The 144,179-nt window shown below is 46.6% G+C and overlaps 3 protein-coding genes across 5 annotated transcripts; 1 reads left to right on the top strand and 2 right to left on the bottom strand.

Annotated features, from left to right (window-relative positions):
• The first annotated feature begins 25,486 nt into the window (after positions 1 to 25,486).
• Positions 25,487 to 26,566, top strand: LOC137531582 (histone H1.10-like). Its single transcript, XM_068251527.1, has one exon. It carries the CDS (start codon positions 25,548 to 25,550, stop codon positions 26,100 to 26,102), a length of 555 nt encoding a protein of 184 aa, XP_068107628.1. The 5' UTR covers positions 25,487 to 25,547; the 3' UTR covers positions 26,103 to 26,566.
• A 27,659-nt stretch (positions 26,567 to 54,225) lies between these two features.
• Positions 54,226 to 78,110, bottom strand: HMCES (5-hydroxymethylcytosine binding, ES cell specific). 3 transcript variants are annotated; one of them, XM_068252704.1, is made up of 7 exons: positions 78,024 to 78,110; positions 75,449 to 75,659; positions 65,631 to 65,774; positions 64,288 to 64,407; positions 61,570 to 61,730; positions 56,409 to 56,601; positions 54,226 to 55,119 (listed from the first exon to the last, which is right to left on the bottom strand). In XM_068252704.1, the coding sequence occupies exons 2-7, from the start codon at positions 75,635 to 75,637 to the stop codon at positions 54,922 to 54,924; spliced, it is 1,005 nt and encodes a 334-aa protein (XP_068108805.1). In that variant the 5' UTR covers positions 75,638 to 75,659; positions 78,024 to 78,110; the 3' UTR covers positions 54,226 to 54,921. The 3 variants fall into 3 exon arrangements, with proteins under 3 accessions (XP_068108805.1, XP_068108806.1, XP_068108804.1); XM_068252705.1 differs by having other exon boundaries at positions 78,029 to 78,089; XM_068252703.1 differs by having other exon boundaries at positions 77,957 to 78,041.
• Positions 78,111 to 83,562: 5,452 nt separating this feature from the next.
• COPG1 (COPI coat complex subunit gamma 1) lies at positions 83,563 to 135,004 on the bottom strand. The gene is made up of 24 exons (XM_068252701.1): positions 134,876 to 135,004; positions 122,894 to 122,946; positions 122,009 to 122,089; positions 118,982 to 119,053; positions 117,881 to 117,960; positions 113,874 to 113,949; positions 113,695 to 113,787; positions 112,172 to 112,258; positions 111,788 to 111,945; positions 111,567 to 111,700; positions 101,417 to 101,484; positions 100,229 to 100,417; positions 96,691 to 96,786; positions 95,381 to 95,624; positions 95,229 to 95,304; positions 93,992 to 94,095; positions 93,748 to 93,873; positions 93,583 to 93,663; positions 91,453 to 91,595; positions 91,174 to 91,345; positions 89,415 to 89,512; positions 86,123 to 86,261; positions 85,465 to 85,563; positions 83,563 to 84,114 (listed from the first exon to the last, which is right to left on the bottom strand). The coding sequence occupies exons 1-24, from the start codon at positions 134,910 to 134,912 to the stop codon at positions 83,984 to 83,986; spliced, it is 2,637 nt and encodes an 878-aa protein (XP_068108802.1). The 5' UTR covers positions 134,913 to 135,004; the 3' UTR covers positions 83,563 to 83,983.
• Between the last annotated feature and the right edge of the window lie 9,175 nt (positions 135,005 to 144,179).

Here is a 144,179-nt window from a genome sequence, read left to right as displayed (position 1 = left end):
AAAAGATGTTTCAAGGGGTCTAACACCTGGAGGGGGGCATGGCAGAGTGGGATACATTATAGAATAAAACACTTCAGCGCAGGCTCACTTATGTCCACCACCGAGAACACCATAAAAACAGATGCGCTTACCAGATCCTTACAGACCTTAACTACAGGGTCTGTAATAAAGCTTAATGAGGTCAGCAGCAGGTGTCTTCACAGCCGGCCTCCTCTCCAGTTTGGACAGAATAACTCAAATCCTCTTATGCAGTGTTTCACCAAAATTAGAGGCATGCAAAAAAACAATGCACATCTAAGCGTATCTGTAGCAATTTTAATATAGCGCAGTAAAAAACAGCATAAAAATTTTTAAAAAGGGTCACTCACATCAGGGTCCTTGTTACAGGGACCCACAGAGAAGACAGCACATAAATCATGGGACGCCGTCCAGCCACACGTCCACCTCACTCGACCGGTTAGCTCCTGAGGAAACTTTTATAGTGAAACCGGTCGAGTGAGGTGGACGTGTGGCTGGACGGCGTCCCATGATTTATGTGCTGTCTTCTCTGTGGGTCCCTGTAACAAGGACCCTGATGTGAGTGACCCTTTTTAAAATTTAAAATTTTTTATGCTGTTTTTTACTGCGCTATATTAAAATTGCTACAGATACGCTTAGATGTGCATTGTTTTTTTGCATGCCTCTAATTTTGGTGAAACACTGCATAAGAGGATTTGAGTTATTCTGTCCAAACTGGAGAGGAGGCCGGCTGTGAAGACACCTGCTGCTGACCTCATTAAGCTTTATTACAGACCCTGTAGTTAAGGTCTGTAAGGATCTGGTAAGCGCATCTGTTTTTATGGTGTTCTCGGTGGTGGACATAAGTGAGCCTGCGCTGAAGTGTTTTATTCTATACTGACTCAAACGCTGTACTGAAGTGTTGGACTTTGGCTGCGACACACATATATTGTTCCACAAATTTATGATTGTTTGGTTGCGCTGATAATGTGGTTTTGATTAGAGTGGGATACATGCCAAAAGTCCCGGGGAAAAATCTGGATGTGACGCAAAGCAGCGTTTTAAGGGCAGAAATCACATTGAATGCTAAATTGCAGGCCTAACGTGCTTTAAAACATCTTGCATGTGTATACATCAATCAGGTAGTGTAATTAGAGTACTGCTTCACACTGACACACCAAACTAACTGTGTAACGCACCGCAAGTTACCAGCTGTTTGTGTAGTGGCGGCCATGCTGGACTACTGTGCAACATGGCGAGATTGCTCTTCCTCACTCAGTGATGTCAGGTAATGTGTGACTGCCTTATCAACTTTCCATGGCATTGTTAAAAAGCTTACGTTTTGTTTTTAAATTACATTTTCTACTTGCTGTGTACTTGTTCAGTACCGCTACAATGAGAATCCTATGGAGGCGGGCAAGTCTGGCATTGTGACCCCAGGTAATGGCCGGGGAATGAGGGTTTGAATCCGGTGTGGAGCCTGAGCAACGGCTACCACTATACATCCAAGGAGGGCAGCAGGCAGGCATGCACGCCCGCCCCGAGGTAGTGACCAAAAATAACAATACAGGAGGAAGACTTTCGAGGCCCTGCTGTGTATTTGAAATGAATTAACTTTAAATCCTTTAACGAGTACCAGTTATGGCAGGAAATCAGTATATGGTTGGCAATTGAAAAGATCTCCTTTCACGAGAATCATATGGAGGGCAAGTCTGCCATTCTGACTGCGGGGAATGAAGGTTAGATTCCGGCCCGAAGTGGGAGCCTGCTGAGACCCATGCTGTAGCTGCCCTGACAGTGCTTTGCAGACCAGGCATCTGTGGTCAGATGGACCCTTGAGCCAGCGGAAGACAAACCAAGTCGAAAGCATTTGCCAAGAATGTTTTACGGAGGGCAAGTTTTTTTGCCCTTTTTTTTTACATTTTTTGAAAATGATAGATGGTTGTATTTTTAAATTGTTTGAAAGTTTAGATAATTGTATTTTTAAATTGTTTAAAAGTGTATCCATTCTTCCTCCCCCCCAGCCACGAACAATACCATGGGAACGTGGAGCAGCAGAAGCCCCCTGTGACGGTGCCGCGGTTGTTCTCCACGGCTTGTCTTTTGAGGGGTGCTGCTTTTCCTCAGGTGTTCTTGCCAATCATAGCTGTTTGTGCCTTCTCTCCAGGTGCCTTCGTAAAGCAATTGTCCCTACGTGACAGTTGGCCTTTCCACGGCTCAATTTTTGCTGGCAGAGACAACAGATGGCTTTGCTCCGATCTGAGACACACACGTTAAAAAATGTCCAAACCGCTGAGCCCCCCTGGGCTGATGGCGCTACGGTGGCATCAGCAGCTGAGGTTGAAGGGCATGTTGGCTGTCTGGCCATAGCGGGCCATACATGGCGCCGGACACTGGCCCCAGCTGTTTCTGAGGATGAGCTCCCTCTTGTATTGCGTTCCGGAGTTGGAGCCTGATCAACGTCTACCACCACACATCCAGGCAAGGAGGGAGGCAGGCAGGCATGCACGCCCGCCCCGAGGTAGTGACCAAAAATAACAATACAGGACTCAGGAGGACCTTTTGCGGCCCTAATTGAAATGAATTAACTTTAAATCCTTTAACGGGAATCCGTTATGGAGGGCAAGTCTGCCATTGTCGCCGCGGGGAATGAAGGTTGGATTCCGGCCCGAAGTGGGAGCCTGCTGAGACTCATGCTGTAGCTGCCCTGACCGTGCTTTGCAGACCAGGCATCTGTGGTCAGATGGACCCTTGAGCCAGCGGAAGACAAACCAAGTCGAAAGCATTTGCCAAGAATGTTTTACGGAGGGCAAGTTCTTTTGCCCTTTTTTTTACATTTTTTGAAAATGATAGATGGTTGTATTTTTAAATTGTTTACAAGTGTATCCATTCAAGTGCAAGTTGTGCACTGACTGCCAGGTATAATGTGCAGTCACAGATGCAGTGAAAGGTATGCAGTGACTGCAAACAGCCGTTTGTGTAGTGACGGCCGTGCTGGACTGGTGCGCACCGTGACGAGAGTGCAGGTGATGGTGGCTTTTCAGCCCATATGCTCGCCCGGCTGATGTAGCTGAATGACAGAACAGTGACTGTCCAGCTGATCAAATTTGGTCTGACCACAATGAAGCAACGACCTTATTATCTTTTGTGTGCCACCCCCACCCGAGACACTCAAATCATTGCTTCATTGTGATGCGCAAGCCCCTTCACCGCGGCAAGGTAATGATCACGAAGGGGGATGGGCACATGTACACGCACCATAAAAATTAGTGTAGCAGCGGCCTTAAAAATTCAGGAATCCGCCTAGAGTCCTGGACCCTGTTGGTAGTGCGGAGAAGGCAGTCAAGCGGCGTGCAGGCAGAGATGCTGTGTGTGGGGACTGACTTAGTCTTCGGTTGTGCAGTAGCCCTCAATGATCCATTCCTCATTCATTTTGATAAAGGTCAGGTACTGAACACTGTCGTGACTTAGGCGACTTCTCTTCTCAGTAACTATGCCTCCAGCTGCACTGAAGGTCCTTTCTGACAGGACGCTTGCGGCAGGGCAAGAGAGAAGTTGTATGGCAAATTGGGACAGCTCTGGCCACAGGTCAAGCCTGCGCAACCAGTAGTCCAAGGGTTCATCGTCACTTTTCGCAGAGTCTACATCCACACTCAAGGCCAGGAAGTCGGCTACCTGCCGATCCAGGTGTTGGTGGAGGGTGGATCCGGAAGGACTATGGCGAGGAGTTGGACTAAAGAACGTCCGCATGTCCGACATCACCCTGAGATCGCTGGAGCATCCTGTTCTTGCCTGCGTGGACTTGGGAGGAGGAGGGTTACTGCCAGTGGTACCTTGATTGCGTTGTGCAGCCACATCACTAGAGATGGGCCGAACGGTTCGCGGCGAACTTTGGGGGTTCGCGTTCGCCTGCATCAGGCGAACTTTTGCGGAAGTTCGATTCGACCCATAATGCTGTATTGAGCAAAATTTTTAGCCTCCATTTCACTGTCAGCAGACATGTTATTGTCAAACACACTGCTTTCAGTGCTAGAGAACCCGCCCACCCTCCCTTCAAGCTAGGTCCTTTATACCATTTGACTCAGTTGTCTGGCTACACTAATTAGTTATGGGACAGCTGCTACACACTCTGCTAGGGAGATTTTAATTGGCCTCCCTCCTCCCTCCTCCCTCCTCCCTCCTCCCTCCTCCCTCCTCCCTTCTCCCCTTCTACCCTTCTACCCTTCTACCTATTCCCTCCTCCCTCCTCCCTCCTACCGGAGGGAGGAGGGTCTCTTCTGCCAGGGAATTATACTATTTTAAAAACCAGTATACATCATACCATAGCTGGGAATACATACATGAGTATACATCATACCATAGCTGGGGATACATACATGAGTATACATCATACCATAGCTGGGAATCGAACCCAGATCTCACTGTGTGGTGGACATGTCACCCTAAGCACTGTACCAATAGAACCATTAGGTTGCTTAAAGGAGAACTGTAGTGAGAGGTATATGGAGGCTGCCATATTGATTTCCTTTTAAGCTATACCAGTTGCCTGGCAGCCCTGCTGATCTATTTGGCTGCAGTAGTGTGAATCACACCAGAAACAAGCATGCAGCTAATCTTGTCAGATCTTACAAAAATGTCAAACACCAGATCATACCATAGCTGGGAATCGAACCCAGATCTCACTGTGTGGTGGGCACATCACCCTAAGCACTGTACCACTACAGAAGTAAGTGAAGCTAGCCTAAAATTTAACATTTATGCTCAATGCAATAGAACCATTAGGTTGCTTAAAGGAGAACTGTAGTGAGAGGTATATGGAGGCTGCCATATTGATTTCCTTTTAAGCTATACCAGTTGCCTGGCAGCCCTGCTGATCTATTTGGCTGCAGTAATAATAATAATCCAAACATTTGTATAGTGCTTTTCTCCTGTCGGACTCAAAGCGCTCAAGAGCTGCAAGCCACAGGGACGCGCTCAAGAGGCCACCCTGCAGTGTTAGGGAGTCTTGCCTTGAACTCCTTACTGAATAGGTACTTGACCTAGCCAGGATTCAAACCCTGGTCTCCCATGTCAAAGGCAGAGCCCTTAACCAGTACACTATCCAGCCAATGTAGTGTGAATCACACCAGAAACAAGCATGCAGCTAATCTTGTCAGATCTTACAAAAATGTCAAACACCAGATCTGCTGCATGCTTGTTCAGGGTCTAGGGCTAAAAGTATTGGAGGCAGAGGATCTGCAGGATAGCCAGGTAACTGGTATTGCTTAAAAGGAAATCAATATGGTAGCCTCCATATACCTCTCACTACAGTTCTCCTTTAAGCAACCTAATGGTTCTATTGCATTGAGCATAAATGTTAAATTTTAGGCTAGCTTCTTACTTCTGTAGTGGTACAGTGCTTAGGGTGACATGCCCACCACACAGTGAGATCTGGGTTCGATTCCCAGCTATGGTATGATGTATACTCATGTATGTATCCCCAGCTATGGTATGATGTATACTCATGTATGTATTCCCAGCTATGGTATGATGTATACTGGTTTTTAAAATAGTATAATTCCCTGGCAGAAGAGACCTAATGGAATAGGTAGAAGGGTAGAAGGGTAGAAGGGTAGAAGGGTAGAAGGGAGGAGGGAGGAGGGAGGAGGGAGGAGGGAGGAGGGAGGAGGGAGGAGGGAGAAGGGAGAAGGGAGAAGGGAGAAGGGAGAAGGGAGAAGGGAGAAGGGAGAAGGGAGAAGGGAGAAGGGAGAAGGGAGGAGGGAGGAGGGAGAAGGGAGAAGGGAGAAGGGAGAAGGGAGAAGGGAGAAGGGAGAAGGGAGAAGGGAGAAGGGAGAAGGGAGAAGGGAGAAGGGAGGCCAATTAAAATCTCCGTAGCAGCTGTCCCATAACTAATTAGTGTAGGCAGGCAAATGGTATAAAGGACCTTGCTTGGAGGAGGGAGGGAGGGAGGGAGGGTGGGTCCTCCAGCAGTGATGTGTCTTTCACTCAATTAGGTGTGGCTCCAGGTATTAGAGCTTTTGAAACATGTTTTCTATCATTTTTCCAGTTGATAGAATTTTTTTAAACTTTCAAAGTTCGCCTCCCCATTGAAGTCTATTGCGGTTCGCGAACTTTTTCGCGAACCGAACCTTTCGCGGAAGTTCGCGAACAGCGTTCGCGAACCTAAAATCGGAGGTTCGGCCCAACTCTACACATCACCCTTAAATGCATTGTAAAGCATCATCGACAGCTTGTTCTGCAAGTGCTGCATCCTTTCCGCCTTTTGTTGCGTTGGTAAGAGGTCCGCCACTTTGTGCCTGTACCGAGGGTCTAGTAGCGTGGCCACCCAGTACAGGTCATTCGTCTTGAGTTTTTTGATACGGGGGTCCCTCAACAGGCTGGACAACATGAAAGAGGACATCTGCACAAAGCTGGATGCAGACGTACTCTCCATCTCCTCTTGCTCTTCCTCAGTGACGGGACGCAACTCCTCTTCCTCCCCCCAGCCACGAACAATACCACGGGAACGTGGAGCAGCAGAAGCCCCCTGTGATGGCTGCCGCGGTTGTTCTCCTTCCGCCGCCTCTTCCTCCTCCACAGAAACACCTTCCTCATCATCACCATCTTTAGAGTCTGACTCCTCTCCTTCCCCACACGACTCCTCTTCTTCCTCTTCCTCCCCCCTCTGTGCTGCCGCCGGTGTTGTGGAAACATCGGGTTCGTGTGTAAATGGCTCCCACGACTCCTGCTGCCCTAACTCTTCTTGTTCACACTCCTCCACAGCTGTATCCACCACTCTACGCACGGCACGCTCCAGGAAGTAGGCGTAGGGGATCAAGTCGCTGATGGTGCCCTCATCGCGACTCACCAGTTTGGTCACCTCATCAAATGGCTCCATGACCCTGCATGCATTTCGCATCAGTGTCCAGTTGTTGGGCCACAATATGCCCATCCTACCAGATTGTGTCCTTGTACTGTAATGATACAGGTATTGGGTGACGGCTTTCTCCTGGTCTAGCAGGCGAGAGAACATCAGCAGGGTGGAATTCCAGCGAGTCGGGCTATCGCAAATCAGGCGTCTCACCGGCAAGTTGTTTCTACGCTGAATCTCCGCAAAGCGTGCTATGGCCTTGTAAGAGCGCCTGAAATGCCCACACAACTTCCTGGCCTGCTTCAGGACGTCCTCTAAGCCTGGGTACTTGGACACAAATCTTTGCACGACCAGATTAAGCACATGTGCCATGCAGGGTATGTGTGTCAGCTTTCTCCAATTCAACGCAGCAATGAGATTGCTGCCGTTGTCACACACCACGTTGCCGATCTCAAGCTTGTGCGGGGTCAGCCATTGCTCCACCTGTTTGTTAAGAGCAGCCAGGAGAGCTGCTCCAGTGTGACTCTCCGCTTTCAGGCAAGACATGTCTAACACTGCATGACACCGTCGCACCTGGCATGCAGCATAGGCCCTGGGGTGCTGGGGCTGTGTAGCTGGAGAGGAGATGGCGGCACCAGCCAAGGAGAAGGAGGAGGAGGATGACAACAGCAAAGCGGTGATAGCAGGTGGAGAGGAGGTGGCTGGAGGCCTGCCTGCAAGCCGTGGAGGTGTGACAAGTCGGTCCTCTGCGCAGCCACGTACTCCCTGCTTGCTGCCATCGGTCACCAGGTTGACCCAATGGGCTGTGTATGTAATGTAGTGGCCCTGCCCGTGCTTGGCAGACCAGGCATCCGTGGTCAGGTGGACCCTTGACCCAACGCTGTGTGCCAGAGATGACACCACTTGCCTCTCAACTGCACGGTACAGTTTGGGTATGGCCTTTTGTGAAAAATAATTGCGGCCTGGTATCTTCCACTGCGGTGTACCAATGGCCACAAACTTACGGAAAGCCTCCGACTCCACCAGCTTGTATGGTAATAGCTGGCGAGCTAATAGTTCCGCCACGCCAGCTGTCAGACGCCGGACAAGAGGGTGACTGGCAGACATTTGCTTCTTCCGCTCAAATACTTCCTTCATGGACAGCTGGGTACTGCTGTGGGCAGAGGAGAAGGAACCGCTCAAGGGAAGAGGCGGTGTGGAGGAGGGTGGCTGTGAAGGTGCAAGGGAGAAAGTGGATGAAGACGATGCACCTGAAGGAGGAAGAGGAGAAGGAGGGTGGCTTGTCTTTTGAGGGGTGCTGCTTTTCCTCAGGTGTTCTTGCCATAGCTGTTTGTGCCTTCTCTCCAGGTGCCTTCGTAAGGCACTTGTCCCTACGTGAAAGTTGGCCTTTCCACGGCTCAATTTTTGCTGGCAGAGACAACAGATGGCTTTGCTCCGATCTGAGACACACACGTTAAAAAATTTCCAAACCGCTGAACCCCCCTGGGGTGATGGCGCTAGGGTGGCATCAGCAGCTGACGTTGAAGGCCATGTGTGCTGGCTGGCCATAGCTGGTGATACATGGCGCCGGACACTGCCCCCAGCTGTTTCTGAGGACGAGCTCCCTCTGCTTCTATCATGGAGTCGTCTCCTCCTACTCCTCTCTGACTCCTCCTCTGAACTGTCCACCTGGTCATCTCCTCCACCGGGAACATATGTGGTATCCGTATAATCGTCATCATAATCCTCCTGGCCAGCTGCGCTTTCCTCAGACACCTCCTCAAGTGCACCAACTTCAGGTGGTCCACCATCATCCCCATCCACACACGTTACGTCCATACTAACTCAGACGTATGAGGTGGTGTACCTGCGCCTTCTTGTTGTTGTGGCAATAGTGGCTGGGAATCAGTGATTTCACCACCACCACCAAATAACTCCTGCGAAGTGTCAAATGCAGTGGATGTGGTGCTTGTTGTAGCGCTGGTGGCTGCGGGAGATGAGGTGTTCTGTGTTAAATACTCAATCAAGTCCTCACGATTTTGGGAAGTGATGGCACGTGCCTTCTTCTGAGCACTGTATTTTGGGGCAGGTCCGCACGAAATCACAGCAACACCACCTCGCACAGCCACAGACCTGCCGGTGCCTGGTGGCCTTCCTCTGGGTCTGCCTCTACCTGGTTTGTCCATTTTGTCCATCTCGGGGGTATGCTAGCTATATGCAGTGAGGTGGGTTCTCACTCAACACAACAGGTAGTTAGATGCAGTGAGCTGGGTTCACTCAACAGTAAAGGTACTTAAGATGCAGTGAGGTGGGTTCTCACTCAACACAACAGGTAGGTAGATGCAGCGAGGTGGCCAGGTGGGTTCACACTCAACACAACAGGTAGTTAGATGCAGTGAGCTGGGTTCACTCAACACAACGCTAGGTATATGCAGTGATGAGGTGGGTTAAGTAAACACAACAGGTACTGGGTAGTTAGATGCAGTGAGCTGGGTTCATTCAACAGTAAAGGTACTTAAGATGCAGTGAGGTGGGTTCTCACTCAACACAACAGGTAGGTAGATGCAGCGAGGTGGCCAGGTGGGTTCACACTCAACACAACAGGTAGTTAGATGCAGTGAGCTGGGTTCACTCAACACAACGCTAGGTATATGCAGTGATGAGGTGGGTTAAGTAAACACAACAGGTACTGGGTAGTTAGATGCAGTGAGCTGGGTTCACTCAACAGTAAAGGTACTTAAGATGCAGTGAAGTGGGTTCTTACTCAACACAACAGGTAGTTAGATGCAGCGAGGTGGCCAGGTGGGTTCACACTCAACACAACAGGTAGTTAGATGCAGTGAGCTGGGTACACTCAACACAACGCTAGGTATATGCAGTGATGAGGTGGGTTAAGTAAACACAACAGGTACTGGGTAGTTAGATGCAGTGAGCTGGGTTCACTCAACAGTAAAGGTACTTAAGATGCAGTGAGGTGGGTTCTCACTCAACACAACAGATAGTTAGATGCAGCGAGGTGGCCAGGTGGGTTCACACTCAACACAACAGGTAGTTAGATGCAGTGAGCTGGGTTCACTCAACACAAAGCTAGGTATATGCAGTGATGAGGTGGGTTAAGTAAACACAACAGGTACTGGGGTATATGCAGTACTGGGTAGTACAATGTGCAGCTCCCTGTCACACACACAGGTAGTCACTGAATGTGCTGGGCTGCTGGCAGTGGCACACACACTATCAATTAGCAAGGCTGTGCATGCAACAAAAGTGTCAGTTTGCCACACAGAGAAAAAAAAATGTACAGGTTGAGCTCTGAAAAGAGCTGTTGCTGGGTGCTTTAAAAGCAATAATAATCAGTCAGGAGCAAGCAAAGCAGCCTAGAACCTAACTACTCTGTCCCTAGGAGAAAAAGTCTGCAGCAGCTGTCCCTTTCCTCTCACTAGCAGGCACACGAGTGAGTGTAATGGCCGCCGGAAGCTGCCTTATATAAGGGGGGGTGGGGCTCCAGGGCTTAGTGTAGCCTGAATGGCTACAATGTGCCTGCTGACTGTGATGCAGAGGGTCAAAGTTGACCCTCATAGTGCATTATGGGGCGAATCGAACTTCCGCAAAAGTTCGCCTGGTGCAGGCGAACGCGAACCCCCTAAGTTCGCCTGGAACCGTTCGCCGGCGAACCGTCCGCTACACCTCTACTGGCCACGCTTACACGCATATACAGTGGTGTGAAAAACTATTTGCCCCCTTCCTGTCTGATTTCTTATTCTTTTGCATGTTTGTCACACTTACGGTAAATGTTTCTGCTCATCAAAAACCGTTAACTATTAGTCAAAGATAACATAATTGAACACAAAATACAGTTTTAAATGTCATCACAGAACGCTCCACCTGTATCACAGAAGTTTATACAGTGCTGTGAAAAACTATTTGCCCCCTTCCTGATTTCTTATTCTTTTGCATGTTTGTCACACTTAAATGTTTCTGCTCATCAAAAACCATTAACTAGTCAAAGATAACATAATTGAACACAAAATGCAGTTTTAAATGATGGTTTTTATTATTTAGTGAGAAAAAAACCTCCAAATCTACATGGCCCTGTGTGAAAAAGTGATTGCCCCCCTTGTTAAAAAATAACTTAACTGTGGTTTATCACACCTGAGTTCAATTTCTGTGGTCACTCCCAGGCCTGATTACTGCCACACATGTTTCAATCAATAAATCACTTAAATAGGAGCTATCTGACACAGAGAAGTAGACCAAAAGCACCTAAAAAGACATCATGCCAAGATCCAAAGAAATTCAGGAACAAATGAGAACAAAAGTACTGTAATTGAGATCTATCAGTCTGGTAAAGGTTATAAAGCCATTTCTAAAGCTTTGGGACTCCAGCGAACCACAGTGAGAGCCATTATCCACAAATCGCAAAAACATGGAACAGTGATGAACCTTCCCAGGAGTGGCCGGCTGACCAATATTACCCCAAGGGCGCAGAGAAAACTCATCCGAGAGGCCACAAAAGACCCCAGGACAACATCTAAAGAACTGCAGGCCTCACTTGCCTCAATTAAGGTCAGTGTTCACGACTCCACTATAAGAAAGAGACTGGGCAAAAACGGCCTGCATGGCAGATATCCAAGGCGCAAACCACTTTTAAGCAAAAAGAACATTAAGGCTCATCTCAATTTTGCTAAAAAACATCTGAATGATTGCCAAGACTTTTGGGAAAATACCTTGTGGACCGACGAGACAAAAGTTGAACTTTTTGGAAGGTGCGTGTCCTATTACATCTGGCGTAGAAGTAACACAGCATTTCAGCAAAAGAACATCATACCAACAGTAAAATATGGTGGTGGTAGTGTGATGGTCTGGGATTGTTTTGCTGCTTCAGGACCTGGAAGGCTTGCTGTGATAGATGGAACCATGAATTCTACTGTCTACCAAAAAATCCTGAAGGAGAATGTCCGGCCATCTGTTTGTAAACTCAAGCTGAAGCGATCTTGGGTGCTGCAGCAGGACAATCCACCTCTGAATGGCTGAAGAAAAACAAAATGAAGACTTTGGAGTGGCCTAGTCAAAGTCCTGACCTGAATCCTATTTAGATGTTGTGGCATCACCTTAAAAAGGCGGTTCATGCTAGAAAACCCTCAAATAAAGCTGAATTACAGCAATTCTGCAAAGATGAGTGGGCAAAAATTCCTCCAGAGCGCTGTAAAAGACTCGTTGCAAGTTATTGCAAACGCTTGATTGCAATTATTGCTGCTAAGGGTGGCCCAACCAGTTATTAGGTTCAGGGGGCAATTTCTCTTTCACACAGCTCCATGTAGGTTTTGAGTTTTTTTCCTCACTAAATAATAAAAACCATCATTTAAAACTTCATTTTGTGTTCAATTATGTTATCTTTGACTAATAGTTAACGGTTTTTGATGAGCAGAAACATTTAAGTGTGACAAACATGCAAAAGAATAAGAAATCAGGAAGGGGGCAGATAGTTTTTCACACCACTGTATACACAGTCTTAGGTGTATACAGTGGTGTGAAAAACTATTTGCCCCCGTCCTGATTTCTTATTCTTTTGCATGTTTGTCACACTTAAATGTTTCTGCTCATCAAAAACCGTTAACTATTAGTCAAAGATAACATAATTGAACACAAAATGCAGTTTTAAATGATGGTTTTTATTATTTAGTGAGAAAAAACACCTCAAAACCTATATGGAGCTGTGTGAAAAAGAAATTGCCCCTTGAACCTAATAACTGGTTGGGCCACCCTTAGCAGAAATAACTGCAATCAAGCGTTTGCGATAACTTGCAACGAGTCTTTTACAGCGCTCTGGAGGAATTTTGGCCCACTCATCTTTGCAGAATTGTTGTAATTCAGCTTTATTTGAGGGTTTTCTAGCATGAACCGCCTTTTTAAGGTCATGCCACAACATCTCAATAGGATTCAGGTCAGGACTTTGACTAGGCCACTCCAAAGTCTTCGTTTTGTTTTTCTTCAGCTATTCAGAGGTGGATTTGCTGGTGTTTTTTGGGTCATTGTCCTGCTGCAGCACTCAAGATCGCTTCAGCTTGAGTTGACGAACAGATGGCCGGACATTCTCCTTCAGAATTTTTTGGTAGACAGTAAAATTCATGGTTCCATCTATCACAGCAAGCCTTCCAGGTTCTGAAGCAGCAAAACAACCCCAGACCATCACACTACCACCACCATATTTTACTGTTGGTATGATGTTCTTTTGCTGAAATGCTGTGTTACTTCTACGCTAGATGTAACGGGACACGCACCTTCCAAAAATTTCAACTTTTGTCTCGTCGGTCCACAAGGTATTTTACCAAAAGTCTTGGCAATCATTGAGATTTTTTTTTAGCAAAATTGAGACGAGCCTTAATGTTCTTTTTGCTTAAAAGTGGTTTGCGCCTTGGATATCTGCCATGCAGGCCATTTTTGCTCAGTCTCTTTCTTATGGTGGAGTCGTGAACACTGACCTTAATTGAGGCAAGTGAGGCCTGCAGTTCTTTAGATGTTGTCCTGGGGTCTTTTGTGGCCTCTCGGATGAGTTTTCTCTGCGCTCTTGGGGTAATTTTGGTCGGTCGGCCACTCCTGGGAAGGTTCATCACTGTTCCATGTTTTTGCCATTTGTGCATAATGGCTCTCTACCAGACTGATAGATCTCAATTACAGTACTTTTGTTCTCATTTGTTACTGAATTTCTTTGGATCTTGGCATGATGTCTAGCTTTTGAGGTGCTTTTGGTCTACTTCTCTGTGTCAGATAGCTCCTATTTAAGTGATTTCTTGATTGAAACAGGTGTGGCAGTAATCAGGCCTGGGGGTGACTACAGAAATTGAACTCAGGTGTGATAAACCACAGTTAAGTTATTTTTTAACAAGGGGGGCAATCACTTTTTCACACAGGGCCATGTAGATTTGGAGGTTTTTTTCTCACTAAATAATAAAAACCATCATTTAAAACTGCATTTTGTGTTCAATTATGTTATCTTTGACTAATAGTTAATGGTTTTTGATGAGCAGAAACATTTAAGTGTGACAAACATGCAAAAGAATAAGAAATCAGGAAGGGGGAAAATAGTTTTTCACACCACTGTATATATATATATATATATATATATATATATACACACAAAACAGTCCACAAGGGGTTTTAAAGGAACAGCATCAATTTTTTAATTCTTCATAAATATTGTTCTACTTGATTGCAGTCATATAGATAGGATATCCAATCCCAGAACCAAAATATGCCTGACACGTGTTTCACGGCACTGGCTTCACTCTAACTCAGAAGTACTTTGGGTGGGCTAGATACTGGTGGACAGCAACCCAGATTGTGACCCACTCGTTTTCTCCCTTATATGGACTGTTCAGCCAACTTTGACTGAACGCACTTGTTTGCCTCTGAGGAAGCGGTCTTTGGCTGTGAAACACATATCAGGCATAGTTTGGTTCTGGGATTGGATATCCTATTTACAGTGGGTTGCAAAAGTATTCGACCCCCTTGAAGTTTTCCACATTTTGTCACATTACTGCCACAAACATGCATCAATTTTATTGGAATTCCACGTGAAAGACCAATATAAGTGGTGTACATGTGAGAAGTGGATCGAAAATCATACATCATTCCAAATATTTTTTACAAATAAATGCAAAGTGGGGTGTGCGTAATTATTCGGCCCCCGGAGTCAATACTTTGTAGAACCACCTTTTGCTGCAATTACAGCTGCCAGTCTTTTAGGGTATGTCTCTACCAGCTTTGCACATCTAGAGACTGAAATCCTTGCCCATTCTTCTTTGCAAAACAGCTCCAGCTCAGTCAAATTAGATGGACAGCGTTTGTGAACAGCAGTTTTCAGATCTTGCCACAGATTCTCGATTGGATTTAGATCTGGACTTTGACTGGACCATTCTAACACATAGATGCTGCCACCACCATATTTGACAGTGGGGATGGTGTGTTCTGAGTGATGTGCAGTGTTAGTTTTCTGCCACACATAGCGTTTTGCATTTTGGCCAAAAAGTTCCATTTTGGTCTCATCTGACCAGAGCACCTTCTTCCACACGGTTGCTGTGTCCCCCACATGGCTTGTGGCAAACTGCAAACGGGACTTCTTATGCTTTCTGTTAACAATGCCTTTCTTCTTGCCACTCTTCCATAAAGGCCAACTTTGTACAGTGCATGACTGGAGAAGAAGGAAATGGGGGCATCACTTCTTAAAATCCCTTTATTCTGGTGGGGAGATAGCAGGTACAGAGCAGTGGGGGTATCAAGTGCCTGACAGCTGTTTCGCTGGTTTAAACCAGCTTCTTCAGAGGCAGAATGTACACTCTGCCTCTGAAGAAGCTGGTTTAAACCAGCGAAACAGAAGAAGCTGGTTTAAACCAGCGAAACAGCTGTCAGGCACTTGATACCCCCACTGCTCTGTACCTGCTATCTCCCCACCGGAATAAAGGGATTTTAAGACGTGGTGCCCCCGTTTGCTTCTTCTATTCTCTTAGTTAGGATATGCTCCGCCATCTCTTTCTTTATTTGGCATGGCCCCTGTAAGCCATGATAGCGGCTGTGCCTCACAACCTCCTCTTGACTGGCCGTACTGTCAGGTTGTGGCATGGGGGAAAGTGAGTGACGCAAAGCCCCAGCAGGAAAGAGGAGGAGTTCAATAAAGGAGGGTGATGCTGGCGGGACTGGGGATAGGGGAGTGATGTGCCTACTACCCACTAATAATGCTCCAGTACTACCTGTCACCCACAAGTAACTGTCAGTACTCGTCACCCAGTACTGCCTGTCACCCACTAGTAACTGCCACTACTCTTCACCCAGTACTACCTGTCACCCACAAGTAACTGGCACTACTAATCCTCCAGTACTACCTATCACCCACTAGTAACTGTCACTACTCATCCTCCAGTACTACCTGTCACCCACTAGTAACTGCCACTACTCGTCACCAAGTGCTACCTGTCACCCACTAGTAACTGTCACTACAAATCACCCAGTACTACCTGTCACCCACTAGTAACTGCCACTACTCGTCACCCAGTGCTACCTGTCACCCACTATTAACTGTCACTACTAGTCACCCAGTACTACCTATCACCCACTAGTAACTGTCACTACTCATCACCCAGTATTACCTATCACCCTCTAGTAACTGTCACTACTCATTACCCACTACTACCTATCACCCACTAGTAACTGTCACTACTCATCCTCCAGTACTAAATATCACCCACTAGTAATTGTCACTACTCTTCACCCAGTACTACCTGTCACCCACTAGTAACTGTCACTACTCAACCCTCCAGTACTATCAACCACTAGTAACTGTCACTACTCATCCTCCAGTACTACCTTTCACCCACTAGTAATTGTCACTACTCTTCACCCAGTACTACCTGTCACCCACTAGTAACTGTCACTTCTCATCCTCCAGTACTACCTATCACCCACTAGTAACTGTCACTAATAATGTTCCAGTACTACCTGTCACCCACAAGTAACTGTCAGTACTCGTCACCCACTAGTAACTGTCACTACTAGTCACACAGTACTACCTATCACCCACTAGTAACTGTCACTACTCATCATTAAGTACTACCTATCACCCACTAGTAACTGTCACTACTTGTCACCCAGTACTACCTGTCACCCACTAGTAACTGTCACTACTCAACACCCAGTACTACCTGTCACTCACTAGTAACTGCCACTACTCCTCACCCAGTGCTACCTGTCACCCTCTAGTAACTGCCACTACTCAACCCCCGGTACACCCTGTCATCCACTAGTAACTGCCACTACTCGTCACCCAGTGCTATCTGTCACCCCCTAGTAACTGTCACTATTTGTCACCCAGTGCTACCTGTCACCCACTAGTAACTGTCACTACTCAGCATCCAGTACTACCTATCACCCACTAGTAACTGTCACTACTTGTCACCCAGTACTACCTGTCACCCACTAGTAACTGTCACTACTCAACACCCAGTACTACCTGTCACTCACTAGTAACTGCCACTACTCCTCACCCAGTGCTACCTGTCACCCTCTAGTAACTGCCACTACTCAACCCCCGGTACACCCTGTCATCCACTAGTAACTGCCACTACTCGTCACCCAGTGCTATCTGTCACCCCCTAGTAACTGTCCCTATTTGTCACCCAGTGCTACCTGTCACCCACTAGTAACTGTCACTACTCAGCATCCAGTACTACCTATCACCCACTAGTAACTGTCACTACTTGTCACCCAGTACTACCTGTCATCCACTAATAACTGTCACTACTCATCACCTAGTGCTACCTGTCACCCACTAGCAACTGCCACTACTCGTCACCCAGTACTACCTGTCACCCACTAGTAACTGTCACTACTCGTCACCCAGTACTACCTGTCACCCACTAGTAACTGTCACTACTCGTCACCCAGTGCTAATTATCACCCACTAGTAACTGTCACTACTTGTCATCCAGTACTACCTGTCATCCACTAGTAACTGTCACTACTTGTCACCCAGTAATACCTATCACCCACTAGTAACTGTCACTACTTGTCACCCAGTACTACCTATCACCCACTAGTAACTGTCACTAGTCGTCACCCAGTACTACCTGTCATCCACTAGTAACTGTCACCACTCGTCACCTAGTACTACGTATCACTTACTAGTAACTGTCACTACTCATCACCCACTAGTAACTGGCCCTACTTGTCACTCAGCTTGGAGCTGGGCATATTAAAAATGTCAGGAAGTGAATTTAATTGGCCCATTTCCAACCTGCATACAATTTGCATGCATAACTGGAACTACTTGCATCTCATTGATCATCTCTACCTCAAGCTTCCAGAGGTTGCAGAGCTTGTTCTGCCTATTAGTGGCATATTGTGTGCGCATGCTGGGTGGGGGTGACACAGGCTGCCTATCAGTGGCTTATTGTGTGCGCATGCTGGGTATGGGTGTAACAGGCTGCCTATTAGTGGCATATTGTGTGCGCATGCTGGGTGAGGGTGACACAGGTTGCCTATTAGTGGAATATTGTGTGCCCATGCTGGGTGAGGGTGACACAGGCTGCCTATTAGTGGCATATTGTGTGTGCACATGCTGGGTGAGGGTGACACAGGCTGCCTATTAGTGGCATATTGTGTGTGCATGCTGGTTGAGGGTGACACAGGCTGCCTATTAGTGGCATATTGTGTGTGCACATGCTGGGTGAGGGTGACACAGGCTGCCTATTAGTGGCATATTGTGTGTGCTTGCTGGGTGAGGGTGACACAGGCTGCCTATTAGTGGCATATTGTGTGCGCATGCTGGGTGAGGGTGACACAGGCTGCCTATTAGAGGCATATTGTGTGCGCATGCTGGGTGGGGGTGACACATGCTGCCTATTAGTGGCATATTGTGTGTGCACATGCAGGGTGGCTGTGACACAGGTTGCCTATTAGTGGCATATTGTGTGTGTGTGTGCTGGGTGGGGGTGACACAGGCTACCTATTAGTGGCATATTGTGTGTGCGCATGCTGGGTGGGGGTGACACAGGTTGCCTATTAGTGGCATATTGTGTGCGCATGCTGGGGGGGCGATGACACAGGTTGCCTATTAATGGCATATTGTGTGTGTGTATGCTGGGTGGGGTTGACACAGGCTGCCTATTAGTGGCATATTGTGTGTGCGCATGCTGAGTGGGGGTGACACAGGTTGCCTATTAGTGGCATATTGTGTGCGCATGCTGGGTGGGGGTGACACAGGCTGCCTATTAGTGGCATACTGTGTGTGCGCATGCTGGGTGGGGGTGACACAGGCTGCCTATTAGTAGCATATTGTGTGCGCATGCTGGGTGGGGGTGACACAGGCTGCCTATTAGTAGCATATTGTGTGCGCATGCTGGGTGGGGGTGACACAGGCTGCCTATTAGTGGCATATTGTGTGCGTATGCTGGGTGGGGGTGACACAGGTTGCCTATTAGTGGCATATTGTGTGCGTATGCTGGGTGGGGGTGACACAGGCTGCCTATTAGTAGCATATTGTGTGCGCATGCTTGGTGGGGGTGACACAGGCTGCCTATTAGTAGCATATTGTGTGCGCATGCTGGGTGGGGGTGACGCAGGCTGCCTATTAGTGGCACATTGTGTGCACATGCTGGGGGGGCGATGACACAGATTGCCTATTAGTGGCATATTGTGTGCGCATGCTGGGTGGGCGATGACACAGGCTGCCTATTAGTGGCATATTGTGTGCGCATGCTGGGTGGGGGTGACACAGGCTGCCTATTAGTGGCACATTGTGTGCACATGCTGGGGGGGCAATGACACAGGTTGCCTATTAGTGGCATATTGTGTGCGCATGCTGGGTGGGGGTGACACAGGCTGCCTATTAGTAGCATATTGTGTGCGCATGCTTGGTGGGGGTGACACAGGCTGCCTATTAGTAGCATATTGTGTGCGCATGCTGGGTGGGGGTGACACAGGCTGCCTATTAGTGGCATATTGTGTGCGCATGCTGGGTGGGCGATGACACAGGCTGCCTATTAGTAGCATATTGTGTGCGCATGCTGGGTGGGGGTGACATAGGCTGCCTATTAGTAGCAAATTGTGTGCGCATGCTGGGTGGGGGTGACACAGGCTGCCTATTAGTGGCATATTGTGTGCGTATGCTGGGTGGGGGTGACACAGGTTGCCTATTAGTGGCATATTGTGTGCGCATGCTGGGTGAGGGTGACACAGGCTGCCTATTAGTGGCATATTGTGTGCGCATGCTGGGTGGGGGTGACACATGCTGCCTATTAGTGGCATATTGTGTGTGCACATGCAGGGTGGCTGTGACACAGGTTGCCTATTAGTGGCATATTGTGTGTGTGTGTGCTGGGTGGGGGTGACACAGGCTACCTATTAGTGGCATATTGTGTGTGCGCATGCTGGGTGGGGGTGACACAGGTTGCCTATTAGTGGCATATTGTGTGCGCATGCTGGGGGGGCGATGACACAGGTTGCCTATTAATGGCATATTGTGTGTGTGTATGCTGGGTGGGGTTGACACAGGCTGCCTATTAGTGGCATATTGTGTGTGCGCATGCTGAGTGGGGGTGACACAGGTTGCCTATTAGTGGCATATTGTGTGCGCATGCTGGGTGGGGGTGACACAGGCTGCCTATTAGTGGCATACTGTGTGTGCGCATGCTGGGTGGGGGTGACACAGGCTGCCTATTAGTAGCATATTGTGTGCGCATGCTGGGTGGGGGTGACACAGGCTGCCTATTAGTAGCATATTGTGTGCGCATGCTGGGTGGGGGTGACACAGGCTGCCTATTAGTGGCATATTGTGTGCGTATGCTGGGTGGGGGTGACACAGGTTGCCTATTAGTGGCATATTGTGTGCGTATGCTGGGTGGGGGTGACACAGGCTGCCTATTAGTAGCATATTGTGTGCGCATGCTTGGTGGGGGTGACACAGGCTGCCTATTAGTAGCATATTGTGTGCGCATGCTGGGTGGGGGTGACGCAGGCTGCCTATTAGTGGCACATTGTGTGCACATGCTGGGGGGGCGATGACACAGATTGCCTATTAGTGGCATATTGTGTGCGCATGCTGGGTGGGCGATGACACAGGCTGCCTATTAGTGGCATATTGTGTGCGCATGCTGGGTGGGGGTGACACAGGCTGCCTATTAGTGGCACATTGTGTGCACATGCTGGGGGGGCAATGACACAGGTTGCCTATTAGTGGCATATTGTGTGCGCATGCTGGGTGGGGGTGACACAGGCTGCCTATTAGTAGCATATTGTGTGCGCATGCTTGGTGGGGGTGACACAGGCTGCCTATTAGTAGCATATTGTGTGCGCATGCTGGGTGGGGGTGACACAGGCTGCCTATTAGTGGCATATTGTGTGCGCATGCTGGGTGGGCGATGACACAGGCTGCCTATTAGTAGCATATTGTGTGCGCATGCTGGGTGGGGGTGACATAGGCTGCCTATTAGTAGCAAATTGTGTGCGCATGCTGGGTGGGGGTGACACAAGCTGCCTATTAGTGGCACATTGTGTGCACATGCTGGGGGGGCGATGACACAGGTTGCCTATTAGTGGCATATTGCGTGTGCGCATTCTTGGGGGGCGATGACACAGGTTGCCTATTAGTAGCAAATTGTGTGCGCATGCTGGGTGGGGGTGACAAAGGCTGCCTATTAGTGGCATATTGTGTGTGCGCATGCTGGGGGGGGGGCGATGACACAGGTTGCCTATTAGTGGCATATTGTGTGCGCATGCTGGGTGGGGGTGACACAGGCTGCCTATTAGTGGCATATTGTGTGTGCGCATGCTGGGGGGGCGATGACACAGGTTGCCTATTAGTGGCATATTGTGTGCGCATGCAGGGTGGGGGTGACTCAGGCTGCCTATTAGTAGCATATTGTGTGCGCATGCAGGGTGGGGGTGACACAGGCTGCCTATTAGTGGCACATAGTGTGCACATGCTGGGGGGGCGATGACACAGGTTGCCTATTAGTGGCATATTGTGTGTACGCATGCTGGATGGGGGTGACACAGGCTGCCTATTAGTGGCATATTGTGAGTGCACATGCTGGGTGGGGGTGACACAGGTTGCCTATTAGTGGCATATTGTGTGCGCATGCTGAGTGGGGGTGACACAGGCTACCTATTAGTGGCATATTGTGTGTGTGTATGCTGGGTGGGGGTGACACAGGTTGCCTATTAGTGGCATATTGTGAGTGCGCATGCTGGGTGGGGGTGACACAGGTTGCCTATTAGTGGCATATTGTGTGCGCATGCTGGGTGGGGGTGACACAGGCTGCCTATTAGTGGCATATTGTGAGTGCGTATGCAGGGTGGGGGTGACACAGGCTGCCTATTAGTGGCACATTGTGTGCACATGCTGGGGGGGCGATGACACAGGTTGCCTATTAGTGGCATATTGTGTGCACATGCTGGGTGGGGGTGACTCAGGTTGCCTATTAGTTGCATATTGTGTGTGCATGCTGGGTGGGGGTGACACAGGTTGCCTATTAGTGGCATATTGTGTGTGCGCATGCTGGGTGGGGGTGACACAGGTTGCCTATTAGTGGAATATTGTGTGTGCGCATGCTGGGTGGGGGTGACACAGGTTGCCTATTAGTGGAATATTGTGTGTGCGCATGCTGGGTGGGGGTGACACAGGCTGCCTATTAGTGGCATATTGTGTGTGCGCATGCTGGGTGGGGGTGACACAGGTTGCCTATTAGTGGCATATTGTGTGCACATGCTGGGTGGGGGTGACACAGGTTGCCTATTAGTGACATATTGTGTATGGGCATGCTGGGTGGGGGGGGACACAGGTTGCCTATTAGTGGTATATTGTGTGCAGATGCTAAATGGGGGTGACACAGGCTGCCTATTAGTGGCATATTCTGTGCGCATGCTGCGTGGGGGTGACACAGGTTTCCTCTTAGTGGCATATTATGTGTGTGCGCATGCTGGGTGGGGGTGACATGGGTTGCCTTGCATGCCAAATATAGACAAAATCATGTATGGATTGCCAATGTAAGGCTGCTTTCAATGTGGGACGTTACAAGCGCACGTTAGAGCAGCCTGTAACGCAGCCCAACTCACAGTAATGAAAAATCAATAGGCTGTTCACAGTGCCCACGTTGCGTTACATTGTAACGCTGCACGTTCAATGAAAGTGCAGCATGCTGTGCGTTATAAGCGGTTTTAACCGTGTTAGACTGTTTCCACACGCTCAGTAATGTTGTTTTTTTAGTTTTTTTCCGTGCAGGAGAGGAGGAGGGGAGAGTCCGCTATTGTGTTTAGCCACATGGCTAATTAATATTCACTGCAGAGCAGTGTTTACTTCATGGAGCGGCCGTTTATTGGCTGGCGGGACCACGTGATGCGGAGTGTTCCGATCACGTGGTCTCCACAGTCTTTTGACGCATGCACCGTTTTTGTTCTATCAGTATCGAACGAAATGGCGCACCAAAAGACGCATAACGCGTCTCTTGGTAACATCCGAATTTTACCCCACCATGCATTGCGTTGGGCAGGCGTTATGGGATCATAACATCGCCTCTAACGCAACGTCCCTGTGTGAAAGACTGTGCACTGAAGGTTCACTCATGCTGGTAATGGGGAAAGTATGATTCCTGCAGCACATTTTATTATAATTATTTAGTATTTATATAGCGCCGACATCTTCCGCAGTGCTGTACATAGTATATATAGTCTTGTCATTAACTGTCCCTCGAAGGAGCTTACAATCGAATCCCTACCATAGTCATATGTCTATGTGTGTATCGTGTAGTGTATGTATTGTAGTCTAGGGCCAATTTAGGGGGAAGCCAATTAACTTATCTGTATGTTTTTGGGATGTGGGAGGAAACCGGAGTGACCGGAAGAAACCCACACAGACACGGGGAGACTATACAAACTCCTTGCAGATGTTGACCTTGCTGGGATTTGAACCGGGGACCCAGCGCTGCAAGGCGAGAGCGCTAACCACTATTCCACCGTGCTGCTCATAAGAGCATGTTTAACCTTCACTGCTTATATACATCACTAAGCGCCTACACTGCTGCTAAATTTTGCTGATCTGACATATCCTCCAGATCGATCGGCCGCTGTGTGGCTAATATTGATAAATAAGCCCAACAACAAGGCAGCCTTCCTTGGTGTGGAACAGATCTATACTGGACCACGTGCACAATGGGAGTGTCCGGTTGTCATGGATACAGAACCTTTGTGACATTCCACAAAATACTTTTGCCTCTTGTAATTTATACCATTCCTTCAGAAGGCGGATCTCCGGAAACTTCACATAAACGTGGCTTGTGAATTTATATTCAGCCTATCCTTTCTGCTCAGGCTGCAATATAACTGAAGTAACAACTACAGTACAGCAGCCATATCCAGCGGCCACTGGCTATTTATAAACATCCGTTTTCAATATGTGTAGTGTCATCAAATCATTCTCTATAAATATACCAGTTTCCCATGTATAAGCTTCCCAACAAATCCACCAATCTGAATTGGATCAATGATTATAGGAGCAGCCAGAACGTCTTGCATTTAGTGTCTGATTTAAAGGGGCACTACAGCGAAAAACTGTAAAATGTAATATATGTGCAAACATACACAAATAAGAAGTACATTTTTTCCAGAGTAAAATGAGCCATAAATGACTTTTCTCCTAAGTTGCTGTCACTTACAGTAGGTAGTTGAAATCTGACAGAGGTGACAGGTTTTGGACTAGTCCATCTCTTTATAGCGGATTCTCAGGGATATATTTATTTTCAAAAGCACTTAGTGAATGGCAGTTGCTCCATCCATCTGCCAAAAAACTGTGTAGGGAGCAGGGAAGCTGGCCAGCATCATTGTTTAAATCCTTTTTCGGGAATATCTTTATAAAGAATAAAAGCCTTGCTGAGAATCCCCTTTTAAGAGATGGACTAGTCCAAAACCTGTCACTTCTGTCAGATTTCTACTGCAGTGACAGCAAAATAGGAGAAAAGTAGTTTATGGCTTATTTTACTGTGGAAAAAAATACTTCTTATTTGTATATGTTTGCACATATTTTACATTTTACAGTTTTTCGCTGTGGTGTCCCTTTAAGGGCCTTTTTCCACTCGCAGCTGTTTTTCTGATCACAACAGCATGTAAATCGCAGTGCTCCTTTTCCTTTAGCGCCTTTCGATTTTTCCCGGAAAGCAAGCGCCGGCCTGCATAATTTTTTATGCGATTGCGCTCCATGGTGCAATCGCGGCGATTGGAAAATGAGGCTTGTGTGGTCGCATAGCAGCAAGATTTTCTACCTAGTGGAAAAGAATCTGCACCAAAAATCGTGGCTGTTTTTCTGATCCCAACAGCACTGCGATTTGCGCGTAAATCACAGTGCTCACTTTCCATTTGCGCATTTTTCCCAAATCGCAATTGCCAGCCTGCACATTTTTTGTGTGGTTGCCAGTGGTTCACAGCGCCATCATGGCAAGTGTACAATGAAGGTTGCACGATCGCATCGCAATTTTGCATGCAATCGCACTTCCCAGTGGAAAATCGCCTAAACAGCGTTAAATTAGAGCCTCCCATATCCTCATAGTTTGGGGTACCCCTGGGGTGCCCATTGACCCTCTCCAGTGAAGGTGCCACATCTAAACCTCTAGTGCCAACATCCCCAACTCCCTCCAGCTCTGGATCACGTGAGGGGCGCTCTGTGTTACTTAAGTCAAATTAAAAACTTAATAACTTCCCATCGCCGCCTCCTAGAGACCCCGAATAAAATCCCCCGCGTGTGTCAGATACTCCTCTTCCACCCCCAGCAGTTGTCTCCCCTCTTCACCCCCTCTTCCCCCCGCAATCTGCCTCCAAACAGCATGCCTCCCCGCCGCTAGGGCTGTGACAGCCAGGGGAGCGCCCATGAATCGGGAGATTTCAACAAGAAAGCAGGGGAATTTCTCCGGGATTCTGTTTGGGATCTTTGGGGGGGAGTCCGGAGATGAAGACGCGCCGGTTGTCCCGGGCTCGGGGGTCGCCGATCACCTTAAAACACCCGAGGAGTGTGGAAGAAAAAACACAAGTCTCAGCGCAGTGGCGCGCGGGGAGCTGTTGTTGTTCTCAACGTGGTCCGCACTTCAGCTCTAAATATAGGCGGCGCTGCACGAGATCAACATTCTACTCCGAAGTCCGAACTCCAATCTGAGCTCACGCTGCTGAGAGTTCTATCGCTTCTACGATCATGGCTCAAACCGAGGTCGCTCCTGCTGCAGCCGCTAAGAAGGCTAAAGCCGCCGCCCCAGCTGCTGCCAAGAAGTCCGGCAAGAAGAAGAAGAACCAGCCGGGCAAGTACAGCCAGCTGGTGGTGGACACCATCCGCAAGCTGGGCGAGAGGAACGGCTCCTCTCTGGCCAAGATCTACAGCGAGGCCAAGAAGGTGTCCTGGTTCGACCAGCAGAACGGCCGCACCTACCTGAAGTACTCGGTGAAGGCTCTGGTGCAGAATGACACCCTGCTGCAGGTGAAGGGGGTGGGGGCCAACGGCTCCTTCAGGCTTAACAAGAAGAAGCTGGAGGGACTGGCCGTGCCCAAGAAAGCAGCCCCAGCCGCCAAACCCGCTGCCAAGAAGGCTGCCAGCCCCAAGAAGAGCGTCAAGAAAGCCAAACCCGCCCCAAAGAAAGCCAGCGCCAAGCCGGCCGCCAAGAGCCCCAAGAAAACGACCAGCAGCCGATCGCCTAAGAAGGTGGTGAAGAAGGTGGCTAAGCCCAAAGCGCTCAAAGCTAAAAAGGCTAAGTAGACTTTCATGACTTTCATCGTGTGGACTCCCTCTGGACTTTTTGTACAGCATCCGCAAAAGCCCCCTCTCTAACCCCCCCTCCCCCGTTGCGTTCTTCATAGACTTTTGTAGCCGAAAAAGGACTTTCCCATCCCCACACCTCTTAATTTGCATAATCATTTATTTTTTTTTAATATATTTGATTTCGTTAAAAAACACTTGTATCGCGCACCCCCGCCTGCCATCTAGAAAGGTAAAACTTCTGTCGCTTCTCCCCCTCCCTCCCGCGTTTTAGTGGTGATACAAATGTAAGCAGTTGGCGGTTACAACAGGACTTTGCGTTTCTTTACCGTTGCATGAGGTTTTATGCTATTCTGTATATAATATAATTCGAGCTTGGTAGTTTATTTTTTTTTATTGCCAAGTTGTGGTTTTTTTTTTATTATTTTGTTAAATAAATAAACAGAATTTCTGTTTGTACCAGGTATGTGGTTACTATCTCTATACTCCAGGTTTTTTTTGTTTTTTTATCAGGGATTGCTAGTGTAGTGTACAGCTAAATTTGTGCATCTCCAATTAGTTGCCCAAGTAAAATGTTACCTGGGCAACTAGTTGGAGATATTTTATATGGATAACATTTGGTTGCTCTTAGAATATCTTTTATTCAGTGAGTGTTTTTGCTTTATTTATAGTGAGTGAACTTTGAATCTGAGCGGGCAACTGCTGTCCGTTATTTCAGTGCTGAAATCTAAAGTGACGTGCGGGTGGCGCTGCTACCATTGAAGAGGATCATCAGAATTAACACTTTGTTTACTTGCCCAAACAGTGCTAATTAAGCCAGAAATATTAACCTGATGAGGGAGCAAGTTTTGAAATGCTTATCTCATTATTATAATTTCCTATATAGTCAGGTTTCAAATTGTGCATAGTCAGAGATGCAAATACACTGAGTTGATGCAGGTTATGGATTGTGCATGTATGCAGTGACCTAATACTGAAAAGATGGAATGCAGCTAGTAGACTTTCCAGCTGCATACACTGGAATTACTTGCATCTTATAGAGCATAACCTGGTTAGAAAGAATTCTGAAATGGAGAATTTTGTAAATGGACTAATAAAATGACAGCTTGGTAGGAACTGTCCACTTTGCTGTACAGAATTCTTACCTGAAGCAAATTTCTGCAGTTGAGTCCCTGGTATCTGGCAGCGGTGGGGATCATCTGATGCTTGCAGGTTGCCCAAATACATACTAAGCCTCCAGAGACGAAGGATACATTCAGGCTAAATAAAAATCCACTTACCTGGGGCTTCCTCCAGCCCCTGGCAGCCATCCTGTGCCCTCGCCACAGCTCCAGTGATTACTGATCTACTCTGCTGCAGAAGCCGAGCTCACCAGGTCAGCTTCTTCTTCACTCCAACGGTGGGCTCACGTGGTCGCGCTGAAGTAATCAGAACTGTACTGTGGTACAGCCCTGGTGACGGAGCGCAGGAGAAGCTGACCTGGCGAGCTCGGCTTCTGCAGCGGAGGTGACTGGGAGCTGCGGCGAGTGCACAGGACGGCTGCCAAGGGCTGGAGGAAGCCCCAGGTAAGTGGATTTTTATGTAACCTGGACATTTTAAAGGAGTCGTCAACCAAAAAAAAATTCTCCCTCCCGCTCTACTTACCCGGGGCTTCCACCAGCCCCTTGTAGTCGACATGTCCCATGCAGCATCTCTGCTCACAGCTGCCGACCCGGGGTCCCCACCGAGGCAGCGGCTGACCTTGAGGTCTCCTACTGTGCCTACGCAAGCGCCACTGTCAATCAAATTCACGTACCATAGTACACTATGGATGACTTGGACTTGATTGACAGTGGCCCTTGCGCAGGTGCAGTGGAGGAGGTCGGCCTCTGCACTGGCTGGGACCTTGGGCTGGCGGCTGTGAGCAGAGATGTTGCGTGGGACATGTCTGCTGCAAGGGGCTGGAGGAAGCCCTGGGCAAGTGGGGGGGGGGTGGTTGATGACTCCTTTAAAGGTAGCAAACTCCCACGAAAGTCCGCATTATCCATCAGGCATGCCAGTTGGTTGAGACTTCTGGTTGCCTGAGTTCCAGATATTGGGGTCTCTGCTGTAACTTGAATATGCTGCAATCACATCCTGCCTTGGCTTCATTTATGGAGTACCTAAGGTAAAAGTCTTGATGATGGTGGATTGGGGGGGGGGTAATTACTCACCTGTCCCGATGTCTTTGGGTCATAGGTGATGCTCCACCCTTTTCTTGTAGTTACAGCCACGGCTCTGAAGCTCTCTGGAAACCAGCTTGTGTTGCCTCGGCCTGCCACCAATGAGGCAACCCAGCTAGTGTTGGCCATGGCCAGAGCCTTGGGGGCAATTTTGAAGGAAAAAAACGCCAGGGACTATTCTGAGGGAGGCGGAAAGTCACCTGCCTGCAGGGAGGATGCCAGAACAGGTACGTAAACCCAGGGGCGCCTCTAGGCATAGGCAGTACAGGCCATTGCCTGGAGTGCCATTGGTCCTGGGGGGCGCCATGTTGCTGGATTAAGCCCCACCCAAAAATAAGCCACACCCCTCTGGGTGTTCTATTACTTGCTTCTGCTGCATCTACTTAGCGTAAGTTGCAGGCAGCTGACACCTCTGTGCCTTGTGCATCCTTCTTTCATCCTTTGTGCCATCTCTGCTTCTTTCTGTCCCCCTGTGCCTTCGTATGTCTCCTTTGCCTTTATTTGTCCCCTTGTGCTACCTCTGCCCCCTGTTCCTTCTTCAGTCCCACTCTGCCTCCTTCTGTCCTCCTGTGCCTCCTTCATTATCCCTTTGTGCCTCATTCTGTCTCCATGTGCCTCTTCAGTCCCCATGTGCCACCTCTGTCCCCTGCGCCTTCCTCTGTCCCCCTGTGCCTCCTTCTGTCCCCGTGTGCCTCCTTCTGTCCCCCTGTGACTCCTGTCCCCTTTTGTGCCTCCTTCTGACCCATTTTAGAGGGTGCCGGGCCGACCAGTCGGTCATGAATGCTGTTCGTTAGTTTACTGGCCTGCAGCACGTAAGCTCACCTCTGCAGCCTTACATTCCGTGTATTTTCTGGTGAAACACTGCCCACATTGCAAATTTTCGGTTGAAACGCTGCCGCATTATGATTATTTCCTGGTGAAACGCTGCCGCATTACGATTATTTGCATGGAAGGGCACCATGGGGGGGGGGGGGGGGGGGAGGGGGGGGGGGTTGGGGGGGCGCCGCAGAGTTTCTCGTCTGGAGTGACAAAATGGCTAGAGGCGCCCCTGCGTAAACCCCCCATAGTCCCTGTGTGGCCTAAGTGACACAGCTCATTCTGAGCTGATGCAGGGTTGTGTAAAACGGACCAATAACATTTTACCTCAGCAGGATTTGTTAGGTTCATGTTGAAGCTGCATACATTTGCATACAAAATTTGTTTAATGCTTCATCAGATCAAAATTATTTGCATTTCATTGACCAGCCCTACTCCCCATTAGCCCATGAAACTGACCAATAGGATTTGTCCTCGGGAACCTCCTCTGGTTCCAACATAGTCGGCACTGGAGGGAGGGGAGTTGTGTCAATGCCGAGGGTGCATGACAGAGCTGTGCTAGTGGGGACCGATCGGGCTAGGGTGCTCAGCAAAGGTGTGGCAGTAGTCCTGTGGGGAGCAGCTGCCAGAAGGAAATTAGAAAAAAAGAACAAGTAGGTGACAGTTACAAAAAAAAAAAAAAATCTGTAAAAAAATTTTTTTTCAACTACTTAAAGGGAAGGTTCAGGGAGGGGATTAAAAAAATAAAAATACATTTCCACTTACCTGGGGCTTCCTCCAGCCCGTGGCAGGAGGTGCCCTCGCCGCCGCTCCGCAGGCTCCCGGTGGTCTCCGGTGCCCGACCTAGCCAGGCCGGCTGCCAGGTCGGGCTCTTCTGCGCTCCATTTCCTGGCACTTCTGCGTCCCACGCCGGCGCGCTGACGTCATCAGATGTCCGCCGGGCTGTACTGCGCATGTGCAGAACTACTGCGCCTGCGCAGTACAGCCCGGCGGACGTCCGATGACGTCAGCGCACCGGCGTGGGGCGCAGAAGAGTCCGACCTGGCAGCCGGCCAGGTCGGGTCGGGCACCGGAGACCACAGTGAGCCTGCGGAGCGGCGGCGAGGGCACCTCCTGCCTGCCACGGGCTGGAGGAAGCCCCAGGTAAGTGGAAATTTATTTTTATTTTTTTAATCCCCTCCCTGAACCTTCCCTGTAAAAAGGTCAAAAATGACCCCTTTTATCCATGCAAAGGACAGGCACCTGGGGTCTTCTTACGCATACATTTTCTCATGGAAAGCATTTTTTGCAGTTGTATCCTTTGGAGGCAGGTGGTGGATGGCTTGCTCTGGTGGTGTGAGCCCTGGAGTGAGTTGTCTACGTCTGACCAAACCCCCCCCCCCCCCCCTTTGGAGTGTTGTATGTGAGCCAGCCCTGAGCTCTAAAGCTCGGGGTGACACATGCTTCCCTCCTTTCTCATGTGGTGCCCCCAAGTTAATGCGCATGTAGCAGAACGCAATGGATGTTAAGGTAAGTGCCTGTTTTTAATATTGGGAGGTGGGTGCTGATGGTTCTCCCCGGCGCTGGCCACGCTTAGGGGGGGGGGGTCGCCTGCACCACCCAACCTCCCCCTCCGGGGTGCCGCTGTGGTTCCCAGGCAGTGAGAGAGCCTGGTCCCCCCCGGTTGTATGGGGGCATTGGGAAGCCTCCCCGTGGCGCTCCTGGATAGTGCTAATGTAGCATGAACTAATTCCCGCAGGGCGACCGCTTTGCGGTATTGGTTTTTTGACCCTGCATAGTTTGGCATTTGAAAGCAAATGCACATTTGCCTGAGCATTGCCTCATGAATAGCCAATTAGGCCAGATTTGCAAATCCAGACTTGCTAGGGTTAAACTTGGTGTTTGAGCACGCATACATTTTCTCATGGAAAGCATTTTTTGCAGTTGTATCCATTGGAGGCAGGTGGTGGATGGCTTGCTCTGGTGGTGTGAGCCCTGGAGTGAGTTGTCTACGCCTGTCCTCCCCTTTGGAGTGTTGTATGTGAGCCAGCCTTGAGCTCTAAAGCTCGGGGTGACCCATGCTTCACTCCTTTCTCATGTGGTGCCCCCAAGTTAATGAGCACGTAGCAGAACAGAACGCAATGGACGTTAAGGTAAGTGCCTGTTTTTAATATTGGGAGGTGGGTGCGGACGGCTCTCCCCGGCGCTGGCCACGCTTGGGGGGGGAGTTGGGGTTGCCTGCGCCACCCAGCCTCCCCCTCCGGGGTGCCGCTGTGGTTCCTAGGCAGTGAGAGAGCCTGGGACCCCGCGGTCCCCCAGGTTGTATGGGGCATTGGGAAGCCTCCCCGTGGCGCTCCTGGATAGTGCTAATCTAGCATGAACTAATTCCCGCAGGGCGACCGCTTTGCGGTATTGTTTTTTTGACCCTGCATAGTTTGGCATGCGAAAGCAAATGCACATTTGCATGAGCATTGCCTCATGAATAGCCAATTAGGCCAGATTTGCAAAGCCAGACTTGCTAGGGTTAAACTTGGTGTTTGAGCACGCATACATTTTCTCATGGAAAGCATTTTTTGCAGTTGTATCCTTTGGAGGCAGGTGGTGGATAACTTGCTCTGGTGGTGTGTGCCTTGGAGTGAGTTGTCTACGCCTGTCTCTCCCCCCCCCCCTTTGGAGAGTTGTATGTGAGCCAGCCCTGAGCTCTAAAGCTCGGGGTGACGCATGCTTCACTCCTTTCTCGTGTGGTGCCCCCAAGTTAATGCGCATGTAGCAGAACGCAATGGACGTTAAGCTAAGTGCCTGTGTTTAATATTGGGAGGTGGGTTGCGGACGGCTCTCCCCGGCACTGGCCATGCTTGGGGGGAGGGGGGGTCGCCTGCGCCACCCAGCCTCCCCCTCCGGGGTGCCGCTGTGGTTCCCAGGCAGTGAGAGAGCCTGGGACCCCGCGGTCCCCCCGGTTGTATGGGGGCATTGGGAAGCCTCCCCGTGGCGCTCCTGGATAGTGCTAATGTAGCATGAACTAATTCCTGCAGGGCGACCGCTTTGAGGTATTGGTTTTTTGACCCTGCATAGTTTGGCATGCGAAAGCAAATGCACATTTGCCTGAGCATTGCCTCATGAATAGCCAATTAGGATAGATTTGCAAAGCCAGACTTGCTAGGGTTAAACTTGGTGTTTGAGCACGCATAATTTTCTCATGGAAAGCATTCTTATTTAACCACTTGCCGACCGCACGCTTATACCGTGCGTCGGCAAAGTGGCAGCTGCAGGACGTCGCCAGCTGCAGGCTGATTAATCAGGAAGCAGCCGCTCGTGCGAGCGGCTGCTTCCTGTCAATTCACGGCGGGGGGCTCCGTGAATAGCCTGCGGGCCGCCGATGGCGGCTCGTAGGCTAAATGTAAACACAAGCGGAAATAATCCGCTTTGTTTACATTGTACGGCGCCGCTGCGCAGCAGCGCCGTAAGGCAGATCGGCGATCAGCGGCCGGGGATCGCCGCCATGTGACAGGAGACAGCCTGTCACTGGCTGCACAGCACGGATAGCGTCCTGTGCAGCCCGGATCTCCAGGGGGGGCCAGGTAGGAGAGGGAGGGGGAGGATTTCGCCGCGGAGGGGGGCTTTGAGGTGCCCCCCCCCCCGCAACACCCGGCAGGCAGGAGCGATCAGACCCCCCCAGCACATCATCCCCCTAGTGGGGAAAAAAGGGTGGCGATCTGGTCGCTCTGCCTGCACGCTGATCTGTGCTGGGGGCTGCAGAGCCCACCCAGCACAGATCAGCTGAAACAGCGCTGGTCCTTAAGGGGGGGTAAAGGGTGGGTCCTCAAGTGGTTAAGGAGGCTCCCCAGATGCCAAATAAGCCCTCCAATGCTTATCCCCGTATGTGTGGGGGTATTTCCCCCACCTCTGGGGAAGAACCCTTTGTGTAGGATTCTGCTTTATTGCCTTGACAAAGGGGACCCCACTGGGCCCCGAAACAATTTGTTGGTGCTGGAATGGAATAATGTCACAAAGTCTTTGAATAAAAGTGGATTAACCACACAGGAGTGAGCGGACCTTTTTGAAATTCTACTTTGTGTAGGATGTTGCTGGAAAGGGGGAGGCTTTGCCACCTCTTGCAGAGCCCCCCATATCATGTACCATGTGGGCTGGCATAGGTTAGTATGATGGAGCCTTACAGCACAGATTGGTCCAGCTATCCTGCATGGGAAGTTAATATAATGCCTTCAATTTAACTAGTTCCCCCAAATAATACATTCCCAACGCCCATTCTGCTGAAGTGCACGTGCTGCAGGGATGCATGTCTGTGTGCATTTATGCGTACATGTCAGTTTGGTGCATGGTGAAATTCCAGGCGGCGTTAATTACTATTCCCCCTTTCAAGTCGTAGCAACTTGTAGGGAGAAGTCGGGGTCCAGCAATCAACAGAACCCTGAATTACGTCTACGCAGGCTGAACACTATACCATTGTGGCTATAGCCGCGACCAATTCTGGCGCTATGCAGCACGCGCCATACACCATCAAGCCCTGCCTCGTGAATTTATACCCTTCAGCCCATGGGCGACATTGCTGGGCCGGGCTGCACAGACGCGATTCAGCTATGTAGCTGACAACGCACTGTGTTGCTATGCAGTGATAGTGGAGCGTGCGTGATTTCATGCAGCACGCTGGGGAGTTGGTGTACACAAAGGGATCGTCCATTGCGCGGGGTAAGTTGTAGAGATGGCCTGAACGGTTTGCTGGCGAACTTATTCACGCGAACATCGCTGGTTCGCGTTCGAATGTGAACTTTATGCGAGTTCGACCCGCCCCCAATACTACATCATTGGGCTAAACTTTGACCCTCTACATCACAGTCAGCAGACACATGGCAGCCAATCAGGCTGCACTCCCTCCTGGAGGCCCCCCCCCCCTCCCCCTTAGCAACGCCGGCCATGTTCTCTCTCTGTGTGCTGCAGTATTAGTGAGAGACGGGAGAGACATTGGAGAGATAGGGAAAGTGATAGTTAGGAGGTCTGTTAGCGGTACTTTTCCGTTAGCCGGACGCATCCACTAGATGGCGTCAATTACTATTCCCCCTCCAGGCCGCCATGGATAGTAGGGAAAGATGTAATTCTGGTGGAGTTTTATCGCCACTTAGTGGATGCGCCCGGCTAACGGAAAAGTACCCTGTTAGCTTGCTCCTTGCTGATATTTATTGCTGAAAAGCACGCCAAAACAGCTCTTTTGAGAGCTAATGGTCTTGTGATTTTTTTTTTTGTGTGACCCACTGACACTGCCTATACAGCCCTGTCTGTCGCAGCTGGCCCTTGCTAATTGCTATATTGTGCCAAACCCAGCACATTCAGTGCCTACCTTTTCGATGCACCTGTGTGACAGCTGCTCAATACCAGTCCGTGCATACCTGTTCACTGCACCTGTGTGACAGCACGCAGTTTTATATACCAGTCGCTGCATACCTGTTCACTGTACCTGTGTGTGTGACAGCTGCACATTTGTAATACCAGTCCGTGCATACTTTTCACTGCACCTGTGTGACAGCACGCAGTTTTATATACCAGTCACTGCATATCTGTTCACTGCACCTGTGTGTGTGTGTGACAGTTGCACCCAGTCCGTGCATGACTTTCACTGCACCTGTGTGACTGCACATTGTTATACCATACCAGCAGTCACTGCATACCTTTCACTGCTGCACCTGTGTGACTGCACATTGTTATACCATACCAGCAGTTACTACATACCTTTTCACTGCACCTGTGTGACTGCACATTGTTATACCAGCAGTCAGTGTATACCTTTCACTGCACCTGTGTGACTGCGCATTATATTAGTCAAGTCAGAGCATACCTTTCACTTCATCCCCCCCCTCCAATATGGACAAAACAGCCAGAGGCAGGCCACCCGGCAGGTCTGTTCGAGGTCGTGATTTCGTGCGGCCGTGGACCAATGTACAGTGTTCAGAAGGCACATGCCATCAATCCCCAAGATTGGCAGAAGCTAGTTGACTATTTAACACAGAACACCTCATCTTCCTCAGCTTCTGCACGGAACCGTGACATAGCTTCCTCCTCCTGCTCTGATTCTGGCACCCCACTTAACACTCAGTCAGCCGCCACCACCAAAGTGCCATCATCCCATGGCTCAGCGGTGTGGAATTTTTTGTGTGTGTCTGCCTCAGATGAGAGCAATGCCATCTGTACTCTCTGCCTACTCTCTGAAAATTGAGCCGTGTAAAGACCAAGACCCGCGTAGGGACAACTTCCTTACGAAGGCACATGAGGACAAAGCACAAACTGCAATGGGATGACCACCTGATGAAAAGCAGCACACAAAAGCAAAGCCACACACCGCAGTGGAAGATACCGGGCCACAATTATTTCTCAAAAGCGATACCCAAACTGTACGGTGATGTTGAAAGGAAAGTGGTGTCATCTCTGGCACACAGCGTTGGGTCAAGGGTCCATCTGACCACGGATGCCTGGTCTGCAAAGCACGGTCAAGCCTGCCTGAAGACTAAGTCAGTCCCCACACACAGCATCTCTGCCTGCACGCCGTGTAACTGCCTGCCCCAAAACTAAGTCGATCCCCACACAGCATCTCTGCATGCAGGCCGCTTGACTGCCTTCTCCGCCACCACCAACAGGGTCCAGGACTCCAGGTGTATTCCTGAATTTTTAAGGCCGCTGCTAGCAGTGGCCGCTAACTAGAACAATACTAATTTTTTCTGGTGCATGTACATGCCTGCCTAATTTTTCTGGCTGCACTGCAGCTGCAACAACAAAACAAAAGGGCATGTACATGTGTCAATTCCCCTTCGTGTTCGTTACCTTGCCGCGGTGAAGGGGCTTGCGTATCACAATGAAGCAATGACCGCCGGCTATATGAGTGTGTTATACGAGTGCGATTCGCGGGATCGATTCGATTATTTCCAACATATTCGATCATGTTTCGATGCATACTTAATATGCAAAATCGACGGCTGTATCCATCGAAACACGATCGAACTTGTTGGAAATAATGGAATCGATCCCACACATCGCGCGGCAAAACGCAACGTGTGTATCCAGCATTAGATCCCTTGAAACATCTTTTCCATCACTTTTGTGGCCAGAATTAATGTTTGAAGTTTTGAAAGTTCGCCTGCCCATTGAAGTCTATTGCGGTTCGCAAAGTTCGCGTGAACCGAACTTTTGCGCAAGTTAGAACCTAAAATCGAAAGTTGCGAGCCATCTCTAGTAAGTTGATCTGCTGGGCGGGTTGGGAATCGTGAGCTAGTGTACACACGCCTGATTATAGGCTGAGGTAGTCGTTATTGGCTGCCTCAGCCAACTTTAATCAAGCTTGTGAACGAGGCTTAACTACCTAATGACCGCGTCATGCCAATGGGCGTGAATGCGGTGGCAGCCCCAGGACCACCTAACGCCGATTGTCATCAAGTCCTGGAGCATGTGCAATCGACCCCTGCCGGTTTATGGAGCTCGGCTGCGTGATTAGCCTGCTAGCCGCGATCACAGCTCTTTTGGTATCGATTCAAGCAGCGTTTTCCGGTGATTTGAAAGAGCGCCTTAGAATATGTTAGCAATTTGTACAGTGATTACAATTTGCGTTTTTTTTGTTTTGTTTTGTAGCTCTGTGCAATAAATCGCTGCAAAATCACTTTGTACAGCAATTTGCAGCAATCCTATACGTTGAATTGCAGTGCAATCGCCCCAAAAATGCTGCAGGACCCGCCGATTGGCGTCAAGTCCTGGAGCATGCGCAATCGTTCCCTGCCGGTACACTCTGCTCTGTGATCAGCTTGCTAGACGCGATCACAGTTTTCTGCCGAAAGGGGAAAGAAATCCCCTTTGTTTACATTTGTACAGCGCTGCTACCATGTTTCCCCTATTATAAGACCTACCCCAAAAATAAGACCTAGCTGGGACGCTTTGTGTATGGGGAGGTGTGTGGTCTCTTACCGCACCTCCCTTGTGGCTGCATCCCCCTCCGTTCTAAGCAACTTATCCGGTGTCAGCGGCAGCATATTATTCAAGCTGTGAGGACGCCCTTTGACTCTCACTCTGACATCGGAGAAGTTACTTAGAACGTAGGGGGGCGCAGTCACAAGGGAGGTGCGGTAAGAGACCACACACCTCTCCATACACAAAGCGTCTACCCAGTACCCCTCCAGAGAGTAAGCCCCTCCCCTGTAATGAAAAAAAAAAAAGGCAAAGGATTGCAGCAGCGATCACAGAGTCCTCCAATAGAATGTCCTATTAAGGACAATAAAAGTAAAATTCATTTGTGTGCTTAGTTGTAGGGCTGTGCAGCTAGCTGACAAAGCCCTGTATTGTGAAAAATGGCCTGGTCGCTAAGGGGTTTAAAGAGAACCTGAACTGAAAATAAAAAGTCAAAATAACCATACACAGGTCATACTTGCCTCCTTTGTAGTCTATTCCTCAATCTCCTTCTCCTCTCCTGCATCCCATTTGTCCACCGTGATCAATGGACTTCTCCATCCTCCATTTTTAAAATGGCCATTACCCCATAACAGCTTCCTGGTCAGCGCACTGTTAAACTGTTATATCACCCACTTGAGTCATAGGGAAACATGGACATTACCTTGCACATTCAGTTGTAACTGACAGCTGCTGATATATAACTGTTAGCAACTGGTATATTTCAGTTCTGACAAAATATTGTCAGAACTGGAAGGGACCACTGCAAGAAGAAAATGTTGAGTTTCTGAGTGTAACTGATGGTGAGGTTAGTATCTAATATTCATTTGCAATTAAGTCATGTATTTATTTTAAATAATCTTACTCGCTTCAGGTTCCCTTTTAAGCCTGTGGTCCTGAAGTGGTTAAAGAGAACATGAACTGTTGTGAAAAAAAAAAAAGGTGGGGCTTCTACCGGCCCCCTGCAGACGTCCTGTACCCGTGCCGGGAAAAAGGATCATCCGTTCCCCCACAGTGAGCCAGTTTTGTTTCCGGCATTTCTTGTACTCCGCAGGCGCAGGACGGCGACAGGATCACGCAGGCGCAGTAGCCTACTGACTGGTTTTTAAGTCAGACAGCTTAGGGCTCTGCCATACTAAACAATACCAGCCTGCATGGTCCATTACGGGCTTATTAGTTAAATTCTTCTGGATTGTTTCTTTATCTCTAGTTGATAGGAGTGAGTAAACATGGCAGAGCTAGAATCTGAAGCTACGGACACACACTGGATTGAACTATACCGTGAAGCATACCGTGTCTTTACTAAAGCCGCATCTACACGCGTAGATGCGGCCGCGATGTGCCTTATCAATCGAGCCGCTGATGCAGCTCGATTGATAAGATCCGACAGGACGGATCTCCCCGCCGCCGATACCCTGCTCGCTCCCCGCGAGGGGACAATGGCAGGGAATCGAGCGGAAGATAAGTGGCGTGGCGACGAGCGGGTATTGATTCCGGCGCACGCGCGGCGACACGGCAGGGACGCGGAAGAGGCGATCCGGCGGCTAATCGAGCCGCCGGATCGCAGCCTCATCTACACGTGTAGATGAGGCTTAAAGCCCATGCAACCCCCGAGCCCATTTTTCTCTCACTCTCTCCACACTACGGAAGCCGCTGTGTGTTGTCCCTCCTCCCCTCCATAGGAACAAAACATGTAGCTAGCCTTGACCCCGAACTGTCACTCGGGAATCCCAGTCCTAGAATCGCAGCACAGTGGCGTAGTGGTTATCACTCTTGCCTTGCAGCTCTTGCTCCCTGGTTCAAATCCCAGCCAGGGCAGTATCTGCAAGGAGTCTGTATGTTCTCCCTGTGTCTGTGTTTTTCCTCTGGGCACTCCGATTTCCTCCCACATCCCAAGAAAAGATACAAATAAATTAATTGGCTTCACCGTAAATTGGCCCTTAACTTTAATAAACATATGACTGTGGGAGGGATTAGATTGTGAGCTCCTCTGAGGGACATTCAGTGACATGATTATGTACTCTATAAAGAGCTGTGGATGATGTCAAAGCAATATCCCTGCTGAGACAGTGCTTGTACATGTGTACGAGGCTTAAAGCGAATGGGAACCGCATTTTAAAAAAATGAAGCAAATACTTACCTAAAGAGAGGGAAAGCTCTGGGTCGTATAAAGCCTTCACTCTCCTCTCTCAGTGCGCTCTATCCTGTGCTGGCTCCCCCCGTTTCAAGCCCCCGCCAAAAGGGTATTTGGAAGTCTTCGGGAGCCATGTCCTCCCGAAGACGTGCGGCTCCATACTGCACAGGGGTGAGCGTGCAAGAGAGCGTGCTTGCGCAGGCGCAATACAAGGCCACCCTTCTTCAGGAGCACTCGGGCTCCCTGAAGACTTCTGAAGCCTCCTTTGGCCAGGTAAAGCAGTATTTGACTAATTTAGTCAAATACTGCTACCGGGCGAGCCAGCACCGGAACGAGGGGACCAGGAGAGGAGCGGGAAGGCTCTATATGACCCAGAGCCTTCCCTCTGCTTGGGTAAGTATCTGTCTCATTTTTTAAATGCGGTTCCCATTCACTTTAAAGAGAACCAGAGGTGGGTTTGTGACATCAATATTAGGACACAGAGGCACATTCTGCATACAATCACCAGCCTCTGTGTCCTTACAGTGTGCCCCCAGGCTCCCCCCGTGCTTTGCTGTCCACCAATATAAAAACCGACAGGCTAGCGACACGCAGATTGTCGCTAGTCTGCTGTTTACCGTCAGGCTGCCAATCACTGCCGCTCAGACTAGCGACAATCTGCGTGTCGCTAGGCTGCAATCTGCGTGTCGCTAGGCTGCCGTTTTATATTACGGGGGGACAGCAGAACACGGGAGGAGCCTGGGGGCACACTGTAAGGACACAGAGGCTGGTGATTGTATGCAGAATGTGCCTCTGTGTCCTAATATTGATGTCACAAACCCACCTCGGGTTCTCTTTAAGGGCTGGGGCCCACTAGAAATAAGAAAAAGGCAATCACAAAATGCAATCACTATGCTCTTTTGGTATCGGATTCAAGCAGCGTTTTCCGGTGATTTGAAAGCGCCTTTGAATATGTTAGCGATTTGTACCGTGATTACAATTTGCAATTTTTTTTGTAGCTCTGTGTAATAAAATCGCTTTGTACAGCAATTTGCAGCAATCCTATGCGTTGAATTGCAGCACAATCGCTCCAAAAATGCTGCAGGACCCGCAATTACAATTTGCAGAAAATCACAATTGCTCCTGTGGAATCATACCAATTGCCTTTCATTAGCCTAGCACTTTTAGAATCACCAGCGATTCCAAAGCTCGGCAGAAAAATCTTCTGTGGGCCCCGGTCCGAGGGCCCGTTTCCACCTGTGCTGCACGCGGCTGCGAGATGAGCGGTGGCACTTATCCGCAGACGAATCGCATCAGCTGTGCCATGCACGGCTATGGGATTAGCAGCCTCTTGCACTGAAACGGATTCAGATGTTGGCCGAATCGCTAGCGCAAGCGATTCGGCTGGCGGCGCCATTGTATCCTATGGCAGAGTTTCCCCACGCCATTTGCCTGCGGGGCAACTCTGCAGATTCGGTGCGTAAACGGGCCCAAAGTTACAACATTTCAGCTGACACAGATGTTTAGAGTAAAATCCTACTTACACTATATGCAAGTAAAAAAAAGAAAAGAAACCTGCTACGATTCCATTTAAAAGTGGGGAAACTGAGGTTTATTAAGACATTAACATAGAAAAAGACAGATGAGTTAAAGTGCTTCTAAAGACACATTTGAACAAAAGAAATACAAGATTGCCATTATTGCATTACTATCGGTTTCATTATAGCCGACACAGCAATTTACCTTCACATCACAATAAGTGGATATGACATCAGTTATGCTATGACCTCATCATTCCTTTTTAACAGGTACATTTTTATTGTTTTTTCTTAAGCTGGCCATACACACAGATTTCCCCCCAATGTTCCACAATGATTGATTCCTTTCTGAAAAGAATCAATTCAGACGGAATTGATTTCTACCACACACTGCACATCAATTTCCAAAAGATTCCAGCAGGGAATCCATTGAAAATCGATCAAACTGCAGTTACACAGTTCGAAGCAGTGCAAAGCTATAGGCCTTCGATCTGCCAATGCTCTTGCCCCATTTGTTTTAAATTTCCCATCCTGCCTGATCAATACTTAATAAAATAAAAAAATAAATCAAACAATCTGACATCGATTCCCAGCAGATAAATCAAATCTGCAGGGAATCAAATGCGAAAATCGATAAAATGTCTCAATCACGTAAGTTATATTGATAATTACGAACCACAAAGGAATGTAAAATAAAACAAAAGCAAAGCAGAACATGACAAAAAAGCAAATAAATAAATAAAAGGGGAAGAGAAAGAAGAGGAAATTGAATAGAAATAAAGAGGAAAGAAGAAGAGGGGGGAAGTATAAGAGAGAAAAAATATGGGGGGGGGGGGGTGGAGGAGAGGAGAAAAGAACATAAGAGGAGACATCACAGGTAGCAACTTGTTTATCATACTGGGCAGAGTATTGTTTGAATCATCTACACGGGCAGAAGACCCCAATGTCCTAATCCACCAGTCAGATAGGAACCTTCAAGGTTCCTGGCTCTGACATACCTTTAAGGATCCTGGCTCTGACATACCTTTTTGGGCTAAAAGCCTGGCCCACCCCATTCCAGCCACTGAGCCACCCATTCCGCCACCTCTTGCAACATAGCCTGGTGAGCCCTGGATTCAATGGATGAAGTCTGTAATAGCTCTTCCTCTCCATTAGTGCTACAAAACTGGCCAGCCACCCAGCCCTAAACTTTGGATGTTCTGTGCTCCATAGGACAAGATAGGCGCTCCATACTCAGAGCCCAATTATGCCCACAAGTCCCTTACACCCATCACCTCTTAACTACCACCACCTACACAGCAGGGCGGAGCCACTCATGCACGGAGGAAAAGGCCATGCATATGTAGCTCTGTGTTACCCGTTACAGTTTGGTGATTTTGGGCCTCTGAGTAAATGACAAGGAGGCCTCAGAACACCCATTAAATGTAAAAGATTTTCAATAATGACTACTAAATGATTGGATGCAAATATGCGCCATAGCGGACTGTTACAGAAACATTTGGTAATTGTAAAATTGATGATGTAGTTATATATATAAAAAAGTATTAAAAACGTCATAATTCTACAATTAAGTATTAGTATCTACATATGACCCACAAAGAGTAAATATACCACTAAAAGCCCCCTTCTTTCCTCAGGCTCCATTGAGAAAGAGGTTTGACACTATTGTATAAGCAATCACCCAACATATATGGGTCAATAACTGCTCAATCTTAAAAGTGATTGAAAACTTCTCAAGGGGGTGAAGGCATGGCTACCTAAAACTAAGGGGTGTCTTTGGTAACCTAATAAAATTTGTTGTACACAACTGGCTCCTTAAAACGACACCCGAGATGATATTTATATTAAAAACGGACGCTATATGTGTGTGGGGGAAAGTGTGCAAGTTCTTACTGCACCTCCCTTGTGCCAGCGCCACCCTCTGTTTAGTTGTGTTTTCTGGTGAGTCTGCAAGATCTGCACCCTTTGACCTGGACATAATTCCCTGAACATGCACAGTATGTCAGGAGCCTTGTGACTGCACTGCCAGCATGATCGCGCGCACACATAGAAGGAGATGAGCGGGGCCAAGAGGCAGGAAATACTGTGCATGCGCAGGGAATTATGTCCAGGTCAAAGGGTGCCAATCTCACTGACTCACCAGACAGCACGACTAATCAGAGGGGGATGCTGGCACTTGGGAGGTGCGGTAAGTACACCCCCCCACACACACACATATATAGCGTGCCAGCCAAGGCAGGGAAGGTGAGTATTTTTTACTTATGTAAATACTATCCTACTTACACTATATACTGGTATACTATGCAATACAGAGATAAATTACAATTTATTACAATTTCATGAAAACACAGAACCCATCAGCAAAGCACATGATTCTACCTGAAGCAGCACAAGCTACATGACAGCACCGCAACCTAAATTCAGGTAGGCAAGCTATGCGCGGTAATGCAGCATAGCGTGCGTCCCTGAATTTAGCTTGCAGAGCTGTTTTTCAGGAAATAGGAATCTCTATACTGCAGACCTGCGAGGATGGGGCAGAAAAAAGCTGCCGCAGCCGCACTCACTTCGACTCCCCAATTTCTGACCAATTCTATCACAATGATCAAAATCTACTAGTCATCGATTCCTCCAACATATCAGATTGATTGACTTTCAATCGATTTTGTGGCATTCTTGAACCAAAAATTTGACTGGACATGTTGGAAAATCTATGTGCGATTTCCCCCAGGACGATCGATCGCTGGGACCCCCTCAAGCACGACCGCACTGCGTTTGCATGGTAGCATGGGCACACTCGGTGAAAAAGAAGAGGCCGATTAGGTCCGTGCTATGGCGCAGGCAGCTCACGCATGCACCGCAGCCCGAGTGGGTCCTTGTTACTTTGCATGTGAGAGCATTGATGGAATGGCAGGCAGGAGCAGGACGGGAGAAGCCTCTGGATCATCCACAGGCTCCCTTCCTCCCAGGTAAGTACCCAAATTAAAGTTATACTCACAAGATGTAGATGAACAATTCGCTTATCAGCGGTACAGTCCACCACTTCACTCGCATATGGATAGGCTACAACGCGCTGTGGCCAGCAGCGCGATCTCCGACAATCAGGGAAGCCGTCTCGCTGTGGAAGTGGGCGTGGCTGTGGGTTACCGTGCGTATGGCGTCATTACACATTTCGGCGCGCTGCGCCTTCGTCAGAGAGATCTCTGACGAGACGGCCTCCCCGATTGTCGGATATCGTGAGACGGCTTCCCCGATAAGCAAATTGTTCATGTACATCTTGTGAGTATAACTTTTATTTGCGATTAAATCACACTTTGGTAATGCACGATGGAGCGCTCCATTTTCTTTTAGATTTGTTCTCCCTTGCCATTTACACTCGGAGCAGCACAGCGCATAGAGACTAAGGAGTACAAGGATTTGTAAAAGTACTTATACCTTCGGATAGGGGCGCAAGGTTTTCGATTTTTCTTAAAGGGAAGGTTCAGGGACTCTACAAAAAAAAAAAAAAAAATACACATCCACTTACCTGGGGCTTCCTCCAGCCCGTGGCAGGCAGGAGGTGCCCTCGGCGCTGCTCCGCAGGCTCCCGGTGGCCGACCCGACCTGGCCGGCGGCCAGGTCGGGCCTCTTCTGCGCTCCATTGTGCGTTCCATGCCGGCACGCTGACGTCATCGGACGTCCTCCGGGCTGTACTGCGCAGGCTCAGTAGTTCTGAGCCTGCGCAGTACAGCCTGGAGGATGTCCGATGACGTCAGCGCGCCGGCGTGGAACGAACAATGGAGCGCAGAAGAGGCCCAACCTGGCCAGGTCGGGTCGGCCACCGGGAGCCTGCGGAGCGGCGCCGAGGGCACCTCCTGCCTGCCACGGGCTGGAGGAAGCCCCAGGTAAGTGGATGTGGATTTTTATTTTTTTTTGTAGAGTCCCTGAACCTTCCCTTTAAGTACCCAAATTAGTCACTTTTTTCCCTACAGGTTTCCTTTAGGTACAGGAAGAGTCTGAAGGAAGCTTATTAGCCAAAAGCTTACTCTTTTTCTTTTAATTTAGCCAATAAATGGTATCTTGCTTATTCAAAACGTCTTGCTTTCACTGATCGTTAACACAGTACAATACTCTACTGCTACAATTAAAGCGGACCTGAACTCAGAACTTCCTCTCTGCTCTAAAAAAAATAGTCAACAGCATAACTTTTTTTTAAAAAAATCATTTCTTTGTTACAGCCGATACATTGCAGATTTATTACAGGATTTGTATCTATGTCCTGCTTTTAAAGTGAACCTCCAGACTAAAAATCGACTCAGCAGCACTGAAAAGGCCTGGTGTTTCTTTAACAGTTTCACAGCATCAGAACTTTGTTTCTCTTATACAAGCCTCATTTTTAGCTGCACAGAAGAAAACTGCCCGGGCTTTTTTCCCCTGATGCTGTGCAAAGCATGATGGGATTTCTGATGTTGTTGTTCTCGTTTTGCTGATTTGGTGCAATTTTTTTTTTTTACATTTTTAATTTGACATTTGAAGCCTAGTGTGTGCAGCTGGGAGAGGTTATCAGGACACAGGACAGTTGGAACTGTGTCTCCTGCTCCTTGTCACCTCCTTTCAACCAAAAAGATGTCTGCCCCCATGACAAAGATGGCAGCCCCCATGAATCACAAACACTTGCCTGTTCTTTTAAAACAGGGTGGGTAAAAGATTATATTACCTATCCATTCTAATTAACATAACTAATGTAACTTAATAACAGTATGTTGGTTTAGGCTGAAGTTCCCCTTTAACCACATAACGACCGCCTAACGCCGATAGGCGGCGGCAGGTCGTTTGTGGTTTTCCATGGAGTTCCATGTCAGTTCACGGAGGGTGTCTCCGTGAACAGCCTGCGAGCCTCCGATCGCGGCCCACAGGCGAAATGTAAACACGTGGGGAAGAAATCCCCTGTGTTTACATCATATGGCGCTGCTGTCGCAGCAGGGCTGTTAAGGAGATCGTCGAGATCGCCGCAGTCTGATAGGCTGAAGGATCACCGTCCTGTGCCGCCCACAGTAAGGAGAGGGAGAATAGCGCTGCAGAGGGGGGCTTTGAGGAACCCCCTCCCCGCTAAACCAAAACAGCCGGCGGCGATCAGACCCCCCCCAGCAGGACATCCCCCTAGTGGGGAAAAAAGGGGGGCAGTCTGATCGCCCTGCCTGCCTGCTGATCTGTGCTGTGGGCTGGAGAGCCCACGCAGCACTGATCCGCAAAATATCTCCTGGTCCTTAAGTGGTTAAGAAATGAGCGATTCATTCTGCTATATTATTGGCCCTGCATAAAACCAGGACTAGACTTTACTGATATGGACACCAAATGTCTTCTAGGGTGCTCAGGGTGACCCTGAATGTGAAGCTGCCATATGTCCAGCACAGTCTAGCCAACGCACAATGGCTTGTCTAAGCGCCAGGCAGAGAGGGGACGAGTTTATTCTAGACAGGTGCAAAGAAATGAGCAGAAGTGCAGCAGCTGCCCAAAGCAGCCAATGAGGCTTCTGTTCAATGAAACAAAGATTCTGACTGAATGCTCTGGCCATTTGCTCCAGCCTTCTGTACACCTGTCTTAATACATCAGGCCCAATGAGGAGGGAGGAATAGCAGCCTTATAAATATTATAATGCAAACCAAAGAAACATTGAAGTGCATATCAACTCTATGCCTGATATACAAGCTTCATACACAATTGCGGTGCAACATCAAGATGGGAAACAACAGACCATTTTGCTTTGGTCAGAGAAGGAACATCCAGGAGCTTCAGTATATTACTGATATTTATCAGTTTAATACACTTCTCAAGCTTTAAGGGCAGTCTGAAGCAAGAATGAAAATGAGAATCAGATACCTGAGGAGAGGGAAGTCTCTGGGTCCTATACAGCCTTCCTGTTCTCCTCCCGGGGTCCACGTTCTCCCACAGGCTCCCCCGTTAGCAGTCTGTGACCAATCGGTCGGGGAGCGATCTCTTCCGGGTTGCGCTGGCTTTGGCAGTCTTTCGGGAAGCACTCCGAAGACGGACCACTCTGTACTCATGCTCTCACACATGTGTAGTTCAGAGCCGATTGTGAAACCTGTGGGGGAATGAGGAGACCGGGAGGGGAACAGGAAGGCTCTGTAGGACCAATAGCCTTCCCTCTTATTAGGCATTTCAGTTGAACTCTCCTGGGGCTTCTAATGGTTCCCCCGCAGACGTCCTGTGCCCGTGCAGCCAGTCACTGATGCTCCGGTCCCTGCCGCCAGTTCACTTCCTGGAATTTGCGACTTTAAAGTCGCAAACCCACTGCACCTGCGCGGCCGTGTCCTCGCTCCCACTGACGTCACCGGGAGCATGCTGCGCAGGCGACTCACTATTTTCGCGTGAGCCAGATTGAAGAGCAGCTCGCCTGGATCGCGGTAGGTAAATATTTACCTCCCCGGTGTTCAGGGGCTTGAACGAAGGAGGACATAGGAAGCCTCATTAGGATCCAGAGATAAGTATCCTCCAGGTTTTCTTGAAAGATGAAGTTCTTAATGTCTTGAGACGTGTATTATACTGATACAGGGTGTTCCTTCTCTTTGAGCAAAGCTTATAAATACTATGACAACAGTTATAACAGTATTGGATCTCCAGGCAAATATTACTTTAGAAAAGGTAAAACATACATCTATGTTTATTGCTGCGGATGTCCCTGGTGGGGAACATTTCTCCGCATTATCAATCCCAAGTGACACCAAACCGTTTTGTTTTACAAGCTGACCTTCCTGCTTCCCCTTCTCTGTAGTGCATCCATTTATTCCTCATGTTAGGTACACACGATGCAATTTCCCATCAGATCGATGATTTCCAGCATGTCCAAACTGTTCCTGATTGATAACAGGATCAATTTTCAGATCAGTACTGCACAAAATCGATCCCATTATTGACCAGGAGCAGATCGGACATGTTGGAATTGATCCATTTCACCCGTCGATCTGACAGGAAATTGCATCATGTGTACCTAGCATAATGGAATCAGCCATATGCTGATGCTATGCCATTTACTGGAGGAAATGTAAAACACCTGACATTGCAATCAAAGCAGACTTACTGGCTGGTGGTTAAAGGATATTGGGTGTTCAAAAAACTCTGCTATGGCCGCTTGTGAACCCCTCCCCCCCCCTTCTAGCGAATAAACAGGTTGTCAGCAGACTAATGGGGATGGGACATCCCTTGCAGGAGAGGAACTCCTGCATAACGAGAAGCGTCTAAGGTTCCATACTTACCTGGGGCTTCCTTAAACTCCTTCTAGAACTGAAAGTTAAGAATAAAACAAAGTGATTCACTTTACTTGGGGCTTCTACCAGCATTCCTGTCAGGTGCCGGTCCTCCATGATCCTCCGTTCTCCCGCCACGAGCTACTTTTGGCTCGCCTGCGCGCCCCAAGCCACGCGTAGCTTTCTTTGCGTTCCGGCAGTTACCGCTTCGACTGAACAGAAAGTAGCTGCTGGCGGGAGATCTGAGGGTCATGGAGGACCGGCGCGGGACAGGAATGCTGCCAGGGGCTGGCAGAAGTCCCAGGTAAGTGAAACACTTTTTTTAAACTTTCAGTTCCACTTTAAGCCCGTTAGGGCCCCTCGTCATCTCCCCGGGTGGCTGGAGACAGCAAGGAACGAGCGGCACCAACGGGGCTGAAAGAAGCCCAAAGTAAGTATGGTACCTGAGATGTTTCTCATCTCAGGTACACGTTAAAGAAAATACAACAGTCAGATATATTACAAAGTTACTGGCCAACAGCATCATATATAAAATACAGAAAGTTCCAAAGGATTGCACACCTTCAGCAAGATACCTGCTGGTGCTGGACCTTACAGCAACCGAAATCCAATAGTCCAAAGTAGGGTCTGCACACAAGCAGGTTAAAGGAACCAACCATTTATTGTTCCATGCAAAAATCACCTACGGTGTGACCGGTTGTGGTTTGTGGATGGAACAAGAAATTATTGGTTCCCTGCTTGTGTGCGGACCCTACTTTAGGCTATTAGATATAAAATACAGACGTGCAACAAACCAGAGAGGAAAATCTTGTGTGTCCAAATTCCTCAATAATTCACCAGAAAAATTATTTAGTAACAACAAAACCGTAGTATTACTTTCTTACAACAGACTTTCAACAGATCTCTTCTTCAAAGGGAAAAACAGCAATGGTAAAAAAAAATCTTCCTTAAAAAGACAGAGGTTTGGGGTTTTTCTGACAAAGTGTGACATGAAAAAATCACAGGTTAACCTGATACCTGCTTTACAGCAAACCCTATTGAGAAAGGGGGAGAGGGAGGTCTGAACTCTATATGCTGAAGTTAACGTTACATAAAGTGAATTAACCCATATATATCACCAACACTGAAGCCACAACCATCTCCATTTCAGCCCACAAGTGTCCCAATCACATTTCCCTCCCTCTGACCCACACTTTAGGGGGCTCTCATTTTTTAGAGCTCTGGCTCTTCTTGGGCAGCAGCACGGCCTGGATGTTGTGCAGGACGCCCCCCTGGGCGATGGTCACGCCCCCGAGCAGCTTGTTGAGCTCCTCGTCGTTGCGGATGGCCAGCTGTAGGTGGCGGGGGATGATCCGATTCTTCTTGTTGTCCCGGGCAGCATTGCCCGCCAACTCCAGGATCTCAGCGGAGAGGTACTCCAGAACAGCCGCCTTTCCGCAGCAGTCGGTGGACACGGCCCACGGGGAACTGGAGGCCAGCCCGGGAGGAGCGAGACTTGGCCTTGGCCCTTGCTTTGCCACCGGATTTCCCTCTTCCAGACATGAATGACACCTGAGGAAACAGAAGGGTTAAGGTCAGTGGGCGGAGATGGGAACCAGCGGGCGGATAATGGGAGGGGCGGGACTTCGTACCGTGTAACGGGCCGATATCCCGCTGTGAGATGCGCCTCTGAGACACACAGCGCTAGAATGAACACTAGCCCCGCCCACCAGCAGACAGACCGCAGCTATAGATCCGCCCCTCCGCTCTCCACATCGCAAACGTCACACCCACTAAGGCCTTCCCCTGGCAGATAAACTGCAGCTATTGGTCTGTTACGTCAAGCCTCCAGACCACGCCTACCTGAGCTTTCACTAACCGATACAGACCCGCCTCTCAAGTGTGCGCTGTGCTGAGACCCCGCCCACCTGAGTTTCAGAAGGAAGCTATTGGCCCGCGCTCCATTACAAGAGAACGAGCTGCGGTTATTGGCTCACGCATTACGCTAAGCACAGCCCACACACACGCACATATGCTGCCTTTCTAGATCAGGAGCCGCACGGCTTGTACGCCCCGCCCACTACTGCTTACATCGAGCCGCTATTGGCTCGCCCTTCGGCACTGCTTGCTTATTTGTACGAAGTTATCCGTGATTTGCATATACACGCCTCCTGCCGATAAACGTGCGACCGTGTGTGGTGGATTGATCGGGAAGAAGCGTGCTCATGCAGTAAAAGAGAAAAATGGTTGTGATCGCTGTGCATGGTGGTGTAGCAATAGGGGATGCAGAAGTTTTGACTGCACTGTGGACCCTAGACCAGAGGGACCCACTAGGGGCCCTCCATCATGACCAGCATAGCACCGATAAAAAACAACTATTAAGATTGATGGACTCCATTTGCATTGATGTTTGGACTTTTGCATTGAGAAGTGGTAACCAGCATTGTCACCATAAAAATCAAATTTCAACAGCAACTGGTCTAAGTGTATTAAAGGGAAGGTTCAGGGAGGGTGGTTAAAAAATAAAAATCAATTTCCACTTACCTGGGGCTTCCTCCAGCCCGTGGCAGGCAGGAGGTGCCCTCACCGCCGCTCCGCAGGCTCCCGGTGGTCAACCTGACCTGGCCAGGCCGGCTGCCAGGTCGGGCTCTTCTGCGCTCCAAGGCCCGGCACTTCTGCGCCCCACGTCGGCGCGCTGACATCATCGGACGTCCTCCAGGCTGTACTGCGCAGGCGCAGTAGTTCTGCGCCTGCGCACGTCAGCCTGCGCAGTACAGCTCGGCGGACGTCCGATGACATCAGCGCGCCGGCGTGGGACGCAGAAGTGCCGGGCCTTGGAGTGCAGAAGAGCCCGACCTGGCACCTGGCCTGGCCAGGTCGGGTCAGCCACCGGGAGTGGCAGCGAGGGCATCTCCTGCCTGCCATGGGCTGGAGGAAGCCCCAGGTAAGTGGAAATTGATTTTTACTTTTAACCACCCTCCCTGAACCTTCCCTTTAAGTGATAAAGATGGTAATCCAGCATTCAAAACTTTCAAAACTTTTTCTGCTGTTATGGTTTGAGCTATCACATACCTTAGGCGCTCTGGCCCTTTAATAGCCATAGCCATTCAGTTGCATGCTGGGGTGTTTATATCTATCATATATTAAAGAGAACCAGAGCTAATGGAAGGAAAAGCTGTTATACATACCTGGGGCTTCCTCCAGCCCCATACGCACGGATCGCTCCCACACCCCCAACCACCGCTGCCCGCATCTAGGAGAACCGGGACCCCGCTCTGCCGCCAGTCGGAGCCAGTCTAGCGTAGCAGAGGTGCATTCTTTGCGTATCTCTGCAGCAGTGTATGGAGAGATACGTAGAGGGCACACTTCTCCTGCACAGCGCGGCTCCGATGACGTCACTGACAGGAGCCGGTTATCCTAGATGCGGGCAGCGGGTAGATGGCGGCGCTAGGCTAGCTACATGATTTAAAAAAAAAAAAAATAGTGCTGCGCCGCCACCCTAGCGATCTTAATAGAACGCCAGTGTGGTTAAGGAAGGAAGTGAACTCTTTGACCCGGAAAATAATAAATACAATGCATTTAATGCATTATTCTAAAAACCGCTAACGCAATCGCTGCGATTTTGGAAACATTTTGCGTTTTTCCTATACCTTCCATTGAGGCGGAATTGCCCCAACAATGGTAAAGGCAGCACTTTGTTGAGCGGAAATGAACCGCTCAGATGTGAACTCTCTGAGAATCATTGTACAAGCTCTTTCAGGGCAATTTTGAAAATCGCCAGCGCTAAAAAATAAATAAATCACAAAAACGCCTCCAGTGTGAACGAGTCCTAAGAGAAGGTGAAGCCTCTTAGATGGCATCAGAACAATGTTGGACTGGGATACCAGATGCCCACCAATCCACAGGAAAACCTGCTTTGTAATGGCAGATTCTATCGCAGTGGTTTTCTTTTCTGCAGAGGAATTACATATTACCCATAATCATGATTATTCTGTGTCATCTAAACTTAAAGGGGCACTATGGCGAAAAATTGTAAAATTTAAAATATGTGCAAAACAAATAAGTAAGTTTTTTCCAGAGTAAAATGAGCCATAAATTACTTTTCTCCTGTTGCTGTCACTTACAGTAGGTAGTGGAAATCTGACAGAACCAACAGGTTTTGGACTAGTCCATCTCTTCATAGGGGATTCTCAGCAAGGCTTTTATTCTTAATAAAGATATTCCCTAAAAAGGATTTAAACAATGATGCTGGCCAGCTTCCCTGCTCGCTACACAGTTTTTTGGCAGTTGGACTGAGCAACTGCCGTTCACTAAGTGCTTTTGAAAATAAATAAATCCCTGAGAATCCCCCCATGAAGAGATGGACTAGCCCAAAACCTGTCGCTTCTGTCAGATTTCTCCTACCTACTGTAAGTGACAGCAACATAGGAGAGAAGTAATTTATGGCTCATTTTACTCTGGAAAAAAACGTACTTCTTATTTGTCTGTGTTTGCACATGTTTTAAATTTTACAATTTTTCGACATAGTGCCCCTTTAAGATGACACAGAATAATCATGATTATGGGTACTCTTTATTACTATTTTTGCCTTTTAAACCCCTTACAGAATCATACAAATCAATACTATGCAGTGACGACCTTACAACAGTAGTGCACTTGTACTTGAAATGGACCTGAACACAGAAATTCCTCTCTGCTATAAAAGATAAACAGCATTAATAACCTTTACAGAAAAATATTTGTTGCAGCCAATACAAATCCTGCAATAAATCTGCAGTGTGTCTACTTCCTGCTTTCATGGAAGCAGACACATTAACATCCTGTGTTTACAAATTAGCTGTCTGGCAGATTTCTGAGCTGACACATCAAATTACACATGTTATTAGTCACAGATGAGGGGGAATTAGACAGGCTTAACTCTCTAAATATATACAGGGTGCATTTCTCTGTTTTCCTTCTGTCCTCTGCAAAAGCTCAGGTCCACTTTAATTGTGCTAAAAATAAATTAAAGAGAGAGAGGAAACTTACTTCAGGGTTGATACTCGACTTAGACAGAAGTGTAGAGCCTTCCTGTTCCTCTGTCTGGCCCGTTGATCCAGCGCTGTCCTCCATCCTAGTCATTTGACCTGCCTGGTTGGAGAGTTCTTCGGAACTACTGATATCTCAGAGTAAGAAGATAAGTCAACACACACCATACAATCTTGGTTGTACAGATTTACCAAATCTATGTAGTATAAGGGCCAACAGATTGAAAATACCTTTAACCCCCCTGGCGGTATAATTCCCTCGGCTGCGCAGCCGCGGGAGGGTTTTTTTTCGCCTTTTTTTTTTTTTTTAGCATGTAGCTAGCCTAGCGCTAGCTACATGCTTCCCCCCCTCCCCGCGGCGTCCGCCCGTCCCCTCCGATCGCCGCTTGCCCATAAGGAAATCCCGTTCTGAACGGGATTTCCTTGAGGGCTTCCCCCGTCGCCATGGCAACGAATGGAGCGACGTCACAGGGAGTCCCGATCCACCCCATAGTGCAGCCTGGCGGCGATTGGCCAGGCTGCGCAAGGGGTATGCGGGGGGGGGGGCTGTTTCCGCGGCAGGTAGCGGCGCATCGGCGGCGGCGATCAGAGCAAACACGCAGCTAGCAAAGTGCTAGCTGCGTGTTTGAAAAAAAAAAATTATGTAAATCGGCCCAGCAGGGCCTGAGCGGCACCCTCCGGCGGCTTACCCCGTAACACGGGGTTACCGCCAAGGAGGTTAATGATTGATTGGAAAAGCTTTTATACTACATGAAAGTGGTAAGATTGAACAACCAAGAGTGTATGGTGTGTGTTTTAGAATGAGCACAACCCTACTGTGCATGCGTGGGCCAGACTTTAGCAAGCTCAGTAGGAATGTTATCTTCCTTGGAACTACTTGGGGGCACGTGTAGTTCCAAAGAGCCAGTAAATCAAATAGCTAGACCAGAGGACAATGCTAAAATGACGGGACAGAGGTAAAGAGAGGCTCTATGCTATCCAGAGCTTTCCCTCTACTAAGGCAAGTATCCAACTTTAACTGCATTTTCTCACTTTGCCTAAATAAATTAGTCTCCGATGAATAATGCAGGGTATTTGGTATTACCAATTTTGCTTTTATTCAATACAATCTTACTTCACGAAATGTGTTTGCTGCTGACTCCTTTTCGTAATAAAGATCAGGAGTTGTAGTGGTTCTAGACCTTTTACAGTACTTGGAAAAAGGCACAGGTAGTCCTGGGTGACCCAAGCTGAAAGTGTGCATTTGCCACCTTAACACGGGACACACAAACGGAAAACGTTCTACACTCGGTGCGAAAAACAAACTTTTATTGAACAAATGTAAATGAAAGCCTGCTTATGAACGGAACCCATCATGAAGAAGCTTAGGAAGAATGAATACAATGGAGGGAATAAGGTAAAAACATTTTCAAAACTTTTGGACAGTGGAGTGGGATAAGATGTCTCCAATACGTTTTTGTCTTCTGTGTCCCCATTGGCCAATTTTTACCTCACCTCCAGATCATGGGAAAGGTTTACCAGTCAGAGTTTGAGTTGAAGTCCAATACAAAAAAGTTGTCATAGGAACAGGAGTTTGGAGTAAAGGTCACAATAGGGATGCTGGTTCAAGAGACATGACAAAGATGGAGTAAATCTTTCTGAATAGTGGCAACACATGGAAGGATATGATCGGCCAATTTACTACGTTTTTTTATTCAAACTGATCTAATGAAAGTCTAGATACATTACTCTGCAAATCATATTTTTTTCAGGAACTACAAAAGGTCAATCGATTCTAAAATCATCCATGTGTGGCCACCATTAGGAAGATTTCTCCATTGTTCCTGTCACTTCTCTGGGAGAAAAATGAAAGAAAGCCCTCCCAACAAAAGCAGGGAACAGCCAAGATGAACAATTCTCAGCCTGTGACCCTAACAAATGAAAAACAGTCTGTAATGCTCTAATGTGAAACAAGGCATGCTGGGAAGGAAGCTAGCCGTACACATGGTCATCTCTTGGGTCTTTTTGGGGAAGGTTCTCCCTCTTTCTTGAGCCACTGATGCATGAGCCCCGCACTGGTCTTTTTGGGTGACGAGGCTAACTGGGAAAGCTTTGGTGACTTAAGAACTCCAGATTCTTCCTTCTTTGGAGATTTATTCTGCAACCATTGCAGCATCTTCTTCCCACTGGCGTTCAGCACTGGCTCCTGGAGGAAAAATACATGTATTTATAGTAACTTATACGAGATAAACCATTATTTCTACAGAAGTAATCTTGGATTGGACTTTCCAGGAATCCAATATTCTTAAAGAAAACCTGTTACATAGAAAAAAAAACACAACAAAACCCTCTGGGGGATACATACCTGGGGAGGGGGAAGCCTCTGGATCCGAACAAGGCTCCCCCAGTCCTCCTCCGTTCCGGCAATCCAGCACTGCGACCCCCCAAACAGTAGCGAGGTAAATACTTACCTGCAGTGCAGGAGCAGTAGCGGCTTTTCGGGCTAAGGTGGAAATAGCCGAGCCGGATCATATGCGCTCTACTGCGTAGGTGTAGAGCGTGTACGATCAGGCTCAGGTATTTCCGCCTTAGCCTGAATGAAGAGCCGCTACTGCACCTGTGCAGGATCACGGTAGGTACTTATTGCCGTGCCTGCCAAGTACTTGTCAGGCTTTGTCAAGGAAGTTGGAGGAGCCAGCGCTGGAGTCTCCCAAGCTACAGAGGAAGCTTCATTGGGACCCTGAGGCTTCCCCCTCCCGAGGTAAGTATCTCCCAGAGGGAGATTTTTTTGTTACAGGTTCTTTTTAAAATGCATACATGCACACTATTTGTGTAGCCTGTGAAGATGGAACTTAATCCTATGGGCGACACTGTAGGGAACAAGTGTTTGTACTGAATACTAATTGCATGCCTAGATAACTCCTGGTGAACCAGACAGCAAATCTTCTTCCACCAAACAGTTGGAGAGCAGGAAACCCCAAAGTGTGCTGTGCCTGCACGCTTGAGCTTCAGCAGAAACCTCCGATCCTGAATGGGTCAGTACTACTACGCAGATGCTTCATGCATGTGAAGAAGCACGGACCTGATCGGGCTCATTTATTTCCAGCAAAGCCCGAGCAGGTCCGTGCTACTGCGCATGCAAAACCCTTTTTAGAAGGGAAAGCGCTGGAACGGATGGGGAAGCCTTTGAATTGACTACAACATGTTAAGGTACTCCCTAAGCCCAACTTCAGTAGTACCTGGACCACATGGGTTGTATTGCATGTTAGAAACCCTGGACCAAGAGGGCAGGTGACACACAGGTGCTGTCCCTACAACGGAATATATGGAGAATAGACAAAAGGAGCAGCCAATAATATAGGGAAGTTAGGGTAAAAACTATTAGGGCCGATTTCCACAGAACCGCCGTTCGTCTTACAGAATGCAGGCTGGGCCCTTAAGTGCATGAAAACGAAGAGTTTCTACAGACAATAAACAACATGACTGTATATTGACCTGCTTAGACTTTAGAATGATCGGGACGATGCACTCTGGACTGTTGTTCCGGGAGTTGTTCACAATGCTGGAGACGGGGTGGTAGGTGATGTTTTCAATGGGGTGAATGAGTTTTAGTGCTTCGTTTGTGGGCACCTCCCCAAAGTCCAACCACTTCTGGATCTCCTCATCGCCATCCAGTATAGCCGGCATCCTGCAAGGGGAACACAAGAGACAATATTGTCCCAATTTACTTACGTTTTCAAAGTCTGGAGATAAGAGAACATATGGGATCCTGCACACCTGGCATGGGTTCTGCTTGCACAGGTCTACAACTAGAGATGGTCAATTAGATGCTAAGGATTCTGAGTATATAGAAATATTATGCTAATATTATGCAAACGCTGCAGCATGGAAATGGACCAATCGAATACATTAGTTCAAGATAACTAGTTTTATAAGCTGTAATAAAAATCTTTAAGACTGCTAATCTGCCCCTGAAAGGACGCCTAGAATAATTTGCAGTCTGCTTTGATATCGCTGGTAGTCAGTGGAAGGTGTGTACCCTCCCCACCATTGCATGTTTAAGACTGATATAGGAAGCAAGGGAGAGAGATCCTATTGGTCCAGAGGTTTCTGTACCTTAAAGAGACACTGTAACGTAAAAAAATGCCCCTGGGGGGTACTTACCTCGGGAGGGGAAGCCTCTGGATCCTATCGAGGCTTCCCCCGTCCTCGTCCATCCCACAGTGGTCTCTCTGGGCCTCTCCGAAACCACAGCCGACAATTTGTCGTGTTGTGGTGCAGGCGCAGTAGCGCCTGCAGTATTTACCTTCCCGACTCCAGCGCAGGAGCAGTAGCGGTTCCCTGATGGGCTATGGTGTAAACAGCTGATTCTAATCAGGTCTACTCTACAGGCAACTTGCGCCTGTGCAGTAGAGCGGACCCGACTAGGATCAGCTATTTCTGCCTGATCCCGAGCCGAGAGCCGCTACTGCGCCTGTGCTGGAGGCGGGAAGGTAAATATTTACATGTCCGCTGTTTGAAGGGCCCAGAGAGACCACTGTGGGACACAGGAGGACGGGGAAGCCTCAATCGGATCCAGAGGCTTCTCCATCCTGAGGTAAGTACCACCCAGGGGCACTTTTTTTTCGTTACAGGTTTTCTTTAAACAGCATTAAACTGCGAAATACCAAAAAAAAAAAAAAAAAAAAAAAAAAAAAAAAAAAAGGAAAGCAATTTTAAAGGCGCACGACGATAGCTGCAACTCTGTATCTCATCAGTTTATTTACACTCAAGGCTCACTTTAAGCCTCACACATGCTTGATGAAACCTGGGTGAGGCGGGCAATAACGATTACCTGTGTCAAAAATCTTGCGTGTGTACATCGGCTCCCGATGCCTCATCCAGCGACCAGCCTGGCAGATGGCTTTAGCTGAGAGCATTGTACATATTTACTCCGCCCACTGTGACGTCACTCCGCCTCCCTCTCCACCCTCCCCCGCATAGTAACAGGCTAGCGCAGGTGTCAGGAACCTTTTTGGCTGAGAGAGCCATAAACGCCACATATTTTAAAATGTATTTCCCTGAGAGCCATATTCTATGCTTCAAACTGGGACAGTGCGCATGCGCAGCAGAGTGCTCACGTCCCTTTTGCTACGGCGATGTGTATACAGTTGATTCACCGGGCAGCGGAAGTGTCAGACACGTCTTCAGCTTCTCTTGGGTTTCAGCAACATAAGCAATTTCCCAGAGAGCCAGACAGGAGAAATACCAACTAACAGCTTGTACAAATATTAGATGACTTGGGGGTTGATTCACTTTGTAGGACGAGATCCCTGCACCAATCAAAGTGCAGAGATCTCGTCCTACAAAGTCACTGGACCTGACAGGGTCCAGAGTGGGACAATTGGAGCAGCTGTGTTTTGGGGGTAGCGTGAGTAAGTTAATAGTGCATGCTACAGCAGTAGCGTGCCTACTTTGAAAATTTCACTTGCGCTGCCACACTAAGTTGCACTGCTTGACCTGTGTAGCTTAGTGAATCAACCTTTACTGATTTGTCTGTGAGCCACATGTAACCATCAAAAGAGCCACATATGGCTCCCGAGCCATAGGTTCCCTACCCCTGGGCTAGCGACATGTCTGTACAGCTCCTGCCCTGCATTGCTGCCCGAGGGATTGGATCCCGAACCCAGGAAGGTGACATGCCTAGTACGTGTGTAAGAGGCGTTAGACAATGTAATACCTATATTGTAGTATGCAGGGTTTCCTGGTATGAGGGAGGCCTATTGACCACTAGAGAAGATCAATAAGATGCTAATATTTCTAGCTTGCATGCAAATTAAATTCAAATTGTACACAGCTTGATGCTGGGACAATACAATATTTCCTGATCATATGGTCTGCCCCATTTCAAGCTGTATAGAAACTGCATTATGTTTGCATACAAATCAGAATTAGCATCTCAATGATCCCCACTTCTTCCCCTGCATACATGCTGCTAGGATATGTAATGGCCACAAACTGTTCTGAAGTAGAGTGTTGTATCGTGTAAGCCATCAGTGAAAGTAAGAAGTTTTGAATAAGGATGATACCATCTAAGCAGCTGGTCAACTGTGGTGCAGCCTGAAACGCTGCCAATATCTCCTGTGATACCATTAATTGGCTAACTTAAAAGAATAAAGAGTAAGCAAGCTTCCAGCTGTGCAGGGTTTCGGAGGAGCCAGCATTGGATTCCCCCAAGCTAAAGAGGACAGTTAAGCGGCATTAGGACCATGAGGCTTCCCCCTCCTCAGGTAAGTATCCCCCAACGGGTTAACCCCCTTGGCAGTAACCGCAAGCTAGGGTGGGTGGGGGGGACCGCAGTTCAGAGCGGTAATCCCAACCTGTGCTCAGGGTAGCAGCCAAAAACTGTATGCAGAGCAATGCGTGCAGCAGGTGTTACAACTCACCTCCCAGGGGGACGCCATTCTTCTACTCCTCCGAGGCTCTGCTTCCCCCTGGTGAGATCGCCGGCTGTCGTCATGACGACAGCCAGCAATCTCACTTTAGGGTTGCAGTGCCACACGGAGGATGGAGGGAAAACTGCAGCGCTGGAGCAAGGGAGGTGAGTGAGTGCTGGAACTGCTGCAGATCTCCCTGGCAGCATGATTTTTTCCAGGTTTTGGGGTCTGAAAGGTGCAAAAAAAAAAAAAAAAAAAATTGTGCAAATACCCTAAAATCCGGAAAGAATCATAACGCCGAGAGGGTTAAGGCATCTTAATGACATGTATTTATGAAATAAAAAAATCTAGGTATCCCCTTTTGATCTGTTCCAACATCTTGTAAGCAAACAGGATTGAAGTCTGACAGCTGCACAGCTGAAAGCTTGCTTACTCTTATTCTTTTAAGTTAGCCAATAAATGGTATCATCCCGATTCAAAAACTTCTTGCTTAAAAACTTTTCTGAAGTCATTCTACAGGACAGGAAGCATCGCAGGCCATGCGCTCGCAGCGCAGCTTCTGTTTCAGAGGAGGAAGAGAGGTGTCGCGCTTCACTGGGCACTGAGTCAATAGAAGAGGCCGACTCAACCCAAACTCCTACCAGACAGCAATAGAAACAGCCGGGACATCCCTTCATCCAGGGCTGAAATGACAGCAGAAAACCAGAGCTTTCTCTACGAAATCCTCCCTGGCCGCAAAACCGCACCTCAAATCTTCACATATGAATCAACATGGTAAACAGAGCTACAGTGACTTTCTGACCCGGGACTCCATAGTACCATCATCTCTTACTGTATCTTACATACCAAACAGGACCAGCAATAATCACAGGGCAAGTTTACACCTGAAGTGAGAGGGATTTGGAGGCTGCCATATTTATTTCCTTATAATAAATACCAGTTGCCTGGCAGTTGTCCTGATCTTTCATGCATCAGCACTTTCTGGATCACACACCTGAAACAAGCATGTGGCTAATCTAATCAAACATCTGATCTGCATGCTTGTTCAGTGTCTATGGCTAAAAAGGATTAGAGGCAGAGGATCAGCAAGACAGCCAGGCAAAGACTTTCCACAGGGTGGTTTATGAACGGATTCCGGACAGCCTAATTGAACTCCAAGCCCTGTTTGTGACCCGTTATCCCTGCCAGGGCGTAGATTTCAATTAGCGCACTGCACTAACATACTTACCTGGGGCTTAAAGGAAACCCGTAACAAACCTAAAAAAAGAAAAAAAAAAAAGTTTCACTTACCTGGGGCTTCCGCTAGCCCCTTGCAGCCGCCCTGTTCCCACGCCGTCCTGGAACGATCCTCCGATCCCCAGCCGCGGCTCCATTTCACTTTTGGTGACTACATGTCCCCAGGAGCGTCCTGTGCAGGAGCAGTGCGAGGAAACCTCGTATTGTGCCTGCATAGGATGCTCCTGGCTATGGGAGTGTGAAGGAGGATGTCTGCAGCCACCGCCATGCAGGCGCAGTGGCCAGAGACAGGCAAAAGTGAAAGAGGCGCGGTCGGGGACCGGGGGTTCGTTCCAGGACAGTGCGAGCACAGGTGGCTCGCAGAAGCCCCAGATAAGTAAAACTTTTTTATAGTTAGCACAGGTTTCCTTTAAGCCCTCTTAGGGCCACACGTCGTCTCCACGGGTGGCTCCGGTCCCCGGCAATTCAGCCCGAAAGCCTGGCTGAATTGTGCATGCATGGCCAGTCGCGCTCCCGTCCCTGGGAACGTTCAGCACCTGCACATGAGCAGACTGCTTACAGGGACGGGAGCATGCCTGGCCGGGCCGAACATGCTCGACTCAGCCAGGCTTTTGGCCTGAATTGCTGGGGACAAGAGCCACCAGGGGAGGCGGCAAGGCACGAGCGGCCCTAAGGGGGCTTAAGGAAGCCCCAGGTAAGTTTGGTACCCGAGACGCTTCTCGTTTCAGGTACACTTTAAGGGGCCAGACACTACTGGTATTCAAGAGGTTAAAAATGAATATAGGATTGGTTAATATTCATACAGCAGATTGCTGAATGTTGCACAGACAGAAAGCCAGTGAATATACATGCAGGTTCTCCGCACATGTATACTGAATTTAGTCTTGTGTATAGGATTATGACAGATCTCCACAGAAGAAAAAGGAAAGAACCATCTTCAGAGGAGCCCAGTTAACATGCAAACAGTGATCCGTAGGGTTTTCAATAAGCTGCACAGCACTTGCCGGTCATGTATGAAGTCCATGGTCTTGCACGCATCTACAGTGATCACTGTGTAGGAATAGAGGGGGTCGCCCCCATTTGGAGTCTCCCAGCAGTCAAAGAGTCCCGCCATGGTGAGTAACCTCCTCCCATCACAGTCCGTAGAATCCTTCTCATCTGGAGACTACAGGGAAAGGCACAAAAAGAGAAACATGAGTTCCCTGATACAATCTTAACTACAGGTGCCCATACACACATCGATTTTCTCACTCGATTCCCTGCAGATTCTATTTATCTGCTAGGAATAGATTCCCCAAAATATCAGATTGATCAAATTTAAAAAAAAAAAAAAAAAAATATCAAACTAGTATGGGATCAGGGAAAATTTAGTTTGATCAGGGGTGGGGTGTGATGGTATCGATGGCCAATGGAAATTGATATGTTGAGCGTGGTAGGAATTGATACCCTCTGAATTCTTTTCAGAAAGGTATCGATTGTTTTGAAATATTGGGTGGAAATCTATAAGTGTATGGCCAGCTTTAGTCAACCATACCGTTCATTCAACTATTAATGGATCTCCGACAATTTAGAACAAAGGCAAAATCCCTAGATATACAACAAACATCACATTCTTGTAAAGCACAACCCTGAACGGCTGACTTTGGTTGCGTGTGAGTGAAGCTTTTTAGACACACATAATTATATGCTTGATTAATTGGTCCAGAGATGGTTGAGTTAGCTAGAACGGAATAAGAATGAGTGCGTTCTGAATGCTAGAAAGGACCAAAAGTTGCTAGCACAGTTGGAAAGCTGGAAATGTCCACACAATGCCATGGATGGACACATGAGCCAGTGGAAAAAGAGGCCTCAATTACTAGGATAGCGTTGAGGCGGGCTTGGCCAGATGATCTGCTGCATCCAATGAGGGAAAGAATGGCTGCTGCTTCCCAGCAGATCTTCTCTGGCCAGCTCAAGTGGGTGATGATGGGACAGTGGAAAGATTTTGGATGGCTCACAGAAAAAAAGCTGCATCTGACACTAGCACTGGAAAACAGTTTTGAAAGCTCAACCATCCAGGTAGTTAACCACTAAAAGGGAACCTGTACTGAATGCAATTATTTAAAATAAACACATGAGGTAACTTCAAATGAACATTACATAGTTACCTCGCCATCAATTCCTCTCAGAAGATCACCATTTTCTTCTTACAGTGATCCCTTCCAGTTCTGACAACATTTTGTCAGAACTGAAATATATCAGTTGCTGTCAGTTATAGCTGAGTGGCCAACCTATATGCCCGGTAATATTCATGTTTCCCTAATGCTAAAGTGGGTGATGTTACAGTTAAACAGTGTGCTGACCAGAAAGCTGTTATGTGGGTAATGGCCATTTTCAAAATGGAGGACGGAGAATTCCATTGATCACAGTGGACAAACTGGACGCGGGAGAGGAGAAAGAGATTGCGGAGTAGACTACATGGGAGGTAAGTATGACTCGTTTATGTTTATTTTGACTTTTAATTTTCAGTTCAGGTTTTCTTTAAGTACCAGCGGTCTCTGCCCCCTTAAGGATCAGGGACTGCTGGTAATCAGAAACCGCCGGACACCAACGAATCGCCACACATACCCGCCGTCCACCGGAAACCTCAGGCCACCCACTCTGCCATTTCTTATGACCAGGGCTGTAGAGTCGGTACAAAAATCATCAGACTCCTCAGTTTATGACTCCAGGTACCCAACATTGCTCCGACTCTTCAACTCCAATTCCTTTGTCTAATTTTAACTAGATATGGTTCAAAAATCATCCGACTCAGACGTTTATTGAAACCACAGATTCCAGGTACCCAAAGTTGCTCCGACTCCTCAATTCCACAGCTCTGCTTATGACGGCAGAGTTCTGAGAGCCGGTTAGAAACCACTTTCATTGGCTCCTGACCGTGTGATCAATGTAAGCCAATGGGAGTAGCTTACAATAATGACATGGTCAGTAGCCAAGAAATCGGCTCATGACCGGCTCACAGGACTCTGCCGTCATAAAGACAGCAGGGCGAGGGAGCTGCAGTGGGCAGAGAGCGGTAAGAACGCATGCGGCGGTGAGGTGAAATCTACACCCTGGCAGGTATTAGAAGATCAAAACGGCGTATATTTCAATCACCGCCGTCTGTAGGCGGTTAGAAGAACTAATATTGGATTCATCCAGCGGTTTCTGCGCACAGATTGCGACCACAGATTGCAAGGTCTGTGTGCTGAAACCGATTGGAAGGCATTTTGCGGTCCGGCCACTAGGGGCCTGTGACAGTGGTTAGCGCTCTCGCCTTGCAGCGCTGGGTCACCTGGTTCGAATCCCAGCCAGGTCAACATCTGCAAGGAGTTTGTATGTTCTCCCCGTGTCTGCGTGGGTTTCCTCCGGGCACTCCGGTTTCCTCCCACATCCCCAAAACATACAGATAAGTTAATTGGCTTCCTCCTAAATTGGCCCTAGACTACGATACATACACTACAAGATATAGAGATATGACTATGGTAGGGACTAGATTGTGAGCTCCTCTGAGGGACAGTTAGTGACAAGACTATATATACTCTGTACAGCGCTGCGGAAGATGTCGGCGCTATATAAATACTAAATAATAATAATAATAATAATAATAATAATCTATAAAACTGTGTGCACTGTATATTTCACACAATAGACATGAGTGTTTAAAGATTAACAGCAAGGTAATTATCACTCTGCTTACGAACCTGCTCAGCTTTGATGGGTGGGAAATAGATATAATAGGGCTGCTTTTCCCCTTCCTTCCGCCTCCATTCATAGAAACCATCTGCCAGAATCACACAGCGCTTCCCTTTAAACAGCGGACCCTGAAAATAAGAGACATTAAAGAGGAACTGTAGCGAAAATAATGTAATGAATACAATTGCTTTTTTTTTAATATATTAATTTATAAAATTATGTAGTCAATGTTTTCCCATTGTAAAATCTTTCCTCTCCCTGATTTACATTCTGAAAATGTATCACTGGTGGCGACATCTTTAGCACTGGCAGGTGCAGCTCTGCGGAATGAAGTAGAAAAGATCTACCCGTTTACCAGGGGGGAGGGAGTATTCAACATGATAAACAGTTTAGGCTAAGCCTCAATAGGAGCCCAGGGCTACATACCAATATACAATAATATATAGATACATTAAGTGATGCTGAAAGCAGGATATTTAAAGTGTACCTGTAGCGTCAGGAGGGGGGGGGGAAGTCTTTGGATCCTAATCAGGAAGGGATGATCAATGAAATGCAAATATTTCAGAGTTTATGCAAATATATGCACCTTTTTATGCAAATATATGCAGTTTGAAAATGGACCAATACATTTAAACCGAGGTGTAAATTGATTGGTCCAATTTCAAGCTGCATATGTTTGCATAAAAAAAATGACAAACTCGGAAATTTTTGCATATCATTGATCCCTACTAAAGAGGCTTTCCTCCTCCTCCTCCGCAAGCCCTGTTCTAGTGGTGGGACCCCCGCAAACCTCGTGCGCAGGATGGCCAATCGTTGGGGGAACCCTCTTTGGGATCCAGAGGCTTCCCCCTCTCAAGGCGAATACCCCTTAAGGGCACTTTTCCATCTCAGTTTTACTTTAACGTCAAAGTGGGTATCCTGATTAATTGACTTCATTCTGCAATATGTTGGGTCCACTTTAATAATACCAGCAGGAGGAAACGATAACCGCTTCGGAATCCACATCCTACATCCCAACTACAGTATATTGCACCTACCACACTCGAGCACTGTTAAAACAGCGCAGGAGGTTTGGGCACAGCCGGCGCCACCACAGGCTGTAATAGGAATTACAGCTATAGCAGTAATTTGGGCGCCGTCAAAAGGCGGAGCTCAAATTACTTTTTAAACACTGCAATTCCTCCGCCAGCAATAGCTGGAAGCTGAATTACATCATTCCCCACCATCCACGTGGACCTGGAGGGGGAATAGTAATTAACGCCGCCGGGACTTGTGCAGGAGCAGGGTAAGCCATATACCGGTTGTACCCAAGTCTCCCGGCGGGGATTTCAGAAGTAGGCCCCACACTCACCTTGTACAGGGTCTTCTGGGTTATGGTGTCACTGCGGCAGTTGCTGGTGTTGTACTGCATTTTAGAGGGATCCTTTTCTGTGAACCAGGAGGGGATGAGACCCCAACGCATGGCAGCCAGGACTCGCTCAGAAGAGTCAGCATCCTACACACACAGCAACAACAAAATGCATCACTCACTTGTTACCATTCAAACACCTTTAAAAGGGAAAATCCTTTGTAAAATTACCAAAAAAACAGATCAGTGCAACCCAAGACTTAATTATTTACTGTATCTTTCCTTGTCAACCTGTGGACAGCTAAGGATGTTCTAATGCTGAAAACACGCAATGCAATTTCCCGCCCGATCATCGGGAATTGGGCGATTAATTCCCACATGTCCGATCCATTTCCGATCAAGAAACTGATTGATTTTGCAAAGTTATCATCGGAAAAAATCGATCCCTTTATTGATTGGGAGAAGTTTGGACATGTACACACATTGCAACTTCCTGTCAATAACCAGTCGATCAGATGGGAAATTGCATTGTCTGTTCTCAGCATAAATCTAAAGGTGGCCACACACCATACAATTTTTTTTAATATCTGTTCAATTCAAGAATAGCAATCAATTTTTCTTACTGATTGTAACAATTCAAAAATCTGTCCAATGTACCACACACACCTATGTTCAATTTTTCCCCAGTCATGAATAAAATTATTGTACATCAAGTAATTGACAAGCCATCACACACCATACAATTCTTGATAGGGTTGGTCTGAAATTTCAAACATGTCCAATCTCCAAACATCGAAAAAAAAAAAAAAAACCTGAAATCCAATCGGATTTATCGATCGAAAACAAAGAAAATCTCTCGATTTTTCAGGACAACCGATTGTAATTAATTATCGAATTGGTGAAAAATGGGATCTTTTAGTTTCAAAATCTTTTATTAAGTTTTTTGAAGAAATATAACATCGGTTATATAAGCCCTCAACATAGGGCGTATCAAACAGGTAAACTCATAACTGACATTTGCATAAGTAAAATTACAAGACTTTTTTTTTTTTTTTTTTTTTTTTTGAATACAAGGTGGAATACAGTATAAAGTGGTTATTGTCCCTAGAAGGAGAGGGCACAGGAGCGTAAGCCCAGTGAGGTCGAGGCAGAGAGCCAGGGCTGCCATGTTCTGGTAAATGGTAAAGTGGTGTCATTAATTATGGCCAGCAGTCTTTCAGAGATCAGTATGTCCGTTATGATAAGGTCGGTGAGTTCTAGTGAGAGAGTGGGTTTCAGCCACTGTCTAGCAATATGCAGGCGTGCTGCTTTTGCAATGTGTTGGGCCAGCCTATGTTGTGGGTACTTCCATTTCTGAGGTTTGTTGCCTAGGAGAAGCTGAAATGGGTCAGGGGAGATGGAAGTTTCCAGAGCAGTGCCTATTACTGAGGCAATCTGGGCCCAAAATCGTTTGACTATTGGGCAGAACCACCATATATGCGAGTAGTCACCGTTTTGTCCACATCCTCTAAAACATTTGGGGGAGTTGTCCTTGGAGATAGTGTGCATTTTCTTAGGAGTAATGTGCGTTTGGTGGAGAATTTTATAGTTAATCTCTATGTGGGAAAAGTAACTACTACCTTTTGCTAGGGTAAGGCAACAGTTACTCCATTGTTTAATGGACAGTGTCTGTCCTAAGTCCTCCTCCCACTTCAGCATTGATTTAGTTTTAGAGTGTTCTAAAGGTTGTGAGATTATTGAATAGAGATATGAAATGAGACCACCTTCCAGGGGTCTATGCAAACACCAATTTTCATATGTGGTATGGGTGGGAGGAGCCACAGAGGAGCCAATTATTGATCTAATATAGTGGTAGATTTGAATGGCTCTAAATTGTTCTTTTGGTGGAAAGGAAGTAAGTGTTCTGAATTGGGTCCATGATGGTAGCCGGTCAGCCACAATAAATTTAGATATAGTCACAAAACCTCGGGTTGTCCACCATATGAAGGATTGTGTGTCCCATCCAGGTGTGAAGTCTGGGTTATTGAGTATAGTGAGCTGGTGGGGGATTTGAGATTGTAGGTTTTTGGTGAATCTTAATTTAGTCCATATGTTAAGAGAGTGCGCAGTTAGAGGTGATTGTTGTTTATATTTTGCTGGAGAGGGTAGACGAGACCATAGGGTGGCCGCTAGTGAAACTGGGGACAAAAGGTCGTTTTCAATGTCAGCCCATAGTGGGTGGTTGTGCTCGGAGTGGAGTTGGGCAAGTTGGGCAATTTGAGAAGCTCGGTAGTAGCTGTATAGGTCTGGAACACCTAGACCTCCCCGGGCTCTATTAAGACACATAGTGTGCTGATTAATTCTGCTCTTTTTGCCGTTTGTAATAAATTTAAAGATAGAGTTCTGTAAGTCTTTGAGAGATATTTTGGTCACTTGGATAGGTAGCGTCCTGAATAAATATAATATTCGTGGTAGAAGGTTCATTCTTACTGAGTGAATACGACCGGTCCACGAAATTGTCGGTGAGTTCCACCTAGTCAAGTCTTGTTTTAGCTCGCTGAGCATCGGTTTGTAATTTAATTGGAATAGGTCCTTTGGATCAGTTGATATTTTAATGCCCAAATATGTAATATACTTTGTTTGGTGGGAGAGGCCCAATTTGCCAGCCAGAGCCTCAGCACTTTGCTTAGTGAGATTGGCAAAAAGTACCTCTGATTTATTAATGTTTAGGGTGAGGCCTGAGAGCTTGCCAAATGTTTTGACCAGATGGAGTAGGTTGGGGATAGAGGTATGCGGAGAGGAGAGGGTTAATAGCAGGTCATCCGCAAAAAGGTTTGCTTTATATTCTGAATTTTTGAGTTTAATGCCTTGTATATCAGGGGAGGAGCGAATTTTATTGGCTAGGGGCTCTATTATTAAGGCAAAGATGGCGGGAGAGAGGGGGCACCCTTGTCGGGTGCCTCTCTGAATTGGGATAGGGACGGGGTTGGTAGTAGGTAGTTTAAGGTATGCAACTGGGTTGGAATATAAGCAGTTAACGGCTTGTAGGAAGGGGCCAAATATTCCTGCTCTTTGAAGGGTTGAATGCATAAAGGTCCAGTCAATAGTGTCGAAAGCTTTTTCCATGTCTAGGGATAGAAGGGCAGTAGGGGTTTTGTGTGTTTTAATTATATGGAGGAGGTTAATTACTTTTCTTACGTTATCTGGGGCCTGGCGAAGTGGAATGAATCCTACTTGGTCTCTATGTGTAAGTGGTCCTATTAATTTATTTAGCCTGGCGACAAGTATGGCTGTAAGTAGCTTATAGTCTAAATTTAAAAGAGATATGGGTCTATCATTTTTTATGTCTAAGGGATCACGTTTAGGTTTTGGTATGACGGCGATTGTTGATTGCAAAAATTCAGGGGCCGGGGTTTTGCCATCTAATATGGAATTATATATTTTTTTAAGGTAGGGGATTAGTACTTTTTTGAATTTTTTATAATATATAGCAGAGAAGCCATCCGGGCCTGGGGCCTTTCCATTTTTTAATTTTTTGATAGCTAGGAATATTTCTAGGTCGGTGACTGGGGAGTTCAGTGTAGAGGCTTTTTCAGGGCGTAGTATCGGTGTGTGTAGGTTTTGATAGAATGTGGTTGCACTTGGGCTTGACATATTACAGGTTTTAGCTTTGTATAGCGATTTATAGTATTCGGCAAATTCATTATGAATTTTTAATGGGTCAGCTGTGAGAGTGCCAGATTTTGTTTTTATTTGATGGATTCTGTTATTGGAGTGCGTTTGTTTAAGTTTTCTAGCGAGCCAGGTATTTGGTTTGTTATATTGAACATAAACTTTTGACTTGGTCCATCTAATTGCTTTTTCTGTCCTTGCTGAGAGGAGTATGTCTATTTGGCTTTGAGTATCCTGGATCTGCTTATAAAGGTATCTGGAGGGAGAGGATGAGTGGGCTCTCTGTAATTGTGAGAGTTTGTGTTCAAGATTTAATTGTTTGGCAGTTTTTGTTTTTTTCTTTTGAGAGGCTATTCTAATAATTTGGCCTCTAATAGTGGGCTTATGTGCTAGCCATAAAATATCAGGTTTAATGCTATCTACATCATTTCGTTGGAAATAATTTATAAGGTGTTCTTCTAACTCCAGAACCACCTCACCATCCGTCAAAAGGCTTTCGTTTAGTCGCCAAGGGGGGCGTGCTATGGGAGTTGTGAGAGATGAGCAAGCAGTCCAAACGATGTCATGGTCAGACCAAGCACTGATGACATGCCTGGCAAAGATCAGGTTTGGTATTAGCGTAGAAGATAGGAAAATTGCATCAATCCTAGAATATGTATGGTGTGCAGATGAAAAGAAGGTGTAGTTACGCGATTGTGGGTTGTATTCCCTCCAGGCATCTACTAATTGCGCTTCATTTAGGGTTTTCATAAGGGTATTAGAGAGTTGGCGTTGTCTTGATGACGGGGGTTGTTGCGATCTGTCTAGAGTTGAGTTTGGGGCGATATTGAAGTCGCCGGCCCAAATAACTTTATAGGTAGGGAAATTTTCTAAATGTTTAAGAATAAGTCTAATGGGGGTCATTGGGGCTTCCGGCGGAGCGTATAGATTTACTATGCAGGTGCTCTGGGACTGGATTGAGCCAGCTAGAATTATGAATCGACCCTCTTCGTCCGCTATAGTACTTTCTAAAACGAAAGGAAATGAGTTTCTCAGGAGCGTGAGGACACCTCTGTGTTTAGAATTGGCGGAAGAGGCAAAGTGTCGCTGGTATTGCGTATGGAAATACTTGGGGTAAGAGATCTTGGTGAAGTGTGTCTCTTGTAGACATATAATGTCCGGGGAGCATTTCTGGTAATCTAAAAAGGCTTTTCGGCGCTTGAAGGGTGAATTAAGGCCCTTAGTATTATGCGAGATTATGTTAAGTTGCGCCATGGTGGGGTGGATATGTGGTCTGTTGATTATATTGGCCAATCACTGGGCGACACCGTGCCTCCTTCCTCCACAGGGATTTCCATATGTGTATAGTCGATTTGTCTTGTAATGGATATTTATAGCTTAACATGAACCTAGGCCAACGTGGCCTGTCAAATTGTAAACAGGAAATAAACCAAGGATTCGAGGTGAAAAACCTCGTTACAATGAAGAGGGCTGAAAGCAATAATAAACCGCGATCAGCACTGTTCATTATTAGGGGGACAGCACTAAGAGTTGTTCTCAGCTGTCATCATCATTCTATTAAAATACTGTTAAACAATACAGTTAGAGCATTAGATGATCCTGCAGCACCATCTAGTGGTGAGTCAAGGGAAGCCACAGATTTAGTGTTTCATATAATTCAGTCAATACCACACGAGGGGAAGGGAGAAGAAGAGAGGGGAGAGAACAGAAAAGCAGCAAAAAATACAATTATTATCTTCGCCTGAGTTTTTCAACCGGGCCAAGTGTCTGATATTTCCCAGTATTTGACCGGCAATTATAGGCATTTATATTATATAGCTGTAGAATCTGGACAGGAGTATTCTGTTTGCAGGGGCGGCGCCAGGGGGGTGCTTGGGGGTGCTCGAGCACCCCCTAGAATTGTCCAAGCACCCCCAAAGCACCCCCTGGAGTGAACTGACTTCAGGCGTCTAAAAGACGCCAAGTCAGTTCACACACCGGCAGCACGGAGCAGCAGGCAGGGCTACGGTAAGATGGCCGCCCGGAGCCCTGTTCTGCAGACTTCGGGCGGCCATTTTCCCGTAGCCCTGCTCTCTGCATGCAGGCAGGAAGTCTCGTGGTGACGTCGGGAAGGAAGAGGATCGTGGGCGCGCGGGCGCTGCGCGCCACAATGAGGTCGGGACTCGGGACAGGAGGTCGGGAAAGAAGGTCTTCTGGCTGTAGGTGAGTAAATGGGTTTTTCTTTTCTTTTTCAGGTGATGCGGATTGTGCATATTGGGGTCATATCTGCTACGGATTGTGCATATTGGGGTCATATCTGCTACGGATTGTGCATATTGGGGTCATATCTGCTACGGATTGTGCATATTGGGGCGATATCTGCTACCGATTGTGCATATTGGGGTCATTTCTGCTACCGATTGTGCATATTGGGGTCATTTCTGCTACCGATTGTGCATATTGGGGTCATTTCTGCTACCGATTGTGCATATTGGGGTCATATCTGCTACCGATTGTGCATATTGGGGTCATATCTGCTACCGATTGTGCATATTGGGGTCATATCTGCTACCGATTGTGCATATTGGGGTCATATCTGCTACCGATTGTGCATATTGGGGTCATATCTGCTACCGATTGTGCATATTGGGGTCATTTCTGCTACGGATTGTGCATATTGGGGTCATATCTGCTACCGATTGTGCATATTGGGGCCATATCTGCTACCGATTGTGCATATTGGGACCATATCTGCCACCGATTGTGCATATTGGGACCATATCTGCCACCGATTGTGCATATTGGGACCATATCTGCTACCGATTGTGCATATTGGGACCATATCTGCCACCGATTGTGCATATTGGGACCATATCTGCTACCGATTGTGCATATTGGGACCATATCTGCTACCGATTGTGCATATTGGGACCATATCTGCTACCGATTGTGCATATTGGGACCATATCTGCTACCGATTGTGCATATTGGGACCATATCTGCTACCGATTGTGCATATTGGGACCATATCTGCTACCGATTGTGCATATTGGGACCATATCTGATAACGATTGTGCATATTGGGGCCATATCTGATAACGATTGTGCATATTGGGGCCATATCTGATAACGATTGTGCATATTGGGGCCATATCTGATAACGATTGTGCATATTGGGGCCATATCTGATAACGATTGTGCATATTGGGGCCATATCTGATAACGATTGTGCATATTGGGGCCATATCTGATAACGATTGTGCATATTGGGGCCATATCTGATAACGATTGTGCATATTGGGGCCATATCTGATAACGATTGTGCATATTGGGGCCATATCTGATAACGATTGTGCATATTGGGGCCATATCTGATAACGATTGTGCATATTGGGGCCATATCTGATAACGATTGTGCATATTGGGGCCATATCTGATAACGATTGTGCATATTGGGGCCATATCTGATAACGATTGTGCATATTGGGGCCATATCTGATAACGATTGTGCATATTGGGGCCATATCTGATAACGATTGTGCATATTGGGGCCATATCTGATAACGATTGTGCATATTGGGGCCATATCTGATAACGATTGTGCATATTGGGGCCATATCTGATAACGATTGTGCATATTGGGGTCATATCTGATAACGATTGTGCATATTGGGGTCATTGGACGTGTTTTTTGTTAAAATCTGCTCACATTACGTGTATTTTCTTGAGAAAACCTGCACAATTATGTGAATTTTCTGGGAAAAGGGTCACCAAAACTTGGGCCCTCTGTCTTTGCGTTGCACTTTTAAAGGGAACCCGAGGTGAGAATAATATTGAGGCTGCCATATTTATCTCCCTTTAAGCAATACCAGTTGCCTGGCTGCCGTGCTGGTCCTCTGCCTCTTATTCTTTCAACCATAGACCCTGAACAAGCATGCAGCAGGTCAGGGGTTTCTGACAATATTGTCAGAACTGACAAGATTAGCTGCATGGCTTGTTTCTGGTGTAATTCAGTTCACTACTACAGCCAAATAGATCAGCAGGGCTGCCAGGCAACTAGTATTGTTTAAAAGGAAATAAATATGGCAGCCACCATATCACTCTCACCCTGGGTTCACTTTAAATTACAGTTAGCCCCGCCCTCATCCAGTCATGACCACGCCCATTTTTTCGCCGCGGCGCGCTTCGCGCGCCGCAGGTTGTAGCCACGCCCATTTTTGGCGCAGCGCGCTTCGCGCGCCGCAGGTCGTCAGCTCCCCTGGAAATTGGTCCAGCACCTGCATAGCACCCCCTAAAAAAATTTCCTGGAGCCGCCACTGTCTGTTTGACTCCTTAGATTGTCAAGAGGTGAAAAATAAAAAGGGAGATCCGATTTGTCCCTGAAAGCAGAGGCCCTTTGCCTGTGGAGCCGGCTGTGGAAAGTTTAAGTGACAGAATTCCAGTGATAAGGCTGATATCTAAGGTGGGTATGTGGGTAATAAGCATGGGTGTCTATTTTGAAGTCCCGTAGTAATAGCATTGGGAAAACAGTACACGCTAGTGAGTAGGCAGAGGGATTAGTGTTCCATAGTATACATCGGGGCACATTAAAAGGTGTCAAAACTGTGGGGTTATGGTTTAGGATTGTACTCACGGATCCCTTTTTGTCGAGGAGATAATAGGCTTCAATAGGGAGGGTCCTGGACGGTGAGGTCGCTCCGTTACGGATTCCGTGGTGGTTTAATGTGGATGCCGACCTATTGGGACCTAGCATCGTGGTGTAGTATCAAAAGTAGGTAGGGAATCACACATCTTGCGATGAGCGTTGTCGGCTTCTTCTGGACGACCAGACTCTCGCCGGGCGGGAAGGCTTTTGCGTAGGTAGGGCTGGAGGCATATGTTCCATCTGGATGCCTGCTGCTTCAAGATGTCTCCGTCCCTCCTCGAGAGTGCGGCATGAGTAAAGTGTACCATTGTAGGTAAATGAAAGGGAAAACGGGAATCCCCACCGGTATTTCACCGAGGCTTTTTGTAGGGACTGGGTCACCGGTCGTAGATTTCTCCGGCGCTGTATAGTGGATGGCGCCAGGTCAGCATATAATTGGACCGTAACTGGCATCCCAGGTAGGGTTGTGAGGTTCCGGGCCGCCTCCAGCACCATATCCCGTACTTCTTCATACTGAAATTTAAGTACGACATCCCGGGGTAGGTCCGGGTTGCGCATCTTGGCTAAAGCTCTGTGGATCCGGACCATACGGAAAGAGGCCTGATCAACTTGCGGCAGGAGTGAGCTAAAGAGGTTCAGGGCGACCGGCTTCAGGTCGGTGAAGGTTTCTGGTAGGCCCCTGATGCGGAGATTTGCTCGCCTGCTTCGGTTTTCGGCATCTTCAAGTTTTAATTCTAAGATCTCGATCTTCTCAGCTTGCTGGTCTATCTGCGCTTTGTCAGCCTCTTGTGCGTCTGTTATCTCATCGACCTGCTTTTCTATGTCGTCCACCCGGTGTCCCAGTTCTCTTATCTGGGTAGTGATGTCTTTTACAGCTTCTTTAAGTTCGAGACGGAATACCCGCTGTATATGGGTAAGCAGGTCCTCATGTTGCTGTGGGAGTTGAGGAGTCTCGTCCAGATCTAGGTTAAAGTCCGCCATTGATGTTGGTTGATTACCCGGTGAAGAAGGGCTGCGTGGTGGCGTCTGGGTTGAGCCGTCGGCCATCTTGGTTTTATTGCGACGGGCGGTGGCTGGAGGAGAAGCTCTCGGAGCAGGGGTAGATGTTGTTATTTTCTGCCCGTTAGCCTCTTTTCCTTTTCCTGGCATGCTTAGGGGCCTGTGGCTGCAAAAAGTGGTGCTGCAAGTTCGGATTTAGTAGCTAATTTTGGCGATGATAGTCAGCCGAGAAGCGGAGCGGCAAAGGATCACATGTAGCCCCGCCTGCGCCGCGCATGCGCCCCCCGAAAAATGGGATCTTTTAATTGTATAGTGTATGGCCACCTTTAGGATTACTGTTGACATGCGACTATAAAATGCCACCTGGCTGCAGGAGTAAAAGTAAAACTGAAGTGAAAAGAAGTCACATCTAAATTGGCCCAGCCCCCATCACAATCAGGTCTGCTCTTGTGGTCGGCAAGGGAGAAGCTATCACACGAGCGTAATATGCTCAGTCAGTTACCAAACATGACGTATGGAGGTTTCCTCTGTCACTGGCAAGATTTACCTTCTGGAAATGCTTTAAGGACAGCAGGACGGGGCTGTTGGACTGCGGGCACTTATTGTACGACGGATTGTACTTATCGCAATCGCCATCCCGCCATGGAGGACATGTTTTCTCTCCTTGTTTGTTTTGGTATTCGCAAGCTTTACTGACGTCCTGCGGAGCCAGCGTACAGGCTGTGCGGCCACACATCTCGCTGCAACCGCCCCGACACCTGGATGGGAGGGGAAATACAGAGGTAAATCATCACAGAATACATATGCTATGCTTCCTACACAGTCTATGTACAAGTGTTTTCCTAGCCCTAGGCAGGCACAATGGCAAGGCTTGTTTTGTGGCGCTAGTCTAGTTCAGGGGACATAACAGGAAACCTCTTAGGGAATTACGCTAACGTGATTGGGTGGACAGCACCCTCTTCAGCTGCTTGGTTTGCGATAGGTTGAAGTAAACTACGCCCACACTATTCGGCCAATCACAACGCTTCGAACTGTAAGAGGGTGCTGTGATTGGTGAACTGTTCCCTATGAGGTTTCCTGCTGCGCTCCCTAAACTAGACTAACACCTGTTTCAGAAGATTTACTAAAAATAATAATAATAATAATAATAATAATAATAAAAAAACAAAATCAACAGCGCCCTGTGCCCATCCCTGCAATTACTGCAGCTTGATAGTATTATTCTATAAGGAGGAACAAAAAATGTCATAAGAGGTAACCAATCAACTGTCATTTACATTTCAAGCAAACTACAGAATGACAGTTGTGTTCAAAACACACAATAGCTTGAAATCCTGAATTATAATTAGTGTGGCAAACTTTTTGATTTAGTTAAAGACACGAGTGTAAAATTGTGCTTGGCAAATTTAGTAACTTGACAGAAAGCCCCTACAGAGACACAGGTACAGTGCATCTGGGTAGGCTTAGACCCCTAGTCCCACAGCACCTGGACAGACATCAGTACAGTGCATGCTGGGACCTGCAGTCATACAGCACCTGCTCAGACACCGTGCATGCTGGGACCTGTAGTCACACAACGGTACCGTGCATGCTGCTAAGACAGTGCATGCTCGGACCTGTAGTCACACAGCTCCTGCACACAGTGCATGCTGGCTAGGACTTGTAGTCGCACAGCCCCTGCACAGACACAGTGCATGCTGACTGGGACCTGTAGTCACACACAGGGCTGTGGATTCGATACACAAATCATCCAACTCAAAATCCTCAGTTTATGAAACCACCGACTCCAGGTGCCCAAAATTGCTCCAACTCCTCGACTCCACAGCCCTGGTCACACAGCTCCTACGCAGAGTGCATGCTAGGATTTATAGTCATACAGCTCTTGCACAGACAAATTCAGGCAGGGAACACACTTGTCTTTCAGTTTTCTGCACGTGTTTTTTGCACACCAAGTGTGTTTCTATGCAGAAAAACACACTTTTTTCACAGCAGCTAATGTAATTGATACAGAAAACTAACAAAATGTGTAGAATCATTCAATTTTTTTCTACGTGCGAAACACATTAAGTGTGAACTAGCCCATTGATTAACATGAATTCTCCGTTTTTCAGTGCAGAAAACGCGTACGAAAACGTGTGTTCCCTGCCTCAATGTGGAATGCTGGGACTTACAGTTACAAAGCAACTGTAAAGACAAGTACAAGACAGCCTAGCATGCTGGGACTAGTAGTCACACTCAGGGCTGTGGAGTCAATACAAAAATCTTCCGACTCCAACGCCGACTCCTCAGTTTATGAAACCACAACTTCGACTCCAACTCCGGGTAACCAAAATGACTCCGACTCAGTCTAATATTTAACAGGGGTGTGGATTTTGTACAAAAATCACCCGAATCCCGAGTTTATGAAACCACGACTCCGGGTGCCCAAAATTGCCCTGACTCCGACTCCAACTCCAAAGCCCTGGTCACACTGCTCCTGGTCAGACACAAGTACAAGACGGCCTAGCATGCTGGGACTAGTAGTCACACTGCTTCTGGTCAGACAAGTACAAGACAGCCTGGTATGCTGGGACTTGTAGTCACACTGCTCCTGCACAGTCCCAGGTATAATGCAGCTTGATCACTCCTTCGCAAACAGGCATGCTGGGACTTGTAGTCACACTGCTCCTGCAGACACAGGTATATTGTAGCTTGCCCTCTCCTTCACACACAGGCATGCTGGGACTTGTAGTCACACTGCTCCTGCACAGACAAGCATGTTGGGACTTGCAGTCACACTGCTCCTGCACAGACACAGGTATACTATAACTGCAGCTCGGCATGCTGGGCCTCTCCTGCACAGACAGGCATTCTGTAGCTTGGCATGCTGGGACTTGTGGTTACAGAACTGGTCAGACATAGGCTAGCCGCTAGACTGATGGGTTAGTTTATGGGATGGTATTTGGCACACTCGGCATGCAGCCCCTCGCTGATCCCCTCTGGTTGTATAACGTGCGCTGTGAGGACATGAGAGCTCTCCCGTGTACGCAGTTCTGCAGTTATAATCAGCACATACCGGCTGTGTGTCCTGCACGGGAACCAGTCAGCTGACCTCCCTCTCACGTATCTGGCGGGGAACTCACCTTACCTCACAGCTCCCGGGACTCGCCGCGTGACGTCACCGAGTCATGTGATCCAGAGCCGCGCAGAGAAGGCGTGGCGAAGTGAGTGACGGGCTGTACACCAAGCGAGAGCAGCGGTCCTGTGCAAATTATGTCTTGGGAATTCTGACATGTGGAAAGCGGTGGTGACAGCCAGGCAGAGATGGATTAAGATGTACTACTAGGACCTGAGGCAAGGTAGTAGATCTGCATACCTCCCAACTTTTTGAGATGAGAAAAAGGGACACTTAAGCCACGCCCCTGCCACAGCCCTGATCACGCCCCATCACAACCCCCTAGTCGCGCATACCATAAAGATTTCATTAGAAAAATATGTTGTTTTATAATTCAAACCACACTGGTCCTTTCTATCCTGGTTATTTTCCTTCATATTAACATTTTAAAATTAGTAATATATCAAATTAAATGATGGGAATAAAGTTTAGAGTCAATCAATCCCATTTTTAGTAGATAAATATATATTTACATAAAAAGAGGGACAAAGTCCTGAAAAATTGACGACAGAGGGACAGGGCTTCCAAAGAGGGACTGGGACAGTTGGGCGCTATGGATCTGGGGCCCCCTTGTGGTTCTTTTGAGAAGCTGAAGTAGAGAGGTCAGAGAAGGTGGTAGGTGAGCCCCTAGAGAGCCACACTAGGCCCCAAGCAGCTGCCTAGGTTGTCTGGTGGAAGATCCTGCTGTGGTGACTTCACTTCTTCAACATTTTGAGAAAAAAAAAAATCACTTTTGTCATCGAAATTGCAGTGCTGCACAAACTCGTACCATATAAATGATGTTTGCATTTCTGTTTTACAGTCAGCTATATATTTCCAAAGCCTAAAGGAAACCTTAACTGAATATATATATATATACATACATTTTAACTTACCTGGGGCTTCTACTGGCCCCCTATAATGTCCTGTGCCTGCATCAGGACAGACCCATCCTCCAGTCCCCCACAGTGTGATAGTTTCTGGACAGTCAGTGGCCTGCACACTTGTGGCCTTGGCGTCAGGAGCACTTTGTGCATGCACAGTACAACATGTTCTTGTACTGCATAGGACAGCAATGGGAGCGTGAACAAAGACACGCACAGCCAGGGCCATGCAGGCACACTGACCAGTCGGCAGAAACAAAAACTAGCTTGCTGCAGGGCACCAGAGAACTGGTTTGTCCCAGAGCGGGCACAGGACGTCTGCAGGGGGCAGGTAAAGCCCCAGATTGGTTAAACTTTTTTTTTTTTTTTACAGTCAGAACCAGTGGTGAACCTCGGATGAAAAATCAAATGATGGAGCTGAGTAGAGCCATTACCTGGCAGCCTGGCTGGCTTGTTGGTCCCGGTCAGTCGCCACTGTGTGCTGGCAGCAGCAGCTGGTAAAAACTCATGCAGTCAGACTACAGGGTGGTGTCCTGGCCCCCAGATGTAGTGATTGGTTGTGCCAAGCAGGAGACCGGGCACAGGGAAGAAGCCATAGCCAGGTCCAGAGGTAGCAGTCGAGGGAGCAGGAGGGGATGCGGTTGCTACCGGCTGGAGTGGCTGCAACACAACAGCAGCTCCTCCTACTCCCAAGCCCGCGGGAACTGCTAAAGGGAAGGGGCTGCGGACACATTCCAGGTCTGTGAACTGTCCGAAGAAGAAGGGACACAAAGAATGACACTTTGCTTTTCGTGCTGTGACTGGCCGGTGCTCCAACACTTTATCCTACACATCGAACTAACCTACATCCCATAGACTTTTACTATCCCTTCCCCTCCCCCAACCCTAACCCTAATCCTCCTGGTATACGTTTGACAGTGGATGTAGGCAAATTCGACGTGTAGGTTATCACGTCGGAACACCGGCGCTGCACTGGTAGCGTGCAGCACAGCTTAACTACTTGGAGCATCTGTTCACAAGCTACTCGGCAGTCCTTTGCGAACTACTGGTAGAATGCGATGGATGCAATGGGCACCCCCTGCTCTAAAGGATCCAGAGGCTTTTCTCTTCTTCGGTAAATATTCAACTTTGACCCAAGGTTCGCCTTGGGAACACTTTAAAGCACAGGTAACTAACTCCAGGCCTGGAGGGCCAGATCCATGCCAGCGTTTAGGATGGACTGAGAAAGAGAGGAATGTGTTCTACCTGATGGACCACACCTTGCCTGATTCAGACCCATCAATTCATTTGAGCTGTGTCAACCATGTGCGAGGACCTCGGCCCTCGAAGGACCGGTTTGACATCCCTGCTTTAAAGCAATATTGGAGTATTTGTTTTCAATTTAAAAAGTATATAGTTGTTCGTTTGATGGTCACATACCCTTCTGTGGTAATCCCGCGGCCATACGAGCACCTCCCAGACCCTGAAATCACTGCAAAGGTACTTGACCAACTTGGTCGTGTACTGTTGTAACAGGACGAGGCAGAGATGACCTCTGTAGCTCTGGCTCACAAGCGCCCATCTCTGCCTCCTCCTCGTCTCATGCGCGATGACTGCAGCGTGTGCCAGGTTCAGAGAGGCACATTGATTATGCGCATGGGCACCCTCTCTGCCCAAGCTAGGAGCAGGGTGGACCGCCTGGGAGTGCAGCGTGCATGAACAGACAGGAAAGCCGCAGCCTGAAAGTTTTGTAAAGGTTGTGGCCATCTTGGACCAGGAAGTACCATTTTGGAGCAAAATTGTAGCCGAACCTAAGGAGCCAGAGCAACAGTAATTTGCAGAAAATACTTTAATTCAGAATACTGTAGACACCAATGTGTGTGTGTGTGTTTTGTTTTTTTAAAATATATTCACAGATTTGCTTTAAAGGATTAAAAAAACATTTTTCGGGTTTCATCCCGTGATCGGCTCACAGGGCCAAGAAGCCAATTAAATCAGTTCCTGACCCACGTAGAGCTTAGCTTTCTATTATGGTGGCCATACATGGTACAATAAAAACGTTAGATTATCCCGTTTATTCGATCTAAATAATCAAATAAAATGAAAGTTGAAATTTTTTTTTTTTTCGATCAAGAAATTCGAACGATTATCCCGTTTTTTCGAGTAAAATCAGATTGGACATGCTGGAAAAAGCTTTATATTCGATCTAACGGAATAATCCAACTAAATGATCTAATAAAAAAAAAAAATGAAAAATTGTACCATGTATGGCCACCCTTAGACTGGATTCTGTGGAGTTAAAGTGTACTCGGGACGAACCTCAAGTTAAAACACGTACCTAAGAGAAAGCCCTCTGGATCCTATAGATATATCCCATGCCGTTCTCCGGTTCCCCATTGCTGACCTCTGACACCCCCCTCCCCGAAAAAATTCCAACAATGGCTTATCAGTAATCACATTGCGGCCACGCTCCTCTTTAGGCACTAGTGCAGCCGTACTGAGCCTGTGTGAGTGCCTACACTAATGCCTGAAGAATGTTGCAACTCAGATCTTTCAGAGTCTCGGCGAGCAGCAGTGAGGAGGACATGGGAAGTTTCTACAGGATCCAGAGGCTTCCCTCTTCTTCGTCAAGTAGCATGTCTTTAGCTCAGGTTTACTTAAACATCCCTGACGGCAACCCCCGAGTCGGGATCGGCAGTAGAAAACCGCAGCTCTGAGCGGTAACCTCCAGCTAGACTCATGGTGACCACCGCAAGGTCTATGCAGAGCAATAGCGTGCCCAGCAGGCGTTTTCACTCACCTCCCCAGGGATCCAGACGCCAGCAGCCCTTCTTCCTGTCCTCTGAGGCTCTGCATCCCCCCCCCCCCCCCCCCCCCAGGAGATTGCCACCAATCTCACTATAGGGTTACAGTGCCACCTGGAGTACAGAGGGAGCACTGCAGTACTGGATCCCAGGAGAATGTGCAGGTGCGTACCTAGAAATCCCCGGGCCCCCCTGCAAAAAAAAAAGGAGGGTGTGGCAGATCGGTGGGGAGGAGGGAAGTCCCCCCCCTCCCTCCCTCACCTCGGCTCTCCTCTCTGCGCTCCCCTCCTGCAATCATTGGTGGCAGCAGCAGCAGCGGAGGTGGCGGCAGGATGAATACATTACCTCCTTCTCGCTGGAGGACTTCCGTTCTCTAAGAGCAACTTCCTGTATACACAGGGAGTTGTAAGAAGCTCTTAGAACGGAAGTCCTCCAGGGAGAAGGAGGTAATGTATTCATCCTGCCGCCACCGCCGCTGCTGCCACCAATGATTGCAGGAGGGGAGCGCAGAGAGGAGAGCCGAGGTGAGGGGGGGGGGGGGGGAACTTCCCCCCTCCCCACCGATCTGCCACACTCTCCTCTTATGCTGCGACCCCTCCTGCCCCCAAAAGTCCCTGAGTGGGCCCTAGGGAGGCCCCGGGCCCCCCTGCGACGGCAGGGGTCGCATCCCCTATTGGTACGCCAGTGAGGATGAGTAAGTGCAGGGGCTGCTGCAGGCTTCTGGCGGCATGATTGTTTTAGGGTCTGAAAGGGTGCAAAAAAAAAAAATGCAACACTCTTAGACCCTAAAATCTGGAAATAATACCACCAGGGAGGTTAAGCCGTATGATGTGATGTGCAGCAACACTGCATAGTTAATTCCTACAATAGCACAATTTTCATTTGCTTTATTTTAAAAATCTGCTGTCAGTACCCCAAGTGCATGACTGCAGTGGTTGAAGATCATACCTTGATCTACATAGCTCTAGAGGGATGATTCATCAAGGCAGGGGCAAAAAATGGCAACAATCAAACTAAAGCCAACAGACTACTAAGGAAACTAAAAAGAATTCTGATTGGTTGCTCTGGGCAACGTCTCATCCTCTACTCCCGCTTTCTTTTATTATTATTTATATAGGGCTGACATTTTCCACAGCGCTATACATGTATATAGTCTTGTCAATAACTTTCCCTCAGAGGAGCTCACAATCTAATCCCTACCATAATCATATGTCCATTGTAGTCTAAGGTCAATTTAGGGGGAAGCCAACTAACTTATCTGCATGTTTTTTGGGAGTGGGAGAAAACCAGAGTACCCAGAGACACACAGACACGGGGAGAACATACAACCTCCGTGCAGATAGTGCTCTGGCTGGGATTCAAACCAGGGACCTAGCGCTGCAAGACGACAGTGCTATCCACTACGCCACCATGCCCGTTTCTTTGCCTCCATCTTCATGAATAACCCCTAGGGATCCCACCTCAGAAAAACTTGAGTTGTGAAAATGCTCATATTATCCTAAACTTGAGGGTGGATGATGTAATGAGATTAATGATGGTCAGATCTAGGAGAACTCATGGAGAAACGTGATTTGTTTGATCAGCTGACAGATTAGCAAAGCTCTGATTTGCTGTGATCACATTTTGCTTTAGCACATGATCATGACTAGCAAATCAGAGCTTTGTAGATCCATCACCTGACCAAACAGATCACATCATCACATGATCACATGATACTTCTCCATGAATTTTCCTAGACCATCCCTAGACTAGATATATGCCTGGCAAAGTCAGTCCTCCACCATTAGGGGCACTACATTAACACTTGACTCACTGTTTCGGGAAAGATGCAAAAAATGTAAACACAGAGGAGTACAGGGAATTTTAGATTTTAGAGAATTTAATTAATTATAAAATGGAGAAATATTTAAACAGAACTTTCCAGATGGTAATTTCACCCACCCACATTGATAAGAATAGACAGATACTTCTTGACCAGTGATTTCTCGTGTGTGGTAAAAGCACTTTTAAACCGTCTGTCTGGCCTTTGCAGCAGTCATTTGCAACTTCTGACCCGAGGCAGGCAGTGCATTCTGGGACTCGTAGTTCCACAATCGCAGCAGGGCTGCAAGTTGCAAATGGCTGCTGAATACAATTAGGAGAGAAGACAGGAGCAGTTTACTAGCAGGAATATGGGAATCTATGAAGCCGTAGTGTCCGGCAGGTTCCTGGCCCCCTCTGCCTGATGGGGTAATGTACAATAGAGCAGAATTCCTTCCTTCTGTAGTGTGTCTTGAAGCAGTTTAACCGACTGAGGCCATGATGGCATCCACCGGATACTCCTCTTTACTGCGGGCTGTGACCTGCATCGTTACAGTATCTGTCAGGACCAACTTCGCACGAACTAAGATGTCATGGCCACCCCGAAACACACCTGTAAAAAAAACACAAAAGGAGTCTTTCAAATAGAGTTTATGGGACTTTCTAGCAAACATGTGCCTAATAAACAAAACATGAAACGGGGTGGGGATTATGTCATATGCCGTATTCATTCAACTTTTCTTCCATGTGTTACCCCTACTTCCTTTGTAGCAGTTTACGTCAAAATGGACACAGCAGATTCCAATAGGAAGGTCCCATGTGCACGTCACTTTCTCTGCCTCACCCTCTCCACCTTCCCGCCCTCCCCTGAACACACCCCTACTACTGCTCTGCAGGATGGACAGCTAGGTAAGTGTACTGCACAATCCCCTAGTCCGCTCCCCTCCTGGGAGGCTTTAGTCATGTGATCAAGAGAAGGGCAGTTACCGAGGTTGCAACTGGGAGAGGTAACTAAATGGTTGCTAAATTTCGTCCATGCCCGCAAAGAGCTCCTAATCAATTACTCTTCCCTGAAGAAGCGGGTAAAATACTTGCAAAACGCATTGCATTTTTTTTTGTGGCATATACAATAAAATATTGCCAGAATCAGACAATTTCGAATCTGCAATGGGGAGGTACGTTTACCACTACCTTCCATTTTAAAGGTGTTTTTTTTTGTGTTTTTTTAAATCTTCTTGGCGTCTGTTTTATCCAAAAACCTATAAGTTTGTCCACCATTGGTGAAGGGACGTACCCCTATTTTCCGATCTACAGAGAGCAACTTCTTAACCCCGAGTGGGGTCGGGTCTAATCTTCCAAGCTGCCTATACAGTGATTGCCTTAGAGATTACCCTTCCTTGCGAGTATTCAGTCACTTTGATTCTATTTAGCGTGACTTTAACATACTAAACTATTGTGAGCTCTCAATTTCCTTTCTATTTTTCACAAGGTTGATGGCTTTCATTCAGGCTTAAATATATAAATGCTCTACCACTTACAGTAAAATAGGGCAGCGCTAATCTAGTTGAGGGGATCCACCGATGCTTACTGCTACCACAAATTTCTAAGAAATAAGGGGCCCAGCAGGAAACACAAGCAACTTTACTGCAATTTTACTACCCGAACCACAAAACTTGAAATGGCAGCGGAAAAAGCAGCAACAAAGCACTACACAAAGAGGAATTGATCCGTGTAGTGGGCCTCATGCCCGAGTTTTCTTCGCTGGGTCCCCTATTTTTTACAGATTAGTGGACACAACTAAATTGCCACAAGCAGGGAGTGGCCATTGGTCTATGGCGTTTCCCACTGGGTCCCCCTCAACTAGCCGATTGCCAGAAAGGCATTAGTAAGACAGATTTATGGCCATTATACTGTATACCTCAGCTAGAGAAAGACACTCATACTGATGTTCTGAGTCCCATACCTGCCAGGTACAGCGTGTGTGCGTTTTTGTTTTCTGGCACTTTATCCGACCTCTCGCAGGGCTGCATTCCCAGGAATTTTATCACGTTGCCCACGGCCTCTGGAAAGAAACATAGAGCATGGTTACAGTCGCTAATGCATATGTTCCTAAACGCTAGACACTTGAAAATAACTTTATATGCTCCCAACTGTAACAAAACTTTTTTTTGGGGGGGGGGGGGGGGGGGGTCGTCTCTGGTACAAAAATTGATGCCAAGAAACCTACAAACCACTGGAATGAAAGATCCTCCCATTTGGCCACACAAACACATTTATGCAAAAAGGGCACCAAGGAAAAAAGGGCACAGAGAAATGCCCAAAAAAGTTTTTTCAGCTTCACTACTTATAAATCACTCTATTGTCTCACTGAACCCTCCCACTATTGATGCCTAACCTTAACCACTCAACCCCATGGCTAACATTAACCCATACACAGTTAACCTTAAGCACCCCCACTCGTGCCAATCCTAGAAAGAAAGAAAAAAAAAATGGGAAAACTAGTAATTTTCGGGTGCCCAAATTTCCCCTTAAGGGGGATACTTGAATGGGGCGCCCAAACTTCCCAGATCGACACAAACTGCTCAGTATCATGAAGTATATAGTAGGATAGTAGATTTTACCTTCCAAGGTTTTGATTGTGGATAAGTTGAATGTTTCCTCCTTTTCAAACTCATCTCCCACCTCTTCCCAGGCGGCACCAAAGTTCGGCTTCAGAACTTTCTGTATATGGTCCACTACAGTCACTTCAATGTCTTCCAGCTGCGGTATGGAGGAACCAGATTTCAGAGAACTGAACACACAAATTATTGGTAGATTCACAGTGGGAGGGAAATTATAGCCAAAAAAAAGCTGTTTTTCTTAAAGAAAACCTCAGGTGGCTTGTGACCTAAAAAACGGATACTTACCTAGGAAGAAGGAAGCCTCCGGATCCTTCCTATGTCCTCCTCCAGATTACCGCCACTGTCCATGTTTCTCTTTAAGTCTGTGTCTGAGCTCACTGCTGTGCATGAGCGCGAGTGTGTCTGCGCAGTAACCCAAAGCCACTTGTCAACGAGCAGCTCTGGCTTACTGCATAGGTACAGCCAATACTTGTGCAGGCACAGTACGTCCGCGCTCGTACATGACAGGTAGAGCGGCCACAATAACATATCAGACAACCTCCTGTTGGATATATTCTGGGTATCCACGCTCAGCAACGTAGGTAAGTATCTGTTTTTAGGTCACAATCTGCCCCATGTACACTTTAAAGAAAACACGGGGTTCCCTTCAATAAAAATCACCTATCATACAACAATCTAAAGTTCCAGAGATACTGTCAGATAAAAAACAAGATGAATTGAGTGCCAGCTACTGCATTAAAAGAACGTTTGGAAGGGCTGGAAAGGCCCAAACCTCACAAGTAAAGTAGTAATTTTCCTGATGTGAGAAGGCTGCCACTACTACTACTAAAATGCTAATTATCAGGCTGCAACTGAGAACCTCTGGTTAGATTTTCTACATCAATGACCTTGAAAGAAAAGCTACATACTTGCTCCACGTGAGTGATCGCCGCTCATTAAATATCCATGAAAGACATTGATCCCCCATAAATATTCTTGATCAAAGATCCTCCCAGCTCATGAACTTCCAATGAAGATCATCTCTGCTGATAACTGTCCACGAAAGATCACCTCTACTCATGAGCATCTATGGGAGATCATTTTGGCTTATGAACTTCCAAGGTAGATAACCTCTGCTTAGGAAGGACTATGGAAGTTCATATAGGCAGGTAATGTAGGCCCCATGCTGCGCCTGTGATTTGGGCACCCATGTAGGCTGTCTAATTGCGGCTATAGTGGCGCTCAGTGTGTAACTGGGTGTAACAGGGTTGTAACCAGTAGGACAGGCAGAGACGGATAGTGTTAGGCATAAGGTAACAGCAGGGCTAGTTTTAGGAGTAGTTGGAGGTACAATTAGGAGTAGGTAGAGGGAGGGTTGGTGTGAGATGTAGGTTTGGTGAAGCATTGTTAGAATATTGGCAGTAACAATTTCCAGTACCAGCCTGCGCTGGTTCAGCCCTGCGCTCATATCAAAATTCCAAAGTTATGAAAGTTTGAGGATAACGTGCCAAGTGAAAGTGTGTCAAGCACACACTAAACAATGCACAATTCTATGCAATCTAAAAACGTAATGTCGGCTCAGCAGCTACTTCAAACTGCGAGTCATACAAATGAATCAGTCCAGTTAGATGCCAAAAATACTTTTTCAATTCACTAAAATGTTAAAAAAGTCCCATATAATGTGACTTTGGCTTCACTGTAGTCAGAATAAGGCAAGTTAGTCCTTTCAATCAGCATTAATATCAAGCTTGACCAGCGCTGCATATTATTTCATGTCACTCCCACCACCAGCACCTAATGGAGAGCGACTCACCAATTGAGTTGGACCACAATTCACAATGGTCTAATGCGCATGTGGGGCATTCAAAGGCTCCCCTCGCCCAAACGTATTGCTCCAACTTTGCTGCCTGCAGCCACCACTAGTAAACAGGGTCATAGGCAGTTCCACTTTAAAAGTTTCCTCAAATGAAAAACAAACCTCATAGCGCAACACTGTATAAAATTCATAGCTTTTATTCCAGATTTGCACTTACAAGCTCCAAGGATAAGTAGCGCATAGAGTTTTTCCCGCAGGCTCTCCCCTGCTCGGCCTCCCGGTATGGCCGAATGGCAACCCTGGCCAATCCTAGAGCCCGAGTGACGATATTAGCAGTAACAGCGCCGACGCAGCTCCGTGCCCCGGATGAGTCGTGTTGATGACGAAATCAATTGGGTGGTGCTGCGAACAGCGTTATATCTCCATTATAAGCGAGCGGGGGAGACTGAAGTGGACCCGCAGACACAGGGATTGAGGACACCATTCGGCCATACCGGGAGGCTGAGCAGGGGAGAGCCCGTGGGAAAAACTATGCGCTAATTATCCTTGGAGCTTGTAAGTGCTAATCTGGAATAAAAGCTATGAATTTTATAGTGTTGGACTATGAGGTTTATGTTTTTCATTTGAGGAAACTTTTAAAGTGGAACTGCCTAGGACCCTGTTTACTAGTGGTGGCTGCAGCAAAGATGGAGCAATACGTTTGGGCGAGGGGAGCCTTTGAATGCCCCACATGTGCATTAGACCATTGTGAATTGTGGTCCAACTCAATTGGTGAGTCGCTCTCCATTAAGTGCTGGTGGTGGGAGTGACATGAAATAATATGCAGCGCTGGTCAAGCTTGATATTAAGAATATTGGCAGTATTCTACTATACGGTTCATCAGACACAAAAAATTCAGCGGCGCACTTTTCCAATGTACGCATTTATCTCTGCCCATGAACCTCAACACAAGAATGTCCCTGCTCCTGAATATCTAAGGAAGATCCTGTCTCCTCATGAATGTCCACAGAAGACCACCTCTGCTCCTGAACACCCATGGAAGATCACCTCGACTCTTGTCCCTGGAAAATTCTCTCCAGTCACATCCATGGAAATGATCTCCATTCATGAAAGTCAATAGAAGGTCATCTCTGCTTGTGAAATGTCCATGGAAGATAAGCACTTCTCATGAACATACTATGGTTTTTTTACACTGAGCCTTTGGATAACATCAGGTTTGCATTATATTAATTTCTAGGAGTTTCTATTGTTGCAGTTCCCAACCACCGCTGAATCTTCAGTGACGTCTTAGGAGAACTTCAAGCTTCTAGCAAAGAGGAGCACATGGGCAAGTCTGAATTTCCTGACTGCCCTCACCAATCCAGTGGGTGTTTCATACTTTATCAAAACAGGGGAGCACTCAGACTGGCGGGAGTCAATCGGGAGCTTCCCCTGAGTAGTCTATATGCGGTTTATAATGTAGGTTAGAGTTTTTCTTTAAAATATCCTCCTGCTTACCACATACTCATCGTCATATCCCTCTTCATCAGCCTCGCCTGTATTCGGGTCACAGTCCTTCACTGTGAACTTCAGCATGCAGCTGAATGTACAGGAATCTGTCAGACAAGATAAAAAAAAAAAAAAAAAGTTTTTGTTTATTTTAGTGCTGTTTTAAATACTGCTCCCTGCTATGTTTAAAAGGGACTCCGAGCTCACCCAAAAAAAGAAAGTTGTACTCACCAGGGGCTTTCCTCCAGCCCAGTGCTGGTCGGGAGGTCCCACGCCGGCGTCCTGGCTCCTCTCCTTCTCCCCGCTCCGGAATGGCTGACAGGCTGCAGCCCGGGCGACACTTGGCAGAGTGTCGGGCTGCTCCTTCCGCGTATGACGCGGCTGACGTCACACGCCGGCCGCCTCGCGTCATCACAGCGGCCGGTGTGAAAGTACTACGCATGCGCGATTAAAGCGCGCATGCGCAGTACTGCCACGCCGCCCGCCGTGATGACGCTAGGCGGCCGGCGTGTGACGTCAGCCGCGTCATACGCGGAAGGAGCAGCCCGACACTCTGCCGAGTGTCGCCCGGGCTGCGGCCTGTCAGCCATTCCAGAGCGGGGAGAAGGAGAGGAGCCAGGACGCCGGCGTGGGACCTCCCGACCAGCACTGGGCTGGAGAAAGCCCCTGGTGAGTACAACTTTCTTTTTTTGGGTGAGCTCGGAGTCCCTTTAAACCAGTCTATACAGCTGATCTCTGCCAGTGTCCCCAACACTGAGCTAAAGAAGAAGTCTCTGATGGAGCAAGTATACATAAAGATCGTTATGTCTCCTGGGCGACAAACAATGAACTCACGTGTTTGCGATTCACAATATCTTGGAAAGAGGTTTAATATAGGTTTTACAGCAAACAGTAATTCTTGGAAGGGATTCATTTTATTAATTTTACTTTTCACCACTAGATGGCGCTACAAACACTATCCTGATTTGCCAAGGAAGTGTTCACTTTTTTTTCTTCTTTACATTACTTTACTATTTCTTTTATTATGAATGGACATGGCCCCTGATCGTGGTCATGTCCATTTATTCCAGGCACTGCGATTGGTTCGGCGAACACTTGTTTCCCTTCACCAATCACGGATCTCTGAGCCCCGACAGGTACAAGCGGTGGGCGCGCATACTTGCACAGTGGCGGCGGGCGACACATTAAAGAGACTCTGAAGTCTCCTAAAAATGAGGTTTTTACTTTTAAAACCTCTTTAACCTAATTGCCCCTCCTAAAACGCCGCATCCCCACGGCTGAAAGTTTTCCGCTAACTGGTTAAAGTGAACCTGAGGTGAAAATAAACTGATGAGATAAAAACAATTGTATCTACACCCCTACTGCTAAAATGACCTTAGACAACACATTTATCATATGTTTAAAAGCTTAACAAGTAGATTTAATTGTCTCTGCTCAATGACCCAGTCTTTCAAGTGTCCCAGAGCTAATATATATGAACGATTGACCTTTTTAATCTATCTCCTGCACTCATAAGCTGTTCTCTGCCAGGTGTCAAGAGTTTTATTGCTATAATTCCTCATTAGTGAGGCTATAGTCCAACTAGGTCCTGAATGGAGAGAAACTGTCACCCTACATAGCTAGAGGTAAGCTTTTTCAGGCAGAAAAAGAAAAAAAAGGAACACAGCCTGTTATTTGTATGCTTGGTACTGTACATACACAGGACTATCTCATCACGTCACATCAGGAACACTTTAGTGTGCAGAATCATGTTGTTGATAACACATACATGCAGATGGATCCTCCTCAGGAATAGAGACCAGGGTGTAGCACGTTCCCGGCTGGTTGTAGGACAGACTCTTCACTGGGACATAAGAGAGGACCTCGTATCCTTCCGTAGGCTCCATCTGTACTGTGACGTTCTCCAGTATCTGATCATTTAACGTATTGGTGCAATCAAACTGAATAAGAGAATGGATCCCGTCAGAGATAACCACAACATGCAGCATTTACACAATTAACAAGCGGATTATGTGCTGAATTACTTTCTTGAAAGATCCAATCTCACCTGGAACACTAAGTGATTAACAAAAGTGTGTTTTGTGCATCTGACCACATATTCTGTCTCGGACTCTGTGAGGGCAACAGGCTCTGCAGAGGACTTGAATAACGCACCCAGGCTTTTAAATTCTGGCACAGCAGCAAGTTGTTCTGGAATAAAATTAAAATATATATGATGTCTCAATGTCGGAACCCCTGGTGGATAAGTTAAAACATTTTCAGTGTTTTCATTCTAATCAATTACATTGTTGACAAGTATCCAGTGTTAAGGTGCATATACACACTATTCTAAACTGGGCAGATGTGGCCCTCTCTGCAGAGAATCTGGCCTGTGTACAGCCGCCCTAATGCGTCGCCAAAGGATATGGAGTCCAGGATCGCCTTGGCCGAATGCAATGTTCCCCTCCTTACCCCACCCGCACGCTCTCCATTGTGTTGTGACAGCATCCATCATCCCCTCCATATCAACACAACGTGACCGTAGCCTAGCGACATGTCTGTACAGCTCTCAACTGTAGACTAAAGGATAGCTTCCCAATACCTGCAGACATCAATCATTGCATGCATTTTCGTACCCTTTAGGTGGCCATACATCACTTGATGTAAGGCTAGATCAACCATTAGACAGATCCCTCTCTGATTGGATCTGATCAGAGAGAGAACTATTGCCTGTTCATACACTAAATCGTCCTGCCAGGCTGCCCCCCCCAAGTGCATAAGTGTCCTCCCCATGCTGGCCTCCTCCGATGTTCGTCATCACCGCAAGCGTATGTACCACGGGATGCCACAACATGCGCCAGTGTCAAATGGAACAGGTGCTCGCGGTGATGCAGGGGGTGGGGATTTAGGGGAACACACACACACACACACTTATACACTGAGGGGGAGCATCATCCTAAGGGTCCATCCGGTCAAAGCCATTACCACTGTGCTACCAATCGAGATTTGCCAGCATTCCCAACCAATCCTTTCAACCGCTTTCAGCCTGGATTAGAACAAAAGATCGATAGGGCAGCCATTTTGCGCAACTGATTCTCTTCCTAAAGGTGGCCACTACCGGTCTAATGTCTAGCAAAAAAATTGTTCCGAGTGATCAGAAATTCTGATCGGATTGGTTGTAAATAATCTCCGTTGAGCACAATCACTTACGTACGATTTTATTCCAATTAGTCCAATTGGATTTTCGTCAAAACCAAAATTTGGATTTTCTTGTTGGTTGTGATAGATAGGAAGCAAAGACTGGTTTGTTGATGGAGTAATGAGCCATTTCACTTCCGATTAGAATTTCTGATTGCTCGAACGATTTTTCACCAGAAATTGGATCGTTAGTGGCCAGCTTTATTGATAAAATTACCAAATTGGAAGGTCAATTGGGTCACAATATTGAGTAATATATGGGCACCTTAAGTCCCTCCTTTAATGCTGCTATCTCCATATCTACAAATGGTGAATGATATGCAAATAACTCTGTTTTCCTTGCAAACTGAATGCAACTTGGAATTGGGCCAATCAGTTTGCTTTTCTCCTGAATTTGATTGGTCCATGGCCAAGCTGCATTAAAGAGACTTTAAAGTCTTATAAAATTGACATTTTTATTTCAAAAATCTCTTTTACATTATTGCCCTAACTAAAAACGCTACATCCCTGCATCTGAAATCTAACTAAATCCCCCCACACTCCCTGGGGCACACTGCAGGGAGCGCTTCCGTGAGAGGCAGAGCTTTCAGCAGCAGCTCTGCCTCACCAAGCGTCTGTCAGCGCGGTTTGCCGCCTCCGCCCACCCCTCTGTCTTCCTTCACTGAGAGGGGCGGGGGAGAGGCGGAGATACGTGCTGATAGACACGTAAGGAGGCAGAGCTGCGGCTGAAAGCTCTGCCTCCCGGGGCAGCAAAATCCACAACCAAGAAGTTAGGGGGGAGTTTGGGGGATTTACTTAGTGTTCAGCTGCAGGGATGCGACGATTTAGTTAGGAGAATGATGTAAAAGATTTTTAAAATAAAAAGGTGAATCTTATGAGACTTCAGAGTCTCTTTAAAGTCAGAATTAGTAGCTTTTCATTGAGCATCTCTAGCCATAGCTCTTTTTGTGACAGAATAGCACCACACTGTCTCATGTACATACATGAAAGTCACACCCACCTTGGAATATTTCTTGTCTGGAGGACACAACCTTCTCTGGCTGTCGGACTGTAGCTGCCGCCGCTGCTGGCAGGTTTTCAACTACACACAAAAAAGGTACAATTAATAAGACAAAATACATTTGCACTACTGTTGATATAATGTACTCTAGGTACACTAGTGTACCTGCTCTCTGCTCAGCCAGTGGCGTTGTAGCCAATGGAACCGATTTGAAGTCAAATGGTTTCTCCGATGGGTCTAGGGTGTACTGCTGCAGCGCCCTCTCCAGTCCAGGGATGGACACTGTCAACCCTACATGGAAAAGAATGATCGTATCACAAGTTCGCAAGTGGCATAAAAGAATTTGCTTGCACAGGAACCTACATAAATCAGTGAAGGAAAGCTAATATCAGACACAGAATATACATACCATTAAGGATATAGGTGGAGTTGAGTGCTTTCTGTTTATGTTCCAAGATGTTCAGATAGAACGTGGCTCTGTCTCTCACTTCATTGTCATCGTCCATCATACATCTGCATGACAGCAAACAAATGTGACACTCAGCTATATAATGAGGAAAAACCATCAAGAATACCCACAGCAACTAATTGTAATCAGCAGCAGCTTTAGTCAAGTGGGACATCTAGTTGCTCAGGACAAAGAATTTGGTAGCCAGATGACAAAATCATATAGAAGGTACAGTGTTGGAGGTGGCCAAAAATAGACTCAGCACTAGAGTCTACTCTATACTGGCCAGCAGGAATTTTAATGGTTTTATTGACCTGATGAAGCGGGAAATGCCAGAGAAACGCGTTGTCTGAACTTACCTTTTTGTGCAACAAATTTTTGAAAAATTATTTTCAGTTACATTGGCTGCTTTATGATCTATACCTCTCCTTTTTAAACTGCTTTTCACGGTTTTATATATTTTATTTTCGTGCCTCCACCACTGTTTACTGTTTACTAATTAAACCTCTGTTGGGAGGTTGTATTTTTAGAGTAGCTCTTACCTCCTAGGATCTACTTATCTACCAGGAGTTTGATCTCTGAGGATACTCGCAAGGCCGAACCGGGCAAGAATTCCTCCGTAAGGCTTTTTGGTGGTTGCAGGTTAATGCAACCAGAAAATTGGGAGTGAATTTCTTTATAAATATATATCTATCCTGGTGTGTAGACACATTGCAGTATTGGCTCCTGGTGTTTTCTCTCTCGTGTTTTCCCAGTCCTCGGATCTCCTTGGCCCAGCCCCTGACCAAAGAGAAGATATCCATAGAAGACTTTTAGATAAGACAACTCTGAGAAGGTATCTGATAATAACCCAAATCAGAGGCAGTCATGATGTAGACCGGGGGAGTCAAACTCAAATACACAGTGGGACAAAATTTTAAAACTGTTGTCTAGTGGCATCCCTCTCCTATACAGGTCCCTGGTGTCTAATGCCTCCTCCCTCCCCCATACAAGTTCCATTGTGTCTAGTGGCTGTAAGCCATACAGGCTTAATGCTCAAGTGCTTGCAGGCCAAATATAATGCAAAGTGGGGAAACCACTTGCTTGCCAAACTTAATAGTACTGCAGGCACGATTTGGCCCGCACCAGTTTGACATTTATTATGTAGACTGATTCAGGATTTAAGTGAAGTCATATAAAAGAAAAAAAAAAGCCTTACCTCCTTAGTAATACCAGGATGCTGGGCAGCACGTCTTCATTTTGGGCACCAAATTTGGCCAAAGCACTCACAGCACCTATACAATTCAATCAGGATGATCAATCTAAAGTATAACTGGATCAATTTACAGAGCAATGGGAGGCATAACTCACCTGCTCGGACCTCCTCGTTCTCCAGGATCACCCGATTGTAGATGAATCGGATGTACTTGGATGGGTTGGCGGTTCGCGGTCCCTCCTGTCCCAGAAGGTGGAGGATGCGGGTAGCCAGGACAGTGAACTCACAGTCCTCAATAAACTCACACAGATGGGATAGCCCCGTCTCTTTACTCTCTGGATTCTCTTCAATGATGCTGATGATACAATCCACTATAGCCCGCTTGTATTCAAATCCACCCTGTCATTTGGAACAGAACATTTTCATTATGATATGGAATATATACACCAGCCAAAGGGTGTTCTAGTTTCATACAGCAATGGGGTGCTGCCTTTAGTGAAACCTTTCATTCAGAATTCTCTTTTCTATAGGTCACTGGGGTGGGCTTGCAGTATTCTGACCAATGATAGACAGTGATGTCTAGGGCAGTTAGGGTGGAGTGGGTTTTGAGGGTCTCAGGATACCTTAAGGTCCGTACACATGCTCAATAAATGTTTCCCAACAGGGATCAGAACCAGCTCCCTCAGGCAGGGCTGGATTTACCATAAGGCACTGTAGACTTGTTCCTACAGACTCCTAATGATGGAAAGGTGACTCACTCCAGTCCCCAAGTGCCATGTTTTTCCTGCAGTTTCTCCTGGTTTGTAATCGCTATAAGAGCTGCCATGTTTTCCCTCCCCTTCTAGATTTGCTTATTTATCCAGGGGCAGGTGTGAAAATGGCATCTGTGAATTCACTAAACTCTAAAGCACAGAGTTCTCTCTCTCCCCAAACCCCCTGCTGATGAAAGCGTTTGTTTACTCTCTGCTAATGTGTTCAATAAATTATTACATTAGTCCTTATCTGCCTGAAAGTTTCTGTGGCCGGGCAGGCCTTGCCGCCTGCAGAAGTATGACAATAAAAGCCCCTGCTAAACTTTTAAATGTAAAAAGAAGACGTAAAATGGATGTTTTTTCATTAATGGGCCACATTGTTTGCATGGATTTTTAATGTGCTATTGAGATGCCCTGGGTGCAATAAATGGTGCTCGGTTCCCTTTAAAAGAGGGTGGCAGCTATATGGTTAGGTGGTCTGGCATTCCCAGTCACTTCAATGCAAGTCTTTGGAAGGAGTGCCACCATGCAAACAGCAAGGATTGTAGGCGATTCACTCAGGGCCATTGGATGGGAGAGAGGGAGTCACATGCCCCCAACAGTTGAGGAATCCTAGGGTATATATGGGGAGGGATGTTGGGGGTTGTTCTTTCACTATACCAATATGAAATGTACATCCTACAGCCAATCAGGAGCTGCCTGTGTGTCCTTACCTCTTCTCGGAGCATTGTGAATAGGAAGTTCATCATCACAGAGTGCTTGCGGGGATACTTGTGACAGAGAGCACTGATTGCTTGCACAACCACTACCTGTGGAGCACAACAATGGTTAATGACCTGTTATAGATCCAGAAACACATTTCACACACACACACACACAGCAATAGCTCGCCTTCTCTAGCTCCAGCAGCATGTCTCCACCCCCATCCTTGGGAACGCAGCCACAGCCATGTTTCCCAAGTCTGCCAAAGCTCTCCGGAAGCCTGTGCCTGCGTTTCCACGCCCCGCCCACAGCTCAGCAGCCACCAATCAGGCCGAGCTGGGGGTGGGCTGCGACAACACAGAAGGACGTGGCCAGAGCCTCAATGAAGATTTTGAAAAGGGAGGGGATGCATTTACCTTCTGGGAGGAATTGTCAGTTAAGTATTGAACCCTGACGTCCCCAAAAATGCCAACTCCAGACCGAATAATTGCTAATACCTTTTGTTATAAGAAGGCAAATTTCTTGTTTTACATATATTCTAAATTATGTTTATCATTATATATAAATTTTCATTTTGTTCTTTTGTTGGCTATCCCGGATTGACCACCGCTAGTATGTGGCCTTTAAATATTTTGTAGGCGTTTTGTTGTTTACCTGTTTCTCTCCCAACTGGCCACTATATGTGGACAGCAGTCGGGATAGGATTGGTATTTTTATGTTCTCGCCAGCCCAGACTGGCCGCCGCAGCCAGTCTGGGAGGGTGAGATGTTATTACTTTTTTTGTTTGTTTGTTTTTGTGACGTTCGGTGTCTGGCCGCCGCTTTGGGTGCCTGCCAGACACCGAGCGCAAGGTGTTTTTTTTTCGTTTTTTTCCCCTTCTCTTAAATTATTTTTCCTATTCTGCATTGTTTATATTCAACCCATTAAAGGTTAGGAGCATGTACACTTTTTTGCCTGAAAAGGCAAGTTTTATGCGTGACCGGTATAGGCGATTGGATTGGACCGTCTATGTCTTAGATGATTTACGATTCCGGGTATTTTACGAATACGCATTGATTTAACCACATGCGGATTTTCAATGCGGAGTTCCGCGTGCGTTTTTTCATTTAGGACATGCTCTGCCCTTATTGATCGGTGCTCCAGTGGCCATTTTAAAATGATTGGAGCATAAAAATAGATGCAGTTCCCCATCAGGTCCTCCACCAGATGGGAGGGTTTACATGTAGGAATTTAGCCTGATTGGTTGACGACAGGGCATCCAGACCATTTTGAATGGCTCCCTAGTGGAGCAAGCACTATTTAAAGCCGATTGAAGTTGTATGTATTTAGAGGGCTTGTCAGCTTGAGAAAGAGAGGAGGCTCCTCTCGAAACATCGCACAGACTTGCCCTTTTTTATGCCTTTTGATGCTTTAACCCTCCTGGCGGTCTATTAAAAACCGCCAGGGGGCAGCGCAGCCTTTTTTTTATTTTATTTTTTTTAAATCATGTAGCGAGCCTAGGGCTCGCTACATGATAGCCGCTGCTCAGCGGCATCCCCCCAGCCCCGCCGATCGCCTCCGGCGATAGGCGATCAGGAAATCCCGTTCAAAGAACGGGATTTCCTGGAGGGCTTCCCCCGTCGCCATGGCGACGGGGCGGGATGACGTCACCGACGTCATGGACGTCGTGACGTCTAAGGGAGTCCCGATCCACCCCTTGCCGCTGCCTGGCGCTGATAGGCCAGGCAGCGCAGGGGTCTAGGGGGGGGGGGGGGGGGGCTGTCTTGTGACGCGGATAGCGGTGATCGAGCGCGGGGCGGCGGCGATCGAAGTGCTGACGCAGCTAGCAAAGTGCTAGCTGCGTTCAGCAAAAAAAAAATTATTCAAATCGGCCCAGCAGGGCCTGAGAAAGCCTCCTGCGCAGCTTACCCCGAACGCCAGGAAGGTTAAAGAGTAACTGTCGGATATAAAATCAAAAATCAATTCTTTATTTTTATCTGGTAAACAAGTAATAAGGATGCTAATCAGGCAATCTAAAAGTTAAAATCTCTATTACCAGTACTTTTCTTGTTTATAAATGATCATTCCCCAGTTTACCTGACTCTTATTTGGTACGTTGCCACACAAAGGAAGTGGCTGGGCATGCTAGGTTGTCTTTTTTTTGTTTCTTTATTTCCCCTCAGACTTAACTAATTTATAGAAGCAAAAAAGGACAACCCAGCATGCCCAGCAACTTCCTTTTTGCGGCAATGTACCAAATAAGAGTCAGGTAAACTGGGGAATGATCATTTATAAACAAGAAAAGTAATAGAGATTTTAACTTTTGGATTGCCTGATTAGCATCCTTATTGCTTAAGAGATAAAAATAAAGAATTGATTTTTAATTTTATGCCTGACAGTTACACTTTAAACAAATAAAGAGCTTGCAATACATTTGAAGACAGTGCTGGGTCTCTTCTCTGAGTTTTTGCCCACTGCACATGCTCCTCCTCTATTGCGTTCCCGTGGCCAAAAGCACGCATGGTCGCAATTTTTTGCTTTCTGCTCAATTTGAGGAGGCGCACACCAATGTTCCGAGTGTGTCACTGGAAGAGCCAAGCAGAGCGGGGTGACAGAATGGACCCAGAAGGTGCCCCAGCTAAGTAACTTGGGCAATTTCATTTTCAGCTAAAAATTCTAATGCTACGAGCACACCAAACAATTTTGTGTTAGACAGATAGTTCAATAGATAATTTCCGCCATGTCCGATATTATTTCCGATCGTTTTTCTGGTTGATTTCTCAGAGAAGTGAATGGAAATTGATAAGAAAAGATAAGAGAATCGAGCGGAAAAACAAATCGAAAATCAATCGAACAGAAAATTGACCAAAAAAACGCATCGTGTGTACCTAGCACAAGTCGATCTCCATAAAAAAAAAGTTTCACAGATTGCCCAGCAAGCTCATGGTGAACCAGAACTCCTAGGAGTGTGTAAGGGGCTGAGGGCCTGTTTCCACTACCCTGCGATTTGCGTTTTGATTCTGATAGCAAAACGCAAGGTACATTACACTAATGGAAACGGCAGCAGCAATTTCCATTAGTGTGATCCAATTGCGATGCAATTTTGGTCCAAGCACAATCGTCATCCTGCGATTGAGCTTTACTATACTGAGTATAGTAACTCAATCGCATTTCACAGTGGAAAAGAGCACTAAAAGAGATCAAAAAGCCTCCATTTGTTTTGAATAAAAAAAGAATTAGTGAAGATCGCCACCTGGTGGCTATTTTTTAATACTAGTTTCGTAATCGCCTCCAAATTAAAATAAGTTAGCTTCAACCTTATTCTTCTTTGGACATATCTGGCTAAAAGAGAACGTTCACAGCAAAGTAGTGTTCTCAATGTGCCCCGGCTTGCTATGACACTTCACAGTGCTGCCGATATGACTGCTGTAATGTAGGGCTGAACCTGAATGGCTGGTCTGTCCTCACACTACAGAGCTTATTCTGCAGTTCGTCTCCTGGGACCCCCCTTCCCCCACAAACAGAGCAGAGCTCAGTTCCCTCCTAAGCATGAATTCCAATGCTCCACACCTTGAACTCATCAGAGATTTCTGACATGAAGGAGGAGATCTGTTTCATGAGCCGGTCGATGCTGCTCTCGCTGCCAGTCTTCAGCAGGGTGGTGATGGCCAGGGTGGCGATGCTGCGGTTCGAGTCGGTCACCAGATTCTCCAGGTCCAGGTTGCAGGCGGTTACAGCTGATGGGTGTTTCATGGCCACCTATTGAACAAAGTAACATTAGTGAAGAGTTCAAAGACAGCATTTCAATAGTTATACTAACGGGTAATCTTCAGGATGCTAGAGCCCACCTCCAGTCCTTACACCTAATACATCTATTAAATGTTCCCAAATGTTCGCTTCTTCTGAAATGAAGCTTCTGCTTAGTAATTCTCTATTTATATATGTGGTTACACATGTAAGTTTACTTTATGGCTAGCTGCATCCATTCGCTATTTCATGTTTGCATTCCATTTTTAATCAGTGTTTAGAAATCTAGTGCATAGTTTAGTGTCTGTTTTGAATATTTATTTGCCTCTAGGGGGCTCTGCACGCCTCTGTTGGTAGTCATTTCAGATGCGGCCTGGTTTTAGGAGCGCTGCCAATTCGTCCCTGTTGCCTAAAACCATGTGTAAACCATTTTATGGCCAGCTGCCCCCATGTTCACACTATGTTTGTTTGTTTGGTAATCGGTTAGGCTAGGGTCCCTTCCAGAAAGATGACCTCATCGCGGTGAAAGTGTCTAGTACCATTTACTTTGCATGCAAATTGTTTTTGGAAGCTAACATCCTCCATTAATGTTAATTTGGTGCATCTGTTTTGATGGCAAGTTGTGTATCCTGGATCTGCACACTTAATACTGTTAGTCATTCAGATGCAGCCTGTTTTGGGAAGCACTGCCAACTCTCCCTGCTGTATGTAGTTACATGGCCTGAAGGAATAAATAGAAGACTATAGGGGCAGAACAGTGTTTGCTGTTTGGCTGTGCCACATTCTACAATACATACTGCAAGGGGGCAGTCACAGATGTAACTTCAATGAGAATGTTGCAGCCTATACTAATACAAGTTTGTGCTGCAGGCTGTAGCCAGTTTTTGATCTTCCAGTTACCATTATTCTGGATTACTGTGTGTCTGAGAGCTGATTGTTTATTCTCCAACAGAGCCAATCTGAAATCAGGTCCAATATACTGTCTATTAATACCAGAAATAAGCAGCTTACCTTATTGAGGGTCCTCACAGCGGCATAGCGAAGGGCAGCTTTGGGAGAACTGCAGAACAGCTGCAATACTAAAACACACAACAGGCAAGTGAATAAAAATAAAGACCAAAACTCAGATGTGCAGTGATATCAGCAAGGTGATACATAAAATACATATTACTGTCTACACTTAGAGCAATGATCAGATCACAGAAAAACACATACACACACGTAAGTAATACTAACACACACACAAGCAATGGACAGATCACAGACATGTAAGTAATACTGACATACTGACTGACACACACACACACACACACACACACACACACACACACACACACACACACACACACACACACACTGCAGAAAGAGGCAGGCAAAGCAGTCAGAACCAGCAAAATGCACTACAATGGAGTCTGGTGTATGCATACAGATTATTGGTAAAGTAGTCAGACTAAAGGTGGTCAGATATTATTCGATGGCCACCAGATCAACCCTCAGATAGATACCTGCCCACACACTACCTGTCCATATGAGCACCGCCGTCTGCCGGGTCCCAAGATCTTCCCCATGTAATGTGTGCAGCTTCAACCCCCAGTAATTTAATGTGTACCCCCCAGGCTCATCTGTCTGCCAGCACCAGCTCCAGTGTCTCAGATCTTCTCTCCATTGCGACACATGCGTGACCTTGCACATGCCGCCGGGTCACGTGGTACAGGCACCTGTGATGTAGAGAAGACTCGGTACACTGGAGGAGTTGTGCTGCTTGATAGGTGATCTTGTGGGGGAGAGAGGGGGGGGGGGATACATTTCAAAGTGGAAAGGGGGGTTGGGGGAGACCAGGCGGGGTCCGTCAGTCATTATGATCAAATCTGCTGGATATCTATGCTGCAAATGGAGTAATGTATGAGCATGTTAAGGCTCCATATCTCTGCAGTGTTTGGTGTACATACTTAGACTACTGGTAAAGGGAGAGCACAGGTTAATCGATTATAACTGCAGCACTTAAAGAGAAACCGTACCCAATAATTAAACTTCATCCCAATCAGTAGCTGATACCTCCTTTCCCATGAGAAATCTATTCCTTTTCTCAAACGGAGGATCGGGGGCTCTGTATGGCTGATATTGTGGTGAAACCCCTCCCACAGTGTGATGTCAGGGCCATGATTCTGACAGTTTCTTGTCTGTGAACCTCATTAGATTGTGGGAAATAACAGCTGTTTACAACTGGCAAAAAAAGAAAGCAGCATCTCCTTCCATTGACATCACCTGCCAGCAGTAAAGAATGTCACCATGTGATGTCCGAATGTAAATCAGGGAGAGGAAAGATTTTACAATGGGAAAACACTGACTAAATCATGTATACAGAATTGTAAAAATGAAGCACTTTTTTAATTACATTAGTTCCTCTTTAAAGGGAACCAGAGATGAACGATCTCTAAAAAATGAAAAAAAGATGAGGACTTCCGGTTCCGGCGCCTGGCGTGATGGCAGCATAAGCTGTGAGCTCCGATCTCTCCACCTAAACTGAGTTCCCCAAAAGCCTAATTGCATCTCCCGAGGGACCTTGAGAGGATGACAGCTCCCCCTGACACGGCCACTATTGACCGGTACCTACTGCGCACTCCGCGGGACAGCAAACAACAGCGCCTGACAAAGGACGCAACAGCCCGCACTGCCACCAAGATGGCGGAGATCGCAGAGGAGGCCGCGCCGGAAAACATCCCGCTGGAGACCTCGCCAAGCCCAGACGGCGAAGAAGCCCTTAGACCCCAGGTAAACTACAAAATCCTGGCTAGAGAGATGGTAGACATGCTAAAACCTGAACTCTCCGCCATGATCTCGGAAACGATAGGGCAGCAGATGGCTGAGTTGAAGAAGGAGCTGGCGGGAACTGAGGCTCGTGTAGTGACAGTCGAGCAGCGGGCTAGTGGCATAGAGAAGCGTGTCAGTGCGATAGAAGATAAGGTGGAGGAAGCCCAGAACTTGGCCCAAACTGCATGTAATAAACAAGTCATTGTATTTGACAAGTTGGACGATCTCGAGAATCGCTCGAGACGAAACAATTTACGTATTATTGGACTCCCAGAGGCTATAAAACCAGCAGAACTATCAACAATTTGTTCATCAGAACTGCCAAAAGCACTAGGGCTAAATGTTACATTTAAAGTCGAGCGTGCCCACAGGGTGGGACCGGTGCGCCCAGAATGCAAGCTGCCTAGACCAGTAATTGCAAGATACTTAGATTTTTCAGAAAAAACTGAACTTATGAGAGCCTATAGAGATAAGAAAAAACTGGAATATCAGGGCCACAAACTTTTAATGTTCGCGGACTATTCTGTAGAGGTGAATAAAGCTAGGAAAGCCTTCAACCCAGCTTGTCAATCGTTGGTTAAAAAGCGTGTTCGCTTTTCGCTCAATTATCCGGCTACACTTCTCATCTATGACACTGCTGGCAAGGCAACGTCATTCCTGTCACCTCAAGAGGCAGAAAAATATATTACTAACTTGCTACCTGAGTTTACTTCGCCTCGAAGGCAAGAGCAAGACCTTGACAACACTTCAACTGACATGCCTCGGCTGGAATCTCCTAATAGGCAGTCTAGTCAGTCATCCTCCGCCTGGGACGATTGATGATAACATATGACATCACAGGGAGATGCTATAAGTTTTATATCATTTTCAAATTAGTATTTCCCCTGCAAAAGGTGGAAATCCAGAAGGGGACATCTGGAATGACTTTGCATTTTTCTTCTTCTTTTTATTAGTATTTACACTGAAAAACTTTTTAGTTTAAAAATGCTATCTGCATCTGTTTAGTAGAGGTGGCGAATTGCTGCTCACATGCTGCAGGATTACTCTACATCCTGCTTGTTACACTGCAACATGGGATAGGCATAATAATCTTGTGTGCATATTGTCTTTTGCTAGATCTGATAAGCCTATATGCACGCCAGGAAAAAAGGAAGTCTAATACCTTATGTTATGTGATATACGTGCTCCACTGGTATATTTTAAGTGTTCGCCGGCTGTATATTGGAACCCGTGATTTTCAGCGGGACCCTCTGTGCAGGTGGCTGGTTAAGGCTAGCCATACGGGCTGGTTTTGTTTGGGTTTCTGGGTTAGGGTCGCTCCTGGGGAACCTCTAATGGAAGTTGGATTTTTAAATGGGTGCTCTCTCCCCCCTGGCCCCTCACATATATATATTATTATCATCGTGATGGTGTGGAGGGTGCTGCTGGGACACTCTCTGTCACCTACTAAGATACGTCATATAACTCTGATTTGGTATCGCCTTTTGTTATCTCCTTGGGTGACTTAAAACTAGTTACTTTGAATGTTAGAGGCCTACGCACTCCCCAAAAAAGGACACAGGTACTTAGGCATTTACAAAAAATGAAAGTCGACGTCGCCATACTGCAGGAAACCCACCTTCGAGCCAATGAAATATCACTCATGTCCAAACTATGGGTGGGACACGCCATCGGCTCTCCTTCATGTGGTAGAAAAGCGGGGGTCATTATACTGGTCCACAAAAACTTCAAGGGACAGGTCATAGACCAAGAAGTAGACATGCTTGAAGGGCGATGGTTAAGGGTGAATTTAAATCAGGGTGACCAAACATTGACCATTTGGGGGATATGTGCACCAAACTCAGAAAATATTACATTCTTTCAAACTTTAAAAACAGCAATTAAATCTGCTCCCGTTACTTCACAGATAATAGTTGCAGGTGATTATAACGCAGTACCCTCCTCCCCTGAAGATAGGCAACTTAAAACTTCACATGCACCACAATATAGCTCACAAGACAAAAATCTAGAACTCTTTCTTCTGGAAACAGGATTGTCTGACATCTGGAGACACCTACACCCTTTTGAACGAGACTTCACACATTACTCTGGAGTACACGCATCTCACTCGAGAATAGACTTAATTTTAGCATCTCCCAACCTAATCACTAAAGTACATTCGGCAGATATTAAAGCAATAGTCATATCAGACCATGCTCCGGTGTGGGCCACCTTTAATCTTAAATATGTGAAACGGTCTTGGGAGGGTTGGAGATTCCCAAGATACCTATATGAAGCAGTGTTCTCCCCAGGCTCTTTTAGCCGGGTGCTCCACCCGGCTAGTTTTTGCAAGCACCCGGCTGTCATCGGCTCACCTCCTCCTATTCTGTAAGCAGAGTTGTGCACAGAAGCACCGGCCCTGCATTCTCTCATATTGCCCCACCCGGCTACTTTTTCAAACCACCCGGCTACTTTTTCATGCCACCCAGCTGGAGAAAAATTCTGGGGAGAACACTGTGAAGACGAGCAATTTGCAACTCTGTTAACTAACTGGTGGTGGGAATATAAAGACACTAACTGTCAGCATAGAGGAGACCCAGTCTTATACTGGGAAACTGCGAAAGCGGTCTTAAGGGGAAGAATCATAGCCTATACTAAATCTTACAAAAAGAAAGCACTAGACAACTATAATACAAAATGTAGTAAAGCCAGACAAACCTATATCAAATATAGAGATGACCCTTCAACATGTCACAGAGAAAGGTGGCTGAATGCAAAACATGAGAGCGATCTGTGGTTTGAACGATATGATAAGACATTCAGATCCTATAGAGCAGCAAGATATTTTAAACTGGCTAATAAATCAGGAAAGCTCTTAGCTAATCTTACTAGACCAAAATGGTCAAACACACAGACCCCAACCTTAAAAGATCAACAGGGTAAACTGCACTCAACGCAAGAAAAAGTGCTCAATATCTTTACTGAATATTATAAGAAACTATACCAATCTAGAGGAAGTGAGGAAGTCGACATGAATGCATACCTAAATACAATTAAACTGCCACGCCTCTCACAAGATGATATAAATATGTTAAACGCAGAAATAACTCAGGGAGAGGTTGAAGGAATAATAAAGTTTTCGCATTTGGGAAAGGCACCGGGGCCCGATGGGCTGTCGCCTGAATTTTTTAGACTCCTTAAGAAAGAAATATCGCCATGTCTGGCCTCGCTTTACAATGTAATTATTAAGACCCAAAGGCTAATGCCAACCGCAAACTTGGCTTATATTAAACTTATCCCGAAACCGGGCAAAGATATAACTGATCCATCCTCATACCGACCAATTTCACTCCTTAATCAGGATATTAAATTTCTGTCCAAAATCATGGCAGACAGACTGGCGATACTTCTTCCAAACCTACTACTTGATAACCAAAAGGGCTTTGTCCAGGGCAGGTGTGCGGTTGCAAACGTAAGAAAAGTTTTATCTGTACTGGAGCACTGCAGGCTGTCGGGGAAGAGGACGGGATCGGAGGCCTTCCTGGCACTAGATGCTGAGAAGGCCTTCGATAGCATCGAGTGGCCTTGGCTTCATAAAGTTCTGAAGGCTTTCGGCTTTGAAGGGCAATTTTCCTCATACATAAAAGCAGTATATATGTCTCCAGAGGCTAAGATATCACTGGCAGGGGGAGTGGGCCCGGGCTTTCCGCTAGCTAGGGGGACGAGGCAGGGGTGTCCCTTGTCACCACTTCTATTTAATCTGGCTTTGGAGCCCCTGTCTCGTTCCCTTCAGTGTTCTTCTTTATTTGAGGGAATTTCGGTAGGATCACAGCAGGTAAAAACCACCTTGTTCGCGGATGATATTTTGCTTTTTATGGCCAACCCAGAGAGGGACTTAGCAAATATAATGACGCATATCAAAAGATTTGGAACCTTTTCTGGCTTGGTCATAAATTACCACAAGAGTGAGATCATGTTTTTGTCAGGCCAAGCCAGAGCCTCTAAAGCAAGGTGGATATCTGAATTAGGTTTCAAACAAGCTCTCAACCATGTGAAATACTTAGGGATCTGCATTCCTAGAGACATTGGACAACTATACAGGCTAAATTTTACCCCCATATTGGAAAAAAATCAAGGCGGAACTGCGGAGGTGGGAATCATTACCCCTTTCTTTGACTGGGAGAATCTACCTTATTAAAATGATCAGCTTCGCTCGACTCTTATACCCACTCCAAACTGTCCCATTACTCCTACGTCACAAAGACGTCCAAATGCTGGAGTCTGCGTTTACAAAGTTTCTATGGTTACATGGTAAGCCTAGAATCTCCCTGGCCAAATTAAAAAAATCTAAGGAGATGCTAGGCTTTAACTTTCCTGACGTGAGGGGGTACAATTTAGCCTCATTGATCCGCCATGCCCGTGATTGGTTGGGGGGCACATCTTTTTATTCTAACTACTCCCTGGAAATGGAAATGGTGGCTCCTTGGTCGCTAGGAGGCGCTATACACACTAAATTATCTCAGTTACCCACTTTCATAAAACAAAATGCAGTATTGCGAGATACTATTATAGCATGGAGAGACACTAGAAAATTATTTGGTCTACCTGGTCCCTTGTCTCCAAGAGCACCCCTTTTAGGGAACCCTGGTTTTCTACCAGGCGCCTTGCATCCAGTATATCAGACATGGGCAACACGGGGTGTGGAATATTTATCCCACTTGCTTCGACCAGATGGGTCCCTCAAAACCCATCCTGAAGCTGTTTTGCAATACCCCTTTTTAAAGCCGCACGCCTTTTATTATAACCAGATACAAAGCCTCTGTTCCACAGTTTTGGGGAGACATGGCAAATTCTTGCGAGTACAAGCCTTTGATAACTTGATGACGAACCTGAGCACCAAACAATCACTATCTTGGATATTTTGTTTTATCAGAGATAGACAGCTGTCTAGGAAAAAAGGCCTGACCTCACATTTTTTGAAATGGGCTGCACTGGGGGAAAAATCACTGGAAGACACCCAAGAATCTATTATAGATGCTTGGGGAAAAACTAGGAGTAATATAATAAGTGCAGATTGGCGGGAGATGCAGCTTAAAATAATACATAGGGCATATCTCCCCATAAAAGGCCCTTATAATCATCCGGATCCTACGAGGGATTTAATACAATGCCCTAAATGTCCTTCGCTGGATCCAAACTTAAACCATATGTTATGGACATGTCCCGCTATTCAATTAGTGTGGAAGGATTCCCTCGAACTAATCCATTCAACAGGAGGCTGTAAAAGAGAGTGTAACATGTTCTACTGTCTCTTCCATAGCTCAGATTATTTGGAAGGCGACCAAGTAAAGTCTATCACACGTTTTGAACACCTAGTTCTCCTGGCGACCAAGAAGTTGATCCTCCGTCATTGGCTCTCTTCGACAACTCCAACTAGAGCCATGCTTAAAGAGAACCCGAGGTGTGTTTAAAGAATGTTATCTGCATACAGAGGCTGGATCTGCCTATACAGCCCAGCCTCTGTTGCTATCCCAAATCCCACTAAGGCCCCCTGCACTCTGTAATCCCTCATAAATCACAGCCATGCTGTGAGGCTGTGTTTACATCTGTAGTGTCAGTCTCAGCTGCTCCCCCGCCTCCTGCATAGCTCTGGTCCCTGCCCCCGTCCCTTGCCTCCAATCAGCAGGGAGGGAAGGGATGCAGGCGGGGACTGGAGTTCTGCAGGAGGCGGGGAGAGCAGCAGACTGACACTATGGAGATAAACACAGCCAGCTCTGACAAGCTGTTTGTCAGCAGCGTGGCTGTGATTTATGAGGGATTGCAGAGTGCAGGGGGACCTTAGGGGGGGTTTGGGATAGCAACAGAGGCTGGGCTGTATAGGCAGATCCAGCCTCTGTATGCAGATAATATTCTTCAAACCCACCTCGGGTTCTCTTTAAAGAGAGACTTGGATTCTTGATAAACATGGAGAGTATAAATATAGAACGAGAAAAAAAGCACTCTGTAAAGAAATTCTTTAAAACATGGAGAAGCTATATCCAAAAGGAATGCTCTAGAGAGCAAATCGTGGCTATCATGACACCTCTACAGAACACCACTTGGTACCTGACACAGAAGATAGGAGGCTATCTGGGGAGGTTAGAGATATGACCAATATTCTTGTGGTATATCAACATACGTGACGTGGGAGCTGAGGGGAGAGAGGAGAAGAGGGGTTCATACTAGGGAGCGACCCAACTATGTAAATAGTTTGTTATGTTTCTAGGTTGGTTTTCTATATATCAACAGTAAGCTTGGAAAATCGTATCTGGTGAATGTTACCTTTCTACCCTGAACTATAATCTTTTGCAGGAGGTCGAAATGTACCTTAATGGGTCGACCTCCTGATCTTTATTTACAAGAACTTCCTATCCTAAAGGGACGAAGCCTGACAAGATTATGCTTACATATATTACACCAGATAATAGTACAGGTGGCTGCACCTGCTTAGCAATATTTGTCATTACTCTATGTAAAAACTAAAATATTGGGATATGATATGTTTTCTTTGTAACATCTGACTTTAACCACTTCGCATCCAGACCTTGTTTTCCCCTTATTGACCAGAGCAGTTTTGACGCTTTAGCGGTGTCCCTTTTTAATCAGCCATAACTTTATCCCTACTCACGACACCTAAATGATCTAGGTATCGTTTTTTTCAGGACAAACTAGACTTTCATTGGCGGGTATTTTGTCCCTAGACCAAAAAAGTTTTCTATGCATTTTAATGGGAAAAAGAGGGGAAAAATTAAAAAAATGCATTTTTGCTCAGTTTTTATCAATTCCAGTTTAAAAATAAAAAGTGCCACAGAAGATAAAAACATGTAACCAGTATTCTGTCCCCCAGTATAAATAGCAAAATGTGTCCCGAGTATCAGACCCCCCCCCTTATAGCCAGATGTGTCCCCAATATCAGTCACCCCCAGTATAGCCCAATGTGTCCTCTGTGTTTGGCACCTCCCAGCATAGATAGATAGATGTATCCCCAGGATTGCTGCCCCTCATGTGTCCATATGTGTCCCCAGGAATAGTGGTCCCCAATTATAGCCAGATGCGCCCTCAGGATTAGCGGGTGCACCCTAGATTAGGGCCCCCCACCATTATAGCCAGATCTGCCCCCAGTATAAAATTATAAACATAAAATAAAATTGTACCCCCTCTTATTTTATTGTCCCCCCCCCAGCTGCACATTTTACCCCCCACCCCCCACCAGGGGTCCACGCACCCCCATAGGAGCCAGCCAGATGCCCCACCCCCCACCCAGGCAGCCCCCTCGGTGGCCAGATCTGTTAAAAAAAAGGATTAGAAAGCAGCCTGACTCACCTTATCTCATTCCAGCGATCAGCCTGCAGCCCAAGCCTCCGATCGCCGCTCTGCACGCAGCCCTGTGATGCCGGTTACCGGGTCCCGGCTTGATGACGTCATCAAGCCGGGACTCGGCTATTCAGCATCACAGGGCTGCGTGCAGAGCAGCGATCGGAGGCTTGGGCTGCAGGCTGGTCGCTGGAACAGGAAAAGGTGAGTCAGGCTGCTTTCTAATCCTTTTCTTTTAGCAGATCCGACCACGGAGGGGAGGGATGAATGATCACGCTGTTTGCTACAGCGGTGATCGTTCATCCGTGGAGGGGTTACTAATTGGCTACAAGGGAACATTTTCCCTTTCACCAATTTGTATTGCAGCTGTTAGTGTCGGGAGGTGCGCTCTGAAGCGCACCTGTCCCTGCACAACAGGGCTGCAAGCAGGTCAGTATATCTACGTCGCTGTGGCTTGGAGAGAGCCACAGCTGACGTAGATATACTGTATTAAAGGACAAAGTGGTTAAATCTGCAAGATATGATGTCATATGCAAATGTGATATGTATGTTATGTGACTTATTCCCAATAAAAATCTTATCTTAAAAAAAAAAAATGAAAAAAGATGTTATACATACCTGGAGCTTCCTCCAGCCTCATAAGCCTGGATCGCTCCCACGCTGCCGTCCTCCGCTGCCTCTATTGCCGGGTCCAGTCACTTCCGCCGGACGTGGCCAGTCTTCCGCATGCACAGGGGCTCCCTCCGGCTCTGTACGCATGCGCCAGAACAGTACAGAGGGAGCGCACTGTGCTTGCATTGACTGGTCGAAATGACAGGACCCGGTACGGGCGGACAGAGGTAGCGGAGAAAGGCGGCATGGGAGCAATCCAGGGTGATGGGGCTGGAGGAAGCCCCAGGTATGTATAAATCTTTTTCTCGTGGCCTCTGGTTCTCTTTAAAAACCATCGGTGCTGACTACTTTACCAAGGTGTTGCAGAGACTTAACACATTGGAACTCCTCTATAGCCGTTACTCACCGGACACGGCAGGGGCCAGCTCTTTAGCGGTGCAGGATGGCAGGTTCACAATGGCGGACGCAGCCTCATAAACAACCATCTCATGTTTGTTTCTTAAACAACTCTCAATAAAATCAAACAGAGGACTGTCTCGGCTGAAAGAGATAATAAAAAAAATGATTGCAATCTATGCACTGGTCTTTGACATGAAACAGCTGTTCACACATGGCAGGGCCTCTTACTTTCCATCCTCCTCCTCCAGCAGCTTACTAGCCACCCGGATCATCATACAGTAAGCAAAGGGAGACTTCAGACCATGGCGCATGAACTTGCTCAGCATCTTGTTGACAGAGAGCCGGTCGTTTTTACGGACGTGGTAGAGCAGCCCCAGGGCGTGATACTGAGGGAGTGGGGAATAAAATCATGGCATGTTAGTATGAAACACAAGACACAGAACATTTATATCACGCTTTTCTCCTGGCAGACAAAGCGCCAGAGCTGCCAATGGGGCGCGCTCTATAGGCAGTAGCAGTGTTGGGGAGTCTTTCCCTAGGTCTCTTTACTGAATAGTCACCGACATGCCAGAAAGTGGAGGATATTCATACTTTCATGTATAGATCGCTTACCTGTACCATGATATTATCACTGGAGGCTGCTTCCTGGGCCTCATTCACCCAGCGCTTCACTACATCAAAGCTGGTCTTCAGGAGGTGCTAAGGGGAAGGAGAAATGATATAGGAAATGAATTGTCAAAGAGATTTCAAGAAGGAGCTACTGGAAACATATCAGGATCTTTAGGGTGGCTTTTTTTCCAGCATCTACCAAAACCTGAAATATCTGCCACTTAAAGAATACCCGAGGTGACATGTGACATGATGAAATAGACATGAGTATGTACAGTGCCTAGCACACAAATAACTATGCTGTGTTCCTTTTTTTCTTTCTCTATCTCAAAGAGTTAAATATCAGGTATTTAAGAAATCCCAACTATAAAACACTTTCCTAGCAAAAAATGGCTTCTGAGTGCAGGAAAGAGATAAAAAGGGACAATAGTTCATAAAGTTTAGCTCTGGCATACTTCAACGAATGTGTCATTGAGCAAAAACAATAAAACAGTTCAAACTTAAAAAGTAAATTTAAACAAAGTAAAACTGTGGAATATCTTAAAAAGTCATTTTTAGGAGAAGGAAGATAGATATAATTTTTTATTTCATTAGCTTATTTTCGCCTCGGGTATCCTTTAAACTAGCTCCCCCACCAGGCTAGTGCAGGTAATACAGAAGCGCACCTGACCCTAACTCAAGCTGTGAATACATTATGTACTCTCCATTGATGCAGTCCGCCATCTGTTTTCCTCCCTCTGTTGTCCTGTTCAGCTGTAGCTCACCTCAGAAAAAAAAGTCCCCTCCATCTTTAAATTGGCGCTGACCATGAGACACGCAGCAAACAAGACACGCAGCATACAAGGGAGTGAGCATAGTGGATGGTTGGGAGGTGAATGAGAATGAAAGCGAGAGAACAGACAGGACGGGCACTGAGGAAGCCCACAGACTACAGGGGCCTGGAGGAAAGCCCAAGTACGTATAAATTCTTTTGTTGTGTACTTTAACCCTCCCTAGCGTTCTGATTATATGCGGCACACGGCCACAGTAGGGTTTTTTTTGGCTAATTTTTTTTTTTTTTAACATGTAGCTAGCCTAGCGCTAGCTACATGCTTCCCCACTCCCTTCGCTATCCCACCCACCCCTCCGATCGCCGCCATCGCAAATACCCAACAGGAAATCCCGTTCTAAACGGGATTTCCTGTATGGGCTTCCCCCGTCGCCATGGCGACGATCAGACTGACGTCATTGACGTCATGGGGAGTCCCGATTCACCCCATAGCGCAGCTTGGCCAGGCTACGCAAAGGGTCTGCGGGGTGGGGCTCTCTTTCGCGGCGGGTAGTGGCAGATCGGCGGCGATCGGAACAAATATGCAGCTAGCAAAGTGCTAGCTGCGTGTTTGGAAAAAAAAACTATGCAAATCGGCCCACCAGGGCCTGAGCAATCCAGCACGGCGGTACTCGTTCGTAATGCCCAGCTGGTTAATGGAAACCAGAATCCTGTCTGTAAATCCATAAAGCAGAGGGGAAGAAGCGGAGACACTCACCAGAGAGGAGACCAGGGCGGAGCTGGAGACGCTGGGCACCTTATCCACGATGGCTTGTTTCATGTAACGCTCAATGGCCTGCAGCATGGTGCTCTGTACAAACACAGACATCACATTATTACACCACAGCATTGTTCATCTAGAGGAAAGAGAAGCAGGATGGCTGGAACACAACGTACATCTGTGATCTTACACAGCGCTCTCACAGCCGGCCCTCTGTAACTGTCATCTTTGCCCGTCATGTCTTTGGTTAAACTGAAAGCAAAAAACAAGACATCAGTAAAGATCATCAAATACTGTCTGAATGTCTTTTAGGCTGATTTCACAGTGGGACGTTAAAGTCCCACGTTACAGCAGCCAGTAACGCAGCCTAACTCACAGCAAGGATAAATCAATGGGCTGTTCACAGTGCACACGTTGCGTTACATAGTAACGCAGCACGTTTAAACAAAGTGCTGCATGCTGTACGTTATACTGGGCTAAGCAGCGTTAGACTGCTTGCACATGCTCAGTAATGTTGGAGCAGGTCTCCCCTCCTCCTCCGAGGCCAGCCACATGGCTAATTAATATTCACTGCACTGTGGTGACTCCTGGTGGGACTGTAGTGTTCTCCGGATCATGAACGAATCGTTCATTTGATCCGGATCTTTTTTGTTAGGCGAATCATCCGGATCATCACAATGAAAGATTCGGTTCACAGTGGATGTCTGTCTGGAAGAAACAGGAACATACAGAATGTACAGTGCAGGGAAAGTCCTGTCATGCCAAATCCAAATAAGCTTTATTGGCAGGACCAAATACATTTAGCATTGCCAAAGCAAAACAAAACATTAACATAGGGGGGGGGGGGGGGGATTGTGGGAATAAGGGAAGGATAAAGGGGGTTGGGGTATATAGTCCATAGGTGTGTGGATGATGTAAGGGACAGCATGGGGGCCTGGGATATACAGTCCATAGGGGGGTATTGGGGGTTATACAGTCTATGTGGTATCATCATATGCTAGTCATTTCACCCAGTCTGCTTCCCTAGTAAAATGATTCAAATGATTCGGTTCAAAGATCCGGATCTTCTCAACGATCCGATTCAAATGATCCGAATCTTTAATAAGATCCGGACTTCCTATCACTAACCTGGAGTGGCTGCTTTGAGAGCTGCATAACGCGGCTCAATCTGACGTCCAACTTCAACACCACCATGCGTTGCGTTAGGGGCACGTTATGCGATCATAACGTCCCCTAAAATGTAACGTCTTGGTGTGTAAGTAGCCTTAAGGTACGTACACACATCTGATATTTCTGAACGACTTGTTATAACAACCGGTCGTTTAAACGACAGTTGGACGTGTGTGTACGTTCGATCGTAAGGCTGATAGCAGCAGTTTTGACTGATCCGTTCGACGGACGTTCAAACGACAGTCAGGTCCATACATGTGTACAATCAGCTTGTTGTTTGAATGTCTATTATTGCAAAATAATGAAATGATCAAACGACTTGTTGTTTGAAAGTCTAAGTCGTTTGACCTGGTCCATTGTTCTATCCAGTCCATTGACCAAACATGTAAATTAGCTGTAATTAGCATTTCAAACTTTTGTCGTCTGTGTGTACAAGGAGTCTGAACGACTTTTTGTTTGAATGACAAAGTTTGAATGGCAATCTGGCATAAAATCAGATGTGTGTACGCACCTTAAAGGACTTACGAGCCCAAATTAAAAAAAAAAAAAAAAGTTGTGTACCTGTATGATTTTTGAAGGTTGAAGGCACGGAGGATGCCATCCGCACCCTCAGTGCAGTTGCGCCAGGCTGTCTCCTGTAGCGTGGATCGGGGGGCCCTAGAGCTGCGCAGCTGCACTCGCATCTGTGCAGACTGCGCTCACGCGGCCTCCTCCGGCGACCATTTTTGAGGAGGCAAGAGAGCCCAACCCGGGCTGTGAGGTCGGGATCCGGTTGGGGAAGACCCGGCGGAACTGCACAGAGGGCGTGGATGGCGTCCTCCGTGTCTTCAAAAATCATACAGGTACACAACTTTTTTTTAAAATTTGGGCTCGTAAGTCCTTTAACCACTTTACCCCCGCGCGTACGTATTTCTCCGCCCCTTTTTCCATCCTTTAAAAACCAGGGACGGAGAAACACGTACTTTCCGCGTTCCCGACGCTGCCCGCGCTCCCGCTCGTAAACACGCCGCCCGCCGCTAGTAAAACCGCCGCCGCCCGCTCGCCCAGAGATCAATGAACGGGAAAATCCATTCCCGTTCGTTGATCTAAGCCCCGCAATGATCAGCTGCTCTCCTATGGGCAGCGCGATCATTGTGAGAAAAAAACTCACGTGTCCAGCCTCCTTATTCTTCCTCCAAGCTTCCGGAAGGAAGCTTGGAGGTCGCATTAAAACAAAAAGTTACTGTGGCCATCTTGTGGCCAAATAGTAAACTACACCCTACACATTTTTCACATACAAATAAATGACTTTTACACATAAAATTAACTCATTACCTCCCACACTCCCCATTTTTTTTTTTTTTTTAATTAAAAAAAAATTAAAAAATTTACAATTAAAAAAAATACATAAATAGTTACCTTAGGGACTGAACTTTTTAAATATTTATGTCAAGAGGGTATAACACTGTTACTTTATAAACTATGGGCTTGTAATTAGGGATGGACGCAAAACTGAAAAAAATGCACCTTTATTTCCAAATAAAATATTGGCGCCAAACATTGTGATAGGGACATAATTTAAATGGTTTTATAACCGGGACAAAAGGGCAAATACGTTTCATGGGTTTTAATTACAGTAGCATGCATTATTTAAAAACTATAATGGCCGAAAACTGAAAAATAATTATTTTTTTCCCCACATTTTTCCTATTTTCCCATTAAAACACATTTAGAAAAAAATAATTCTTGGCATAATGTCCCACCTAAAGAAAGCCTAATTGGTGGCGAAAAAAACAAGATATAGTTCATTTCATTGCGATAAGTAATAATAAAGTTATAGACGAATGAATGGAAGGAGCGCTGAAAGGTGAAAATTGCTCTGGTGCTCAGGGGGTAAAACCCCTCAGTGGTGAAGTGGTTAAGGCTTGCAGGACAACTGCCTGTTCAGGTGATATGCTGAGTTACAGTTATCTGGCACTAAAGGGGATTGGCTGATGCCAGTGTGCTTTCTGGTTACTTGGGACTCAATGTTAGAAATAGGCCCAGTTAATACAGTACTATACCTCACTCTATATACATACCATAAACTCTGTATTAAATGTTAAAATGCAGTAATTAAAGGTGTATTAACCTTGAGAGGAACAGCGGTGGAACCTGGTGTTTAAGCACTGCAGAGCCCACAAAGAGCCTAAGAATTTGGCTTTCACCACTTTGAGTACTGCCAGCAATTTGTGCTGTTGGTTGAGACTTCTGGTTAGTTGAGTTCCGTATAACTGGGACTCTACTATATTTGCATTAACCCTTTCCAATCCTATGTCGGACATTAGCCCTTTCTTGCACAGATCCAATGAACGTAATCCATCATGGGTAAAATGGTTACCGCTAGGTGACAGACAAGTCTGACACGTTGATTGCCGCCGGCGCAATCCTCTGCACCACATAATTTAAAAATTACGTGGGCGGATTTTGGCTAATCACTAGGTGCCATTGCCAGATCTAGTCCGACACTTTCATCCCCCTAAACACCACTTAATTATTAAATTACAGGCGTGCAAGGCGGAAGAGCTACAGCGCTGAAGCTGGTGCTAGCCCCGCCCCTCCATCCGATGCTGGGTCGCCTCCCCATTTTTCAAGTCACAGAAAATGCAACTGTGTACGCCAGGCTTTCTCAACCAGGGTTCCTTGAGGACTCTGCAGGGGTTCCTCAGCGTTTTACCCCATCGTGGGGGAAGTATAATAGAGCACACTATAATAGGTGGTACTGTAACAAGAAGCACTAAATTGGGGGGTCAGGAGACAGTATAATGAGTGGCAGTGTAATTGGAGATAGTGAAATTAGCAGCCTAACCTACTTAAAGACCATGCCTCCTGAAAAATACATGCAGGGGTTCCTCGAGACCTAAAAATTGTTTGCAGGGGTTCCTTGAGATCCAAAAGTTATTTACAGGGTTCCTCCAAGGTAAAAAAGTTGAGAAAGGCTGGTGTACGCAGTTAAGAGTGGCAGATGATTGGGAGCAATGAACAAGCTACTCACCTACTAGTGACGATAATGACGTCCTCAGATATGCTTGCCATCTCCTTTATGGTGAGGTAGCACATTCTGCGAAGGGTAGGCTGTGAAAACATACAAGACCATGAGAAGAATAATAATGTTTATTTCACAACCAATCTCGAATGTCATGTTTCTGTAACAAGTCAAAGTGAAATCCACTGAATGGCTGATGATGGCAAAGGAATTACCACTATTCCTCAGCTTCAAGCAACAAGACAGCAGCTGTGCTCTGCCCCTAGGTCAGCGTAGCTATACTGCCCGTAAAACAACAGATCCGTGTCTATTCTGCTTCCAGAACATTCATGTTCTCTCTCCCAATCTTTTTATTCAGATTAATATTGAAAGATGACCTAAAAGCAAAAAACTATTTAAATTTAAAGCTCCCACAAGAGATGAAAGTGGGATGAGAGTGAGCATGTGGAAATAGAGAGGAGTACAACAATTCTAATACTCTAATTATTACAGAAAGTCTCTACTCCGGTACCTCATCTCTCAGCTTATAACAATAGGGAAGAAAACAGACTAACATTTTTGTAATCCAAGCAGGATAAGCAACAAAATGTACAGTTAAACAAAAAATACTCCTTTATACTTTGTCACTTGTAAAAAAGAAAAAAAACTAGACATGTGTCAGACATGAGGAATCCTGCAGCAAAATCTTTGTCGCCCTAGCTTACAGCCTGTGTTGCCTTTCCACAACTCCAGCTAGCCGTGTTAGGCAGTTAGGGCCCTTTTCCACCTGCAGTCGCTAGCATTCACGCTGAACGCTAGCGATTGCTGAATCGCAAAACCGGCGATTCCCCGAGGTTTTGCGGCCGCGATTTTGCTATGCTATGCACTGCATAGCAAAATCGCGGCAAATATCGCTCCGCCGCGCGTTCGCGTTCGGGTAAAAAACTAATCGTGGTAGTGGAAATGACCTACCGCGATTCCTATGTTAAAAAGCAAACCGTAGCGATTGTAAAATCGCTAGCGGTTTGCGACTTTGCGATTCAGCCAGCGCAAACGCGCTGGGGGAAAAGGGCCCTTACAGTTTCCTACATTTCTAAAGCTTTCAAGAAGTCTTGTTTAGGAGCCACTTACATCATTAGACTGGAAGAGCTTGGTCATAGCGAAGAAGGCCTCTGTGGCTTCTGTAGCCCCCATGTGCTCACCCTATAGGGAAAAGGACACACGCATTATCTAGCTTTCAGCAGAGTTGGAAACAAATATATACAGTATGTGGCCACAGGCAGCACAGCAATTGTATCACAATTTAAATAAATAAAATGATGGCTTGTTCTAAACAAATGTTTTAAACTTACATATGTTATCTATCCAATGCATGTAAGAATCTCTTTGATCACCATATTTAAAAAAACAAAAACAAAACACATCTGTGAAGAAAACTACAGACAAGGCTGATTGTTAAGTAAGTGAACCTGAACTCTTGCACAGGACAGAAGGAAAACACAGATAAATGCACCCTGTATGTATTTAGAGAGTTTAGCCTGTCTTATTCCCCCTCATCTGTGCCTAATCTCCAGTGTAATTTGATCTGTCAGCTGTGTTAGCTGGCTGCCTCAGCAGAGCAGCTAATTTGTAAACACAGGATGTTAACAATATGTCTGCTTCCATGAAAGTAGGAAGTAGATACATTTTAGATTGATTGCAGGACTACTATCAGCTGTAATAAGGAAATGTCTTTCTGTAAAGCTGCATCTACACGAGTAGATGCGGATTGATAAGATCCGACAGGACGGATCTCCGCACCGCCGATTCCCTGCTCGCTCCCCGCGAGGGGACAATGTCAGGGAATCGAGCGGAAGATAAGCGGCGCCGGCGGGGACGAGCGGGGAATCGAATGCGGCGCACGCGAGGGGGCGCGGCGGGCGTGCGGAAGAGGCGATCCGGCGGCTAATCGAGCCGCCGGATTGCAGCCTCATCTACCCGTGTAGATAAGGCTTAAAGGTTGTTATGCTGTTGCGTATCTTTTAAAGGAGAGAGGAAGTTCTGAGTTCAGGTCCGTACTGACATTGACAGTTAAAGTAAATATTCTACAATGAGCACAAGTGTGTTCCCCATTATAAAGAGATTCACAGGGAATGGTAGCCTGGCCCATCTCTATCATGTGACATTGCTGTGGCCTGGCCAGCACAGAGGCAGCAGATTAGTACTCTCAGTCTGCAGTGTCACAGTTCAGATCCTCCCATGACCCAAAGACATCCTAGTAAATTATATTTGTTGACATCCTCCACCTCTTCACAAAAAAAAAAAAAAAAATTCTAAAGAGAGTTAAAAAAATGAAAATAAAGTCCTTGGAATAGGGTTTAACTTCTAGACAACCGCGTCACGCCAAAGGGCGTGATTGCGGCGGCAGCCCCAGGATCGCCTAAAGCCAATCTGCTTGAATGATGGAGCTCCGCTCTGTCATCAGTCTCCCAGCGGCGATCGCCGCTAGGAGACTGTTAGACTGTGAAGCTGCCATCAATTTACAGCGCTGCGATCTAAGGCAGCGCTGTACTGGGAACAGCCATGTGACACGGCTGTCCCCCTGGGAGGCAGGAGAGCAATTGGCTTTCTTAGGCTGAAACCTATGTAAGCTGATTGCTGATTGGCTTGTGGGGGGAGGGAGGGGCTGATATAAATTAGTAGTATTTATTGTAAAAAAAGAAAAAAAAAAAAGAAAAAAAAAAAAAGAAAAGAAAGAAATATTGTTCAAAAAATAAACATCCTAGGAGCGATCACAGCCCACAGAAATCTCTGTTGGTGGGCAGAAAGGGGGTAGAGGGGGTGGGGCAAATCACTTGTGTGCCGAGTTGTACCGCCCTGCAGCAAGCCCTTAAAGCTGCAGTGGCCTTAATTGTGAAAAATAGCCTGGTCACTGGGGGGAAAAGTCGGTGGTCCTTAAGTGATTAAAGTGAACTAGAAGTAAGCAGTGTGTGTGTGTGTGCGTGCGTGCGTGCGTGTGGTGGGGGGGGGGGGGAATTCAGAGGGAAGACTGTGGATTCCATAGAGCCTTCCCGGACCTCTCTCCGTGTTCTCATTTCTCTGCTGTCCTGGTGAAATTCCTCAACCCACTGTGCAATAGTACCTGCCGGCCACAGAGCTATTTCAAATGTTGTGGGGAGTCCAGTGCGGTAAGAGGTCCATCAAACCCCTCGTAAAAGTTCCAATCAATCGTACAATCCACATAGGACTCGACCCTCCATGGATGATTCAACTGGTATTTATTGCATTCATTAGCGGTGATATAGCACACTGAAGTGCTTTCAGTGTGCTATATCACCGCTAATGAATGCAATAAATACCAGTTGAATCATCCATGGAGGGTCGAGTCCTATGTGGATTGTACGATTGATTGGAAATTCCTCAACCAGCAGGTCTAATATGTCTTCAACCTCCTCGGGCAGGCTTCAGAAGTACTTGTGCCCTGAATATTCCTGAAGACCAGCAGATCCATTATGCACTCCCACAAGTCTGGGCTCACGCATGTACAGTACGGAGTCGCACGTCTTCAGAAGCACTTGGGGATACAAGAGTTTCCGAAGCCTTCAGAGGAATCCCGAAGGTGCCAAATTTTAACTGAGGACATAGCTAGAACAGTGGGACATAGCAAGGACTGGGAAGGCTCTATGGGATCCAGTCTTCCCTCTAAATAGGAGAGTATAACTTTTTTATTTTTCACAGCTGGCTTCAGGTTTGCTTTAACCCATTAGCAGCTACAAAGGCATTTTCTGATTTGAGATACAGTGCACTGCTTTTGACCTCAGCCGACAGAAACTGTGCTGTAAATTCTTGGAATGTTTTGATGTCTCTCTGCTAGCAGAGGATATAGAAACTGAAGTCCTCTTTTATTGTCTCACACTGCCCCCTAGTGACAAGTGGCCATACATACACCTTACAGCAGTACTAATTAGTAGCAAGGAAATGTAACAAATAAAAAATTAAAAAAATGTGTTAAAATAAATTGTCCTGGAGCACTTGCGAGTCTCTAATAAGGGATAAAAACCATAAAATAAACATTTGTCTTAGAAAGGAGCCATATATAACCCTTCCTTTCCAATCCTTTCCAACGAAAAACGAAACACACCACAACGTTGGATGAGGACGCCAGCAAGAAGGACCTACCTGGTTTATCAGGTACAGGATCTTGGTCAAGATATGAGCACATTTTCGAGGGTTGATCGGAGTCTCGTTAAACAGACGAGCCTAACACAGAAAGCAGTGACAGGAATGAGAGGCGGCACACAAACCTCTGAATCGTATCACAAGTAATGTAGACATAACAATAAGTTCCGCTAAGTAAGGGAATGATTTGCCCTGTGCACTATTGGGGCACCACGCGGGTTATCAGCCAAGCAAGAAAGGACCACAGGAGAACATCAGACGTGCTCACTAGCAGAACTTCTGACCTCATACTTTATCTCACACCAGCAGGCAATCAGTGCAGCTACTCTGGTGTCACTTACGGCTTACGCTTGGTACACACCATGCAATTTCCCGTCACATTGATGGGTGAAACCAATAATTTCCAATCTTCTCCTGATCAATAACGGGGTTGATTTTATGCCCTAGATCTAAAAATCCATCAATCGTGAGCAGATCGCGACATGTCGTAAATTATTGGTTTAACGCGTCAATCTGACGGGAAATTGCATGGTAGCATTACACCGAGCGGCAATTATAAGTACTATGGAAGTGTACAGCTCACTCATGTTGCAGCTTCACATATGCATTATATAGCTGTCATTTTGGCAGTTTGGTACTAATTGGAAACAATTGACTGTAACCACCCAACAGGCATGAGAAGACGATCACACAATCCGGCTGTAGTGCCTGATATTTTCTCCCAGACTGAAGTATCTGCTTTCATCTCTAAAGGGGAATAAAAGCCAAGCCAGGTGTCCCTATAGGAGGTGGCAACACACTCTGCCTAACCATGGTCTGGGGTGCTCAGGCTCCCATAACAAGGAGGATGTCTGATATGGAGACAGAGAGGAGACACAAGCTCACCTCCTGGAGAACGGCGCTCTTTTCAAGGTGTTGGAAAGGATTAGAGCCGCCACCTAAAACAACAAAATAGAAACGGTCAGAGAAATCCTATATTCTGGGGACATCACACACACTACAACCTGCATGAGAAACCTTGGATGCATAGAATCCTTAAAGCAGAACTTTCCCCCTCCCCGGCTCATGCAGTTCTGTGGTAGGAATAGTTTAATTACACTGAGCGTTGCTTTTTAGTGGGAGGGCAATTTCTGTCTTTTAGTCCCCTATACTTTCCTAGTGGTTCTGTGTCACCGCAAGCTGCTTGGGGATTCTGTTGTACTGGTGCAAGCACCTATCCCATAGAGCCATATCTATCCTGTCATGCACTGATGAGGACAAACGGTCTGAAACAGGCTGTCTGCAGGCTGGGTTGATGTGGCTCTGTAACATTGATAAGCTATAGGCTTGCTATACACCAGCGGTTCTGGATGTAAGCCTGGCTTCAGGGGCATAAACAGATAATTTGCATATTTATCAGTGATGGGAAGTCACAGTTGCTCACGTAAAGTGTAACTGTCAGGCATAAAATCACAAATCAATTCTTTATTTTTATCTGGTAAACAAGTAATAAGTTTGCTAACCAGGCAATCCAAAAGTTAAAATCTCTATTACTTTTCTTGTTTATAAATGATCATTCCCCAGTTTACCTGACTCTTATTTGGTACGTTAAAAAGAAGTTGCAGGGCATGCTGGGTTGTCCTTTTTTGCTTTTGTAAATTAGTTAAGTCTGAGGGGAAGTAAAGAAGCAAAAAAAAAAAAACGTAAAGTCAGGTAAACTGGGGAATGATCATTTATAAACAAGAAAAGTAATAGAGATAAAACTAAAGAATTGATTTTTAATTTTATGCCCGACAGTTACACTTTTAAGAGAAACCATGACCAAGAATTGAAATTCATTCCAATCAGTAGCCGATACCTCCTTTTACATAAGAAATTGTTTCCTTTTCACAAACGGATCATCAGGGGGCTCTGTATGGATGATATTTTGATGAAACCCCTTCCCACAGGAAACTCTGAGGACCATGGTCCTAACAGCTTCCTGCCTATGAACCTCGTTGCATTGTGGGAAATAGCTGTTTACAGCTGTGTCCAACTGCCAAAAAAGCAAGCAGCATCTACTTCCATTGACCTCACCTGCCAGCAGTAAAAATGTCACTATGTGATAAATGTCAGAATGTAAATCAGGGAGAGGAAGGATTTTACAATGGACAAACACTAACTAAATAATTTATACATAATTATTGTAAAAATGAAGCACTTTTTATATTATTTTCACTGGAGTTCCTCTTTACATCCTCTTTAACCACTTCAGCACCAAAGGGTTTTTTGCTTAAAAACCAAAGCAATTTTCACATTTCAGCGCTCCTCCCATTCATTCACCAATAACTTTATTGCTACTCATCAGATGTAAATGATCTATATCTTGTTTTTTTTGCCACAAATTATGGTTTGTGAGGGTGATATTTGCTTTTAGTAATTATGTTATTATCTGTGCATTTTTTGGCGAAAAATGAGAAAAAAAAAAGAAAAAATACACTATTTCTCCATTTCCATCCACTATATTTTTTAAATAAACAATGTTACCATAGGTAAAACCCACACATTGTATTTGCTAATTTGTCCTGGTTATCTCAACATTTAAATAATGTTCCTAGTACAATGTATGGCAATAATATATTAGTTTCTGGTTTGTGATTTTTGCTTTCTCATTGTACTCTATCAGTAATGAAAAGCCCTTATCTTCATGATTAACAGTAATACACTCTCATGGCATACCTATTTTAAAAGCTAAATCCCAAGGGTAACTATGTATTCTCTTTTCAATGCTGTCACTTTTGTTTTTTTTACAAGTATTTATTTAGGGGTATAGAGTGAATGAAAAGCAATAAAACTGTTATTTTCATGTAGTTTTTTTCCAGTAAAAAAAAAAAAAAAAAAAATCACATGACTTAGCCCTCAGTTGTCAAACACCACAAAATCTATTCTCTCACTTGTCACGGTTAAAATGATACCCTATATACATAATCAGATAGCTTATTGGGCATACAGCACACTGTTTACCACAAGTACGCCTATCTACTCCCCTGAGCTTCAGATAAAGTTTTGTGGGGAGTAGATAAGCGTAGCAAGGGAGGTGAAGTGGTTAAAGAGGAACTCCAGTGAAAATAATGTAATAAAAAAGTTCTTCATTTTTACCATAATTATGTATAAATTATTTAATCAGTGTTTGCTCATTGTAAAATCTTTCCTCTCCCCGACTTACATTCTGACATTTATCACATGGTGACATTTTTACTGCTGGCAGGTGAGGTCAGTGGAAAGAGATGCTGCTACTGATTGGGATGAAGTTCAATCCTTGGTCACGGTTTCTCTTTAAAGGTCTGTGCTAGTGCACATGTGCAAGTGGGGAGGGGGGGGGTTCCATCGCTGGATCGGTCCGGTGCAAGATGGGGAAGCCTCTGGAAGATCGAGAAGCCCCCCACTCCCGAGGTGAGTATACCTTAGGGGCACTTTTTTCCCTCCAACAGGTACACTTTAAGTGATAGATTTTTTTGTAAATGAGAGTAATGATTCCCATACCATATGTTTAAAAGATCAGTTGTCAGTCAATAAATTGTCAATAGTAACTAAAAAAATGTACCAAAAATCTATTACAAATGAAGGCCCTCTAAATGAATGTTCAATCATTTTATCGACTGAACAGTAATCCTAAAAGACCATTCTTGTCTGCATTGATCGCGGCAGGAGTAGTATGAAGTTAGCAGATGGTGTGCTTCACATTCTTGCTTATCACACAATGTGGAAAATCTGACTTTTTGCTAAAGTCAAATTTTCAGACAGGAAGAGACAGCCTTGCTGCGATGTACTCTTCTATCACCATCCCATTATATGCTCTTAAGGCATACATGTCAAACTCCGGACCGTGGGCCAAATCTGGCCCTCAGAGCAATTACATTTGGTCCTCAAGTAGTTTCCCCACTTTGCATTATGTTTGGCCCACTGTAGAGCACCAGGGAAGCTATACTGGAGGTGAAGCTCTAGAACAACATGGAAGCCATATGGGGGAGGTAGGGGGAAAGCGCTAAACACTAGGGAACTGTATAGGGGAGGGTGGGGGCCACTAGACACCAAGGATCTGTGTATGGGAGGGAGGACCACTAGACACCAGATAGCTGTAAAGGGGAGAGAGGGGAACCACTAGACACCAGGGAACTTTATAAGGTGGCCAGTAGACAATGAGGTTGGGCCCACGGCTAGGTCCCAGTGTTCAGTGTCAGCCCACTTTGTATTTGAGTTTGACACCCCGTCTTAAGGGGTGTGAATGGAGCAGAAAATGGGAGGGTGGTAGGCGGGAACATCAAAGCAAGCCCGCCTCTTCCTGCTTGAAGATGTGACTTTAGCCAACAGTCAGATTTTTCACATTACGAGGACTGGGGGGAGGGGAACGGACAATGCACAGAGCTGGGTGGATCAGCACGACCGCAACTCTGTATTGTACTTTGGGGAAAGGCGGAGACCCGCGTGGCGATTTGACGACAGGAGAGGCAGAGCTGCAGCAGAAAGCTCTGCCTCTAAGGGTAGCAGAATCCATGTCCAAGTTGGTCGTGGATGTTTGCACAGGGATTTAGGGTGTCTAAAGCGCTCGTTATGTGGTGGTTTACACCTAATGAGACTCTGAAGCGAGCAAAAATTGCTATTTTTAGTTTTTTTACTTGCTCGTTCGCTTCAGAAGTCTCATTCTGCTGCAGCTCTGCCTCTCCTGCCGTCAATCGCCACGCGGATCTCCGCCTTTCCCCGCCCCTCTCTGTGAAGGAAGCGTGAGAGGGGCGGGGAGAGGCTGCGATCCGCGGCAATTGACATCAGGAGAGGCAGAGCTGCAGCTGAAAGCTCTGCCCCTTCCAGGAAGCGCCAGACGGATTGCCCCCCCCCCCTCGGGGGATTTGGGGGGTCTAAAGCGCTCGTTTTGCTGCGAGGATGCGGCGGTTTAGATCTAATGAGAGGACTGAAGTGAACTAGCAGGTAAAAACAGCAATTTTTGTTTGTTTTAGTCTCTCTTAGGTGGCACACGTGACTGCTTAGCCACAGTCTTAATTCCCTGAAGTGGAGGGGCAATTATGTACACAATGTTCTGTTCAGATGGGTGGCACTCCTGGCATTTCCCTGGCAGTGTGGACCCAATGCATGTTTACAAAGTTGCAGTTTTTTCTGCTAGGCAGCGAGGAGCTAGAATCTCTATCAGCTTTTCATTGTTCATGTCTCCATTGGGTCTTCCTATCCTTGGGACCAGTGGTGAGCTAAATCATTTTAAGGAATACACAAACTGTCATTTGACATCAAGAGCTAATGAGAAAGCTGCCGATCAGTTAACTAGCAGCTAATTAATGACTCAGCTACTGGTTTGTTGACCAAATTTGATTACTGTAAGGACATAATTTCTGGTCACTGTCAAGGATTATTAGGAACACCATGCTAATACGGTGTTTGACCCCCTTTCGCCTTCAGAACTGCCTTAATTCTACGTGGCATTGACTCAACAAGGTGCTGAAAGCATTCTTTAGAAATGTTGGCCCATATTGCAGTTGATGGAGATTTGTGCGATGCTCATCCAGGGCACGAAGCTCCCGTTCCATCACATCCCAAAGATGCTCTATTGGGTTGAGATCTGGTGACTGTGGGGGCCATTTTAGTACAGTGAACTCATTATGTTCAAGAAACCAATTAGAAATGATTCGAGCTTTGTGACATGGTGCATTATCCTGCTGGAAGTAGCCATCAGAGGATGGGTACATGGTGGTCATGAAGAGATGGACATGGTCAGAAACAATGCTCAGGTAGTCCATGGCATTTAAACGATGCCCAATTGGCACAAAGGGGCCTAAAGTGTGCCAAGGAAAACATCCCCCACACCATTACATCACCACCACCACCAGCCTGCACAGTGGTAACAACGCATGATGGATCCATGTTCTCATTCTGTTTATGCCAAATTCTGACTATCGAGACTCATCAGACCAGGCAACATTTTTCCAGTCTTTAACTGTCCAATTTTGGTGAGCTCGTGCAAATTGTAGCCTCTTTTTACTATTTGTAGTGGAGAGGAGTGGTACCCGGTGGGGTCTTCTGCTGTTGTAGCCCAACAGCCTCAAGGTTGTGCGTGTTGTGGCTTCACAAATGCTTTGCTGCATACCTCGGTTGCAACGAGTGGTTATTTCAGTCAACGTTGCTATCAGCTTGAATCAGTCGGCCCATTCTCCTCTGACCTCTAGCATCAACAAGGCATTTTTGCCCACAGGACTGCCGCATACTGGACGTTTTTCCCTTTTCACACCATTCTTTGTAAACCCTAGAAATGGTTGTGCATGAAAATCCCAGTAACTGAACAGATTGTGAAATACTCAGACCGGCCCATCTGGCACCACAACCATGCCACGCTGAAAATTGCTTAAATCCCCTTTCTTTCCCATTCTGACATTCAGTTTGGAGTTCAGGAGATTGTCTTGACCAGGACCAAACCCCTAAATGCATTGAAGTAACTGCCATGAGATTAGTTGATTAGATAACTGCATTTATGAGAAATTGAACAAGTGTTCCTAATAATCCTTTAGGTGAGTGTATATATTAAAGGACATCCAAGCTTAAAGTGTAACTGTCGGGCATAAAATCAATTCTTTATTTTTATCTGGTAAACAAGTAATAAGTTTGCTAACCAGGCAATCCAAAAGTTAAAATTACTATTACTTTTCTTGTTGATAAATGATCATTCCCCAGTTTACCCGACTCTTATTTGGTACACAAAAAGGAAGTTGCAGGGCATGTTGGGTTGTCCTTTTTTGTTTCTCTACTTCCCTACTGTTTGGCTGATGCCTCTTTGCCTCCTGTTTCCCCTCCCACACCTCTGTTTCTCTCTGATTGGCCAATATTTCTCATGCTGTGACAATGCACTTTCTATAGTGAAGGGCGGGCAAATCAGGCAAAGGAGAGTAAGGGGGGAAATGACATCAGGATTGGCTTAAAAATAGCCAGTTAAAATGGGAAATGCTAAGAAGAATTTTCTCTTTTTTTACTGTAGAAAAATCACTAAAATTAAAACGTGGACAGTGCAATACATGTTAAGCAAGTAGAACAAATATTTATCTACTTATATATGTGTTTTTTTCTAAAATAGTATGGCTCACAGATCCTCTTTAAAGAGAAAAGCTACCTGGATCTTCTTCCAGCTCCCTAGCAGTCTATCAGTGCAATGCTAGCCCCTCTAAGGGCCCATTTCCACTTGGGCGGTGCGAATCGCCGCGGAAAAAATTTGCATGCGGATGCGAATTTCACATGCGTTTGTATGCGAATTTTCATGACGCTGTATGCGAATTTAACCATGGCAGTGCCTGTGTGCTTTTCAATTCATTGCATGCGAATTCGCATGAAAATTCACATACAAACGCATAGCGGTATGTGGTATGCGAATTCTGATGGCTCTGCCATGCAAATTTTTGACGCGGACGAAAACGCTCAGAAATTCTGACAAGTGGAAACAGTCCCATTCACTTGTATTGGCTATGCGAACCCGCATGCGGCAAACGCATGCGAATTCACGATAGTGGAAATGGGCCCTTAAAGATCCCCGACCACAGCTGGCTTCTGCGCATGCGTGCCTCTCTCGATCATGCTTACGCAGCTGGGAGCGTTCTGTACTTGCACAATTTTAATCTTTGTGAACTGAGCAAGTGCAGAATGCTTTACAGCAGTGTGATCAAGGGAGGTGTGCAAACGGGCCAACGCATGGGCAGAAGCCAACAATCATAGCAGTGGTAATGGATATTTTAGAGTGGCTATTGGCGCACAGCGGAACTAAAGCAAATAACCAGATTTATTGCAGGGGCAGGAAGAAGCCCCAGGTAACTAAAGCTTAAAGGGGTTCTGTGGAGTCTTTCAATAAACAAAAACAGAAACTTACCTGGGGCTGCTATCAGCCCCTTGTAGCTGTCATGTCCCGCGCCGTCCTCCTCTGATCACTCGTTCCCCGCCGCCGGCACCAGTCATTCTTCTAACAAGACGAATAATGTGCGCTCCCGCTCATGTCTCCGGGAGCTTACTGCGAAGGCACAGTACGAGGTTTTCTTGTACTGCGCCTGCGCAGTTAGCTCCCGGATGCAGTATGAGGTTTTCTTGTACTGCGCCTGCGCAGTTAGCTCCCGGAGCCGCAAGCACGCACGTGGCCAGCCATGGCCACGCAGCCACGTGACACACGTAATTAGACAGGGAGCGGCGGCGGGAAATGAGTGATCAGAGGAGGACGGTGCGGGACATGTCATCTACAGGGGGCTGATAGAAGCCCCAGGTAAGTGTCTTTTTTTTTTTTTTTTTTTTGAAGGACTCCACAGAACCCCTTTAATTTCTCTTGCAGCTCAGATGTCCTCAAAAGTGGGATCATACTGTGAAAAATAAAATTTCAGTAAATACTCTTAGGTAATTAAAAGAACATTTGAAAGTATTTCCAGTGTATAAAAATGTTTACCTTTGCTGCAGAGAGCAGTACAGGCTTGCTCATCTCTGGCTAATCAGGCAAATGTAATCACTGCTGTCAAGAATCTCTCCGTCTGTGTCTTCACTCTGCCAACCCCCCCCCCCCCCCCCTTTCTGCTGAAGTGACTCAGCTATTGCCTGGGTGCTGTGTCTAGTCAGCAGAGGGAGGGTACAGAATAAAGACACAGGTAGAGAGCGTCTGCTGGCCAGCAATGATTATCGGGTGGTGTATTTGCATTTTTCAATTTTCAAAGCTCCCACTGACTTGAACCCAAATGCAATTGGTCAAAATACTGCAGCAGGGACAACATTTGTGGAAAATCAAATCAAGTCGGATCACATAATGGAGCAACACACCACGATTGCTATTTTTCTGGTAGCAGAGCAATCGGCAAAACACATCCGAAAATAACACTGGAATGCAAGCAGAGGAAAAAGGCCCATACTGCTTCCCTCAGCCATCTCTCCACACCTTCTTGGATTGCAGCAGTGTTCTCCCCAGGCTCTTACAGCCAGTTGCTCCACCCAGCTAGTTTTGGTGAGCACCCGGCTGTCATCAGCTGTAAGCATAGTTGCTCACAGAGGCACCGGCCCTGCATTCTCTCATCTCGCCTTACCCCGCTACTTTTTCATGCCACCCGGCTGGAAAAATTTTCTGGGGAGAACACTGTGGCAGTAACATCAAGTGTGCCGAGAAAAGCAAGCAGGAAATGCCCATGCGACACTTACAGCTCACCCATTCTAAGAGATAGACGAACAAGGGTAGGAGTTTGGGAGGTAAACCCACTTTGATGTAATTTATCTACAACTATCCTGCTTACTTCATAGTAAAGAAAATGAAAAAGTGTACCCGAGGCGTCACAAACTTCAAAAAATAAATATGTATCTAAAAAGAGGGAAACCTCTAGATCCTAATGAGTCTTCCCACACCATCTTCCGGTCCCTCGTCGCAATGCATGGACCCCCAGAATATTACAGACAAGGGCTTGTCAGTAATACCATTAGGGCCTCATGCCTCCTCAGGCATGAGAGACTCTGGGCTACTGCACAGGCATGGCCGCATTCCTGTCAGACGAGGAGTGCTGCCTCAATGTTAAGGAGAAACCGTGACCAAGAATTGAACTTCATCCCAATCAGTAGATGATATTACCTTTCCCATGAGAAATCTATTCCTTTTCACAAACGGATCACCAGGGGACTCTGAATGGCCGATATTGTGGTGAATCCCCTCCCACAGGAAACTGAGGACCATGGTCCTGGCTGTTTCCTGTCTGTGAACCTTGTTACATTATTGGAAATAGCTGTTTACAACTGCCAAAATAAAGCAGCAGCTACTTCCAGTGACATCACCTGCCAGCAATAAAAATGTCACCATCTGATAAATGTCAGAATGTAAATCAGGAAGAGGAAAGCTTTTACACAGGGCAAACACTGACTAAAAAATTTATACATAATTATTGTAAAAATTAAGCACTTTTTTTTTAAAATTACATTATTTTCACTGGAGTTCCTCTTTAACCCCCTTGGCGGTATGATTCTTTCTGTATTTTAGGGTCTAAAAGCGGTGCAATTTTTTTTTTTGCACCCTTTCAGACCCTAAAACCTGGAAATAAAATCATGCTGCTAGGGAGAGAAGAGGAAGAAGTAGAAGTATGGCGGCCGACATCGGGATCCCCCAGGAGGTATGTAAAACCGCCCGCTGCGCACTATACACTGCACACAGCCTCCGGCAGCTACCCCAAGCAGAGGTTGGGATTACCGCTCTTTGCTGCGGTTTTCAGCCCCGACCCTAGCTGGGGATAACCGCCAAGGAGGTTAACCTGCTGGGCGGTCTGGACGAGCTCAGCTCGTCCAGTACCGCCGGAGCCTGCCGCTCAGGCCCTGCTGGGCCGATTTGGCTCAAATAAAAAGCAGCACACGCAGCCGGCACTTTGCCAGCCGCGTGTGCTGCCTGATCGCCGCCGCTCTGCGGCGATCCGCCGGTGAGCAGCGGCGAAAGAGGGTCCCCCCAGCCGCCTGAGCCCAGCGTAGCCGGAACAAAAAGTTCCGGCCAGCGCTAAGGGCTGGATCGGAGGCGGCTGACGTCAGGACGTCGGCTGACGTCGATGACGTCACTCCGCTCATTGCTATGGCGACGATGTAAGCAAAACAAGGAAGGCTGCTCATTGCGGCCTTCCTTGTTTATTCTGGGCGCCGGAGGCGATCGGAAGAACGCCTCCGGAGCGCCCTCTAGTGGGCTTTCATGCAGCCAACTTTCAGTTGGCTGCATGAAATAGTTTTTTTTTTATTAAAAAAAAACCCTCCCGCAGCCTCCCTGGCGATCTTAATAGAACGCCAGGCAGGTTAAAGGACCACTATTGCAAAAAAAAGTAGGCAGTTAAAATCTGACAGAACCGTTTTGGGCCAGTCCATCTCTACATGGGGGTTTCTCCGGGTTAGCTTTGTTTTAACAGCATTTCTTGAACAGCAGTTTTACTGCCAAAATAGTAAGATACCAGCCATCCTCCCTAATCACTTTCACACTATTTTGTCAGTTAGACTTTGCAACTGCTGTTCAGGAAATGCTGTTGAAAACAAAGAAAACCAAGCCCCTTACTGCCATATTTATTTCCTTTAAAGAGGAACTCCAGTGAAAATAATGTAATAAAAAAAGTGCTTCATTTTTACAATAATTATGTATAAATGATTTAGTCAATGCCTCAATTCACTAACCTTAACTCCTGTCTTTAATAACTCTTCTGAGCTGTTTTACAGTTATCACCATGGTGATAGAATTGTGATAACTGTAATACAGCTCAGAAGAGTTATTAAAGACAGGAGTTAAGGTTAGTGAATTGAGGCCATTGTTTGCCCATAGTAAAAAAATTTAAATCCCTGATTAACATTCTGACATTTATCACATGGTGACATTTTTACTGCTGGCAGGTGATGTAGCTGCTGCTTGCTTTTTTGGCAGTTGGAAACAGCTGTAAACAGCTATTTCCCACAATGCAACAAGGTTCACAGACAGGAAACTGCCAGGATCATGGTCCTCAGAGTTTCTTGTGGGAGGGGTTTCACCACAATATCAGCTACACAGAGTCCCCTGATGATCCGTTTGTGAAAAGGAATAGATTTCTCATATAAAAGGGGGTATCAGCTACTGATTGGGATGAAGTTCAATTCTTGGTCACGGTTTCTCTTTAAAACAATACCAACTGCCCAGCCTCCCGCTGATCTCTTTGGCTGCAGTAGTGTCTGAATCACACACCTGAAATCTGTTTCCTCCCACATCCCCAAAAAATACAGCTAACTTAATTGGCTTCCCTCTAAAATTGACACAAGACCACGATGGACATATAACAATGGTAAGGATTAGATAGTGAGCTCCTCTGAGGGACAGTTAATGACAAGACTATATACATTCTGTACAGCGCTGCAGAAGATATCAGCATTCTATAAATACTAAATAATAATCTGAATGCTTGAGCAGGGTCTATAGCTTAAAGTATTAGAGGCAGAGGATCAGCAGGAAAGCCAGGTAACTGGTATTGTTTAAAATGAAATAAATATGACAGCCTCCATATGCCTCTCACAAATGACAATTTTTTAGCGCTCCAATGGCAAGTTTACCTCTGACTTCCTTTTGCAACCCAGAGACAGGAAGTGAGGGGAAAGTTGCCGAATGGGAACACAGCTAGCAGTAATATTAATACAGAATCATCCTAGTCTAAGTAACTACATATGTCTAAACAAATATTTGACTAGCTATCCTTTGATGATACTGACTCCCCCAGGTTCCCACCTTTAGTCTCAATTTCCTAGAAAGATTAGACACTAGATATGCAGCCCTCCAGTTGTTGTATGAGAGTTTATTGTTCTCTTTTGAGATTGATTACCTATGATGACCTCATATCCTCTAAAACCTGTGTTCCTCTGTCCTTTTTACTTAATGATACAACACGACTTTTTTTTTACTTTTTTACTAATTATCAATACAATTGTGTTTACTGTCTGTTGTAACTTTTTTTATGATGTATTCCATTGTTATGGAAAGTTTTCCTATGATTGTTCTAATAAAATCTTTAAAAGCAAAATAATTCTCCCAGTCTAAGAGTACACAAAAACTTTAAGTCAGAGTCCTAATTTAATAACAAGGGTGTAGTCTGTGAGGGCCTGTCCTGGTAGAGCTGCTCTGACAGGTTCTCTTGTTAGCAGTGGTGAGTGACCTGACTGTCCCTGGAAGCCATGCAGGTGGCAGGTATGGTTCGGGTGATCAGGACTGATCTCCAGGGGACATACTTGTCCAGCCTATGGCTGTGTCAGGAGATGAGGAACCCCCTCTGGCCTGCATGCCGGGTATGAGAAGTGCTCCCAGCCCCCCATACAAAGCACCCCGGTCTCCCACCCCCACCGAGGCCACAGCTCGGCCTCCCCCCGGACCCTCACCGGACTCCTCGTCCTTCTTGTCGAACTTCTTCAGCATCTCTGTCCCCTGGTGCAGCGATCTCCGCCACTTCCTGCCAGCCTGTCACCGGGACACGTCACCCCTGACAACACATGCCGCGCATGCGCCGCGGCTACAGGATCCGGCTGGCGTTGGCCGGCGCATGCGCAGTGATAGAACGCTGGTGGAACACAGGGCACGCGCGGTACAGCCTAACACAGCGCACATGCGCAGATCTCAAACATATGGGCGGTTTCAAAGCTACCGAGCTGGGCGCAGCTGGAATGTGCGGTTTCCATGCGCCCTCCAGCGGATGTCTGGAGAACCTTCAGCAGACCCGAAGTAAACTTTCATCTGTGCCATGTTTGTTCTATCTATTCTGCAGGTGTAAACAGGGCTGGTGTTATGTCTAAGGTTGGCCACTAATGATCCAATCTTTTTCATCCAATCTTACCATTTCTATGTAATATAAGGTAACTGCCTGAAGTATCCATTCAGTATATTCACTCAATTTACCCTTATACTACATAGATTTGGTAAGATTGGATGAAAAAGATTGGATCATTAGTGGCTACCATAAGTATCATCTTTGTCAAGGGACCCTACCCGGACTATTTAGGTAGAGCAATTTGTATATGTCAAAGTATCATACTGCTAAATTTTAAACTACCAGGTAGGATTCAAAGACAATTGATAAGAAGATGTCAAAGTATCATACTGACAAAATTAGAACTACCTGGTAGGATTAATTGACAATTGATAAGAAGATGTCAAGGTATCATACTATTAAAATTTGAACTACCTGGTAGCATTAATTGACACTTGATAAGATATCAAAGTATCATACTATCAAAATTTGAACTACCTGATAGGATTAATTGACAATTGATAAGATGTCAAGGTATCATACTATCAAAATTTGAACGCCTACGCCCTTTTCGTATAGGTAGCCAGCTCGCCTTCACATTGCAGCAGCCATCAGTGCCAGTCATTTCTCCGCTAGTCTCCAGTGCAGAAGCTTCCTCTTCTTTTCTGTCTCCAATGCTGCCCATGTCCATCGCCGCCGGCCACAATGCAAACATGAGAGCTAGGTGGCTGCTGCTCAGGCGGTTGGCAGCAGAGTACTGCGGTCAAGTGTTTGCCTGATCTCCCTGCATTGTATAGAGTGACCAGATTTTTGTGGGTCCAACCTGGGACGGGGAGGGGGGCGTGGGGGGGGGGGGGGAGGCGGCGCGCGCCGCGATGAAAAAAAGGGCGTGGCCATGACATTGTATGGGCGGAGCTAACGTAATGATGTAACAGCGAGGCATAAAAAAGCAGTGATTACGCCATGATGTGGACAAACGAGACTTTGCATCATGGGTGTGCAGAAACTGTGTGATGCTAATAGTATACCGTAACCACAAAGCAGCAAACATAGCCATCTATGACCATTAAATAATAAATGCAGTAACGGTTACCCCGGACACCAGAAAATAAACGCAATAGACAACATGTCAGCACAAAATAACCGCAATGCGGGCAACATGTCAGTATAAAATAAATGCAATGCGGGCAAACATGTCAGTACAAAGTAAACGCAATGCGGGCAAACATGTCAGTACAAAATAAACGCAATGCGGGCAAACATGTCAGTACAAAAGAAACGCAATGCGGGCAAACATTTCACCAGAAAAGAAACGCACTGCGGGCAAACATTTCACCAGAAAAGAAACGCACTGCGGGCAAACATTTCACCGGAAAAGAAACAATGCTGGCAAACATTTCACCTGTAAAAGAAGCCAACCACATGAAAAGGCACAAAACGTGATTAATCTGTCTGATTTTCCCCTGGGCCCGGACCACATTTCCCTCCTTGGCAAGGGATTATCCTTTTCACCGGTACAGGGGGGTGATGAATTCCTGGTTCAGAAGGATTTACAAATGTTTGTTCGAAAACTTTGTTTGAAAGCAACTTATGGCAGTAAGAATGAACAGGAGAGAGAGTGCCAAAATAGTAATGAGGAGCCCCTATGGAGGCTGGGGGACCTTGAAGCGCTTAGGACATTGGAAACCCTTAGGGATCAGAACCCAGAGGGGGGCATGAGTTATAATCAGGAAGGAATCAATGAAATGGGACTAATTGAGCATGTGGCATGTCGTGCCAAATCTAACTACATGCCCTCAATACATACCTTTCCATCACTAAGTATTTTTCTCGATCTGGTCACCCGCGATTTTAAAAAGCTGTCATGGACTAGACAGATTAGAGATAATCTCACTAGGGGAGAAAGAAAGGCACTAGATGATTTAAAGCAAGCAAAGGAAGTGATTGTACGCCCAAGTGACAAGGGGGGAAATGTGGTCCTGTGGTCTAGGGACCTTTATCTCGAGGAAGCCGAAAGGCAACTTAGGGATACAAATACATATCAATTACTTCGAAGCGCCCCCTATGAGAGAATCGCATATGGCGTAAACCAATGGGTCGATGACGCAGTAGAAGAAGGTGTGTTAGATGAAAAAGAAGAAAGCTTCTTGAGGGTGGGCACGTACAGGATCCCTGTGTTCTACTTGATCCCCAAGATCCACAAGAACTCAAATAGGCCCCCTGGGAGACCAATAGTCAGCGCCATTGATGGTCCCACTGAGAGTTTGGCCATCTGGATTGACCAGAAGATTAAGAGGCTGGTTGCGTCCCTCCCCTCCTATGTACAGGACTCGAGGGATGTCTTGCGATTGATCAGTGATCTATCGGTGGACCCTGGCGACCTACTCGTGGGGATAGACGTTGAGAGCTTGTATACGTCTATCCCACACGAAGTGGGGTTGGAGGCTCTGAGGTTCTTCTTGTCTGATGCTTATCCTGATACACCAGTCCACAATGACTTTGTGGTACAGGCCATGAGGTATGTACTGGAGCACAATTGCTTCCTGTTCAAAGATGCCCACTATAGGCAGGTGCGCGGTACGTCGATGGGGGCGTCGTGCGCACCTGCCTATGCCTGTTTACACTTAGGCCTGTGGGAACGGAAAGACGTTTATACGTTACCTGAATTCGACGTTCACGTGAAGGTGTGGCTCCGTTTTATTGACGATGTGCTGGTGGTGTGGAGAGGGAGTGAGGAGGAGTTGGAAAGATTCCTCGACCGGCTCAACGTAAATGAGCGCAATATACATCTCACTTATACCTACAGTTCAACCAGTATATCCTTTTTGGATTTGAGTGTTGTCAAAGATGGCGGTACTTTGCGGACTACAACGTACCGCAAACCTACCGCGGGGAACACCCTCCTCCACGCCACCAGCCATCACCCTCCACACCTCATTAGGGGGATCCCTAGAGGCCAGTTCCTCCGTATTAGGAGGAATTGCTCTAGTGAGGTAGATTTTCAGCGTGAGGCCGCAGAAATGTATGATCGGTTCAGAGATCGTGGGTATGGGCATGAGGCATTGTGCTCCGGTGCTGAGAGGGCCATTCGGACCTCACGTTCTGAATTGCTGAAAAAGCAAGATAGAAGTCTAGAGCAAGCTACAAAGGGAAATACATCTTGTCCCAGCTTCATTTCTTCATACAATTCAAATTGGTCGCGCATACGTGACATTTTGACCCGACATTGGTCGGTGTTGCAGATCGATCCGGTATTTGGGTCCGTTGTCGGTGAGAGACCACCTCTGGTGGCCCGACGTGCACCCAGCCTGCGGGACCGATTGGTACATTCCGATTTACTGCCACAATCAAATTGGTTGGTAGAATTTAGTACGAAGGGAATGTATAAGTGTGGGGCATGCTCAATGTGTGAATATGTTGATGTAGCAAAAACGTTTCAGGCACCCAATAAAGAGAAGGAATGGAAGATACATTCTTTCATCAACTGCAACTCAGAATGGACAGTATACATAATACAGTGTCCGTGTCCTATGCTGTATGTCGGCATGACAACAAGAAAACTAAAAAAGAGGATTTCAGAGCATGTAAGCAACATAAACTGCGGAAAGAAGCTCAATGGGGAGTATCGTAGCACTGTTGCTGAGCATTTTTGTGAAGTTCATGGGGGGATAAAAAATGGTTTCTGTTTTAAAGGGATCTACAAAATCCAAAATAACAGAAGAGGTGGAGATAAAGAAAAGTGGTTGCTGCAGCAGGAGGCAAAATGGATCTATTTGCTTGATTCCCTGACACCCACTGGCCTAAACCAGGAACTGAACTATGCCCCCTTTCTATAAGTATCAGTCCTCGATATGTATAAAAGCCCTGTTCACATGGGACAACTATGTACTCAGTTGCTGAAAAAGATCTATGTGATGTTGCCTCTAAAATAGGAAGTCAGCTGAGTGGATAACAGATACCTGATTGCGGATCACTTGAAGATTGTCATTGGATCGCGTGCGCTATAGCGGCATTGTGGGGAAGATTCCATAGTTGAGCACTGTGGCAGAATGCACAGGTGACGTCAGCAGAAACGCCCAGTAATCGCGTCCGCAATGACGCATAAAACACTGACCCGCCCGCCGCGTCATACATCCTGACGAAGCTCGCAAGGGGCGGGCGCAACGCGTCGATGGGCGTGGCTACCACATGCGTCTGAGCGCTCCAACTAGCCGGCCGGCCGTGCTGCAGCAAGAAGATCCTGTGTCTCCCCTCCTCTCCCCATGAGCGTTTATTCCTACTGGGTTGAGAAACACGGAAGTAATGGAGGGTTGAGCAGACAGGTAAACCAGCGCTGACGACTGGACCAAGAAACCACTAAAGATGTGCCTGGTCACCGGGTGGTAAGAGACTGTTGCCCGAGAGAAATTGTCTGAAGCCTTGCTGGGGAATTGCATGTAGCGTGAAGCCGAGTAGTCGGCATAACATACCAACTCAGCAACCACTTTATCTCCGCACGCTGGAAATAGTTAAAGGGAAGGTACCGGTACCAGAGTGCATGGAGAGTGTATGAGGTTGTGCTGACATTGTGGTGTGGTGGAGCGCTCCGCAGTATTTTAATTGTTTTTAGGGTGGGTTAGTGCTAAGTGCAATACAATAAAGGTTTCATAATTGTCTAAATCCTGAGCGACAGCTAATTTATTTAATAGCAATTCTTGGAATTTTTTATGCAGTTGCTCCTGGTTGTGGAAACACAAACAGTTAAGGTTGACGTATATTGGTGAGTGAGATAGACAGGTTTCGTGGTATGACAAACGAGACTTTGCATCATGGGTGTGCAGAAACTGTGTGATGCTAATAGTATACCGTAACCACAAAGCAGCAAACATAGCCATCTATGACCATTAAATAATAAATGCAGTAACGGTTACCCCGGACACCAGAAAATAAACGCAATAGACAACATGTCAGCACAAAATAACCGCAATGCGGGCAACATGTCAGTATAAAATAAATGCAATGCGGGCAAACATGTCAGTACAAAGTAAACGCAATGCGGGCAAACATGTCAGTACAAAATAAACGCAATGCGGGCAAACATGTCAGTACAAAAGAAACGCAATGCGGGCAAACATTTCACCAGAAAAGAAACGCACTGCGGGCAAACATTTCACCAGAAAAGAAACGCACTGCGGGCAAACATTTCACCGGAAAAGAAACAATGCTGGCAAACATTTCACCTGTAAAAGAAACAATGCGGGCAAACATTTCACCTGTAAAAGAAACAATGCGGGCAAACATTTCACCTGTAAAAGAAACAATGCGGGCAAACATTTCACCTGTAAAAGAAACAATGCGGGCAAACATTTCACCTGTAAAAGAAACAATGCGGGCAAACATTTTACCTGTAAAAGAAACAATGCGGGCAAACATTTCACCTGGAAAAGAAAGCATTGATTTACTCACCTGGCAGAAGTCTCCGGCCTCTGGCGCGCTGCTCCTGGGACCGTCTTACTTCTCCTGCAGTCTCCCGCGCTGACAGGGCTACGGCAAGATGGCGCCCGAAGCCCTGTACTGGAGACACAAATAGGTCTCCAGTACAGGGCTTCGGCAGCCATCTTGCCGTAGCCCTGCTCGCCTGCCGGTGTCGGAAACAGACACCGGAAGAGGAGGCTGGAGCGGGGCTGCAGGCAATGAACTGGCACGGCGTCTATAGACGCCGCTGCCAGTTCATTGAGGAGAGAGTGGCCAGAGTCCCGAGGCCGGGACGTCCCGCTGCTGAAAGCGGGACGTTTCCCGGGACCTCATTAAGCCTGGGACAGCGGACCCCGAATCCGGGACGCGTCCCGGGCAATCCGGGACGTCTGGTCACTCTAGCATTGTAGCATTTGCAAGCTTGCAAATGTTGCACCGGTTTTGCCTGCTGCTTTGGTGCCCTTGCTCCTGAGGTGCCCTAGGCTATGGCTTAGGAGGCCTTTGCCTAAATCCGGCCCTGGGTGTAAATTAACATTGCTTTCTAAATGCACATACTGTAGCTGATCAACTAGAAGCTAATCTATATTTGTTGCAGATAACGTTCTACTTGAAACAGCCAAGCTGAGCTTTTGCTGCCTTTAGTTCTATTTCAAACTGCATTTTACTTGAAAACTAAAGAGACACTGAAGCGAAAAAAAAATATATGATATAATGATTTGTATGTGTAGTACAGATAAGAAATAAAACATTAGGAACAGAGACATAAGTCTAATATTGTTTCCAGTATAGGAAGAGTTAAGAAACTCCAGTTGTTATCTATACAAAAGAGCCATTGAGTTCCACGACTTTCAAAGTCGCAGAGAGCTCTGTCTTCTGAAGCTTGTTATCTCAACTGTCAGTCACTGTATTTTCTTTTTCTCTGCAGAGAACAGTGTAATAGTGCCCTGGCCTCTGTAAAATCATTTAGAATGCTGAGTAGTGTGTATTCTGCAAATATTAGAGAATGATGCAATGTTATAAAAACACTATATAACTGAAAATAAAAATATAAGAATATTTTCTTTGCTACTAATGTTCTATTAATTATCTGAACTACCCAACCAATTCATTATATCATATTTTTTTTCCGCTTTAGTGTCTCTTTAAAGAGAACCCGAAGCGGGGTTCTTACATCACAATCCCCATACAGAGGCTGGGTCTGCCTATAGAGCCCGGCCTCTGTTGCTATGTAGCTTCCTCCAAAGCCCCCCCTGCGCGCTGCGAGACCCCATGAAACACAGCCACGCTATGCGGCTGTGTTTACCTCTCTAATGTCAGTCTCCGCTCTCCCCCACCTCCTGAATCGCTCCGGTCCCCGCCTGCGTCCCTTCCCTCCAATCAGCGGCGAGGGAAGCGACGTGGGCGGGGACCGGAGCAATTCAGGAGGCGGGGGAGCGGCGAGACTGGCATTAGTGAGGTAAAACACAGCGCGCTGCGACACGCTGCATGTCGCCAGCGCGGCTGTGATTTATGGGGTCTCACAGCGCGCAAGGGGGGGGGGTTTGGAGGAAGCTATATAGCAACAGAGGCTGGGCTCTATAGGCAGACCCAGCCTCTGTATGGGGATTGCGATGTAAAAACCCCGCCTCGGGTTCTTTAACATCTCTCTGCTATTGTATACTGACCTTCAACCTAGCTGGCCAGTGCCTGATAAGAATGTTTTGTCTTGTGTTTCATTGGGCTGACGTCTCCCTTTCTGGAATTTCTGAAAATACTACCCCAACCCTTTGGATCATCTTGGGCTTGATTCACAAAAGGGTGCTAACTTAGTTAGCACACCTAAAAGCCCCTTAGCACACCTAAAGCCCTTTAGGACGCTCAAAGTTTCGCATGCTAAATTAGCACGCGCAAAGTTTAGTGCTGCATGGTGCGCATGAAACGTCGCACTGGGCGGGCCTAAACCGTCGCACCGCACCATGCAACGTTTCGTGCGCAACCGGTGCACCATTTTAGACGCACCTGGTGCGACGTTTCGCGTGCACCGCTCAGCGCTAAGCTTTGCACGCTATCAATAAAAGCTTTGGGCATGCTAACTGCTTAGCACCCTAGTTAGCACGCCCAAAGCTTTTAGGCGTGCTAACTGAGTAAATGGAGCCCCTTGTGTCACTCAAATTAAGCTCCACCCACTGTTGTACCAAAAGCCATAGCAACTACTATGGGGACCTGGAGTAAAGGGGGCCCAAGCAGTAATGTGTTTGCAGTTTATTTTCCTGTTTTTCTTCATGTTCTGACTTTATTTCAGTGCCCATAGACTGTTTGCAGTGTACATTACCTAGGAACGTACATTGACCAGTCAACTTATATCGCATAGGATAGTGGCAGATGGCATTGCACTCAAGTGTCTAAGTCGGATAAATCCGTCAATTCTGCTATGAGACCCCATAATCTTTAGCTACACTTCTGGCTCCGTGGCATTGCATCAAATCCCCAAAAAATTGAATTTGCCGCCTGATCTGATGACGTGTGTACTTTACATAAAGGCAGACCGAGTATGTACCAATATAAAATGGGGGTCTTAGATAATTTATCAGCATTGATTCAATTTCTCTTCCGGTTTTGTTAGTGGTAAGGTGAGATGCAGTGGCATAGCTAGGGAGCTTTGGGCCCCAGTGCTAGTTTTACATTGGGCCCCCAAGCACACAACAAAACCTGCCAAGGAAATGCATAGTATGAAAGGTGTAAGCAGAGGAGGGGAACAGTTTGTTCACGGTTACCACTATTCAAAGCAAATATAGATCATTACCAGCATAGCCCCTGTGAAGAGCCAATACCTTAGTGGGCCCTAGTGCAGTCGCTACCTCTGCATCCCCTATTGCTACACCACTGGTGAGATGGGTAATGGAGATGTCAGACAGGCCTCAGGCACCCTCCTAGTTCACCTTGTAGATAATCTGGCTCTGGACAAGAATGGGGAATTGACAATAGTGGAGGACAGCAGATGGGCAAGTTACAATGTTACAGTGTTCAATAGGCATTCCTGTGTATAACAGACTAATTCTAGCATATTTTCCTGTATAGTTCCATCTGCTCAGCATGTGACTGTGTAGAGTGCTAGACATGTATACATACCATATGGGTGGTCTAAGAGGAACATCAGTTCCAGGATTAGCGTCCACTCAGTGCAGCAGCTGCTAGTGTCTCCGGAGGATCCTCTGTCCCGGCTCACCTGCCTGAACACGGTAGCTGCACTTTGAACACTTTCTGGAATCGATCTTATCTGACTGCCTGGCTCCAGAAAACTCTTATCATTCAGTCCGCCAGTCAGGCTTCAAAGGGCCTGCAGGTTCATGTCATGACTCCATGTATTTACCAGGAGTGAGTCACATGGGTATAGTAGGTGCCTTTTTTAGCTATAGTCGTGCTACCAGGCCGCTTTCTAAATTCTGTGCATGTATTTATTTAATGTGTTTACAGGAATAGTGCTGATACATTTTCCACAGTGATGA

Source organism: Hyperolius riggenbachi, chromosome 9 (genome assembly GCF_040937935.1).
Source record: "Hyperolius riggenbachi isolate aHypRig1 chromosome 9, aHypRig1.pri, whole genome shotgun sequence".
Classification (NCBI taxonomy): domain Eukaryota; kingdom Metazoa; phylum Chordata; class Amphibia; order Anura; family Hyperoliidae; genus Hyperolius; species Hyperolius riggenbachi.
The sequence above is the reverse complement of the archived record's forward strand: the minus strand, read 5'-3'. Positions and strand labels throughout refer to the sequence as shown.

Excerpts from the sequence above, each read along its gene's own strand:
- COPG1 (XM_068252701.1), bottom strand. The coding sequence starts at position 134,912 with ATGCTGAAGAAGTTCGACAAGAAGGACGAGGAGTCCG. Across the intron at positions 111,946-112,171 it reads GTGATAATATCATGGTACAG|TATCACGCCCTGGGGCTGCT; the intron begins GTAAGCGATCTA and ends CCACTCCCTCAG. Across the intron at positions 84,115-85,464 it reads ACACACGCTGTACCTGGCAG|GTGTGTTTCGGGGTGGCCAT; the intron begins GTATGGGACTCA and ends TTTTTTTTACAG.
- LOC137531582 (XM_068251527.1), top strand. The coding sequence starts at position 25,548 with ATGGCTCAAACCGAGGTCGCTCCTGCTGCAGCCGCTAAGAAGGCTAAA.
- HMCES (XM_068252704.1), bottom strand. The coding sequence starts at position 75,637 with ATGTGTGGCCGCACAGCCTGTACGCTGGCTCCGCAGGACGTCAGTAAA. Across the intron at positions 65,775-75,448 it reads CCTTAAAGCATTTCCAGAAG|GATGCTGACTCTTCTGAGCG; the intron begins GTAAATCTTGCC and ends CTGTGTGTGTAG. Across the intron at positions 61,731-64,287 it reads CACCCATCAAAGCTGAGCAG|TCTCCAGATGAGAAGGATTC; the intron begins GTTCGTAAGCAG and ends CTTTCCCTGTAG.